Source organism: Vipera ursinii (assembly GCF_947247035.1).
Source record: "Vipera ursinii genome assembly, chromosome: 9".
Lineage (NCBI taxonomy): Eukaryota > Metazoa > Chordata > Lepidosauria > Squamata > Viperidae > Vipera > Vipera ursinii.
In genome coordinates, this window is record NC_139523.1 from 22,238,073 (window position 1) to 22,361,207 (window position 123,135).

Genomic DNA, 123,135 nt, shown 5'->3' on the forward strand with positions numbered 1-123,135 from the left:
GCAGGAAAAAAGGAATATTTTTTTCTTCTTCCTTTTTTCATCTCTGATTACTTTTTGACTTCTTTGACTGGCTTTCCGGCAGTATTGCCAAATCAGTTGTGCTTTGGGAAAAGGAACAGGACAAACACAATTCCTTTTTTAGGGGGAATATTTTTGGAGTCAGAAGGGATTATAGATGTGAGACGCAGGCAGGACCAAGGCTTGCCTGAAAGTGGGGAGCAATTTCTCATCCTTTGAGGAGCAAAGAGCAATTCTGGAAGAAATGGACGGAAGAAGATGAGTTAGGAAGAGAAGAGAGGTCTCAGGTCTGCATTTACGCATCATAAAAGGTAAAGGTAAAGGTTCCCCCACACATGCGTGCTAGTCGTTTCTGACTCTAGGGGCCGGTGCTCATCTCCGTTTCAAAGCCGAAGATCCAGCACTTGTCTGAGGACGTCTCCGTGGTCATGTGGCCGGCAGGACTAGACGCCAAAGGCGCACGGAACGCTGTTACCTTCCCACCGTAGTGGTCCCTATTTTTCTACTTGCATTTTTACGTGCTTTCGAACTGCTAGGTTGGCAGAAGCTGGGATGAGTAACAGGTGCTCACTCTGTTACGTGGCACTCAGGATTTGACCCGCCAAACTGCCGACCTTCTGATCGACAAGCTCAGCATCCTAACCCACCAAGCCACTGTGTCCCTTTACACATCATAGGGGCCCTGAAATGGCAGCTCTCAACCCTTGCTAATTAGGGTTTAGGGCAGTTTTTGTCGAGCTCGGCCACTTTAAGATATGTGGACTTCAACTCCCAGAATTCCTTAGCCAGCCATCTCAAAGCATGCTGGCTGGGGAATTCTGGGAGTTCAAATGCACACACTTTAAAGGGGCCGAGGTTGAGAAACACTGCTGTAGAGGAAGGCAGAGGTAATCTTGGCAAAGAAATGGGGAATTCTGGGAGTTGAAATCCACACCTTTAAACTTGCCAAGACTGGGTGCTCCAACAAAGGAGGCTTTTAAGGAGATTGGGCGATCCTTTGTTTAGGTTTCCTGCCTGAGCAGGGGGTTGGACTAGATGACCTCCAAGGTCTCTTCCAGCTCTCTTCTGAGCAAGGAACACCGTGCCAGCGGTTCACTGAGGATCCTGTTCCGACCCTCCCTTCCTCACCATCAGCCAAGTTCTCGCTGAACAGGATCCAAAGCAATTTGCACAGCTCCAGGGTCACCGGCTGTAGCCGGCAACTTCACAGATATTATCACAGCCCCATTGCCAAGCTTGGCTCAAGCAAGCAGGCTGGGAAGGGGAACTCTGGGAGTTGAAGTCCACCCATTTTAAATCATGCTGGTTTATCTTTCAAGCACAGTCCTGGGAAAGGATGCAGCTACTTTAATGAGTCAGACAGAGAGGCTGAATTGGGGCTTCTGGACAATCCATAGTTTCTCGGGAGGGCTGAATGCGAAGTCCTGCACAGTCATACTTGTCAGGGGTCCAGCTCTGATTGCATGGTCGTATACACACACAACACACACAACACATACACACACACACACACACTTCTGGACAAGATCAATTTCGACCTGAGGATCTACCCAGTACAAATCCATCAACCACCCTATGCGTTACCTGGCTTATGTGACCGATTGCAAATTCGAACCCGGGTCTCCCCAGGGTTGCTCCAACCCCTTCCCTATCACCCCACATCTTTAATAATGACCCTGCCCTTCTCTATAGGGCTCAAGCTGCTACTACAATGACTTTTGAAGAGGCAACAACTCCTTCACGCATACACGCTCATCTTCTTGGGCCACATACGTTGAACCCCGGACTTGAAAATTGCTGAATGAGAATTGAAATTGGCGAGGTAGCTGCCCTCTCTGGATTTCCTTAGCATGGCATTTTCCAGTTGGAACCACTGAAATTTGTGGACTCTGCAGCCTTTTTCCGAGATAGCAAGAAAGTGCCACGTTAGAGCCGGGCAGTTGATAATGGTTTATGATGCCTTGGCATCCCTGCCTTGAAAGCAGCTCTTAGCTGCAGTTTTCTATTCTCAGCCAAATTTCTTGAAAACCAGGGAAAATCCCAAAGCAGAAACGTCTATATCAATGCAACTGATAAAGAAAAATAATGCATCAATAAACTTGCATTTGATCCTATCTTCAGCCAGAACGGCCCCAGATCTTAGCTCATAATAAAGACGGGTTTGTTTTGATTTGATTTGATTTATCTTAGTCCAGGTCAAAAAACATTAGCTTTCTAAGACGTGGAGAATTCTCTGCAGTTCTGAATGTCTTAACCAACGCAGCCATTCCTCCAAGGAAGAAATCAGGGATTACTCAGAAGTAAATGTTTCACATTTGCTGTTCAGGTTGTCTTCAACCTACGACCACAGTTGACCCCAAAATTTCTGTTGCTAAGTGAGATAGCTGTCCAGTGGGGCTCGCCCCATTTTACAACCTTTCTTGCCACCGTTGTTAAGTGCACTTGTTAAGTTGGTCACACGGTTGTTAGGTGGATCTGGCTTCCCCAGCTTGTCAGAAGATCGCAAAAGGGGGATCACGTGACCCCAGGGACAGTGCAACCGTCATAAATACGAGTCAGTTGCCAAGCCTCTGAGTTTTAATCACATGACCATGGGGATGCTGCAGCAGTCCTAAGTTTGAAAAATGGTGGCCAAGTCACTTTTTCCAGTGTTGTTGTAACTTTGGCAGTGATTCGCTTAACAACTGTGTCAAGAAAGGTCGTGAAATGGGGCAAAAGCCGCTTAGCAACTGTCCTGCTTTGCAAGATTGGAAAATTGGACTCAGTTGTGCTCGTAAGTCGAGGACTACATGTAATCCTTTGCAGCCGTTCTGGGTGCCTTTCCAGTGTCTTTCCATGCTGCCTCGGAATTCTGGGGGGTTGGAGACCAGATAAGAATTGTACCTAAAGGGTACAATTGCGTAACATTTTTTTTAAGGTAGATATGTTATCATTGTGCTCGGAGGGGAAAGAAGAAAGATTATTTGCTTGGTTTCTCCTTTCCAAAATATTTGTAATTATTTTTTTTTCAACTCAGCCTGGAAGGAGAAAGTTTAATGACCCAGGTTTGTGCTGAAGTTTGTAAAACATCAACCTACTGTTGGAAGAAAAGTCTTCAATTATGGTTCATCCAATAATGGACTATTTTCTTTCTTGCTCCATTTGTATTGTAATAAGCCAACTGAACGTACTTATGGAGTAATGGCATTTTAGGAATAGTTGGCACAGCAAGTACTGAACATCTTGGATATCTGTCTGGTGGGAGGGAAAATTTATCCAGAATGTTTGTATTGCCTGTTTGTATTAGTAGCTACACACACACACACACACACACACCCCATTCAGAATCACAATGAGTCTATCTCTTTCACTTACCTTCAACAAAGCTCCAGCCTAATTCTTGACCTGTATCATTAAAACTTTGTAGGAGCAACTTCTTGCAAATTCCAAGGGGGAGGGAACCAGCCCCCCTCAGGTGATTTGCAATTCCTATGCCCTGACTGCCGAAGTAGCAAGAAACAGATCTCCAAACCTAAGCCCTGAATATCTTGCACTGGTGGACTCAGATTGGGAGCCCTAGGGCTCACTGTGCAATTTAAGAAAATTAAATAGCCTGAGCGCCAAAGAATGGAGGCCTTTGAACTATGGTGCTGGAGAAGACTCCTGCAAGTCCCTTGGACTGCAAGGCGATCAAATCGGTCAGTCCTAGAGGAGATCAACCCAAGCTCTTTAGAAGGCCAGATCCTGAAGCTAAAACTCAAATCCTTTGGCCACCTAATGAGAAGGAAGGACTCACTGGAGAAGAGCCTCATGCTGGGAAAGGTTGAGGGCAAGAGAAGAAGGGGACGACAGAGAATGAGGTGGCTGGATGGAGTCACTGAAGCAGTAGGTGTGAGCTTAAATGGACTCCAGAAGGTGGTAGAGGACAGGAAGGCCTGGAGGAACGTTGTCCATAGGGTCACGATGGGTCAGACACGACTTCGCAGCTAACAACAACTACTACAACAACAACAAAATAGCCTGGCTTGCATTTTGACTAACCTTAATTGGATATTGCAAACCTGGATGCACTGCACTAAGAGCTAGGCCCAAGGCAAGAATTAGGCTGGAGCTTTGTTGAAGGTATGTGAAAGAGATAGACTCAATGTGATTCTGAATGGTGTGTGTGTGTGTGTGTGTAGCTACTAATACAAACGGGCAATACAAACATTCTGGATAAATTTTCCCTCCCACCAGACAGAAGTCCAAGATGTTCAGTACTTGCTGTACCAACTCCTCTCAAATGCCATCACTCCATAAATACATTCAACTGGCTTATTACAATACAAATGGAGCAAGAAAGAAAACTTTACAATGAGTTTCCACCCTCCCCCAATAGTCTTCATTTTCTTGTAAGGCTTCACGTGAAGGCCCATGTCTCCAGGAGTCCTTCAGCTTTTCACAGGCCTCTGGGGGACTGGTAAGACTTGGAACTCCTCAGGTTGCATGGTGGCTTTTCATGGATGGCTGGATTCAAAACTCAATTCCATGGCTCAAATGGATGGAGGCAGCAGCATCTAGCTCAGTGTGCTCTGCTATAGAACTGGTTTTTCTGCTTGGGGAAAGAAACTATTAAGAAATCTGGGCATGCTTTCCTGGTTCTTCAATATCTTTTAGGATATCTTTTAATATTTCCTTCTCTGGGAAGCTGACTTCCCACACTACAAGTAAAGGTAAAGATAAAGGTTCCCCCGCACATGCGTGCTAGTCATTTCCGACTCTAGGGGCTGGTGCTCATCTCTGTTTCAAAGCCGAAGAGCCAGCGCTTGTCCGAGGACGTCTCCATGGTCATGTGGCTGGCATGACTAGATGCCAAAGGCGCACAGAACGCTGTTACCTTCCCACCGTAGTGGTCCCTATTTTTCTACTTGTATTTTTACGTGCTTTTGAACTGCTAGGTTGGCAGAAGCTGGGACGAGTAACAGGCGCTCACTCTGTTACCTGGTACTCGGGATTCGACCCACCAAACTGCCGACCTGATCGACAAGCTCAGTGTCCTAACCCACTGAGCCACTGCGTCCCTATATCCCACACTACAAAGCAATTATTAAATGCAAGACATGGGAAGCTTCTGTCCTAAGAAAGAACTAACTTTGTAGCTAGAGGCAATTCTCAGCCAGAGATGGCCAAAAGCCGGCCGGTTTGCTTATCTTCCCCCGAATAATAAACCTCCCAGCTATTTTCTTCCCAGATGTCACCGTCAACCTCTGATTAGATCATCCTGAACTTTGGTCGCAGTGTTAAGCCAGGTTACTTTAGGGCAAAGTTTGAAAGGAGAAGCAAAGTGTTTTCGGAAAAATCAAGAGGCTGGACTACAATCCTGTCCTTAGGGAGAACATTCCTAAACCGCCTTCCTGTAATGCTGAATTAATTGCCACCAATGGATGAATGAAACTTATTTTAATGAGCTGGACAGCCTTGGCTTGGCCAGCTTTTGAAAGTCAGCTGTGAACCTTTGCCTTTAAATCTTCGATTTGTTTTTTTTTTAATTGAAAAGCTTTGTGTGGCCTCTCATTTAAAAACAGAATTCTGGGCAGCTCTTTTCGTTCTTGCTCACTTATACACAATCCCCTGTAAATTTTTTTTTTAATGGCCTAAAGAAAATGTCATATTATTATATTTGGCAGTCTTGGACACTCAGGCAAATGAGGGCTGGAGAGAAAAAGTTGGTAAACAGTAACCAGTTACTGCTAAGCTTGTAAGCCGCCCTGAGTCTTCGGAGAAGGGCGGGATATAAATGGAATTAAAATAAAAAATAAAAGTTACCAAAATTTGTAGGCAGTTGCTATAGTCCTGGTTTCATCAAATGGTACTCGACTTACAACTGTAATTGAGCACAAAAATTTCCATTGCTAAGCGAGACAGTTGTTAAGTGAGTTTGGCCCATTTCACGACCTTTCTTGCCATAACTTAAGTGAATCACTGCAGCTGTTAAGTTAGAAACTCCATTGTTAATTGAATCTGGCTTCCCCGTTGAATTCGCTTGTCAGAAGGTCGCAAAAGGGGAATCACGTGACCCCGGGGATGCTGCAACCGTCATAAATACGAGTCAGTTGCCAAGCGTCTGAATTTTAATCACGTGACCCTGGGGACGCTGCAACAGCCGTAAGTGTGAAAAAGGGTCATAAGTCACTTTTTTTTTCAGTGCTGTTGCAACTTTGAGGGGTCACTAAATGAACCATCGTAAATTGAGGACTACCTGAAGCCACTTGATGGGCACCAGACGTTTACCTCCACCCTATGGAAGCAAAATATCCCCGTTGGTGCAAATTTGCACAAGAGCAAATGAGGCTGTTTTGTGATCAGCTGACAGCCTCCAATGAGGGAGCTAATCTATGTTACAGGTAGTCCTCAGTGTGCAGCAGTTCACATTTAGTGACCATTAAAAGTTATAACGGCATTGAAACGAATGGACCTATGACCAGTCCTCACACTTACAACCGTCACAGCATCCCCAGGCTTACGCGTTCGGAATTCAGGCATTTAGCAAGGAGGATGTATTTACGACGACGGTCGCAGCCTCCAATCGTCAGGTGATACACCAGGCGGAATTTTAAAATTCCTGCATATCCAGGAAGATCTCTGTGCGGACCCTACAATTAGATGAAGTGCTGAGCTTGTTACCTCATGTGGAATAAAGGTTGTGTTTGTGTGTCCGTATGAGTCCGTGTGTGTGTGTGCGTGCAACAGTCAAGCAGAGCTGGATGTAAAACAACAGCTGCCTCAGCTAAATCACTGCCCCCTCCCTCTCTTACATGATCAACCCAGTTAGCAATTATTATTTTTTTGCAGCTTCGGTGCCTTGGGGAAAGTATGTGCTAATTGTGTTGGTTTATGCAAACCAAAGTATTTTATTTATTTATTATATTTTTATACCGCCCTTTTCCCGAAGGACTCAGGGCGGTGTACAGGGCAATAAATATAAAAAAGCGGAAGACAAAAGTTAAAAAAACGATTAAATATTTAGCCCAGTTTAAAACAGTATTAAAACATATTAAAACCCCAACCCTAACCAAGTAGTGTGTTAACATGACAGCCTGCCTGAAGGGAGCTTACAAAGTCCCTGCTATGGGCAGTGAGTCAGAGTCACAAACTCAGCAGCCCAAAACCGAGTTTCTGCTTTGGTTGACACACACACACACACACACACACACACACACACACACACACACACACCAGTTCAACAGTAACATTTGGCCAACTAAAAGTCTAATCTGTCTTCTCGGGCAATTTGGCCAGATAGAATCATGTCCCCCGCCCCACCACCACCTTCCTCTCTTTCTTTTTCAGATTTAAACTTAAAAACACACACGTACACAATCACATTGGTGTTCTATACGAGGGTTTTCCAAACTTTGAGCTGTGTGGACTTCAACTCCCAGAATTCCCTAGCCAGCATGCTTTCAGATGTGTGGACTTGCCGGCTGGGGAATTCTGGGAGTTGAAGTCCAGACATCTGAAAGCATGCTGGCTGGGGAATGCTGCGAGTACTAGAACTCACTGTCTCCTGGTGATTGGCCCAAAGTCACCCAGCTGGCTTTCATGTCTAAGGGGGTACTAGAACTCACAGTCTCCTGGTGATTGGCCCTAAATCACCCAACCTTCTTTTGTTCATTAGGTGGGACTACAACTCACTGTCTCCTGGTGACTGGCTTTCATGCCTAAGGTGGGACCAGAACTCCCTGTCTCCTGGTGGTTGGCCCCAAGTCACCCAGCTGGATTTCAAAGCTAAGGTGGGACCAGAACTCACCGTCTCCCAGTTTCTAGCCTGGCGCCTTCACCACCAGACCAAGCTGACTCTCAATTTCGTTGGTTTGTTTTTAGTCAGGCGTGGGGCAGCGTACCAGTTGAACAACTACGTATGATAAATAAATACAGGTAAACAAAATAACAATCCAGCACACCCAGCATCACAGGTAGGAGAAGAACAAAAGGTATGCCCAGGTATGTCTGTCTCCTGACATCTCAGAAACTGCCTCTTTTTTTCCAGCTGTGCCAAGAGCTGTTATTTCTCTCCCTGTTGTTATGTTCTGGAGACGTCGGGGTTAAGCCTGCGTGTTCAAGTGGTGATGGAGATTAAACTTTGTCCCCAGTGCCACCATGGCAAACCTTTTTTTTTTGCTCTTCCAGCTGCTGACTCTGCCAGGGCCACCCCTTTTCTCCACCCCCACCCCTCCCACCCCCCCAGGCTGAGCTGGGTATTTAAAAGTCTGCTGAGGAGAAGGGCTGACAGGAGAAACTTCCCAGAGTCGGCGTCCGCAAAAAGGGTGGTGAAAGACCAGGAAAACTCACCAGTGACTTGGTTGGTTCTTGTTTGGGATCTTTTTTTTTCCTTTCTCTTTTCAAAAAGTTTCCTTGATTTTCTATTATTACATTTGATTAGTGCTTAATGAGCATTGGGTGGTCTGGGTTAATTTGTCTGATTAATAACACAAGGGACATCCTTAGTCTCTAAGACCCCTTTTTTCCCCCCAACCGTAGATAAAATAAATGTCATGTTTGAAAATATTCTGTATCTTCTTTCTCTTCTATCCTCAATTGTTAAGTCTGTCCATTTCAGCGCAGCCCAACATCTTCTTGATTATCTCTTCATCCAGTGGTTTTTCTCCAGTCTTCCAGTGCTGAGCAAATACAATCCTCGCTGCTGTTAGTATATAGGCAATGTTAAATGTACACTTCGCTTGTCAAATTTTTCCTGGTATTATATACCTAATAAGAAAAGTTCGGGTTTAAAATCTACAGGTAGATGCGACAACTTGTTTTGGATCTTTGCGACAGTTTTGTTTTGCGAAGATGGCTGGTTGTAAAGTGGGTTGGAAACAGGGAAGATCGGGAGGATGGTGGGTCTGTTGGCGATAGCAATGCCAAAAACTTGGAGGAGGCCAACAGAGTTTGGGATTTCAAGGTGTTGCTTGGATGTTGAACTGGCAACGGGAATTTAACAGTGCAGTAATTATTTCCTTTCTGGGTTATAATAGAATAAAAGAGAATAATAGAATAAAGGGAATACTGCCGAGCTGTGACTGATTCTGGGTCTGGGGGTCTTAGGGTCCTTGTGGGTGTGTGAAAAAGCAATCTCCTCCCCCTGTCATTTCCCTTAAATTCACCTCCTAACCCGATGTGCCTCTCTCTCTTTCCCCCCCCCCCAAAGGATCAACCGATCACCATGAAGCTCTTTGCTCTACTTTTCACCGTGGGGCTGTTGAGTGGTAAGTAACCAAAGTGAACTAGATTGTAGTATTTGTATTTTTTTTAATATTCTTTTTTTTAATTTAGATTTATATGTGTTATGTTTGTATTATTTGTATTTGAATAAAATAAAATTTTTAAAAAAGTAAGTAACCAAACTGGGACGTGCAGTTCTACGAAACAGGGAAAATTAAATGTGTGGTGGTGGCGGTGGGGTGGTGGGGAGATAGAAAAATCGGTAAGCAGTCTGCTTATCAACCCTGTTTGGATCCTCTTGAATATCGCTGGCATGTAGATGATGCCTCTCCTTCGCGGAGGTGGAGCTTCCATATACAGTGGCAATGTACCTCTGAATTCTCTGCTGGGAGGGAGGCGACATTGTAGCCAGTGGTAAGAAAGGAATAAAACCTAGGGTCTCTGGGCAAACTGGGACGCCAGAAAGATGGACTGGCTGAACTCTCAGTTTGATCCATAGAGACTAGGGTTTCCATAATATGTTAGACTAGCACTGATGATGTTAGCTAGTTGGGTCATGAAATGTCTGCAAGAAAACAACCAAGCTCAGAGAACATCAAGGACCCCATAGTCGTCGTCATCGTCCTCCTCCTCCTCCTCCTCCTCCTCCTCCTCCTCCTCCTCCATGCCACAAGCCCCACTCCTTTCTTGCACTGATGATGTTACCAAGTTGGGTCATGAAACGTCTGCAAGAAAACAACCAAACTCAGAGAGCATCAAGGAGCCTTCTTTTCAACCTGGAGCCACAAATATTTTCCTTTAATGGGGCTGAGTAGATTGTGGGAAGGCAATGAATGAGTGAATTTCATATAGCAGGCCATCCTTTTTAATTAAAGCTGGCGTTTAGGTAGCCCTTAACGGCCATCCATTCAAGTTACATCGCTGGAAAAAAAAATGACTCACCAGAGTCCTCATACTTAGACTATAGCAGCAGTCACGTGATCAAAATTCGAACACTTGGCAACTGGCGTGTACTTATGACAGTTGCAGCATCCCAGGCTCATGTGGTCACCGCTTGTGACCTTCCCAGCTGGCTTCTGACAAGCCAAGTTAATGGGGGGGGGGGAATGCAGGATTTGAGTCATGCTTGTGCCCAGCCGTGGCTAAACGTGGCTAAGAACTATTTCATCAAAGCCGAGTAAATGACGCAGAACTGAATTAGTCCCCATTCCAGTCTGTTTCCTGTTTCCCGTCTAGCCTCTGGGACTCCCTGCCACAACAGAGCTCTCCAAGAGGTGAGGGCACTCTGCATAAGGACAGGAGGCCACTGCAATTAACCACAGGGGAAAAAAAGAAGGAAGTGTGTGTGTTTTTTGCGGCTTGCCTGCTGATGTAGTACAACCCTGACTGCTCAGTATATTTTGACTTTTATCCTACCTTGCAGATAAAGGAGCAGGGGGCGGGGGGGGATAAAAAAGTAAGAAAAGGTTTGAAAAGGCCAACATGCTTGCGAGGGGGGGGCTGTGGCATTGATTTAGGAGGAAGAGGAGGAAGAATTTCAGCCAAAGCGATTATCAGTTCCAATAAATGAGAATATTTGTAGCTCAGGGTTGAAATGAGGCCTCCTTGGTTGTTTTCATGCAGATGTTTCTTTACCCAACTGGGTAACATCATCAGTGCTAGGACTAGCTGGGCATTATGGGACCTGAAGTCCAGCATACCTGGAAGGAATCAGCTCAGGGAAGGATCAATGTCTCTATAGCAACTGATCATCTGAGTGGTCCTTGCTCCTTTTCTTGCAAACGTTTCATTGCCCAACTAGGTAACATCATCAATGCTGAAAGAGAACGGGGTGTAGGAGGGGGAGGGGGAAGAGGACTGTGGGGTCTTTGCTGCGCTCTGAGCTTGGCTGTTTTCTTGCAGATGTTTCACTACCCAACTAGGTAACATCATCAATGCTAGGACTAGCCCTCATGATGTTCCCACGTTGGGGTCATGAAACATCTGCAAGAAAACAGCCAAACTTAGAGAGCACCAAGGACCCTCAGTCCTTCTGTCCTCCTCCTCCTCCTCCTCTCCTCAAACCCCCTCCCTTCTAGCACTGATATTGTTCCCTAGTTGGGTCATGAAACGTCTGCAAGAAAACAACCCAGCTCAGAGAGCATCAAGGACCCCTCAGCTTATCAGTTGCTATAGATGCAATGATTAATGTGGGTCTTCCTTCCCTGAGCTGATTCCTTTCAGATGTGCTAGAGTTCAGGTCCCCATAATGCCCAGCTAATGTGGCCATGATGGGATTATGGGACCTGGTCCAGCGCATTCTACAGGGCACCAGTTCAGGGAAGATGGTGGCATTTGTTGCAAAGTTGACAACCGTAGCCGGACAACACCTACTCAAGAAACTCCTTTGAAGGGACAGATGACCAAGGGTGCTTTCTGACTGGTGGGTCCTGAGTTCGAAAGGTTTCCCCTCCTCGAGACATCCTTTCCCTTTCTCATCTGCATGCAGCCTCCTGGGCCAATCCCTTCTTTCAAGAGGAGCCAAAGTCCAAATGGGAGGAAACGATGGACGTCTTTTGGGATTACGTCACCAAGGCTGGGAACATGGCCGATGACGTCACTGCCCAGATCAGAAGCTCGCAGCTCAGCAAGGAACTGGAGTGAGTGTTTCTTCTTATTTTTTAATCCCGCCTTTCTTATTTTTTTATAAATAACTCAAGGCAGCAAACAAAATTAATAATCCTTCCTCTGCCTCATTTTCCCCACAATAACCCTGGGAGGTGGGCTGGGCTGAGAGGGAAGGACTAGACCAGGGGTAGGCAACCTTGGCTCTTTTATGACTCGTGGACTTCAACTCCCAGAATTCCTGAGCCAGTCATGCTGGGGAGAAAGGGAAAGGTTTCCATGCTGAGCCAGGCTGGCTCAGGAATTCTGGGAGTTGAAGTCCACAAGTCATAAAAGAGCCAAGATTGCCTACCCCTGGACTAGAACAAAGTCACCCAGCTGATTTTCATGGCTAAAGAGAGACTAGAACTCGCCAACTCCTGGTGATTGACCCAAAGTCATCCAGCCAGCTTCCACGCCTAGGGTGGCACTAGAACTCATTGTCTCCTAGTGATTGGCCCAAAGTCATCCAGAAAACTTTCATGCTTAAGGCAGATCTAGAATTCCTTGTCTTCTAGTTTCTAGCCTGGTCCTTCACTGTTAGGCCAAACTGGATCTCCTAGACCTAGACCAAACATAGATGGTTCTATGAATATGATGCCCCTGAGAAATTGACCACTGGCGTCTCTGTCTCCTTAGTGGCCTTATCACCGACACCATCGCTGAGGTGGATCTTTACACGGATGATGTGCGTGCCAAGTTTGGCCCCTATACTCGAGAACTTCAGGAGCGCCTGAAGACCGAAGTGTCCACCCTCACCGGGAAGTTGAGAAATGACATGGAGGAGACCAAGGCCAAGCTGATACAATATTGCCGAGATACCCGCTTGATGATTGACCACAACGTGGACAACGTGAAGTCCCAGTTCAACCTGTTGATGCGCAAGCTCAAGAAACGCGTTACCAAGGATGCCGAGGAGTTACGCCAGAAGCTGGCCACCTACGCCCAAGAGCTGCACACCAATACCGGCGAGAAAGTCAGCTCCATCCGCCAAAACCTGCAGCCCTACCTGTCCAGCATCAATGAAAAGGGGCAGCAGAGGATCCAAGCCCTGAAACAAGCCATCGGCGAGCAAGGCCAAATGGTCCACCAGCAGCTCAGCAGCCGTGTTCAGGAGCTCCAGAATCAGCTGCAGGAGAAACTGGAGGAGGTGAAAAGCAGCTTTAACCAGGCCGTTGAGAAACTCCGCCAGCTGGTCAACCCCATTTTGGAGGACATGAGCATCCAGGCCGAGACCAAGGCCGAGATGGAGGAGGTCAACCAGGAGCCGTGAGATGCACTTGTCCTGCACCATCAGCAAAACTCCTGCTTCGTCTCCTTGGAAACCAAGGGGAACCTCAAAGCTTTTGAGGTCTCCTGGTTGAGATGCATCCCGACAGGCCCAGCCATGCATTAGCCTAACCTTCCCAACTGGCTGAGAGCTCTCCAGATGTGTGACATGAGGCCCTCCAGAATTGGGCTTGCAAGCCGACACATCTGGAGAGTGTCAGGTGGGGGAAGACTGCACTAACCTCATGCTGCTTTGCACAAGGCCCATCGTCCCCTGAACGAGTCTGCCATTCAGACCTCTTAACCTTCCCTCCCCTTTCCAGTCTTGTATTATTAACCCAAGTCCTGTGTTGCACTTGTGAATTCTTCCTAGAAAGATCCTGGAATGATTCCTGATTTCCCCCATTCCCATTCCCATTGTAAAATCCCGCATTCCAGATGTTTCACCACCATTCCTCAGCTTTACTGGTATTTTGATCTGTAACAATAAAATGTACTTTGGATATGAATTTCTCCTGGTCAAAGGCCGTTCTTTCTGCCTGGGATGGTATAGACATCACACGAGGGACACTTTTGCAGAGGGGAAATAAACATTTAGTAGTAGGATATTACACACACACACACACACACACACACACACACACACACACACACACATATATATATATATATATATATATATATATATATATATATATATATATATATATATATATACTGCAGAGTCAGACAAGAACGAATGGAAGAAATACAGACATACAAAGTGAAATTTAAAGAAAGGAGCGGGGGGGAAGGAAAGAAAAAAAGTGAAGAGAGATAGAAAAAGAAAAGTGAGAGAAAAAGTTTAAAAGAAATAAAAAAGGGCATATAAAGAAACGACTTCTGATATTTACAGCAGTTGCAAGCAAGCACATGCTCACCCATCCCTCTTTAAAATTTTAAAATGTCTTTCCTTTCTTCCCCTATTCAACCCTTTTTGATCAGCAACTCCATAAATTACCAGATCAAAATAACCTGTTATTGTAATGTTTTACCCTGCTAACCGACAACCCAGAAGAAGTATTTTATAGGCAAAAAGTTTTTTGGAGGTAAAACAACAAAGCTTTTATCTATATTGCCTTATTGAAGGATGATGCTAGTCCAGTTACATTGATCTTACTTTTTTAAAAGTTTGACCTTCGTTTAAAAAAGAGAGAAGCTAGCAATATGTTCTGAGCCACATTTGTGTATATCACACACATCGGGAACAGAGTGTTTAAAAAAAAAAGAAGCAAAAACACCTACACCTGATTTCTTTGAGCTGGCTACCTCTTTTTGATTTGGTTCCGAATGATGAGCCCCAGATAATAAAATATGGGCTACACGCCAAGCATGTCTTTAGCCATCCAAAATGTGGTTTTTATTTTATCTTCTGCTTTAGTGTGTTTGGCGAAACCAGCCTTTCAAGAGCTCAGCGCCAATTTCCCAAGGAGATTTCACTTTTCAGACAAATTTCTCAACATTGCTAGAGAACGGGACATGGAACCTGTTTTAAACTGATGCAAAATTGCAAAATAGGTGTGCTTTAAGGGAGGAACAGGCAAGCCAGATTGTTAAAAAATAAGTCGGTGAGGAGGGAAAAATTCATTTAGATTTTTTTGCTGTTTTAATTTACATATTTGACTAGAGAAAAGGCAATCCATTGGGGAACCGGTGTATCAAAACAAACTGCACATGATAGTTGCAGTTGTGTAATGGAAGACCTGTTTCTGTTTAGCAGCCTTGCACACATGACACACCTAAAAAAAGGAACAGGGCTTTGATTGGGCAGGTGTGGCTTCATCTCGATTTGTTCAACCCTGCCTGGGTGAGTAGAGTAGCAGCATCTGGTATGCTTCATTATCACTTTAATTAATGTCTCTTGAATAATCAAATAGGTGCAAAGTCTAATCAGTCCAAAGTTGCAAAGAAGTGACTGGGCTAAGCCCTGTGGCAGTTCGCTTGCTTTGGCCTCAGAATGTCATCAAAACCCAGCCTCTGTGACTTGTAAATCATGGTTTATGACTTAAAAAGTCATCAATTAAGCCAGCCCATTATGGCTGCTTCAACTGGCCCTGGCTTCATGCTACGTGTGCATCCAACTGAACAGGAAGAGACGGCCTTTCTGGCAAAGAGAGGCCGTGATGGCAAAGAGATTTTTAAAAAAATCTCCTTCCAGAGTTTTTCAGATGTATGGACTTCAATACCAGGAATTTCTCAGCCAGTTGAAATCCACAGATGCTAGCTAGGGAATTCTGGGAGTTGAAGTCCACAGATGAGAGCTAAGGAATTCTGGGAGTTGAAGTCCACAGATTCTGGTTGTGGAATGCCGAGAGCTGAAGACCAGAGATGCCGGCTAGAGAATTCTGGGAGTTGAAGTTCACACATTTTAAAGTTGCCGAGGTTAAGAAATACCACTCTAAACAGAAGGGAGGAAAGAGAGGGGGGGGGGGATGAAATCTTCAGCATCCTGCCTGCTAGTTCAAATTGGTGTATTTTTCCATCTTATTCCATGGATGAGCCAAGGTTGTGTGGATCCTTGTTCAAGTCCAGGCAAAACCTTTCTTCTACTCTTCCTCTCTTTTCCCACAAGATGCCTAGCTGGCCACAACTGTCTTCTCACTTTCAGCAACCACAACGCTGAGCAGCCTTGAAACGTTCTCCACACCCAGAGGACGCCTCAAAGTGTTTAATCCAAACACTGAGCCAGGATGCAGCCTCAAAAGAACAGCCCCCATTTTGTAGCTTTCGGTGCTTATTAGACTACAATTCCCAATAACAAACAAACTAATGGACATGATGGCTTAGCGCAGGGGTAGGCAACCTTGGCTCTTTTATGACTTGTAGACTTCAACTCCCAGAATTCCTCAGCCAACATGGGGGAACCATGGCCCCTTCGTGACTTGTGGACTTCAACTCCCAGAATTCCTGAGCCAGCCTGGCTCAGCTTGGAAACCTCTCCCTTTCCCCTCAGCGTGGCTGGCTCAGGAATTCTGGGAGTTGAAGTCCACGAGTCATAAAAGAGCCAAGGTGGCCTACCCCTGGCTTAGCGTGTCTCCTGAACCAGATCGAGGGCTGAGTTCGCGGCTGAAAAAGCGATTCTAACTTTGGCTTAGCCTGTCAGACAGACTCGCTCCAAAAGTTTTACGGTTTGTGCCTTAGCATGTTCAGTGACTCTAATCATGGTTTATCTGGTGACAGTGGTTCAGCCAACTGTGCTGGAATAGATCTGGAAGGAATGCAGGACCCAATCCCACAAAAGCAAAAATTCTTTAAAAAAAACCCCAAAACCCACTGCAGAAACAGCTGAGACAACACCTACTCTATTTGCAAAACAACTCGTATCTTTGTTTTGGATTTGACTCCAGTTGTGGAGGGGGCTGGAAAGCCTTTGGGGAGTTGGCCCACAAGATGGAAACAAGATCAAACAAGAAGCAGAATAAACAGTTCACACACACCGGGTGAATGAATGTCATATACAGTTTTGCGAAAGGAAGAGAACCACATTTCAAATGCTAATTTAGCCAACGTTGCTTTGTAACTCCTACATAAACCCAAACCTTAGTAGCCTTCAAAACTGACCCTGAATTTTTGCGGTGCACTTTGACATTTAAAAACTGGGGAGAAGATCAAAAGGCATATCTTGAACAAAATAATGTCGGAAATCCATTGTGCAGACAGTCCTCTATTTACAACTGTTCATTTAGTAACCATTCGAAGTTGGGGGGAAAAATAACTTATGACTGTTTTTCACACAACCGTTGCAGTGTCCCCATCATCATGTGATCAAAATTTGGACGCTTGCTAATTGTCTCATAGTTGTGACGTTTGCCGTGTCCTGGGCTCATGAGATCTCCTTTTAGGACCTTTTGACAAGCAAATTTGACAGAGAAGCCAGATTCATTTAACAGCCGTGTTACTAACTTAAGAACTGCAGTGATTCACTTAACAACTGTTGGGGAATTCTGGGAGTTGAAGTCCACAAGTCTTAAAGTGGCCAAAGTTGGACACTCTCGTTCTCTAAGCCAAGGAGCAAGGCTCTGGTGGAACTGAGTGCAGAGTCCTACGAAAGTGTGAGAATTATCACTGGCCAAAACAACGCTCCTGTGTTGTTGGCTCTTTAGTTGGGAATTTGTTCCCAGCGCAAAGGGATCCCTCAGAGATGGACTGAGCTTTTGCTGTGCCAGCTGAGCTGCAGGTTCGTTGCGGGAAAGTGACTGATACGGCCTTTGCTGAGGAGTTTTGTTTTGCTAGATTTTTCTTTTTCTTTGATGATGGGTGATTCAGCTTGTACTGCAGGGTGAGCGGGGCTGGGAGGATTGGGACAAAACATTTCGCAACAGAAACAGACAGCTGTGGAGCCAGACTGGGCTGGGTGAGGTGGATGGATGGTGTAGGCAGAGAGAAAAAAATATTTGGAGACAACTAGAAAGAAATCTGATAATCTGTTTAATGATATGTAGTTTACTCATCTGATTTACCTACGTGTTGTTCGTTTTCCTTCCTTCCTTCCTTCCTTCCTTCCTTCCTTCCTTCCTTCCTTCCTTCCTTCCTTCCTTCCTTCCTTTTTTTCTCTATCTATCTATCTATCTATCTATCTATCTATCTATCTATATCTATCCCTGTTTTTATCTCTATATCTTTCTATTACCTATGTCTGTCTGTCTGTCTGTCTGTCTATCTATCTATCTATCTATCTATCTGTCTGTCTGTCTGTCTGTCTGTCTGTCTGTCTGTCTGTCTGTCTGTCTGTCTGTCTATCTATCTATCTATCTATCTATCTATCTATCTATCTATCTATCTATCTATCTATCTATCTCAGGAGTCTCCAAACTTGGCAACCTCTAGACTTCAACACCCACAATTCTGAGGAATTCTGGGAGCTGAAGTCCACAAGTCTTAAAGTTACCAAGTCTGGAGACCCCTGATCCATCTATTAAGAAAATTTATATGTCTCCTCAACTCACTCACAGGCAGCTTTTGAAAAGAAAAACCCAATAGAGAAACTAATAAATCTCTACTTCCTGGTGGCAACCATTAAATGACCCATTGGATGGGCTCCATCCCAGTCTGGGGTGCCCCCAGCCCGTTGGCAGAACCACCTCTTCAGGGCCTCTTGAAAGGGCCAAGTGGGGGCCAATCTTATTTCTGCAGGGATGACGTTCCACAAGGAGGGAGCCACCAGGGAAAAGGCCCTTTTTCTAGGTCCCACTAGAAGGGGCTCCTTAGCGGAAGGGGCTCATAACACCCTCTGCCTCCCCACTCTGGAGGGTCAGGTAAGATATGACTGGGCGGTGAAGATGGTCCTTCTGACAACCTGGTCCAGGTCAGGTAGGGCTTTGCAAGTGACAACCAGGACCTTGAATTGGAGCCAGGAGCAATTCGGGGAGCCAATGCAGCTCCCTCAAGAGAGGTGACCGTTATGCAAATCTAGGCTTGCACCAAAGCAGATGGTCCATCGCATTCTGCACCAATTGAAGTCTCTAGATATTTTTCAAGGGCAGCCCCATTGCAACAGTCAAGACGGGAGGTGACTGTGAGCAGAGATTGTCATCAGTTAATGCAAATCTTTCCCATTCACCGACTTCCCGAGAGGTGAAGGGAGAACCCAAATAAATCAGATGGAGGAGACTGCAGGATGGAGGCAGTGCATTATAGGTTTCTAGCGGAAGGGCATGAAGCATGAAACCCAGCCTAAATTGGAATGCGGTTTGGGTTAGCAAAGACTTTTAGTGCTTTATAACTTGTGCTTAAGCCTAAAATCTTAAACCCATTTTCTCCCGCATTCCTTTTACTGTGGAAAATTTCTGTCTTTGTTTACTTTCAAGAAGAGAAAGAAAGTAAGTTTCCACAGATGGAGGGAGCGAGGGAGGGAGGGAGGGAGGGAGGAAAGAGGGAGGGATGGATGGAGGGAAGGAAGGAAGGAAAGAAAAAAAGAAAGAGAAAGGAAAGAAAGAAAAAAAGAAAGAAAGGAAGGAAGGAAAGAAGGAAGGAAGGAAGGAAGGAGAGAAAGAAAGAAAGAAAGAAAGAAAGAAAGAAAGAAAGAAAGAAAGAAAGAAAGAAAGAAAGAAAGAAAGAAAGAGAGGATCCACAATGCAAAGAAAGAAAAATATCCACAAGGCAAAGAGTTGTGGAAGAGAAAAGCAGAATTTCTCAGGGAGAACAAAGGATTTCTTAACCCAGCCTGTTTATCTGGCAGCCCTTGAGATAAAAAAAAATACTGCAGGATCCCTCCAGGCATGAGGTTACCAGCGTTCAACCTCGGCAAGTGGAAAGGAGAAGTAAAGGAGGCCGAGATCTCGACAAATAAACTCCCTGGAACACCTCCCTTCCCAACGTGTTTGTGTGTGTGTGTGTGTGTGTGTGTGTGTGTGTGTGTGTCCGAGGAGAAAAGGCGCATTGTGGGATCGGACAGTTTGTTCCCGTGGAGTTTCGTGCACAGGGAACTCAAAGTCTGCCCTTCAGTTTGCAGGACTTGTGCAACGCCCGTGAAAAAAATGGGGGCACCAGCGAATCCCCATGCATGGCTAACATTCAGAGTTTCCCAGGAACGGCCAACTCCTTTCCTCTGCAACAAATCGGAGGAAGCTCCCGATTCTAATTCTGCACCCTGGAACCGACACTACGAGGTCCTTCGCTCCAAGCAAGCACAGGTAGTCTCGACTTACAATTTGTTTAGCGACCGTTTCAAAGTTGCAACGGCGCTGAAAAAAAGGGATTGATGTCCATTTTTCACACTTGACCACCGTTGCAACATCCCCAGGGATGCGTGATCAAAATTCAAAGGCTTGGCCACCGCTTCGTATTTGTGACAGTTGCAGCAACTTGGCGTCAGCGGGGAAAGCCAGATTCACTGAACACCCGTGTGACTGACTTAACAAGTGCAGGGATTCACTTAAGAACCGCGGGCAAGGAAGGTTGTAAAATGGGGCTCCCCCTGCTTAACGGTGGGGCTGAAGAGCTCTCTTCAAGAGCTAGGCTTGTAGCCGATGCTCACATTTTAGGGTGCTACGAATTTCTTGGGTGGAGCTCTAAGACTGCTCGAACTACAGCACCTATCACTCACTCCAGAATACTCCAATGGCCTTGGAATAAGAGTCCGGCTCTTTTTCTATGGCTTCTTGACTTTTTGGATCCCTCTGCAGGCCGCCTAAACCCTAATAAGTGAGGGGTCTCCAACCCTGGCAACTTTACAACTTGTGGACTTCAGCTCCCAGAATTCCTCAGCCAGCCACGCCAGCCATGACTTGTGGACTTCAGCTCCCAGAATTCCTCAGCCAGCCAGGCCAGCCATGACTTGTGGACTTCAGCTCCCAGAATTCCTCAGCCAGCCACGCCAGCCATGACTTGTGGACTTCAGCTCCCAGAATTCCTCAGCCAGCCACGACTTGTGGACTTCAGCTCCCAGAATTCCTCAGCCAGCCACGCCAGCCATGACTTGTGGACTTCAGCTCCCAGAATTCCTCAGTCAGCCACGCCAGCCATGACTTGTGGACTTCAGCTCCCAGAATTCCTCAGCCAGCATGGCTGGCTGAGGAATTCTGGGAGCTGAAGTCCACAAGTCGTAAAGTTGCCAAGGTTGGAGACCCCTGTAACAAGTCATTATTATTACTCTTGTGAGTTAGCAGAGTCCCATGGATCGTGCTTATTATACTACCCAAAACAGGAGGAAAGTGAGAAGCTGAAAGAGGAGCAGGAATTCATCTTATGCTGCAGACTTTCCAAAGGTGCTGAGTTCTCATGACACCAGGCACCGAAACAGGTCGGTACAAGTGTGGGAACCCTGGAAGAGGTGTTCCATCCGTCTTTGGCAACACTCATCAAACCTGTTGGGATGCTTCAGCGTATTTAACTGTGCAGTTTCTCCTCATTAAGCAGAGTTCTTACTTTCTGTAACCAGGTTTTCCTTCCTCGGGAAATCATGTAGGTGGAGAGATCCTGTTCTTCCTCCGTCTCTCTTTTCCCTTTTCTTTTCTCCTTCTCTTTCTCCTTCTGCTCCTTCACCTTCTCCCTTCCCCTTCCCTCTCCTTCCTTCCTTTTTTCTTTTCTCCCTTCCTTCTTTCTCTCTTTTCTCCCTTCTTCCTTTCTTTTCTGTTTTCTCCTTCCCTTCCTTCCTTCCTTCCTTCCTTCCTTCCTTCCTTCCTTCCTTCCTTCCTTCCTTCCTTCCTCCCTCCCTCCCTTTTCTCTTTTCTCCCTCCCTTTTTCCTTCCTTCCTTCCTTCCTTCCTTCCTTCCTCCCTCCCTCCCTTTTCTCTTTTCTCCCTCCCTCCCTTTTTTCCTTCCTTCCTTCCTTCCTTCCTTCCTTCCTTCCTTCCTTCCTTCCTCCCTCCCTCCCTCCCTCCCTCCCTTTTTTCTTTTTCTCTTATCTCCCTTCCTTCCTTCCTTCCCTCTTTCCTTCCTTCCTATTTCTGAACCTTGGCCACTTTGAGATGGGTGGACATCAACTCCCAGAATTCCCCAGCCAGCCAATTCTGGGAGTTGAAGTCCGTCCATCTTAAAGAGGCCAAGATTGGGGGAAAAAAAACCACTACTTTATAAGTGTATCCAATGGAAAAATGTTCCGCTCTATCAAACAGAGAGGTTTTTTTTCATTGCTCCACTAAGGCCCCCTTTCAAAATAGAGAAGCTGGTGATACAAAGTTTTGAAACCAGGGTTTTTGGCGGTCAAAATGCCCCCTTGAACCCCTTCCAAGATACTCAGCATGCAGAAGCTCACAGCTTTTACTCGATGCTAACAATAGCTTCCCACTTTACGTTCTCCCAGTTCCCAGTTCTTGGCATAGTTAAGTGGCCGCAGGGATGCATGGCTAATGAATCAGCCCGTCTGTCTTTCCAACATGCTGTGAAAACACTTGATAATGAACTAAATGGTATTAAACAAAAAGGGAAATTTCAAAGCAAAACAGCCCTGTGTTTGGGGGAATGAGAGAACACAAAAGCATCTGCTTGTTTTCATATATGAAAAGTAAAAAAAAATAAATCTGCTTGCTTTTCTAGGCATCTAAAAATAACCAACTGGCAACCCGGCTGGTAAATAAAGTGGGCATCTTTGGGATGTCAAGATGTTTTATTTTATTTTTTTATAATTGATATTTTTTTTATAATTCAAATTATTCTGTTTGGAAGTTTAGGTCCTGCTTTCAGCTGGATCGGACCCACCGAAATGTAAAAATAAGGTCTCTCTTTCTTATGACTCAGAGTCTATTTTTTAAAAAAAGTTCTAAAAAATGATCAAACTTTCCTATCCCGTGGCTTAAAAATCTTTGAAAGATGGGTGACTTTCACTGACAGATAAAGTGGGAATTTTCACCTTCTCCCTGTTGGAAAGCTGGTCCAGCTGGGAACAACTGGGGGAAATATTATTTCTCCTTTCCTGTTTTTTATTCCTTCTTCCTTTCTCTCCCCCCCCCCCCCACCCCTTCTTTTCCTGCATTGGACAGTCTTCCAGGCAGAAGAAACTGGATGGCATGCATAAGAAGAGAGAGAAAGAGAGAGAAAGAGAGAGAGAGAGAGAGAGAGAGAGAGATTTTGAGAGAGAGAGAGAGAGAGAGATTGAGAGAGAGATTTTGAGAGAGAGAGAGAGAGAGAGAGATATTGAGAGATTTTGAGAGAGAGAGAGAGAGAGAGAGATAGATTGAGAGAGAGATTTTGAGAGAGAGAGAGAGAGAGAGAGAGAGAGAGAGAGAGAGAGAAATCAGAATCCATCTCTGGCTGATGTTTCATTTCCTGCAGAGATGAAGCAATCTAATTTGTAGGGAGGAGATTAAAAAACATAGGCTCAGGTTTTATCCCTATGCCGGGGGGGGGCTGATGACGAGGCTGGGGGCAGGTTTATAGGGAGCAGCAAGTGGATGGTCCTGCAGAATCCAGCCAGGAATAGCTACAGGTAAGTAAAGAGCAACGAAGAGGGTTGGGAAGACTTAAAACCAACTTTGGTTAATATATAGAGAGAAGAATATTCCCATCCAATCATTCAGCTCAAAAGAAAACCCCTTGATTACTTTTTCATTTAGGTGTTTTTGGCTAATTAATGCAAAACAAAAATTGGCACGGGGCATTTATGGAAAATATGTGACCGTGATTAGGATGAAGGCTTTTGTTTTTTTGACAATAGCAGCGTCGGTTGCTTAGAAATGTACAAAACAGATTTTCCAATTTTGTTGCGTTTCGTCTTGGGGAAATTCTTCGGTTGGGCTTGACAGCTGGGAGTTCTTGCGTTGTCGGTTGTTGTTTTTTAATTAGTGAAATAGAACAACCCCCCTCCCCTAAAATGTAATGAATTTGAATATTAAAACTTAATTTTAAATTAAATAGAAAATTTAACTCTTCTGTATATATATATATATATATATATATATATATATATATATATATATATATATATTTGCTTCAGCAAAATACGTTTTGTTAACAAATTAGATTTAAATTAAAATCTAATTTAAATCTAATTCGTTATCCAAATATGTTCTGCTGATGAGGTAAAAATCTACAGAAACTTGATTAAAAGTGATTTTCCTTTTGAAGAGACTGAATTATACCCACAAAAATATTAATAGAGAACTGGTTCAATCCTTTAATGTATTACTTAATCTGGACCATCTGTGGCTCCACCATCCTGTTTTGACGAGACAAAGCCATTTTCAAAATCAATAAAGAATACCTTTTATTTATTTATTCTATGTATTTATCATATTTAAGAACTGCCCGTCCCCTTCGTAGGGGGAATTACTATTTACTGCAGTAAAACAGTTAACAACAAGACTAAGATTATCACAATTTTTAAAAAAAACCATTTCTGGAACCCAAAAAAGAAGGCGTCAGCTTATTCTCCAAAGCGCCTTAGGGCAAAACAAGAAGCAACGGATGGAGACTAACCAAGGAGAGAAGCAACCTAGAACTAAGGAGGAATTTCCTGGCAGTGAGAACAATTAACCAGTGGAACGCTTGCCTCCAGAAGTTGTGAATGCTTCAACACTGGAGGTTTTTAAGAATAAATTAGACAGCAATTGGTCTGAAATGGCTTCAGCAGGGGGTTGGACTAGAGGACCTCCAAGATCCCTTCCAACTCATATATTTTATTCTGCATGATGAGGATGGAGGGTTTTTTTTCCCACCTATTTGGGACGATTCCCACTGCTGAAGCATAAATCAAGATTTGTTAAGACACCAGAGCGGAGGCTACTAAAGGCTTAGAGTGGAAAGTTGCAGGAAACGTCAGAGAGGATCAAAAAGTCAAATTGTAACCAGGCAGTCAAAGTTCTCATCCTTATATTTCTGACACACACACACACACACACACCACACACACACACCCAAGCCCTTAAGGATGGTTCTCTCTTTTGAATAACAGAATTGGAAGGGACCTTGGAGGTCTTCTAGTCCAACCCCCTGCTCAGGCAGTAAACGCTATACCATTTCAGACAAACGGTTGTCCAATCTTTTCATCAAAACCTCCAGTGTTGGAGCATTTATAACTTCTGGTGGCAAATCGTTCCACTGGTTAATTGTTCTCACTGTCAGGAAATTTCTCCTTAAAAGCCTCCAGTGATGGAGCACCAACAACGTCAGGAAATTTCTCCTTAGTTCCTGGTTGCTTCTCTCCTTGGTTAGTTTCCATCCGTTGTTTCTTGTTCTGCCCTCAGGCGCTTTGGAGAATAGGTTGACCCACTTGTCGTATCCTATTTATATAAGATATTATACAATATTGTTATACAATTGATCATTAGCATTTGGCTAAGTACTATCAGCCAATTACTAATTGGGTGTCCACACCCCCCACCTTTTCCTGTTTCTCTGCTGTTTCTCTGCATTTTTCTCTTCCTTGAACACTGACTTCAGTTCATCCTGTACAGCACCCATCAAGGGAGTGATTCCCAACCAGGGGGGAAAAAAACAACCCACACTTGTTTGAGTTTTTTGTGGGGGGGGCCCCTGCAAATCCTGATATTCTGCAGCTCTAGGAGACGGTTACAGGGACATTGGAATAAAATGCCTTATGAAGAAAAGCTGTGTTAGAAGATTATTCACCATATATATCAGGCATACCTGGTGTGGGACTTTCAGATATTTGGGACTTCAGTTCCCAGAATGATTTTGGTTGCAAATTCTGGAAACCTAAAATGAAATTGATTTGTCTAATGAGAGGAGCATATGAACCTGGGGAGTGTTGTTTTCTGTCTGTTCATCAATTATTCTATTCTGTTCTGTTCTGTTCTACTGTACTGTACTGTGCTGTGCTGTTCTATTCTATTCTATTCTATTATTTTTTATTTTATTTTTTATTTTTATTTTATTTTATTCTCCACAGGAGGTGCAACCATGAAACTGGTCTTGGCTGTCGCGGTCCTCCTGATAACTTTGTCTGTGGTAGTGACAGGTAAGAGCTGGGGAAGGAGAGGATTGCTTTCACTGGGGGAGAAAAAAAAGGCCCCTTCCCCTCCAGAGTGATGGATTGCTGGCAAGGAACTCTGGGGGATGTAGTCCAACACTTCTGGAAGTCTGATATTGAACCCCGGGTCGGGGTGAACAAAGCACAGGGGGCCATTGCATAGTATGTTAATTTTCTTGCAAGACACTAGTTTTTTTTAATATTTCCCTGGTATTTTTTTTCTCTCTCACTGGGAAATGTGACAGATCCAGAATTCTTGCTATTGCTAAGAGCACAGAGTTCCTGCTGGGAAGAGACTGCCTAGAACAGTATTTCCCCAAGCCTCCTTTTTTTCTCCTTAAGTTTCTATAGGTTTTTTTTTAAAAAAATCTTTGTAAAGTTATTTTCTAATTATATATATTTAGCTCGACTTACAAGCATTCATTTAGCAACTGTTGTAGGTTACAATGGCACTGAAATATGGATAGAGATAGATAGATAGATAGATAGATAGATAGATAGATAGATAGATAGATAGATAGATGATAGATAGATAGACAGACAGACAGACAGACAGACAGACAGATACTCAGACAGGCAGACAGATGATAGATAGATAGATAGATAGATAGATAGATAGATAGATAGATAGATAGATAGATAGATAGATAGATGATAGATAGATAGATAGTAAGAGAGAGAGAATGGATAGAGGATAGATAGATAGATAGATAGATAGATAGATAGATAGATAGATAGATAGATGGATGGATGGATGGATGGATGGATGGATGGATGGATGGATGGATAGATAGATAGATAGATAGATAGATAGATAGATAGATAGATAGATAGATAGATAGATAGATAGATAGTAAGAGAGAGAGAATGGATAGAGGATAGATAGATACGATAGATAGATAGATAGATAGATAGATAGATAGATAGATAGATAGATAGATAGATAGATAGATAGATAGATACGATAGATAGATAGATAGATAGATAGATAGATAGATAGATAGATAGATAGATAGATAGATAGATACTCAGACAGGCAGGCAGATGATAGATAGATAGATAGACAGACAGGTAGATAATAGATGATTGATAGATTAGATAGATAGATAGATAGATAGATAGATAGATAGATAGATAGATAACATACATGATGTAAAAATGTCTGCATGTCAACCCAAAATATCCATTGTTTGTTCTACGTTCTGAGTGTGTTGAACCCTGTGTCAATTTCCCAACACATAGCTGGATTCACAGAACATGCCAGACTAGGCTAAACAGAATTGGGTAGTTTGCAACCCAGTGTTTTGTGAGGCATCAAGTATGGTCCCAACATGTTCTGTGAACCAGGTTACCCCATTAAGCCCTATCATGTCTTATTTGTTTGGGCATAGTGCCTGGTATCTGAACTCAACACTAAGTGTGGGTTCAGCGTTGAGTGTAAGCAAGTAACATGCTTTTGGTTTCAATATTAATCCCAAGACTCTAATGAAGACGGTGGGAGAGAAGCCACCATGGCCCAAAAGTTTGAGAAGTTTCAGAAGGAGGTCCAGACTTTTGTTGACAACCTTGGTGAGAAGACCAAAGCGGCTTTTCTTGAATTCCACAACAGTGAATTCAGCAACAAAACCAGGTGAATGTTTTTAGCTCACATTCTTCCAACTGTGACTCTTGGAGGGAAATAGGGTGGGGGAGGGGGCTTGGTTCAGCCAACTTGGCTGAGAATTCAAAAAGTTGAAGAAGAAGAAGAAGTTGGATTCTCCAGAAGAACCCAACATCTGGAGAACATCAGCCTAAAGAGGCCCATCTTAATATTTAGCATCAAATTTCTCCTTCATAAATCTGGAGATAGTTCCCCAGAGCATATTTTTACTCTGTTTCCATGTCCTGGTCTTTCATAATTCAATTTTGGAAGTTTTTCTGCAGTTGTTCTCACTTCTGCCAGTTTTGAAACCCTGGAAGCAGGAGCCACCCAATTCTTATCTGCTACTGGTTAATCCTTGATCTGTTGCTGCCTCTGCCAGCTATTAATACTACACTCCCATCCCATAATACAAGTAAAATTAGTAATTAAATGCTTCCTTCCCATCCATATTGTTAAGGAAGCCACAATGATCTCCCAAGTGTTACCACGTCAGTGTGCAAACGGCGTGAATTATGCCTCGGGGACCAGTCCAGCCATGATGAGTATGAGAAGCAGTAGGTGATTTCCACCCATTAGCACAACGAGGTCATGATGCATGTGACATCTTTGGAGCCTCCCCACCCAATTTGCAAGAACCCGTGACTTACACATTGGTGTAAATGCCCGATTTGGGCATTGGTTGAAAAAAAAAATCCAAGCACTTGATATGGTGGGAAGTTCCCTGCCCTGCAAAGCCACCATTCCTTCTCTGTGATCTCAGTGAGGAAACTCTTTCCATAGTTTGTATAACCATTAATTGGGGGAAATGAAGGGGCCGGTTTTAAATGCATTTATTCTTCCTTTGGATTTATTATGGCTTTCCAAATGGTTAGACAACCACAAAATGCCGCTGTCGATAGCAATCCATGATCAGCTTAAGGACCTCTGGGTTGAAAGGACAGTATAGCCCTCGACTTACAAGCTTCTAATTGGCTAGGATTAAAAATTTCCCTGTGGTTTTGCTTTCTGGAACTGAAGTTTGTTTCTTCCATTAACCAGAAAGGGACAGATTTTTCAGGCCTGAAAGCCGAAAAGGGAATCAGGCGCCTAGACTAGCAAAAAAAAAATCAGAGGAGCCTGGGAGATGCAGCAGCCACCACTAGATGGAGCCACAGAGCAGTTGAGACAGTTCCATTGAGAAATTCCTATGGGGAAGAAGGAACTCAGGAAAAGATTTTACTTTTTTTAATTTAATTTAATTTAATTTATTTCTCTCCTTCCTTTTCTTCTCTTTCTCTTTTTCTTTCTATATCCACCTCTGTTTCCTTTTCTTTCTTTCTTTCTTTCTTTCTTTCTTTCTTTCTTTCTTTCTTTCTTTCTTTCTCTTTCTTTTTCTTTTTCTTTCTATCTCTCTCCTTCCTTTTTTCTTTTTCTCTCTCTTTCTTACTTACTTTCTTTCTATCTCTGTCTCTCCTTCCTGTTCTTCTTTTTCTTTTTCTCTTTCTTTCTATCTGTCTCTTTCCTTTTTTCTTTTTCTCTCTCTTTCTTTCTATCTCTGTCTCTCCTTCCTCTTTCTTTCTTTCTTTCTTTCTTTCTTTCTTTCTTTCTTTCTTTCTTTCTTTCTTTCTTTCTTTCTTTCTCTCTTCTTCTTTTGTGCTCTCTGAGTTCAGTTGTTTTTTTTGCAGACGTTTCATTTACCCAAACTAGGGAACACCATCGGTGCTGGTCTCCTCTGCTGCCTCTTTGCCCTCTGGAATCCAGCCCCTCCCTGCTGGGAATCCAGGCTACATTCCACCACACAGTGACAATCCTGCCCCTGGCAGGGGGATGGACGGAGTGACCTCCAAGATCCCTTCCAACCCTATGATTCTACGAGAGCCTCTTAGGTGCCCACGGTCTTCTAAATGCCTGCCAAGGAATGTCAAGTCAGCTTTTGGCAAGCGGCCGGATCATCCGGGAGTCTTGCTGGAGGCTCGGCAAAACAGCCAATCAGGTTCCTAAATTAGCATGTCTGTGATCTGGGAAAAAACTCTCCCATATGTGTGTCTTCATCAATATGGGCTGTCCACAAAGGAGTGTGAAGCTGGAAACCTTTAAGTCCAAGATGCAACATAGTTTTGGAAGCGGCAGGCCCAGAGGCAGAACAGGACGATGGAAAGAGCCACGTTTGAGAATAGACAGGTAGTCCTTGACTTATAACAATTCATTTAGGGACCGTTGGAAGTGACAGCGGCACTGGAAAAAAGCCACTCGTGACCCTTTTTCACACTCACAACCATTGCAGCATCCCCAGGGTCGTGTGATCAGAATTCGGGGGCTTGGCCTCTGGCTCCTATTTATGACGGTCGCAGCGTGGCGGGATCACGTGACCCTCTCTTGGGACCTTCTGACCAGCAAAGTCAATGGGGAAGCCCGATTCGCTTAAAAGCGGTATGACTAACAACTGCAGTGATTCGCTTAACAACCGTGCCAAGAAACGGGGCAAAATTCACTTCCCACTTTGCAGCGGAGAGCTCTGAGGTCTGTTATCGGACAGTTCCCCCGGCATCCTCTCTCGATCAGGGTCTCCCAAGCCCTTTCCCACATTACACGAGTTTGGAAGCTTTTGGGGATGGCAAGATCACTCACCATTTCTCTTCTCCCTGATAGGAACTGGCTTTCCGAGACGTTCCAGAAGCTGAAGAAGAAGTTTGAACCCATGAACTCCCAAGAGGGATCGGACTGAACGGCCCTCCGTTCCTGGTGTCCATCAGTGATAGAGAAGATGCTCATAGTGGTATAATCCCAAGTGGGGAAAAAAAACCATATTGGAAGATGTAGTCCAGAAGCTCCCATCTTTATTTCCTGCTTCCTCTGTCTGCAGTTGTGTATTTTTTACTTCCCACCCATTGTTAGACGTAAATAAAGAGACAAGCTTAAGTAGGAGAAACTGTGTTTTCAATCATTTCTTCCTAAAATGTTATCAACGACTCTCAGGATGGCACAATTAGTGTTTTAACCGTTACTCTCTTTACATTTTCAAGTTGTTTTTTCCGCCCCCCGCAATGACCATCTAGGTTGGGGGTCTTCACACTTGGCAACTTTAAGACTTGTGGACTTCAACTCCCAGAATTCCTCAGCCAACCCTCAGGAGTTGAATCCACAAGTCTTAAAGTTGCCAAGTGTGAAGACCCCTGATCTAGGTTTTTGCAAGGTTGCATTTGCAAGTACGTTTCACATTTCCTTCTCCGCTCTACACAAACCACTTTAAAAATTGATGAGGTGACTTCCCAAATATATGCTTATAGGTGGTCCTTGACTTACGAGCCCAACTGAGCCCATTTCTGTTGCTAAGCGAGATAGTTATTAAATGATGTTTGCTCCATTATATGACTTTTCTTGTCACAGCTGCGAAGTGAATCACTGCAGTTGCTAAGTAAGTAAAATACTTAGCTTTCCTATTGACTTCGCTTGTCAGAAGGTCATATGACCCCCAGGATGCTACAACTGTCATAAATATGAATCAGTTGTCAAGCATCTGAATTTTGACCATGGGAATGTGGACCTCAACATTAGTATTACAGAGTAACATTCTTAGTATAACTACATTAGTATTAGGGTTAGGATTAGGTCACCATGAACTCATAGAGCAAAATGGACATCGCCAACAAATTCGGAGTGCTTGGGTATGGTTAGGAGGGCACTTACTTTTCTAGGCTGCCCTATCTATGTTTCCTGGTAAAATACATGGGAAAATCCCATTGGAGGAAAATTCCACTTAGGGTTAGGGTTAGGTCCCCATGAACTCGGAGAGGAAAATGGACATTGCCAACATATTCGGAGTGCTTGGATATGGTTAGGAGGGCACTGACTTTCCTAGGCTGCCGTATATATGTTTCCTGGTAAAATACATGGGAAAATCTCATTGGAGGAATAGTCCACTTATGCCTTAGTATAATATTCTTAATCTGTGAGTATAACCATCTTAATCTACACATGACCCCGATGAGCCAGTTGGCAAGTGTCTGAATTCTGATCACGTGACTGTGGGGATGCTACAATGGTCGTAAGTGTGGAAAATGGTTATAAGTCACTTTTTTTCAGTGGCTCATATTTATGACGGTTTGCAGAATCCCGGTTGGTCACGTGGTCCCCTTTTGGGACCTTCCGATGAGCAAAGTCAATGGGGAAGCCAGATTTGCTTAACAACCGTGTTTACTAACTTAACAACTACAGCAATTCCCTTAACAACTGTGGCAAGATAGATTGTAAAATGGGGCAAAACTCAGTTCACGACTGTCTCGCTTGGCGACAGAAATGTTGAGCTCCATTCTCGTTGTAAGTTGAGGACTGCCTGTAATCTGGAACGTGAACATTTTTGCCCTGGGCTTAGATCTTCAGCCTTTCTGGGGACATCTGATGTCCTACCACTGATTCCATTTCTGGAAAGGGAACGGCATCTGGGGCTTTCTATAACAATTTGAAGAAGTGCTGTTGCTTCAGCTGTTCTTCTTAGAAGACATTTCTGAAGGCCTCCTTCTGGTACCATTTCGTTGATCAGTGACCAGGAGCAAATATTGCTTAAGATCTAAGCAAACTGTCCTTGTCTCTCTCACTTCTGTCTACTCATCATGCTGGAGCTTTGAGTAAACACTCCTTTGGACCCACAGTTGCTACGAAGCTTTGCCATTGGGGACTTTTCCAAAGACGAGGTCCTTCTGAGCTCGGGAGAGAGCAGGAAAACATGGAAGAGGCCGGGAAGAAATGGTCTCTGTAAACACTACAGTATTAAAGATACTCCTCGACTTATAAGCACAACTGGAACTGGGAATTCCATAAATCATTGCGCTCATAAGCCTAGGCCAGGGGTAGGCCACCTTGGCTCTGTTATGACTAGTGGACTTCAACTCCCAGAATTCCTGAGCCAGCCACGCTGAGGGGAAAGGGAAAGGTTTCCATGCTGAGCCATGCTGGCTCAGGAATTCTGGGAGTTGAAGTCCACAAGTCATAAAAGAGCCAAGGTTGCCTACCCCTGACCACCACAGTTGTTAAACAAGTTGTGGTGTGTGTGTGTGATTCACATGGTCTAGTGCAAGGGTAGGCCGCCTTGGCTCTTTTTATGACTTGTGGACTTCAACTGCCAGAATTCCTGATCCAGCATGGGGGAAACTTTGGCCCCTTTTTTAAAGAGTTTCCAACTTTGGGGCCCCCTGAATCTCTTTGAGTAGCAATCATAATTAGTTGAGTCTTATTATTTTAACTGCTCTTTTGTTGGGTTTTATTTTGAAGTATATGCTGCCCAGAGTCCATATAAAAATTATAATATGCAGTCAAAGAAGTTTGTAAATAAAAAGAAATAAAATGTGGGACTTGACAGCAAATATCCCATACAAGTGACATGGAAGGTAGAACGTTCTAGATCTTAGTGGTTCAGGCTGAATAACAGTTGGAAGGGACCTTGGAGGTCTTCTAGTCTAACCCGCTGCTCAAGCAGGAAACCCTATACCATTTCAGACAAATGGCTATCCAGTCTCATCTTAAAAACCTCCAGTGATGGAGAACCCAGAACTTCTGGAGGCAAGTCATTCCATTAATTAATAGTTCTCACTGTCAGGAAATTTCTCCTTAGTTCTAGGCTGCTTCTCTCCTTGATTAGTTTCCAACCCATTGCTTCTTGTCCTGCCTCATCATGGAGAATGCTCATCTAGAAGGTAAATCAATCTATCTAGACAAGATCTATCTAGGTGGTCTCTAAATGTCAACCGCTTGACGGCAGGCAATCAATCCAATCAAAGTGGCTCGTGCCGCTCCTGATGTGTGGCAGTTCCAAAGATGATTTTCCCCCTGACGAGATCCTTTAATTAGAATCGATAGCCTTCCAGATCCCATCATCATGCTTCAAAGATCATTGTTTGGTTTGGTTTTCCCATGCCATAACAGTCTGATCTTGTTTGCTTAGACTTTGAACAGGAAAGGGGGACGTGCAGTTGGACAGAAGGTGGGGAATCATTTTGGATGGGACTTAGCTTGGTTTTTTTCGTTTTTTGTTTTTTTTAAATTTTAGCAAGACTGCAAGCACATATAAATGTCCTGTTTTTCATACAAGCTCCATCTGGATCTGATCTCCCCGCCGTAGCTGGATAAGAGAACGTGAGTGCCATGGAACACCTAAGCGGTTAACTCGGGGACGGTGCAAGAGCGCCAGTGAAATTGGACTACGGGATTTGGGTGTAGAAACAAGAAGAATCTGATTTGGGGATTCTTTGCCTTATAGTCCTAATTTCTGTGGAATAGACAAACCGGGTATGGTAGAGACAGCCCCGGGATCCAGCAGGCCCTTTTACTCCAACAGACTAACATCAAGGCTAGGTGAGCATAGTTGCAATAGGAATTAATCTCTCGTCCCAGATCAGCCTGTCACTTTATAGAGAACCTACTGATTCTAAACCTGGGTGGGTTTCCCCACCCTAAAGATCAGAAAGCTATTGTCCTGCTTTTCTTTTTTAATTTTTGCATGTCTGAACATGCATTTACAAGGGCAAACTGGAAAGAACCACCTTTTGACCATCCTCTAGAATATTTGTAGCTTGGGGTTGAATTGTGGAGTCCTTGGTGCTCTCTGAGCTTGGTTATTTAATCATCTTGTCTTGCAAGCGGAGGAATCCACTTAACAACGGTGGCAATAAGGTTGTGAAATGGGGGCAAAACTCACTTAATAATGGCCTTGCTTAGCCACAGAAAGTTTGGGCTCAATTGTGGCCGTCAGCCGAGGTACACCTGTAAATCAAGGCAGTTAAAAGCAGCAAACAGGAAGAAAGAAGAGAGATTAAACCTAGTTTACAATCATGTGGTTGTTTAACTAGAACTCTTCGCTTCTTTCTATCTTTGCAAACCACTTTGGTGGAGCTTGCTTGAGAATTAGCTATGTGGGTGAATCTCAGTCAGCCGAGGTACACCTGTAAACCAAGGCAGTTAAAAGCAGCAAACAGGAAGAAAGAAGAGAGATTAAACCTAGTTTACAATCATGTGGTTGTTTAATAATTGAACTCTTCGCTTCTTTCTATCTTTGCAAATCACTTTGGTGGAGCTTGCTTGAGAATTAGCTATGTGGGGTGAATCTCACTCCGCATACTTCATGGATTGAAATTGTGTGTTTGGTACCCTCTCAGATCTGTGGCTTTTTTACAAGCGTCACCAACAAATGTACCCATTGAACAGTGATCAGCTACGTGGAAAGGGGTGTTTGAGCTTTCCCAATTTTTGTTTAACTTGGTCAATTTTTCTCTCCCAAATCTTAGGAACAGCTCTTGCAAAAATGAATCTGAAGCTGACGGTTGCTTCCATCCTGCTGCTACTCCTCTGCTCAGGTTAGTTTTTTTAATCCGACTTCTTTTGTCTTAGAATGTTATTTTATTTTATTTTATTTTATTTTTGTTTGTCGCACAAACAATCCGCCAGATGTTCGGCCCGGATTTGGCGTTTTTGCCTGCCAATCGAGTCCTTCCTGCGATAGATAGGCAGATTGTCTGATGGTGTTGCAAACATCGTGACAGGATGGAAGTTGTTGCAAGTCAAGCTGCCTTTTGCAACTGACTGATGGGGAGTCTGTCAATGCCAATGGGGGTTCAAGTGGTGCTCCAGCTGTTTTGGGAAATTTTATTTTGCTCTCAAAGGTGGGAATTGCAACTAAGGGCTGTGGGGAAGAAACCCAAGCCAATTTCTTGTCAACCAAAGCCGAAGCAATTCCACTTTCTCCCACATTCAGTTCCCTTTGATTTTTTTTTTTTTTTTTTTTTTTGCAGAGGTTCTCAGCTACAGCGTGCAGAAGCGGAGTGCCGAGGGAAAGACCGTGCTCACCCAAATTCAGGATGCCACACGGGGCTACTACAATTACTTCTGCGATATGACTAATTCCTTGGTAGAAAAAGTCAAATCCTTTGACATCAGCCAGCGAGTTTGGTAAAGAAATGACAGGGGATGATGGGTGATGGGTTTCCCCCCCCCCAAAAAAAAATCTAATATAACTTTCTGATCAATGATACGTCATGCCTATTGATTTTATTTGTTTGATTTTTATCCTGCCCTTACTATGTTATAACCAGCTCGAAGTGGCGAGCATTCCTAATACTCTGTTGTTGTTAGCTGTGAAGTCGTGTCCGACCCATCGCGACCCTATGGACAACATTCCTTCAGGCCTTCCTATCTACCATCTTCTGGAGTCCCTTTAGGCTCATGCCTACCACTTCAGTGACTCCACCCAGCCCTCTCATTCTCTGTCGTCCCCTTCTTCTCTTGCCCTCAACCTTTCCCAGCATGAGGCTCTTCTCCAGTGAGTCCTTCCTTCTCATTAGGTGGCCAAAATATTTGAGTTTCAACTTCAGGATCTGGCCTTCTAAAGAGCAGTCAGGGTTGATCTCCTCTAGGACTGACCGGTTTGATCGCCTTGCAGTCCAAGGGACTCGCAGGAGTCTTCTCCAGCACCATAGTTCAAAGGCTTCAATTCTTTGGCGCTCAGCCTTTCTTATGGTCCAACTTTCACAGCCATACATTGCAACTGGGAAGACCGTAGCCTTGACCATACGCACTATTGTTGACAGGGTGACGTCTCTGCTTTTTAGTGTGCTGTCTAGATTTGCCATGGCTTTCCTCCCCAGGAGCAAGCGTCTTTTAATTTCTTGGCTGGAGTCCCCATCTGCAGTGATCTTGGAGCCCAGGAAAATAAAATCTGTCACTACCTCCATTTCTTCCCCATCTATTTGCCAGGAATTGAGAGGGCCGGATGCCATGATCTTGGTTTTCTTAATGTTTAGTTTCAACCCAACTTTTGCACTCTCCTTCTTCACCCGCAACGAGAGGCTCTTTAGTTCTTCTTCACTTTCTGCCTAATACTCTATCCTCCTCCTATTTTCCCCACAACAACCCTGTGAGGATGGACTAGAAGTCATAGTCTTTTATGACTGGTCCAAAGTCATCCAACTGGCTTTTATGGCTAAGGCGGAACTAGAACTTACAGTCTCCTGCTGATTGGCTCAAAAATCACTCAGCCACCTGGCTTTTGTGCCAAAGGCGGGACTAGAACTCGCCGTCTCCTGGTGATTGGCCCAGAGTCACCCAGCTGACTTTCATGGCCAAGGCAGGACTAGAACTCACCGTCTCCTGGTTTCTAGCCTAGTACCTTAAACACTAGACCAAATGGGCTCTAAATATACCTTCTTTTCTAAATAATAAAATTCCACAATTTTGCCTGGAAAGTGAATGAGTGCAAAAGGTCACCCGTGATAGACTACCACCGATCTGGCTGGAATTTCTTGTTTTAATTTTTTTTTTAATTCGTACCTTTATTATTTTTATAAATCACTCAAAGTAGCAAACAGACCTAGTAGCATTCTGGAAGACGGCAACAATAACACATTTTGGTCTCGTTCCTTGAAAATAATTACATAGTTTATGTATTAAATCCCCAAGACTGATTCAAGGCCAACTTTATCTTCTCCTGTATTCAATAATTACCTTTTTTGGGGGGGAGGGGTTTAAAATTAAAATTATGATCCAAAGATTTCAAAGGGTCACAACCTGGTTATTTCCGTTCTTTTAGTAACTGTTCGAAGCTATAACGGTGCTACACAAAAAAGTGACTTACGACCATTTTTGACACCTACAACAGTTGCAGCATTCCCAGGGGTCATGTGATCAAAATACCAGGCACTTGGCAACTGGCATGTACTTATGACAGTTGCGGTGTCCTGGGGTCACGTGATCCCCTTTTGTGACTTTCCCCGCCAGCTTCTGACAAGCAAAGTCAATAGGGGGAAACTGTTTATTTAATGACCTACACTAGGGGTAGGCAACCTTGGCTCCTTTATGACTCCTGGACTTCAACTCCCAGAATTCCTGAGCCAGCCATGCTGAGGGGAAAGGGAGAGGTTTCCATGCTTGAGCCAGGCTGGCTCAGGAATTCTGGGAGTTGAAGTCCACGAGTCATAAAAGAGCCAAGGTTGCCTACCCCTGACCTACACGATTCTCTTAACAACTGCAGCGATTCACTTAACAACCGTGGCCAAAATGGTCGTAAAATGGGGCGCAACTCGCTTAACTGCTGCCTTGCTCTAGCCACAGAAATTTTGGGCTCCATTTTGGTTGTAAGTCGAGGATCAGCTGTCGTGAGGAGAAATCTTTTGTCCTTGTGACGGGGCCGATGATTTAAGAGGTGTCCTCTCCCCTTTTTTTTCCAGGAACAACTATAAAAGCCTCCTTGAAACTGTGAACACCTATCAAAGCGTTCTCACTGATCAAGTTGAACATTGGTGGCATGACTAAGAAGCCCTGCCGTGTAGCCCTCCCTGCACCGCGTCCCAAAATCTTTGTGCCTCAGTTTCCCCAGCAAGTCCCGGTCCATCTTTCCATATATATTTTTTTTGGGGGGGGTACAAGCGATGTCCTTCTGTTTAGCCTGTGAATAAAGTTCCTTTCCTACTAAGGCCTCCAGACGGTTCTCTGATTCCTTCTTGGGGATGGATTTCTTTGTGGAAATGCAAGGAAACGACAATGACAACGACCACAAAAAATAGAACAAAAAGAAGAGATTGGACTGAAACGGTCTGAAATGGTATAGGGTCTCCTGCTTGTGCAGGGGGCTGGACTAGAAGACCTCCCAGGTCCCTTCCAACTCTGCTATTCTGACTACTTGCAACCCTTCTCATGAAACGACAGATGCTTCGGCTTCTTCAGTGAGATCCGAGTACCCTATTTTGGAAGCTGAGAAAAGGAGATTGCATTCAACAGCCAGTGAGCCTTGCCATCTAAACCCCATCTAAAAGTCCTCGGGTTAAAACCGAACCACAGGGAAAAAAAATTGTTCTTCTGAGCAACGACGGAAGTGCCAGATGAAGTAATTCCCCTCAGCATGAAGCAAGGGGCGAAGGGTGATGTTTTGAAACCACCTTTTGTGCCAGATCCTTCCCATTCTGGGGAAAGAGCGTGAGGGTTTTATTTTGACTTTTTTTCCCCCCTAAATACTTTTGTGTTCCCCTTCATCGCTTCTCGGTAGGATGTGGAAAGAAGGCGAATGAAAGAGGTTAGAACAGTGTTTCTCAACCTCGGCAACTTTAAGTTGGGTGGACTTCAACTCCCAGAATTCCCATTGGCTGGCTGAGGAATTCTGGGAATTGAAGTCCACTCATCTTTTAAGTTGCCGAGGTTGGGGAAACTGTTTTATTTGATCAAATGAAGTTGTTGGTTCACATTTGCTACTCATTCAACACCTTTTCTTCAAGCCTTACTAGCATCTGTTAGAATAAATTAATCCTTCAGATGATATTCATTTTTACGGTCGATATTCTTCCTAGCCAAGGAAGACTGACGTCCTTCCATATTCGAATGTCAACCATTATTTTTTCCAGATCTGTAAAGAATTAGGTTTGAATAAACCTTTATTGTTTCTCTTCAAGCAAATCCCCAGCTACTTAATTCATTTACTAGTGATATTAAGCTCTGCTGTTACTCGCAACTGACTGGCAATAAAATGACGGGCAAGATTTCACTTCAGAAGGTATTTATTCATTCCTTTATTTATCTCCTGTCTTTATTATTTTTACAAATAACTCAAGGCAGCAAACACATCCGACACAATTTCCTCTTCCTATTTTCCTCACAACAACAACAACCCTGTGAGGTGGGTTGGACTGAGAGACAGTGATTGACTCAAAGTCAGCCAGCTGGCTTTCATGCCTAAGGCGGGACTAGGACTCACCATCTCGTGGTGATTGGCCCAAAGTCAGACGGCCGGCTTTCCTACCTAAGGCGGGACTAGAACTCATTGTCTCCTGGTGATTGGCCCAAAGCCACTCAGCTGGATTTCATTGCTAAGGCAGGACTTGAACTCATAACCTTCCCCTTTCCAGCCTGATGCCTTAAACCACTAAACCAAATTGGCTAATTGTATACATTTCTGACAGATAAAGGGGAAAAAACATGTAAAATTCCCCTTTGAAGGCCGGTCCTGGCAAAAAAAACAACAAGTCCAAGACGTAATTCTTGCAAATCTGAAGCAACGAGGTTTGAGATTTTGTAATTATTCTTTTCAAAGCTGTTGCATATCTAAAACCCTTCCGCTCTGGGGTAAGAAGGACCTTCTTTCAACTCAACAATTGCTACAATACAGGTAGTCTTCAACTTACGGCCACCACTGAGCCCACTGTTGCTAAGTGAGACAGTTGTTAAGTGAATTTTGCCCCATTTTACGACCTTTCTCACTGCAGTTGTCAAGTTAGTAAGAGTGAACCTGGATTCCCTGTTGATTTTGCTTGTCAAAAGGTCACAAAAAGGGGATCACGTGACCCCGGCACACTGCAACCATCGTAAATACGAATCAGTTGCCAAGTCTCTCAATTTCAATCACGTGACCACGGGGATCCTGGAACAGTGGTAAGCGTGAAAAGTAAGTTACTTTTTTCAGCACCGCTGTAACTTCAAACAGTCACTAAATGAGCTGTCGTAAGTTGGGGACCACCTGTATCTGGTGGGCAATGGTATGGAAAAGACTTCATGAACAGTCCTGGCACGTGGGGTGGACCATGCGCAGCTTACATCATGATCGAATAATCCAGGCCATGAATGGTGCTCCAGTCGGTAACTTGGCTAACGTCCTCACTGCCCGAACGGCGCCTGGCTCTGGTTCTCCTACAGAAGATTCTGGAAAATTCCCTTCGGAACTTCACCCCTCCGAAAGCATAGACCAAGGGATTGAGGCAGCAGTGGGCGAGGGCTAAACTCCTGGTGATCAAGAGTCCGGAATCCAACACCTGCTCCCACTCACAGTGCCGCTTCAAATGGCCCAGACGTTGAAAGATGTCCACCAGTATCAAGCCATGGAAAGGGCACCAACAGGCGATGAAGGTGATCCAGATGACCAACAGGAGACGGAGAGGCAAATGCTTGCTCAGAAGCCCAGCCTGGTGCAGCTTGGTGAAAATCTGACTGTAGCAGTAGACCATTGCTTGGACAGGCCACCAAAAACCCAGAAGGAAGAAGATCACTTGTAGGCCCAGTTTCCAGGAGTTGGCATCCTGGACCTCAAAGCCCAGCTGGCAGATCAGAGTCATGGCTTCCGGGACGTAGGTGACCGTGCGGAAGTGGAGATCCACAGCAGCAAACGCGATGCCGATGCCCCAGAAAAGGGCCGAAGTGAGGTAGATATGAGAACGCTTCGCGAAGAAGCGTGAGGGTGTCCCCCGGACCACCACGAAGTAGCGCTCAATGCTGAGGTAGGTCAGGAGAAGGATGCTGGTGACCACGTTCATGGTGGAGAGCCCCTCGGTCAGCTTGCAGAGGAATTCTCCAAAGGTCCAGCCGTGGATAAAATAGGCGGCTTGGAAAGGGAGGGTTAAGACCAGAAGGAAATCGGCCACCGCCAGCTGGAAGAGGTAGTGGTCAGCAAAGCGCCAGGACCGGTGACTTTGGCCCAAGATAGCCAGCACCGAGCTGTTGCCCAGCAACCCCACCACGAAGACCAAGGAGAAGAACACGGGCACAAAATAGCGAGCGAAGGCACTCACTTCGGTGGGAAGGCACGGCTGTGCGTTGGGGTTGATCTCGGGCAACGTGCCCAGCTGAGAAGGAAGGAAAAAGAGAGGAGTTTGGGGGAAATTCTCAAGACATCCCAGATACACAGCCTGCCTATGCCTCCTTAGGGATTGCGGGCGGTTGGTGGTGTTGTCCAGTGGTACTGCTTTTTCTGCTGGCTGGATTGCTAGTAGCTAACAGGAGGAGTAAACTAGGAGGGAAGAAGCTGGTGGAATGGAATGGGAAATTATCTGGATCCTTTCCCTTGCTCAGTTGCAGCTTTGGGGAAGGAGGGAGGGAGGGGAGGAGAAGAGGGGAGGGGAGGGGAGGGGAAAGGGGAGGAAGGAAAAGAAAATATCCCATAATATTTAATGCAACTCTGAGAGCAGGGCTTTCTTATTTTTTTTCTTCTTTCATTCGTTTTCTCTCTATTCTTTCCATCCTTTTCTCCCCCTTCCCCGCTTTCCTTTCCTTTCCTATCTTTTTCTTTCTTTTTTTCTTCCTTTCTTCCTTCTCTTCCTTCCCTTCTTACTTTCTTCCCTCCTCTGCTCCTCCTCCTCTTCCCCCCCTACTCCTCCTCCTCCTCTTCCTGCAAATGCAATCTCTCTGCGCTCTCCCTTCCCTGCCTCAAGCCACGAACTGTGAAAACCCCACAGAATCCAAAGCTCCCCCTCCCTCTCTTTAAGGATTGGGGTCCTGGCTGGAAGCAAAAGTAGGTGGGGGAGCCTTTGCCTGCAGTCAAACAGGGAGGTCACTTGCACACACAAACAGGACTGGCCCAAGGTATTTTGCTGACCAAAGCAGCAGATAAGACGGCTCCCTCCCTCGCTGCATTGTACACGCACCACGCTTGGTCTGGCAGGTCGGCATACTCCTGTCCTCCTGCCCGTGAAGCAACAGGAGAAGCTGGACGTGGTGGGTCATGCAACCCTCCACGCTCTGCAAACCTCCCAGCACCAAATGTCCAAGGGGCCAATCCAGTTGGGTTGAGCTTGCCAGTCTACTTTTCAAAGGAGAGGCTCAGCTAACCCGCTGGCTATTCCAACAGCCTAGCATTTTTTTCCCCCTCGACCTTGACTGCTTCGAGATGTGTAAGGACTTCAACTCCCAGAATTCCCCAGCCAGCTAGGCTGGCTGGGGAATTCTGGGAGGTGAAGTCCACACAGCTTAAAGTAGCCAAGGTTCAGAAACACTGGAGTGACCTACCTCATAGTAGTCCTCATCCTCGTAATTGGCGGATTGATTTAGTTCCATTGTTGCGTCCAAACGTTATCCTTGACTATCCTTCTGTGTTGTTGTTTTCCCCAGGGTGGACTCACTAATGTGGGGAAGTCACCAGATCATCTGGTGGGAGAAGGAAACCCACACATTATGAAAGGTTTCCCGATGGGGAAGTTTAACTGCAACGAGGGCTGGTTGCTTTTTTTTTTCCTTCTCAGCCGCTTTGGCCAAGGAGCAGTTGGAGAATCGTGGCCTCGAACCCATTTCTGAAAATCCCAATATACCCCGAGGTCAGGAGTGGGCAACTCTGGCCCCTTTATGGCCTGTGGACATCAACTCCCAGAATTCATGACCCCTTTATGACCTGTGGAGTTCAACTCCCAGAATTCATAGCCTTTTATGACTGGTGGACTTCAACTCCCAGAATTCATAGCCTTTTATGACTGGTGGACTTCAACTCCCAGAATTCATAGCCTTTTATGACTGGTGGACTTCAACTCCCAGAATTCATAGCCTTTTATGACTGGTGGACTTCAACTCCCAGAATTCATACCCCTTTACCACCTATGGACTTCAATTCCCAGAATTCATGGCCCCTTTACAACCTGTGGACATCAACTCCCAGAATTCACAGCTCCTTTATGACCTGTGGTCTTCAACTCCCAGAATTCATGACCCCTTTATGACCTGTGGAGTTCAACTCCCATAATTCATAGCCTTTTATGACTGGTGGACTTCAACTCCAAGAATTCATGGCCCCTTTACAACCTGTGGACTTCAACTCCCAGAATTCACAGTCCCTTTCTGACCTGTGGGCTTCAGGAAGAGGAGGAGGAGGGGAGGAAGGGGAGGAGGCTAGGAAAAAGTAGCAGAATAAAATAAAGAATGCAGAGATCCCAGATACAGAAAAACACCAAAAACGCAAGACTTACAATTAGTCAGCCAGAACATTGCATTAAAAACACTCTCATCTCATTCAGCATTTATATTTTTTTAATGTTAGAATGTTGAATACATATAGAGTTAAGCTCCTTTTTCCTTGACATCTTCTCTCCGGTAATGGACATCCAGAAGAATTGAGCAAAAACGAAGAGATGACTTTCTTCTCTCTCATCTGTCCATATTGGTATATATTCGGTTCAAAGATTCACTCAAAAAACTGTTCTCATTTCGCCAGATTTAGATAAGACAAAATAATCTTCGGCTATACATTCCAGAAGGGCGGCCAAGCATTTACGATCAGAAAACGAGGACACGACAGGAGTCAATGCAACGGAATAGCAGATGCCTTCAACCAGCAACTCGGAGGTTTTGGCACGAGCCTTGAAATCTTTTGGTTTGGGGCTTTGGGAGTTTTCGACCCCAATTTTCAACCTCAGAACGTTGCTCCCTTCGAATGGAGGAAGAAACTGAAATCATGAACAGGTAACCTCAAAACCATATTGAGCAACCCGTTTCTTGTGTCAGACGTGGAAGCGATAATGTTCAAAAACAGTCGGGATTGCCGGGACCCCCACCTCTCCGAAGAACAATTGTTTTCAGAACTGTGAAAGTCTGAATGAAGCCTGATTCACAGAGGAATTTTCTATGCTCGTTTTTGATGCCAGACATGCAGGCAGTCCTCAACTTTGAATGACAGCATAAGAGAGTTGGAAGGGACCTTAGAGGTCATCTAGTCTAACCTCTTGCTTAAGCAGGAGGGGCCTATACCACTTCGGACAAATGGCTGTCCAATCTCTTCTTAGAAACCACCTGACTGTTGGGAGCAAAATGTCCATTGCTAAACAAAGCGATTGTTAAATGACTTATCTCTGATTTTACCAGTTTTTTGCCGTGGTTATTAAGTGAATCATGCAGTTCAATGGATCACATAGTCGTTAAGCGAAACCAGCTCCCCCCCGCCCCCATTGGCTTTGCATGTTGGAAGCTGGCTGAGAAGGTCACAAATGGTGATCACACATGACCTCAGGACAGGAATTTTAATCACATGACACAATGGTCATAACTGTGAGGACCGGTCATAAATCACTTTTCCCAGTGCTGTTGCTAAACGAACAGTTGTTAAGTCAAGGACTAGCTGTACCAACGGAGCGCCATGTTCCCTCTGCTTGCAGAGCAGCGAGAGGAGAATTCTGGGATAGCAATGGCGTCCATTCCCCATCATCCAGTCAGAGCTGAAGAAGAAGCGAAACATCTTCAAGGAAAAACAACGAAAGTCCAGTCAGAACTGAAGAAGCTTCTTGGATGGGAAGCGAAATGTCTTCAAAGAAAAACCAGAAAGACCAGTTGCCTCGTGAGAAAGTCACCTTTGGGTCAATGGCGTCCTTACGGCCCCAGATCTTTCTAGAACGCGGCATAGGAGCACTCTGTGCTTTCGGACCAACTCGAATCTCTCTGCTGGCTGAAGGACCTGGAATGCTTCTTCAGGAAGTTCTGATTGATGCAGCCGAATCTCCTCAGCACGGTCAGGAGCTTGGTCCGGAACTTGACACCGACGAAGGCATAGAGCAGTGGGTTTAGGCAACAGTGGAAGAAGCCTAAGTTGGTGGTGACGTTATCGGCAAAATCCAACGCCTCCCACTGGCAATCCTCCTTTAGGAGGCCCAGCTGGAGCAAGGTGCTGATGAACTGCACCAAGTGATAGGGCGACCAGCAGAGGAAGAAGGCCACCACCACCACCAAGATGACCTTGAGGGCCTTGTGTTTTTGGAACCCTCTGGAGCGCAAGAGGGTGAGGATGATGTGGGTGTAGCAGTAGATCATGGCCATCAGAGGGAGCAAGAAAGCCACCAGTTGGTCGATGACGATCAGGGCGATTCTCCACGTCTTGCTACTATGAGGTGGGAAGACCAGGGTGCAGGAAGTAATGTTCAGACGGCTGTCAAACTCGGCCCTCAGGTACATGAAGTCGGGCACCGTCATCAGGAAGCCGACGAGCCACACCAGCAAGGTGGTGTAGACGATCAGGAAGCGCTTGTTCCTGTTGTACATCCGTATGACGTAGACGATGGAGAGGTACCGCTCAAAGCTGATGCAGATGAGGAAGAGGATGCTGGTGTAGAAGTTGACCTTCAGGATGCTGCCGATGACCTTGCAAAGGAAGTCCTTGAAGATCCAGCCCAGCACGGCCTGGGCAGCCCAGAAAGGGAGAGTGAACACCAGAAGAATGTCCGCGATAGCCAGGTTGAGGATGAAAATGTCGGTCCCAAGTAAGGGGACTCTGTCCAGTAGCAAGACAGCGATGACCATCAGGTTGCCTCCGAGACCCAGCAGGAAAATTAGGGTGTAGAAGGGAGGCAGAACCTCCTTGGAAAAGTTCTGGTAGGAGTTCAGATCGCACGGCTGGGCTACGCAACAGTCATAGAAATAGCTGTCGTTATAGTAGTCCATGAACTCTTCGCTGTAATTGAAGGACATGATGAAATTTTCCATCTAAAAGGAGGAAACATGGTAGAGGATTACTTTAGGTTATTGTTCAATTTTATAGTTTATTTTAACTGTTTTTGGTGGTGGCCTGAGGCTCAAAAACGCTGTGACAGGGATGTAGGCAGTCCTTGACTTACGACCACAAGAATAGAATGGAATGGAACGGAACAGAATAGAATAGAATAGAATAGAATAGAATAGAATAGAATAGAATAGAATAGAATAGAATGGAATGGAATGGAATGGAATGGAATGGAATGGAATGGAATGGAATGGAATGGAATGGAATGAATTAGAATTAGAATTAGAATTAGAATTAGAATTAGAATTAGAATTAGAATTAGAATTAGAATTAGAATTACAATAACAGAGTTGGAAGGGACCTTGGAGGTGGTCTAGTCCAACCCCCTGCTCAGGTGGGAAACCCTATACCAGGGGTCGGCAACCTCGGCTCTTTTATGACTCGTGGACTTCAACTCCCAGAATTCCTGAGCCAGCATAGCTGGCTCAGGAATTCTGGGAGTTGAAGTCCACGAGTCATAAAAGAGCCGAGGTTGCCTACCCCTGCCCTATACCATTTCAGACAAATCTCTTCTTAAAAACCTCCAGTGTTGGAGTATTCCCAATTTCACAATTAAGTCAAAAATTTCTGTTGCTAAGCGAGTTATTAAAGGAGTTTTGCCCCATTTTACGACCTTTCTTGTCACAGTTGTTAAGAGAATCACTGCAATAGTTCAGTTAGTTAAGTGAATCTGGCTTCCCCATTGACTTTGCTTGTCGGAAGGGCGCAAAAGGGAATCACATGATCGCAGGATGCTGCAACCGTCATAAATATGAATCAGTTGCCAAGTGTCCAAATCCTGATCGTGGGAATGTGGACTTCATTAGTATTATGGAGCAACATTCTTAGCATAACTACATTAGCATAATGGCTTAGCATAACATTCCTAATCCGTTAGCATAATCATCTTAATCTACAACAGTGTTTCTCAAATTGGACGACTTTTAAGTTGTGTGGACTTCAACTCCCAGAATTCCCCAGCCAACAAGGGAAATGCGCTGGTTGGCTGGGGAATTCTGGGAGTCGTACTCCACACATTTTAAAGTCGCCAAGTTTGAGAAACGCCACACTACATGAAATCCTCTTTACTCCATCACTGATCAGCTGGAGACTGCTTGTACCACCTCACGGTGCAAACCAGGCTTGTCTGCTTTTAAGAGCAGGTTGCCGGCGTCTTCTTCCCTTCGCTGCCTGCCCACACAGCCGACACTCAGGCAAAAAACCCTTTCGTTTCAGTGCCCATGATACAAATAATTTGTTGTTGTGCAGACTCGTTTCCCCAATAGGGCATGCGATCATCACGAGAAATTTCATGTTGAGGTTTGGTGAGTATCAGGGATGACATTCTCAAATCTTTGAAGAAAGCCACATAGCTTTCGCTCCAAAAGAAGCCGCAACTTGGGGCCAATGAAAGAAACCCACCAGGCACGTGTCGAGAGAAAACACAATTCCCCTGAGCTTCATCTCAATTGCACAGACAGATTCTATTCCTGAAAGGGGCATTTGACTTGATTTTAATTTCTCGATTTCTAAGCAGAAGATTCTTTGCTGAAGGATATGACCTTTGGCATGAAGGTACATCGCAGCTGAGGTAGTTTTATTCTCCTAGAGAGCCGACTGAAAAAGGAGAAACTAAGAGAAGATCAACCAAAATGATTAGGAGGCTGGAGGCTAAAACATATGAAGAACAGTTAGGGGAATGGGGTATGTCTCGTCCAGGGGTCTGCAACCTCAACAGCTTGAAGAACTTGTGGACTTCAGCTCCCAGAATTCCTCAGCCAGCATAACTGGCTCAGGAATTCTGCAAGCTGAAGTCCACGTCTTCAAGTTGTCGAGGTTGCAGATCCCTGGTCTAATCTAATGAAAAGGACTCTGTGTGTGTGTGTGTGTGTGTGTGTGACACGACAGCCATGTTCCAATATTTGAGGGGCTCCTACAAAGACGAGGGGATCAAACTATTTTTGAAAGCACCAAAAGGCAAGATGAGAAACATCCGATGGAAACTAACCATGGAGAGAAGCAACCTAAAACTAAGAAGAAATTCCCTAATGGTAAGAGCCATCAAACAATGGAACAACTTGCTTTCAGAAGCTGTGGGTGCTCCATCACCGGAGGCTTTCAAAAAGAGATTGGACAACCATTTATCTGACATGTTATAGGTTCTCCTGCTCAAGCAGGGGGTTGGACTAGAAGACCTTCAAGGTCCCTTCCAACTCTTATTATTATTCTATATTCTAAGGTTCCTTGACCTTTACAATTTTGCAACAAAACTGCATGGTGACATGCATAGTGCAAGCATCATTAACAGAGTAGACAGAACCAAAAAACAAAAAATCTTAGCTTTCTGAATCAGATTTTAGGGTGGAAGCCATGATTCTCCACCTCAGCAAGTTTTAAGATGGGTGGACTTCAACTCCCAAAATTCTCCAGCCACCATGCATGGACTGGTGAATTGTGGGAGATGAAGTCCAGGCTCCTTAAAGTTGCCGAGTTTGAAAAACATTGTTGTGAAGAGTCTCTTTTGAGACCAAACTACTTGGTGGAGCAGTGGGCTAATGCCTCCTTAAGTAACACCAGCTGCCTGCAATTAGTGCAGGTTCGAGTCCCACCAGGCTCAAGGTTGACTCAGCCTTCCATCCTTCCGAGGTGGGTAAAATGAGGACCCAGATTGTTGGGGGCAATTAAGCTGACTTTGTAATAATGCCGCTTGGGGTGTGTGTGAAAGCCCTAATAAGCAGGCATATACATAGAATGAAGGCTACTGCTAAGCTTGTAAGCCGCCCTGAGTCTTCGGAGAAGGGCGGGATATAAATGGAATTAAAATAAATAAATAAATAAAATACTTCTAGAAATTATATGGATATAAATACATAGGTTTTTCTGGGTAGTCTCTTATCCAAATAAAGGCAGGTCTGTAGTTGCTTAGCTTTCTCTACAAGAATGGCCAGGATTTGCTGGATGTCCTCTGTTGCTCTGGTGATGAAAATTTTGGCATATTGCATTTGGAGTGTTGTTTTTTTTATGAGATGTAAATATCTTGTATGTAGCTCTCCTTCCCTGAAGCGCCTTTTTGAGTGTATCATAACACGTATTAAAAAGGAGAAACGTTTTGGTCACGCAGGGTGGCTGCCATCTTGACATGTTATCTCAATACAGCTGGAAAAATTAAATATTTTCCAGAATATATGGTCTTCTCAGTTGCTGGCTACACCTCTCTTCTTACACCTAGTGAGATGTGTAAAAAAAAGAGATGGAGCTTCAGTCATGCAGTTGCAGCCACCAAGTTGACTTTTTCTGCCTGTAGCAGTTGCCAGGTGCTGGAGGAGGAGGAAGAGGAGGAGAGAAAGAAGGAGAAGGAGAAGAAAAAGGAAAGAGGAGGGGAGGAGAGGAAGAGGAGGAGGAGGAGGAGGAGGAGGAGGGAAAGAAGAAAGAAGGTGAAGGCGAGGAGGAGGAGGAGGAGGAGGAGGAGGAGGAGGAGGAGGAGGAGGAGGAGGAAGAGGAGGAATGACGATGTCGCCATTTTGAAGTTCATTTCTACACCTCTCTACTATTTCTGGAAAAGGTTGGCAAGTTTATTTTTTATTCTTCAGAGTTGCCACATTACACCCAACCTGCGAAAGAGAGGTTTTTGCGTGATGACTGTGCCTAGATAAGACTGGAGATTAGGAGTGGCATTTCAGAGAATTTGCAGATGGTGCTATAGATGCTTGTGCTCTGTCAGGTACTGTCTACCCACGAGGGGAAACGTCTGGATTTGCAGACGTTACTGGCATGCCCAGAGTTTCTGTCTTTCTCGTTCGGCTACGCCCGCAGGGGTAGGCAACCTTGCCTCTTTTATGACTCATGGACTTCAACTCCCAGAATTCCTGAGCTAGCATGGGGGAACTATGGCCCCCTCATGACTAGTGGACTTCAACTCCCAGAATTCCTGAGCCAGCACAGCTCAGCTTGGAAACCTCTCCCTTTCCCCCTCAGCGTGGCTGGCTCAGGAATTCTGCCCCAAAGAAGAGGGAGTCAAGCTCTTCTCCAAAGCCCCTGAAAGCAGGACAAGGAGCAACGGATGGAAACTAACCAAGGAGAGAAGCAACCTGGAACTAAGGAGAAACTTCCTGACAGTGAGAACAATTAACCAGTGGAACCACCTGCCTCCAGAAGCTGTGAATGCTCCCACACTGGACGTTTTTAAGACGTGATTGGACAGCCATTTGCCTGAAATGGTATAGGGTTTCCTGCCTGAGCAGGGGGTTGGACTAGATGACCTCCAAGGTCCCTTCCAACTTTATTATTACTATAGCTTTACAGTCACAATTAATTGCTGGTATGAATGAGAAAACTGATGCTGACAGCTCCATTCCCTCCCCATCACACTGTCTACTCCCCCCTACAGATAAAAAAAGGATGCAAAATATATACAGGTAAACCTCAACTTAACAAGAGTTCGTTTAGGGACTGTTCCAAGTTACAATGGCACTGAAAAAGTGACTTATGAACATTTTACACACCTATGGCAGCTGCTGTATCCCCATGGTCATGTGATCAAAATTCAGATGTTTGACAACTGAGTCATATTTATGACGGCCGCAACATCCCGGGGTCATGTGATCCCCTTTTGACAAGCAAAGTCAATGGGGAAGCCAGATTCACTTAACAACCATGTTGCTAACTGAGCAACTGTGGCAGGAAAGGTCGTAAAATGGGATGACATTCACTTAACATCTGTCTCGCTTAGCAACAGAACTTTTGGGTTTAATTGTGGTCGTAAATTGAGGACTACCTGTATATATTTTAGAGGGCATTTAATCTGTGTTAATCTACTACGGTATACAAAAATCAAAAGAAATCTGGTAGAAATCTTTACTGTGCAGTTAAAAAAATATATATTGCAAAGGCATCAATTTTCCCAAGCTGTGGCTCAAAGCATAGCATTGTTAGAAACAACAACAAAATGTTTATTTGGTGGAGCAGTGGGCTAATGCCTCCTTAAGTAACACCAGCTGCCTGCAATTAGTGCAGGTTCGAGTCCCACCAGGCTCAAGGTTGACTCAGCCTTCCATCCTTCCAAGGTAGGTAAAATGAGGACCCAGATTTTTGGGGGCAATTAAGCTGACTTTGTAATAATGCCGCTTGGGGTGTGTGTGAAAGCCCTAACAAGCAGGCATATACATAGAATGAAGGCTATTGCTAAGCACATTGATTTGTGCTTTAGATTGTAAGCCGCCCTGAGTCTTCGGAGAAGGGCGGGATATAAATGGGATTTAAAAAAAATGTTTATTATGTTAGTTTAGCAACAAAATGCTTATTACAATGTTACTTGGGAAGAAAAAACCAAAACCAAAATTCAACCAAAGTCTGATAGCGCTTTTCCCGGTGACTAACACATTTCAAGTTCTGTGAAACGCAGCTTGCTTTATCAGGGGCAACAAAGCAGCTTGTAAAAGCTTGTGCGTTTTAATAAAATGTATTTGTCAACAGAAAAAAAGCCTCTTGGAGCCTTGCTGGGGCATTGCAAACAGGCCATTGTTTTCAGAGCAGCAATAATCTCTAATCTCTAAGCAAAACCAAGTCGGCTTAACGTTTAAGGAAAGGAGATAGGTTAGATCTCTGTTATCTGGACTTTTCTACGGGAAGAAGGATTTCTGGATATAAAGATAAGCTTCCCCCGCCCCTTTCTCCCTGAAACCTAACCCAAGATAATTATGGCTTCAGAACACAAAAATAAAAAAAAAATATCTGCCTGTCTACATCCAGGCACTCAGATGAAAGACAAGGGTTTCATGCCTGCGGTTTATTATCAAGGCAGCTTTTGATCGATCAGATTTTGCATCGCTTTTGAAAACAAGAAAAAAGAGAAAGATAAAAGTTCCAGAGGAGCAATAGAAGAAAAATAGATTTAATCTCTTAGTACAGGGTTTCTCAATCCCAGCAATTCTGAAATGTGTAAATATCGTCAACTCCAAGAGTCCCCCAGCTGGCATATTTGGGTAGCCCTGTTGGAATTCCAAATACAGGGGTAGCTAAGCTGTCTGATATCTTGCTTTATTATCCTCTTTCTTCATCTATGTTTGCACCTGGGATGATGCAATTTTGTAGTCTCTCTGACCCATAAATCTTGCAGTTATTCACAGGGCTTGTGTTTCTCAACCCGGGCCACATTTAAGATAGGTGGACTTCAACGCCCAGAATTCCCCAGCTTAGCATGCGACATTATCCCCACCCCCATCCCAAAGTCAGTCAAAATTATAGGATGGGCAGTCTCCAAATGTAATAAATAAAATACAAACATCTCCATTTTGCTCAGTGTGTTCAAAGGGAGTCTTGATGAACATCTCAAGTTGCTACACCATCTTCTCTATGAACATAAATTTGATAGGTCTTCTTTTTTCAATCATTAATAAAGGTTAAATGTCTATGGAGATTCTCAGTCATCCATGGTTGTCCCAAAGGTACTTCTTAAAAAGGTAACTGGACTTGGTGTTTTTTTTCCTTGAAGACATTTTGCTTCTCATCCAAGAAGCATCTTCAGTTCATCAAAATGGCTGAAGCTTCTTGGAAGAGAAGCGAAATGTATTTTTCTTCCTCGAGGAGAAAACACAGCCCAGTTGACTTTTGAAAGAGCACCTGTGAGACATTAATACGGTTTTAGCTATTTATTCATTGTTTTAGCTATGTTGTACACTGCCCAGAGTCGCTGGCTTTGTGAAATGAGTGCCTGGGGTATATAAATTGGACAAATAAATAAATAAAAGCAACAGTCTCTTCTGTACTTTCTCTCAGGAATTTCTGCAAAATATATCTCCTGAAGTTCTCCTGGGACTATTATTATTATTATTTTCTAAGAGTGGGCATCAGAATTTCATTTTAACATGCACCATTATGTATACGGAACTCTGTTTTCCCCCCGGGTCCTTTAATTCCTTAGTTCAGGCTAGGGATGGGGTGACTGGATGGAGCTGAGCATTTACTGACCCGATGCCCTTCCTGACGCCTATGTGGAGTTTGCAGTAGATTTTTTTTTTCTTTGCACCCTAGGAGAGAGAGAAACATCTGCCCGCTACCTAGGATTGAATTCTCAACCTTCCAAGTGAGAGGCAAATGTCTTCACCACTACCACACCGCTCGCCATTGTGGGTACAGAAAAATAACAATAAAGTTTATCTCATCTAACCTTATTATTGGGAGCGATCATAATAGAGTTTCTGATTTGTTATGCTTAGAAAGTTAAATGAAAAGTGAAGCAAATGCTAATCAAGCTTATTTAACAGACTGAAAACTTGCCACAGACATCCTCAAAGAAAAGAGGAAATACAACATCAGTCCCCAACATAATTCTTCCGCTGCAGAATTATTTATTATTATACATAGTTTATTACCCGAATATTGTCTTCTGCCTTATCCATTCACTTAGTATTGTATTCTGTGCTTGGGATGCTCCAGAAATAACAGAATAACAGAGTCAGTTAGTTATCTGAAATGGTATAGATTCTCCTGTTTGAGCAGGGGGCTGGACTAGAAGACCTCCAAGGTCCCTTCCAACTCTATTCTATTCTATATTAATACCCTCCACAAGCAGGAGACCCTATACCATCCCAGACAAGTGGCTGTCCAGTCTCTTCTTAAAAACTTCCAGTGTTGAAGCATTCACAACTTTTTGAGGCAAGTTGTTCCACTGGCTAGTTGTTCTCACCGTTATTTCTCCGTAGTTTTACATTGCTTCTCTCCTCAATTAGTTTCCATCCATTGCTCCTTTCATAAATACGCAGCAATAATAGCCCGATTGTGACCCGCCACTACAGTTTGGAGGTAATGCATCCTGAAAATCTAAGTCTAATCTACACTGGATTTATCTTTAAAGGTACAGGGGAAAAAATCAGATAAATCTGTGACCGTTTTCCTCAAGTTGCATCAGTACAGTTTGATTGATTAAGCCAATTTATATACCCATAAATTAAAACTAAATTTGTACTTTATTGTAAACTAACAGATTATAGTTTGTTTAAACTAAAACTCAATTTATTTCATTCGCCCCTCTTCCTTAGAACCAATTACATCTACCTGTATTTGATGACACGAGAGTTCAGAAAAAAGAATTCCAGGCAAAGTATTCATCATTCCCTTAACGGAAAAGAATGCTTTAGAATATTGATATTCAAGCAATTGTTATTATTATTAGTGCATCTGAAGTTATTCGGATTTCCCCCCCCCCAACTTCCATCAATTTTAGATCTGTAAGTCCCGTTGCCCATCACAGCTCACAATACTGGATCACCCTCTGATCCTCCAACATCTATATACAGTAATTCATTTTACAAGCACATTTTTAAAATTCCTTTCCGCAGTGCAAAATTTCCAAATATTGACCACGCATGTGGCGGTATCTTAACTCACCATGAATGAAGATGCTCTGAAACTGGGCAAAAGAGAGAAGAAGGTCGTCTGAACAGGAAGTCAAACAGGTGCGTTGATTTTATCTCTGCAGAAGAAATTTCCCGCCGACAGGTTTGAGGTAAGCATGACATAGTTTGAATATTAAAGATCTAAGACACATCGCTCGGGCCAAAGATATTTGTGGGGCCACAAAGCCCTTCCGGAGCCCGCAAATTCCTCTATGATGGCAGTGATGAACTTCAGCCTTACAAATTCTTGCATTTGCCAGAAATTCCAAACAGGAAACAGATCAAAACTCCTCTAAAAACTCTAAAAACGGATGGAAAATGTCCTCCTTTGCAACTCAGTTCTGCCTGCGTTGTATTATTTTCCAACCTCTGTTATTGAGATGCTTTTTCTTTTGAAGATACAGGGACAATAACGTCCTGGTTTTCCCCCACGCCAAACCTCTTGAGTCTGATGACCCGAATCGAGCAGAATATCCATTTAAAGTGGCCGACGCCAACAAGAAAAACGATTACATCTTGTTTTTCTCAAATTCCTCAATCATCCCCAGAGTTCTCCTTTGGAATGGCCCTCAGCCTTTCTCGTCGCCAGCTTTGGGAAACTCCAGCCAAAGGCCACCTTAGAAAATCAGTCAAGTCACCCTTGCATCGAATTGTCAAAAAAAGTCTCCAGCCCGCTTTGGACTGTCAGAGACGACAAAGAATAAGGACATGGGAAAAATCATTTGCCCACATGACTTGTCTTTCAGCAGCTGTGATAACCCAAAAGTTCTCTTTCGAGAAATCCCATCATTTACCATCAGCAGGCAGAATCCACGATGTAAAAACAAGAAAGAAACTGACATTTTTCACTTTGCACAGTGGTGCTCAGAATGTCATAATGGAACTGCTTCTATGCCTTAAGATGAGGGGGAGGGGGACTCGGGGGGGGGCAACTATGGCAATTTTATTACCTGTGGACTTCAGCTCCCAGAATTCCTGAGTCAGCTATGCTCACCTCTGCCTTAAGATGAACTTCATATAACATGTGTTAAGATGAACTTCATATAACGACATGAGCCTTTCAGAAAACAGATGCCACCTACATACAGCCACAATAGTAGAGCACTGTAATTTATATGGGGCTAAGCTTAAAGATCGATAGGATTGTGAGATGACCTCACGAGAGATCGATGGATCGTTAAGGTGCTTCCAAGTAAAAAAGGCAGGATGCAGAGATGCAATCATTATGAAGCTTTATTCATCGACAGATTATATAGAAAGAGCTATATGGCATGGAGGCATCCATGCCTGTATGATAGAGAGAGAAAGCATGCAAGAAAGAAAGCAAGAACGAACGAAGAGCAGCCCCTTGAGCAGAGGTATTTATGGGGGGTCTCAGCCCCTCCCTAACCATAAAACACTCTCGCCAATGGGGATGCAGGGGCCGGGGACCCCTGACCCACCAGTGGGAGCAAAGAAGCCTCTTTGCTCCCATCTGATGACCTATTTGGGGAACTGCCATGGCTGGCACAAAAACATCTAACAAGGATACTATTGTGAGGCCAAAGTGCAGAATAACAACAGAATAACAGAGTTGGAAGGGGCCTTGGAGGTCTTCTAGCCCAACCCCCTGCTCAGGCAGGAAACCCTATACCATTTCAGACCAATGGCTGTCCAGTCTCTTCTTAAAAACATCCAGCACTGAAGCATCCACAACTTTTGGAGGCAGGTTGTTCCTCTGGTTAATTGTTCTCACTGCCAGGAAATTTCTCCTTAGTTTTAGGTTGCTTCTCTCCTTGATTAGTTTCCATCCGTTGCTCCTTTCATAAATACATAACAATAATAGTCCAATTGTGACCCACCACTATAGTTTGGAGGCAATGAGTCTTGACAATCTAAGACTAATCTACACTGGATTTATCTCTAAAGGTACAAGAAAAATGTCAGGCAAATCTCTATTTTCTTCAGGTTCCATCAGCACAGTTTGTTTGATTGATTGGTGGCTCAGTGGGTTAGGATGCTGAGCTTTGTCGATCAGAAGGTTGGCAGTTTGGCGGGTCGAATCCCGAGTGCCTGTTACTCGTCCCAGCTTCTGCCAACCTAGCAGTTCGAAAGCACGTAAAAATGCAAGTAGAAAAATAGGGACCACTCCGGTGGGAAGGTAACAGTGTTCCGTGCGCCTTTGGCGTCTAGTCATGCCGGCCACGTGACCACGGAGACGTCCTCGGACAAGCGCTGGCTCTTCGGCTTTGAAACGGAGATGAGCACCGGCCCCTAGAGTCGGAAACGACTAGCACGCATGTGCGGGGGAACCTTTACCTTTACTTTAAGCAACCTTGGCTCTTTTATGACTCGTGGACTTCAACGCCCAGAATTCCTGACTCAGGAATTCTGGGCATTGAAGTCCAAGAGTCATAAAAGAGCCAAGGTTGCCTACCCCTGGTTTAAACTAAAACTAAATCTGTTCCACCGATTAATTGTTCCATCAGGAAATTTCTCCTTAGTTCTAGGTTTCTACTCTCCTTGATTGGTTTCCATCCATTGTTTCTCGTCCTGCCTTCAGGTGCTTTGGAGAATGAGTTGACCCCCTCTTCTTTGTGGCAGCCCCTCAAATATTGGGATTCTGCAGTAGCAATAGCAACAGCACGTAGACTTCTATAGCGCTTCACAGAGCTTTACAGCTCTAAGCAATTTACAGGCTCAGCATATTGCCCACAACAATCTGGATCCTCCGCTATCATATCACCCCTAGTCCTTCTTTTCATTAAACTAGAGAGACCCAGTTCCTGCAACCGTTCTTCGTATGTTTTAGCCTTCAGTCCCCTGATCATCTTTGTTGCTCTTCTCTGCAGTCTCTCTAGAGTCTCAACATCTTTTTTATATCATGGTGACCAAAAAGCATGGTCTTACCAAGGCATTATGAAGTGGCCCATGTTGGCTAATGCATGTTGCCACAGCAATATGAGGCCAGTGTAGCTGGGCTGTCCTATTTCAGTTATCAGTAAGTATCTGGGTACATTTCAAAGTGTTAGTTTTAATCCATAAATTCTAACAAGGCTTGGTTCTGATTGACCTTCAAAACTATCTCTGAATAGAGTAAACTTGAAAATGCAAGGTTCGGCTGATATTGACCATCACGGCTGTTAATTTGAAAATGAATCAAGCACCTACACAGAAAGGACAAAAGCCAGGAATTGCATTAATTTGCAAATTAAGTGCTGAAAAATTAAGTTGTTGAGTCAAAAAATAGTCATAGAAAGTGGCAGAGAAAGGGCTGGGTGCCTAATCCCTAATCTGATATTTCTCAACCTTGGCAATTTTTAAGGTATGTGTTACTTCCCAGAATTCCCCAGCCAGTATTCCTGGACTTCGACTCCCAGAATTCCCCTGCCAGCGTGTGTGAACTTCAGCCCCCAGAATTCCCCAGACAGCATTTGCAGACTTCAACTCCCAGAATTCCCCAGCCAGTGTGTGAACTACCAGGATTCCCCACCCAGCACGTGTGAACTGCCTGAATTCCCTGGACAGCCTGCATGGACTTCAACTCCCAGGATTCTCCATCCTGCATGGCTTGCTGGGAGTTGCTGAGATTGAGAGACGCAGATATACTGTGCATGCAACCTACTGTTTTGCTCTCTTTCCTCCCCAGTTCTAACCACGGTTTCTTTGCACCTGCTGACGCCCAGCTACTACAGCTCGATCTATTCTCCGACCACTTCAGAGAAAATACAGGAAGCAGAGTAACACATGGCGTTTTCATTTTCACACCTTTTTCAGCACGGCTAAGGATAGCGGTTTTTTCATTCTTCCTTCTTCTCTTGCGGTTCCTGATTCTGCACCACACTCTTCACTTGCTGTGTAAACAGGGGGAAGCTGTGTGGTTGAGAAAAGAGCTGGCAGGACGTGGGTTTGCACGAGAAGTGATCGTCAGCAGTTCTTTTTTTTTTCTATACCAGCATCCGAGATCTGTCCGCTGGCTATTAACGAGGCTACTGCCAATGGCCATCTTCATCCTTAAACCGGCCTTTCTCAACCTTAGCAACTTTAAGATGGACTTCAATTCCCAGAATTCCTCAGCCAGGGTGTTTTGAAGCTGGGTGGACATCAACTTTTAAAGAGAGGCTTGCTGTTGGTGCCAAGTGAGCACTGCTATGCCAGGCAGTAAAGTGCTGCCCAAACTGCCCGTTTTCCCCAAATATTGAGGCTTTCCCCTTGTTTTAAAATAAAAATATGGGGGAGAAAAGACATTCCTCCTCAAAATGGAGGAAACTGTTCTGCTATATCCACAGCAGGCCACTCCTCAAGAGATCTCAGCCAGCCTTTCTCAAGCTCCACAACTTTTAAGATGGGTGGACTTCAAATCCCAGAATTCTGGGAGAGGCCAAGTTCACCTAGCTTAAAAGTCAACCTTTTGGGAATTCTGGGGGTCGAAGTCCACCCATTTTAATACACGCCAGCTGGGGGATTCTGGGACGCCAAGTCCATCCATCTTAAAACACACTGACTGGGGAATTCTGGGAGTTGGAAGTCCACCCATCATACACAGCCAAGGCCAGAGGCATTAAAGCTGCCAAGATTGGAAGCCCCTGATCTAGAACATAGGGAAAAGCTGGGCGCGGAGTTCTGGGAGTTGAAGTCCAACCCAACTTAACAGAGAGCATGCTAGCTGGGGAATTCTGGGAGTTGAAGTCCACCCATTTTAACACACACCCAGCTGGGGAATTCTGGGCTGCGCTTCCAGCTCCTTCCTCCTTCCAGATTCTCATCCATGTCAAAACTTGGGAGTTTTTTTTTTGTTTTATGCATTTGCAATTTTGCAATTGCAAGTCTCGGGAGCGCCCACACGCGGCGCCTGCGCACTCGGAAAGGCTCAGCAGCCACGGGACCAGACCGGGGGGAGGGGATGGGCCCGTCCCCGGGGGATGGTGGGGGACGAAGACCCCCCCCCCAGCCTCCCTCGCTGCAACCCAGAGAGCGCCCCCCACCCACCCAAGGCGGACACCTCGACGCCCCTTCCCGCCCCCACCGCCTTGCTCTGCCAGCAAAGCCCCGTTCCCTCTCCAAGCGCATGCGCAGCAGACATGGAACACCCCCCCCGGCGGGCGTGGGTGGGTGGGTGAGCGAGCGAGCCGGGCCACGGTCACGTGATCTGTCAGGTGACCCGCCAAGAGGAAGTCGCTGTTTCCTGGTTGGAAAGGTGAGTTTCTGGACTGCTGGGTAACAGTAATGGTAACAGTAGCAATATTGATTGATTGATTGATTTAATTTCTATACCGCCCTTCTCCCGAAGGACTCAGGGCAATAAAAACACAACATACAAAAATTAAAAAATTAAATTAAATTAATCTAGCCCTAAGAATAAATAATTCAAAATTAAAAATAACCCAAATCCATTAGACCAGGCCAGCTTGTTCAAATAGCAGTATAACAGTAGCAGCTGGAATCCTTTGCAGCAATCCCAGCCTAGGCTAGGGGGGGTGGGGGGTGGGGGGGTGGGGTCCAACCTTGCCAACTTTTAAGACTTGGGGGACTTCCAACTTCCAGAATCCCCCAGCCAACTCCTTCAACCTCCCCGCTCCCCCAGGGAATTCTGGGACTTGCAGTCCACAGGTCTTAAAAGTTGCCAAGTGAAGTTTAAGTTTAAGTTACAAAGAAGAGGAGTGGGGGGGGGGGCGGGTGTCAGTTTCTTTTCCAAAGCGCCCGAAGGCAAGATAAGAAACCATGCGTGGGAAGTAACCAAGGAGAGAGAAGCGACTCGGAATTAAGGAGAAAATTTCCTGAGAGTGTGAATAATTAACCGGTGGAACAGCTTGCCACCAGAAGTTGTGGGCGCTCCAACCCTGGGGGCTTTTAAGAAGAGACTGGACAGCCACTTTTTCTGGAATGGTGTATGGTCTCCTGCTTGAGCAGGGGGTTGGACTAGAAGACCTCTGAGGTCCCTTCCAGCTCTATTCTGATGGATTGACGGCCAAGCTTGGACACCCCTGACCTAGACTCTTTTGCATGCACACTTGGGAATGGACTCCCTTTGCACACAACGGGGACCCTTTCCACCCCCTGCAGGGGAGGAGGACATGGAGAAGTCGGGTAGATGTGTAAGCAGGGCAAACAGCTGCTTTCCCTAAGCTGGGTCCTTAGCAAAGCCCAGAATTCCCAGCCGCTATTCCCCTACCCATGTGTTAAGAAACCATTTCTGAGATTCAAGGTTTCAATGTGGGGTCCTTGGTGCTTTCGTGACTTGGTTGTTTTCTTTGCAGACGTTTCACGACCCAACTAGGGAATATCCTCAGTGCTTGAAGGGAGTGGGGTTTGTGGAGGGGAGGAGGAAAAGGGGAGGAGGACTGCGGGGTCCTTGTTGCTCCCTGAACTCGGTGGCTTGTTTGGAGATGTCTCATGACCTGACCGGGTCACGTCATGTCACGCTAAGCCACATCCCAACAAAAGGCATGTCCTCGATTTATGGCCACAATTGAGCTTAAAATTTCTGTTGCTAAGTGAGACATTTGAGGGAGTTTTGCCCCCTTTTACGACCTTTCTTGACCACAGCTGTTAAGAGAATCACTGGTTGTTAAGTAACCTGGTTGTTAAGTTAATCTGGCTTCTCCACTGACTTTGAGGTTGCAAAAGGGGAGCAAATGACCTGGGACAGGTCAACGGTCATATATATGAGTCAGTTGCCAAGCCTCTAAGTTTTGATCCCATGGTCATGGGGACGTAACAAAGGTGGTAACTGTGAACAGTGGTCAACAAACAGGGTCTTCCTCCCCTGAATCTGCTAGATCTGCGTAGTAGATTGCTAACACTTATTTATGAACTAACCATGTCTCAAGGTATCCAGGGATTAGGGGGGGGCGTACTTTAATCCACTGCAGGTATGTTCTATTTGGGGCGTGTATTCCAGAATGGAAAGATTCCTCCTTCAGGCCTGCCTCTCCAATTCTCCACTGTGCTTCCTTTCCTTTTTTTAAGGTGATCCAGAAATGATCTCCCCGGGGTACAAAACTGTCATCCAGGGTGAAGCCTCGGAAACCGACTCGGAGGAAGAAATCAATTGTTCCGCCTCTTACCAAGCGGCTTTCGGCTGCCCTTCGGGAGTGCAAGTCGCTGGGGAAGCCTCTGAAACAGACGAGGAAGATGAAGCCCGAAGTCCAACTGGATCAAAAGCCGAAGCTAAATTGATCGTGACAGATTTACCTCCTCTGATTGTTTACAAGAACGAAGATTCGGAGTCTCCCACGGCAGTGGAAGAGAAGCCCGCCGTCCACATCAAACAGCGAGGCCGGTACAGCACTCTGTTGCAGCAGAAGCTGGTGGAGAGTAACGCCCGCTTATACTACGACATCAACACCACCATCAAACAGGTCTACCAAACCGCCATCAAGGAAATTGGAGCCATTACTGGACAGCTGAGCAATTCCCAAAATGGCATCATCAACGCTTCACACCACATCCGGATGGTTCTGGAGGACCTGCGGGCCGTGGCGGAAAAGATAGACATTATTAACAGCTGTAGTTTGTTACCTGATATCCAGATAGAGGTGCCTTCAGCGCACACCTGACACACAGACTGCTTCCTGAACACGGCTGTTCAAGGGGGGTGAGATTGTAGAGCTCGGCAGAAAACTGAAATAGACTGAGCTGTTTGTCCAGAGAAAAGAAATCTTTGCTGCCTCTTTGCTACTTAAATCGCAGTAGGTCCTCTATAATCCAATAGTTAAGGCTGAGCCAAACACGATTAAACTGCTTTCGCTGTTTTGGGGGAAAGGGATGATCCCATTTCAAGAGCGTTGTCTTCTCCTGGCTAATGTTTCCCATAATATCTTTTAAAAATGTAGACTCGGTTGCACAAGGTTGGAGGCACTGAATGAGCGTGTGAAATGTAGAATCGTATCAGATTCACGAGAGTTTGTCCGAAGATGCTCAACTGCCTTCCTCTGTACACTTAGCTTATTCATTTCCAGGGAATGTATGATTTGAGCAGGACTAAGAAAAATGAAATAATAACTGATTTAATTTCAAGGGAGGGGTGTAAATCAAGGGAGTGGTGATCTACTATAAATCGATTCCAGCTGATGGTGATTAAAACGCAGCGAGGTCAGGCTTTGTGGAGATGGTGCCGTTTCTGAGCCATCACGCTGGTATCAAGTCTTGGTGACCTCGTAGCTGGACCTTCTCCCATTCTCCATAGGGGATCTTTCCATTCAGATCTTCACCCGGTGCCCCTATTTCTGCTGTGCCTCTTTAAATTTGGGGACCCGGATGCTCTTCTATAGAGTTGTTATTGCCAAGAGTGAAGTAGAATGAATTTTGAAAATCTGCACTGCTGGTTCATAAAAAACCGAATCCACAGGCCCTGTTTGAAGGTTTTGCTTCGCCCCCCTTGCTTGATCTAGAAGCAACTAGAAGCATTGATTGATTGACTGATTTTTAATCAATTGATTCTTTTCAAGGTATAAAACACAAAAGAAAATGAAAAGAGTGTGAAGTGGGGGAGAAAAAAAGGAAGAGAAAGAGATGAAGGGGGAAGGGGAAGAAAAACATGGACTTGCGACTCTTTTTTTATAGTGCAATGAAATTAAGACAATAACGTTGCAGCCTCGACTTTTTACTTTTCCATACTGATACGGACCAGCTATTTCTATTACAACAAATTTATCTAATCGGCAAAATGCAATGTCAATGTTTCATATTTTTTTTCCATCTCAAGCCCAAAATCCAGAAGAGACGTGATTGATTGATTATATGCCTTTCTGTTACAAAAATAATTTTCTGCAGGATGATCCATCTCAAACTTGATTCTTCATTTCTTCCAAGTAATTCCTGAGTGGGGGAGGGGGGGGCGGAAATGAATTGATCCCCCTCTAGTGGGACCATCACCGTCCACTTTGGTGGTCATCTGCTCTTCGTTTCCACCATTCCCAGTCTCACAGCTTTCTCCAGAGTAGAGTAACTCTTGAGTAAGAACTGATAACCCACAAATTCTTCATGTCTTTCCCTTCTGCTGCTTTATAGCTCTTTTCATTTTGTCTGGTGGGGGGGAAAAAAAGCTTTGACTGAAACAGCACAGCACAGAGGACAGATAGTCCTCGACTTACAACATTTCATTTAGTGACCGTTCAAAATGACGACAATGAAAAAAAGGACTTATGACCAGTTTTCATAGTTTGCAACCTTTGCAGCGTCCCCATGATCAGAGTTCAGATGCTTGGTGACTGGTTCCTATTTATGACTTGTCGCTGTGTCCCAAGGTCACGTGATCCCCTTTTGTGACCTTCGGACAAGCAAAGTCAAGGGGGAGGCCAGATTTGCTTAACGACCGAGTTATTAACTTATCAATTTCAGGGATTCACTTAACAAATGTGGCAAGAAAGGTCGCAAAAATGGGGCAAAATCTTGCCTTAGCAACGGAAATTTTGGACCTGACTGTGGCTGAATTTGCCCATTGGTTGGGATTCCTGTCTCTCTACACCTGGGGAGGCCGACATGAAATAATCCACATCTCTCTATGTGGACCAGAAATTCCGAGCTTCTTGTAAAGACTCTTTAATTGATGTGGGGATTTTATTTCGCAGGCATGACAGAAACCTGAGCAGGCACATTGATCTGGAAGGGGGACGTGGGAACGACAGCATGGGGGGGGGGGTCTTGTTCTCTCTCTACCCCGAAAGCCAGAGCAGAAACAGGACACGACAGTTCACAGTGGGCGATCAGTACTGCACGCAGGAAATATTCACGTCTCCGGCTATTTCCAGCTGATCCACGTGAGAGGCAGGGATCCGATGATAGTATTCAAATTTCAGCTGACTGTTCACCAACACCTCGTAGCAGTTCTGCAGATAGGTGATCTCCAGCTAAGGGTCCGAGAAAGCAGGAGACACATTTATTCTGGGTTTTTTTTGTAATCAACTCATTTGCAAGAAGAGTAGAATAGCTGGCTTTCATGCCTAAGGAGGGACTAGAATTCACCAGCACCTGGTGATTGGCCCAAAGTCACCCAGCTGGCTTTCATGCCTAAGGAGGGACTAGAATTCACCAGCACCTGGTGATTGGCCCAAAGGTACCCAGCTGGCTTTCATGCCTAAGGAGGGACTAGAATTCACCATCACCTGGTGATTGGCCCAAAGTTACCCAGCTGGCTTTCATGCCTAAGGAGGGACTAGAATTCACCAGCACCTGGTGACTGGCCCAAAGGTACCTAGCTGGCTTTCATGCCTAAGGAGGGACTAGAATTCACCATCACCTGGTGATTGGCCCAAAGTTAACCAGCTGGCTTTCATGCCTAAGGAGGGACTAGAATTCACCATCACCTGGTGATTGGCCCAAAGGTACCCAGCTGGCTTTCATGGCTAAGGTGGGACTAGAACTCCCAGTCTCCCATTTTCTTGCCTGCTACTTGAAAGTAACCCTGATATAGGTTTTCTGGCCAACCCTGAAATGGCATGAAGCGAATTCTTATCCCAAGAATGCTGGTATTACCTGAAAGCTCTGCCCGGGACAGAATGGCAGGAAGGCAATATTTCTCTCTTCGCTTCCCCAAGCGCCGTTGATGAACGAATTCCGGACCAGGGCTCCTTCTTTGAACCGGGGGTTAATGTGCAGGGCGATGTTGCCCATCAGGACATTTTTCAGGTTCACATGAAATCTGGATCCAAGGAAAGCAAGTTGGTTACTTCAAGGGACACCCTAAATTGCACTTGGAAGAAACCCAGGAATTGGAACTGCAAACCCCTTTACTAAAAATACATCAAACGAATGTGGGTGGGTGGTCTTTCCATCCAGGATCTTCAATTCAGACGTCACTAAACTTTTGATTTCCAGCTAATTTACCCCCAGGAGGGGCAATGTGGTTTCCTTGGGGGGCAGGGATATTTAAGTTGGTGTAGTTGCCTTTGGAGCGCACCCCCCATATGCTTTCCAAAAATGGTGGCACTGATTTCTAATATTTTGAGGCAGGAAACATGAGAAACACTTCAGCAGCAGCTGTGTAAGTGGCGAAACATAGAATATTTAGTAAGAAATTGGAAAACAAAAACCAGCCAATAACCAATGCCTTTTTAGAAAGAAGAGAAAATCTTTAAAGGGTTTTTTTTCTCTCTCTTAATGACCCCGTAATCCCTTGCATCAAGGTGGAGTCGAGGTGACTAAATGGAGTTGAGCATTTACCAGCTGGATGCCCTTCCTGATGCCTACGCGGAGTTCACAGCAGATTTTTTTCTCCTTGAGCCCAGAGAGAGAAATATCTGCTGCTACTTCGATCCTCACACCTTTCTGATTGTGAGGTGGGAGCTCCACCTCTGGACCACCACACCGCTCAACATCTTGGAAGGTATAAAGGCAGGCTACATTACGAGTATTATATCCCCACCCCCATTCTTTTCCCTCAGGTGGACATACCTGTCTGCTGAATAAGGAACTTTCCCCATAATTGTGATCTTGGAGAAGGGAAAGAAACGCCCCAGAAGAGGTGCACAAAATGGGGTGGTCTACAAAAGATCAGGATAAAAAGAAGAGAAGAATTAAGAAAAAGAAGAACGTTCCTAAGAGGCGAGTTTGAATCCTGCTGATGGGCTGGTCTTAAAGAATGTTTTAAAAAAGTCAAGATGACTGCACTGCTGCGGCTTGCCATCTTGATTTTTTGGTTCAAACTCGGCGGACACCCCTGTCTGGTGATATGGGGCCATGTTCAGTAATCGCCTTGGTCTTTGCCTCCTTATCCAGGGTCCAATCTGGTCCAACACTGCTTACTTTTCCAAGGTCTGCCAAGGTTGGCTGTTTAAGAGAAAGGAGCTTCATATGGGCAATAGCAATTGGGGTGAGTAATTCCATCTCTAAGCAATAAGGTTGTAAAGCACAACTGCATCATTTATTGACCACAATGCCTGTAGTCCTGGTTGCCATTATTAACCAAATCCTGCCGGTTTCTGACAGCCAAAGTCATTGGAGAAGCTGGCATAAAATCACAAGTCTCTGGCTGGCAGGCAATAAGTGGCCGTGGCCAGGTGTGAGAGGGGGTACAAGGCTGTGACGGGGTGCCTGAGAGGATCAGGGAGGGTGTGCAAGGGTGGAAGGGAAAAGGAGAACAAATGAGGAGCATTTATCCCAGAGACCTGCCAAGCTTTCCCACTGGCTCCCCCATTGACCTTCTGGGGAAGCCAGGAGGGAAGGTTGCAAATGGTGATTGTGTGTTCATGGGAAATTCTAACCAGATCTCAATCACATGACCACTGGGGTTCTGGGACAGTGGGATCCCCAGTGACCAGTAATAGCCACTGTTCGTTCAGCATAGTCGTAACTCAGAACAGTCGCTAAATGAATGGGCCTAGGTTAAGGACCATCTGTAGACACAGCAGCCGAGACTATCCAAGAACTTGGAGGGATTCTACATTATGAAAACCAAGATGGAGATGACCTGATAGCATTTCTATTTTTCCATGGAGTTGAGCTAGATACGTTCCATTTTGGAACTGATGGTCCAGTCTGGCATTGTCCCCTTCCTTTGTCTAGAGAACAGCAGTAGTACTTAGTTCAACTTGATCAATTTTGAAAAGCTAAGCAGGGTCAGACTGAGTGAACAATTAGATGGGCGATTATCAGAAGTATAGGCTAGCTAGCAATTTCAAAACTACCCAGAAGAGGGCAGTGTTGACTCACTTTGCACTGTAGCCAAGACCAATACATGGATATGTCCATAAAGTCAGTATCAGCCAAGCAAGCCTCACTCATAGGAGGCCTTAACTAAAAATGAGACTTCAAGGTCACTTTGGAGTACTAGAACTTTCCCTTTGCAATTTCCAGGTTCTCAGCAAGCCCATGATAAAGGAAACATGGAAACACACACAGCTTAGTGTTGGAGGTTATCACCCTGAGCTTAGTTGAGTCCTGAACATGATTACTCATTTTTCCTTTGCTTCCATCTCCATTAGACTCCCCTCGAATTCCACCTGATCTGTCCCTCCACTTCTTTTTGGTTCTCTCATGTTCTTATACCCTTGTTTTTTTTCAGGCAAGGACCAATAAAATCCAACAGCTGATCATCCCTTGATCCGCTATCCCATCTCCAAGAGAAATTAAATTCTAGATGGTTCTTGAAGAAACGTTCAAAGACATTCCATACAACCAAAGTCCTCCTATCTACTGCCTAGACCTTGCAGTAAATGGGAGAACATTGATTGCGAGGAAGGTCTTTGAATGTTCCTTCAAGAATCATCTGGAATCGGCAGGGGACCAAAGGGGGCTTACAAAGGTCATTGCAAAGGGAAATCAAGACCAGCCCATTTTTCTGGGGAATGTCCTAAGAAGAGGAAAGAGGTCACATACCGGATTGCACACCGTCATTCCACCGAAGTTCTGAGAAAAGAAAGGAAAGGACGCTTGTTACGGAGATCTAGATAGTCTAAGTTGGAGCTAAAAGATGCAGAATTCTCATCAGGGATGTCCAGCAAGGATGCCCTAGTTCTCACCGAAAGAGGAAATTCTCTCCTTGTCTAGAACCGTTCATTCATGGTTGAGGCTGGTCCATCAGGGAGCTACTCATGATGGTCCAAACACTTAAGCAAAGGTGTAAAATAGTCAACACATAGAATAGGTAGGCTTTGCTTAATGTTGGCAATTGAGACCAGCAACTCGGTCACTAAGCAATGCAGTCTGAAAGTGTGGCATCACATGACCATACAGGTACCAGCTTAATAGGGCAGCTTACAATGGCAGTTGTGGCAGTTCTGCTTGATGTCCATTAAGCACAAATGACACGGGAATGTCCTTGTGATTTCCTGCCAGCTTCCCCAGTGACTTTGCTTGCCGGAAGCCAGCAGTGAAAGGTCACAAATGGGGATCATGTGATTGTAGGATGTTGTGGCCTTCATAATTGTGAGCTGGTTGCCAAGCACCCCAATCATGATCAGGATGGGACTCTACAACAGTTTACAACTATGATTCACCCGTGGTGAATCTCCTCATCCAGCGCCATCGTAACTTTGAACGGCCACTGCACAAGTGGATGTTAAACGAGGACTAGCTGTGTTGATAACCAAGGCTGAAAAATTCACAGCCTCAATCTTTTTTCTTTTCTTTTTTGCAAACAGAACACAAGTAAAATAAACACTCAAATTCTACTTACATTCATAGGTGGGCTGGGATTGTAAGGTGGAGGTGCATAAGGAGGTGGAATCTGAAGTGCAAAAGGAGCAGCGGTAAGTATGGATCCATTATTGACCCCAAATTCATGATTGGACAACCTGAGTTAGCAGCATTTTTCCTAATAAGGAAGGACTTTCATTGCTAGGCAAAGAATTTTTGGAGGCAGCCTTTGCTTTCCAAACAGAAGATTTATTGTGGGGAAAAGGCTGCTGTTTTGACTGTGAGCTTTTCAAAGTGGAAAATGATGGTCCAGCTGAAATCTTAGGGTTTCCCAAGCTCATCAACTTGATGATGTAGGGACTTCAGCTCCCAGAATTTACCCAGGCAATAGAAACGTCTGTACCGATAGAAGATAATATTTGCAGCTGAGATTTGAACTGTGGGGTTCTTGGTGCTCTCTGAACTTGGTGGCTTTCTTGCAGGCATCTCATGACCGTACTAGCTAACATCATCAGTGCACCAATGCAAACATTTCTGTTTCCCGCAGATGAAGTTACAAAAATCCAGGCTGGTAAATTTAACTTGGGGGTTAGATGCTAGTGGCAATACTCACCGATCCGCCTGTGAAATTGATGCAACTCAAGGAGACGTCCCCTTTGATCTGCAGAGTCTGGACCAGTTGCATGGGAAGGCGGTGTCGGTAATCTATGAACTGGCTGCCATTGATGGAAACCTAAAGAAGGAAAAAGAACAGAATGAGAAGTGAAATTCTCTCTCTCTCTCTCTCTCTCTCTCTCTCTCTCTGTGTGTGTGTGTGTGTGTGTGTGTGTGTGTGTGTAGAAAGAAACAAACATAGAACGTCTTGGTTGGTGTTTCTCAGACATGGAACTTTAGGATATGTGGACTTCAACTCCCAGAATTGGCTGGTGAATTCTGGGAATTGATGTCCTTATATCTTAAAGTTGCTGAGGTTAAGAAACAATGGTCTAGTCTAGACTCTAGAGACTCTACAGCCACAGGTCTTCTCTGTGTGACCATTGCAACTTCCTCTCCTAAACGTCTGTCTGTTGAGAAGAGAAAAGGAGAAGAGATGAGACTTCAGGTCAGGCATATATAAAACAAATTATTTGGAAGCATCCAGAATGCAATTGGTTATAATTCTGCACTGGTTGTGGGGGGGGGGGGGAGCAAAAATTAATTGATGCACCACCACTAGGGGGCAGCATCACCACATTGCCTTTTAATATTTATTAATTAAACAAGACCAAAAAGAAATTGAAAGGGGAAGCAACATAAAAAATTGAGATGTCAAAAGGTTGATTTAAGCCCCAATTTGGGGGCTCACTTTTAAAAGGAGAACAGGGAGGGGTGGATTAAATTCAACCTGGTCTACACTTACCCTCCTTTCCTGATTTAAGGAGCTTCCTCCACAGTTGGTGCAATCCCAGATGCCTTGTCAAACCAGGCACTCTGATGCACTAAACTATAACTCCCATCAGCTGTCCCAATGCAGCCATCTAACTGTAACCCTATCCATACGGGCACCCGCCCTCCTGCTCCTTTGAAGATAGCCATCCCTACGTAAACCATGGTCTACAAGCCAGAAGTTATGTATTCTCACACTCTCCTAAGCCAAGAAGAAATCACATGATGGCTTGGCTACATGGGCAAGAGAGAAAAAACACGGATGCCACCTGCTAAGCTTGTAAGCCGCCCTGAGTCTTCGGAGAAGAGCGGGATATAAATGGAATTAAAATAAAAAATAAAATAAATAAAGGAAGAGAATCTTTGTAGCTGAGGATTGAAATGGGCGTCCTTGGTGCTCTCCGCCCTTAGTGCTTTTCTTGCAGACCTTTCATTCCCCAATTACAGTAGGTAACATCATCAATGCTAGAAGGCAGGGGGGGTTGTGGAATGGAGGAAGAGGAGGAGGAGGAGGAGGAGGAGGAGGAGGAGGAGGAAGAAGAAGAAGAAGAAGAAGAAGAAGAAGAAGAAGAAGAAGAAGAAAAAGAAGAGGAGGAGGAGGAGGAGGAGGAGGAGGAGGAAGAAGAAGAAGAAGAAGAAGAAGAAGAAGAAGAAGAAGAAGAAGAAGAAGAAAAGAAGAAGAAGAAGAAGAAGAAGAAGAAGAAGAAGAAGAAGAAGAAGAAGAAGAAGAAGAAGAAGAAGAAGAGGAGGAGGGGGAGGAGGAGGAGGAGGAGGAGGAGGAGGAAGAAGAAGAAGAAGAAGAAGAAGAAGAAGAAGAGGAGGAGGAGGAGGAGGAGGAGGAGGAGGAGGAGGAGGAGGAGGAGGAGGAGGAGGAGGACTGTGGGCTTCTTGATGATCTTTGAGCTTGGTAGTTTTCTTGAAGTTGTTTTATTATCCAACTAGGTAACATCATCAGTGCTAGAACAGAGTGGGGTTTGGGAGGAGGAGGAGGAGGAGGAGGAGGGAGCTGCGATTGTGGGGATCCTGGTACTCCCTGAGCTGAATTTCATTAACATCGATGGCATGACCTACCTGATAATGAAATATCTGCAAGAAAAACCCCCGAGCTCAGAGAGCGCCAAGGGCCCCATGGATGTCCAGAGGTCCCCAAGAGAGCCTTCTGCTCTTGGCCTTACCCGGTAACCACAGCTCCTGATGTAGATGGTCACTTCAAAGGAGACACCTGGCTGGAAGAGCATTTTGAAGGTCCGTTCCTCAGGTCCCCAGCAGCCTTTTTCTTGCGTGTTGCAGACAATGACGTTGCCCTCATCAAATCGTGGGTTGAAATGGAAGGCGACATCTCCATTCATACAGACCAGGTTCACGGAGAATCTGGAACACCAAAGGCCCTGTGGCTGAGTAGATGCCCTTCGAGCTCCACCTTGGACTTTTACAATGATCTACAGCAGGGGCATTACAGAAGTGTGCTCTCAGGTACACACACACACACACACACACACACAAACACACAGCGTTGGCTGGGGAATTCTGGGAGTTGACGTCCACCCAACTGAAAGCATGCCGGCTGGGGAATTCTGGGAGTTGACGTCCACCCAACTGAAAGCATGCCGGCTGGGGAATTCTGGGAGTTGACGTCCCCAGTCTTAAAGTTGCCAAGGTTAGACATATCAGCATTAGCTGACTCTGCTAATGGGGTTGGACCTAATAACCTTGCAGGTCATCAGGATTCTATGATAAGAAACAAAATGCTGGATTAAAATGGACTTTGAGCTGCTCCAGCGAGGTTGTGCATGTGATCTTAACGCTTCCTCTGGGCAGCTTCGAAACCTCTCGTTCCAAAGCCACTGGGCCCTTGGACTTCAGTCCCTTGCAAGCAGGGATCACGAAACCATAAAATGAACGAAACACACTGCCGGGTGAAAGAATAACAGGCTTCAAAGCAGGAGGCGAAACTGGAATAAAAGGAGGGAAGGAGCAGGTGAGACTTAACCGCAATCAAGATTTAACAAACCTTTTTGCAGAGAACGAGACGCAACCTTGAATCACAATCATTTTTCCTTCGCTGAGACCTCCCAAAATAGAGCAGCAAAAGGGAACGCTCTGCAGGAGAAAGAGGAGGGGGGGGGGGAAATCACCTGTGTCAGAATTCAAATATACTCAGATCTGTGCCATAAGCCCATTGATCGGTGGTCCTTGACTTACAACCACAATTGGGACTAGAATTTCCATTGTTAAGCAAGACGGTTGTTAAGCGAGTGGTGCGGTCGTTGAATGAATCCAGCTTCCCCTACTGACTTTGTCTGCGGGAGGTTGCAAAGGGCAATCACGTCACCCCAAGATGCTGCAACCGTCATAAGTACATGCCACAGTTGCCAAGCGCCTGAATTCTGATCTCGTGAATTTTGATGCTGCGACGGGGATCAGTGCCGTTGTAACGTTGAATGGTTGCTAAATGAATTTATTTATTTATTTACTTATTTAATTAAATTTTTATACCGCCCTATTCCCGAAGGACTCAGGGCGGTTTACAGGGCAGCATAAAATACAATATAAAAATAGTATAAAATTAAAATAGATTAAATTAATTAAGACCAACAATTAAAACAATACTTGGTAGAGAAGTGGGCTAATGCCTCCTTAAGTAACACCAGCTGCCTGCAATTAGTGCAGGTTCGAGTCCCACCAGGCTCAAGGTTGACTCAGCCTTCCATCCTTCCGAGGTAGGTAAAATGAGGACCCAGATTGTTGGGGGCAATTAAGCTGACTTTGTAATAATGCCGCTTGGGGTGTGTGTGAAAGCCCTAATAAGCAGGCATATACATAGAATGAAGGCTACTGCTAAGCTTGTAAGCCACCCTGAGTCTTCGGAGAAGGGCGGGATATAAATGTAATAAAAATAAAAAATAAATAAAAATAAATAAAAGCTAAAACCTCTTCAGTCCAGGCCTGATAGATCAAAAAACTAGGTTTTCAGGTCCTGGCAAAATGAACGCAGATCGGGGGCGGTCCGGAGTTCCACCGGTAAATCATTCCAAAGGGCAGGCACGCCCACAGAGAATGCCCTCCCCCTGGGGATCAACCGCCGGCACTCCTTAACCGCCGGCACCCTGAGAAGGCCCTCCCTGTTGGGAGCGCACAGGACGATGGGAAGTTGATGCCGGCAGCAGGTGTAAGTTGTAAGTGGAGGACTATCTGTATTGCAGCCTCAGTCTCTCTGGCTATGGATAGGATCACCCCTTGAGACCCTTCAGATCTTCCACCTTGATGTTCAAATTCCCCGTCAATTTTGGGAGAGCATCTCTAGGACTTTACGCCTAGAAAGCCAATACAATGAAATTAAAAATAATAGCAGAAACTGGAGTCCACACTCCAGACTAAGTCATAGTACCGGTCGTCCTCATCTTTCAACAGTCATTTAGTGACCCTTCCAAGTTACAACAGCACTGAAAAAAGTGACACGACCGTTTTTCACACTTACGACCGTCACAGCATCTCCAGGGTCACATGACCAAAATTCGGTTGCTTGGCAACTTTATTTTTATTTTTTATTTATTTTAATTCCATTTATATCCCGCCCTTTTCCAAAGACTCAGGGCGGCTTACAAGCTTACAAGACTCAGGGCGGCTTACAAACTGTGAGTCAGTCGTAACTGACTCACAGTTACGACGATCGCAATATCCTGGGGTGATGTGATCCTTTTTTGCAACCGTTTGAGAAGCAAAGTCCATGGGGAAGTCAGATTCACTTCAAAACCGTGTGACGGACTTAAAAACTGCAGTGATTCACTTTACAACGGTGGCAGAAAAGGTCAAAACTCACTTAGGAACTGTCTCCCCTAGCAACAGAAATTTTGGATTCCAGTGTGATCATAAGTTGAGAACTACCTGTAGTTTGCTTGCTTGTGCAAAACTCAACTGGGGCGGTGGAGAAACGAGACTCAGGCTGAAGCCTTAACACGAGCTGGGGAATTCTGGGAATTGAATTCCACCCAACTTCAAGCAGCCAAGGTTGACCAACACGGTTTGGCCACCTTGGAGACTAACAGGTTTCGGCTGGAATGTGTTTTTGTGGGTCAGAATCTACTTCAGACACCCACTTTCTCCTAGGTGGTTGATAGCAAGAAAGCAGGAAATAGCAAATGGCTTAGAGAGTAAGCTACTAACCACTCCTCTTGACTTTAAAAAAGCTGCTTTAGCCTCCTAAACAACATGGTTTCCGATTCAAGAATTAGGACCCTCACGATACTTGGAAATAAAATTAGGCTCACAAAAACGTTTCTTTCAAGATGCCTTTTCCAACCACCCTTGTCTGACCGACAGACGGGGTGTCTCCAAAGGTTTGTCCAGCCGAGGACAGACCAGGTTCAATTCTGCTTAGCTTGAGGCAAAACAGGGTCAATCCGTTGCTACCATTTGCAGGAAACACCTGTAAGAGCTTAGTTTGCCTTCACAGGAAAGACCCCATTGGAAGAACCTTCCTTTCTCTTTCTTTCTTTCTTTCTTTCTTTCTTTCTTTCTTTCTTTCTTTCTTTCCTTCTTTCTTTCTTTCTTTCATTTTCCTCCCTTCATTTCTTACTTCTTTCTCCTCCCCTTTCTCTTTCGTTCTTTCTCTTTTCTTCTTTTTCTTTCCTTCCTTCCTTCCTTTCTTTCTCTTTTTCTTTTCTTTCTTTCATTTATTTTCCTCCCTTCATTTCTTAATTCTTTCTCCTCCCCTTTCTCTTTCGTTCTTTCTCTTTTCTTCTTTTTCTTTCCTTCCTTCCTTCCTTTCTTTCTCTTTTTCTTTTCTTTCTTTCATTTATTTTCCTCCCTTCATTTCTTACTTCTTTCTCCTCCCCTTTCTCTTTCGTTCTTTCTCTTTTTCTTTTCTTTCTTTCATTTATTTTCCTCCCTTCATTTCTTACTTCTTTCTCCTCCCCTTTCTCTTTCGTTCTTTCTCTTTTCTTCTTTTTCTTTCCTTCCTTCCTTCCTTCCTTCCTTCCTTCCTTCCTTCCTTCCTTCCTTTCTTTTTCTTTTCTTTCTTTCATTTATTTTCCTCCCTTCATTTCTTACTTCTTTCTCCTCCCCTTTCTCTTTCGTTCTTTCTCTTTTCTTCTTTTTCCTCCCTCCCTCCCTCCCTCTTTCTTTCTTTCTTTCTTTCTTTCTTTCTTTCTTTCTTTCTTTCTTTCTTTCTTTCTTTCTTTTCCTTCCTTCCTTCCTTCCTTCCTTCCTTCCTTCCTTCCTTTCCTTCCTTCCTTCCTTCTCCCTGACTTTCAGACTGAGGACAATGAAACATCTCCCACCCTTGACCTCCCGCCTTAGCAATTTGTTAATTCGTATTGATCCTTGTTGAGAGATGGTGGTCTTCATTACCCATCATCATATATTGGGGGGCAGGGGAAATCTCCCCCCCCCCCCGCACCCGAAAGAAAAATTCCCTGTAGTAATTCTCTCCATACTCACCGGATTTAAGATGGGCTGTTGCAAAGCCATTTTGGGGTTTGCTGGAGTTGGTGAATTAAAGATGGCTTGCTTCTTATGCCCTCTGGGTAAAAGCAGAACTTTCTAAAAGGTGCCAGGAAATTAAGTTTAATTTCCTTTGAAAGAGGCGTGGCTTGCAACCGCTTGTACTTTGCCCTGTAAGTCAACAATCAAAACTTTATAAAAGGCTGTTTCTTAAATCTTGGGATTCAAGGTCACTATTTCCCCACCACGTCCAACACAGGCAGTCCTCCTCTTACCGCCACAATTGAGCCCAAATTTTATGTTGCTAAGTGAGAAGTGTGAGTGTTGTATGCCCCATTTTACGATCTCTCTCGCCCCAGTTGTTAAAGTCAATCACTGCAGTTGTTAAAGTTAGTCACGTGTTTGTTCGTGAATCTGGCTTCCCCGTTGACTTTGCTTGTCAGAAGGTGGCAAAAGAGGATCCTGATTGTTTCTCTTTGGAGTTTTTCTGCTACTCTTCAGACAGGATTTGTTTTTCTGTGTCAGAACATCCGAAGGGAGCTACGGCACACCCACAAAAACACCATATACACATTCATTAAGTCACCTCAACTCAAGGAAGACTTTATCTGTTTCCCCCCCCCCCCCTTTGCATCTTGCTGAGCGGGAGTCCCATCGCTTAAATTATCCAAAGGCCTTTCTCTATCTACTTGCTTTATATCTGCTGACTCATAAAAGTTTGTTGAGTATCTGATTGATGCTTTCCTGATTGACTCATGTATAATAATGTCTTCCCGAAAGAGAATAATAGCAAGTTATCAGTAATTTCTGCTGATTAGTCCATTAATTATAGGGAGAAGAGGTGTCTATGGCTGTCACAGCACGGCTCCTTGAAAAATACACCAGATTTTTTTATAAGTTCTCAACCAGACCCTATTCAGCTTAGCTCTCCAAAGTCAATCGCATAGAGATGTCCATGAAATTGCTAGAAATAGGATATCAGAAGACACTCAGTCTGTGGGAAGTCACCCCCCCCAGAAAAGGAAATATTAAAGAGGCAGAAAAGCATGCCCAGTTTTCTTAATAGCCCCAATCTCCCTCCCCCAAGCAGAAACCAGCTCTGTAGAAATGCAGATGTGATAATCCATTCAGGAAGGTTGTAGCTCTCCAGCTAGAAGCTTAGGAAGACAAAGACACCTAAAATCTACATATCCCACCCAAACTCTAAGACAGGACATAATAGAATTAACCCAAGGATGCCAAAGGGGCACACTCATGACACAGGAAATACAAAGTCTTACACAGGAACAGTAAACCACTCCAAACAAGAGCCCCAAAGGGTATAAAAACCCACCCCCCTACATGTGCTCGCACTCTTTTCTTCCAGAGCCATCTTCCTGTCTGGCTCTCCTCTTCAATAAACTGCAAGCTTTTTTCTAAAGCAGTCTCCATGTTTGTTTATTCCCGGCTTGGACTGAGCCATGATGAAGACTTTTCCTTCAACAAGTCTTTCCGGATTAGTGTTTTCTCAACGTGGGCTATTATAAGATGGGTGGACTTCAACTCCCAGAATTCCCCAGCCAGCCATCATGTTCTAAATACAACAATCAATTAAGTCCCAGAGACACTCTGAAGAAACGGGGCTATCCGGTTGCTTCTTCTCTTTGTGACTGTAGTGATGTGCAGACAGCCACATGTAAGTAAGTATACCTGCCCTTTGTTTCCTGATCACTTGAGGACCTCCTGGAAGTGTGATGGAACACAATATTTCTAGTTTCTGGGCAAGATTTCCCCAAAAGTGCTTTTTCAAGAGGCAACTGGACTTTCTGGTTTTTCTTTGAAGACATTTTCGCTTTTCATCCAAGAAGCGAAAGGTCTTCAGGGAAAAACAACGAAAGTCCAGTCAGAACTGAAGAAGCTTCTTGGATGAGAAGCGAAAGGTCTTCAGGGAAAAACAACGAAAGTCCAGTCAGAACTGAAGAAGCTTCTTGAGTGAGAAGCGAAACGTCTTCAGGGAAAAACAACGAAAGTCCAGTCAGAACTGAAGAAGCTTCTTGAGTGAGAAGCGAAACGTCTTCAGGGAAAAACAATGAAAGTCCAGTCAGAACTGAAGAAGCTTCTTGAGTGAGAAGTGAAACGTCTTCAGGGAAAAACAACAAAAAGCACATTTGGGACATCCATAACCTGGATGACTGAGAATCTCCATAGACACTGGGCAAGATCTGATTTGTATTTTAATCTTGTATTTTATATTTTAAACATATAGCGTGCCTTATTTTCATTGTGGTGCCTCTGATACGAATAAACAAACAAACAGGTGAATCATGCAGTTGTTCAATGAATCCAGCTTTCCTCCTTGACTTTGCTTGTCAAAAGCTGGATGGGAAGGTCACAACGACCCCGGGACACTGCAACTGTCATAAATACATGCCAGTTGCCAGCACTCAAATTTTGATCCTGTGACCCTGGGGATGCTGCAACAGTGAAAACGAGTCATAAGTCACTTTTTCTAACTTCAGACTAAACAAAGGACTTAAATTGATCACAGCAAATTAAGCGTCCAACTTAAGCGATTTAAATGTGACTAAAGCTGGTCAGTCCGGCAAAATCTGGCATTTCATTTGCGTGACTTTATCCAGGCATTGTAATTGAAAGAAGCATGGAAATGGGCGTGCCTGGTTTGTTTGCTTTATTTTAATGCCAATCTATCCTATTTAGAAAGGGCGAAGCTATGCTAATTGGACATTGTTCTTAACTTAATTGCCTTAATGATTTTATCTCAGTTGAGAAGCAGCCAAATGAGACACTTATAAATACTTTAAGTTTTAGAGTTGATTTTTTTTTTAGTAACTGCTACTAAGGATGATTAGGTGTAGCCAGTTTAAAATCAAGGAGTTTAATATTGAAACAACATCTTCACTCTAGTCTCTTCTGTACGTGTTCAGACTACAGAACTCATCATCCCCAGCCAGCACAGTTAATGATCGTCCTGAGTTCCTAACCCTTGCTTTTGAACCCTCCTTTTTCTTTTCCAACATCCGTTTCATATGTAAGTAAAACCCACTTTGGAAAGAAAAATGGTTCACAAATTCCTTCGCACCACCCAGGACCAAACAGCTTATTTTTCTTAAAAAGAAATATTATAAATGCAAAACTAAAAATCAGGAGAAACCAGATATGCTCCAGAATCTCAGCCATCCTCATATAAACAAAAATAAGACCTAGCAATTTTTACAATTCATTATGCCTGGAATGCTCCTCCAAAAACACCTAAGTCCTAAGAGATGCTTTCAAAATGCTTTAAAAGTAACAAACAAAAAAGCTTATGTTTCCAGTACAGGCAGTCCTCGACTTATGACTGAAGAAGCTTCTTGGATGAGAAGCAAAAGGTCTTCAAGGAAAAACAACGAAAGTCCAGTCAGAAGTGAAGAAGCTTCTTGGATGAGAAGCCAAAGTTCTTCAAAGAAAAACAACGAAAGTCCAGTTACTTTTGGAAAAACCACCTTGGGGACAACCATGACCTGGATGACTGAGAATCTCCAAAAACATGGTTGTTAAGTGAATCGTTGCAGTCATTAAGCGAATCCCTACTGATTTTACTCACCAGAAACTGTCTGAGAAGGTCACAAATGGAAATCACGTGGTTGCCGAAATGTGAATTTTGATCACACACGATGGTGGGACTGCTGCAACAGTTATAAGTGTGAGGACCGGTTGTAAGTCATTTTTTTCAGGGCTGGTGTGACTTTGAACAGCCACTAAATGAACGTTTGTAAATCAAAGGCTGCTTCTCCCAGCACAGCTGAATCTTTTGCAGAATCTGCTGTCCTTCATGTCCCCATTTTGCAGTTAACCCAAATAACCAGCAAACAATTTTGTCTTCCTCTTGCAATCATTCTGTCGCCAAATGGCGGCAAACAGAGCCAGGATGTTAGGTGGTTTGACAAAAAGCATGCATTAAATCACGGTCTTTCTGATCCTATGAAGCCTTGGTGCAGCTTGGACCAACGGAGTGTTTCTGCAATGTCGCGTGGTTGAACGGAGAGGCGGACACTTGAGCTGGGTAGTATTTCTTTATTGAGTCAGAAATGAAGCTGGGGCAAAGGGGTTACCTGGCGTCTCTTTATACCTGCCCAGGTGAATCGCGACCAATAGATTTAAACCTGGGCTTCCCACCAGTGCAGGTGGCCAATGGATTTAAACCCTGGCTTCCCGCCAGAGCTGACCATGCCCTGGGGCTGTCAAAGACTTGCTCTATTTAGGCTTCGGTAATAATAATAATAATAATAATAATAATAATAATAATAATAATAATAATAATAATAATAATAATAATTTTATTTATATACTGCCCTTCTCCCGAAGGACTCAGGGCGGTTATAGCCTGGAGCTGTCCAGCCCCCTGCTGTGCTGACATTTCCGTGTATGCTAAAGGCATACACTACAGTTTCCATTTTCTGACTTCCTCCGTGGAGGCACATCCTGGCCACACAAACACAGGGCAGGAAACTGGGGTGCTTTCCCAACAGCCCAGCACACCTGTGGTTTGAAGAAAAGCGGAAGGTAACCGAGAGATTAGAAACACCCTGATTGGACTTAATAGCAGTCAAAAAATTAAAACATCCGCAAGAATCATCCCATAATTACTCCTAGGACCTAGACGCTCCCCACTTTCTTCGTCTACTTCTGAGCATCGTGGTTTAATTTATTAGGCGGCTTTTATGGCACAAGGGAGCTGTGGGGTGTTCGGGACTCTTGGGGTGCAAGCTAAGAGTCCCTTTGATTGAATCACCCCAAAATAGGGAGGTAACACTGCGACGTTTCCTTTGGTGTATCCTTAAACCAGATGGGTGGATACCTAGCTAGCCCAATTTGGGCAGATGTGGACTTCCTGTTACACCACTATTACACTTTTCAACAAAAGCCTAGAATCAGGGGTAGGCTTGGCCCCTTCATGACTCGTGGACTTCAACTCCCAGAATTCCTGAGCCAGCATGGGGGAAACTTTGGCCCCTTCATGACTCGTGGACTTCAACTCCCAGAATTCCTGAGCCAGCATGGGGGAAACTTTGGCCCCTTCATGACTCGTGGACTTCAACTCCCAGAAATCCTGAGCCAGCATGGCTCAGCAAGGAAACCTCTCTCTTTCCCCTCAGCATGGCTGGCTCAGGAATTCTGGGAGTTGAAGTCCACGAGTCATGAAAGAGCCAAGGTTGCCCACCCCTGGCCTAGAATGTGGCTATACGCATACAAATAATGAAACGTACATCTAAAATGGCCATGTAGAATGAAAGGTGAACAAAAATATACAAGTGGTCCTCGGCTTGTGATCACAACTGAGCCCAAAGTTTCTGTCGATAAACGAGATGGCTCTTAAGTGAATTTCGCCCCCTTTTACAACCTTTCTGCCCCCCGTTGTTAAGTGAAACCTTGCAGTTGTTAAGTTAGTAGCACCGTTGATAAGGGAATCTGGCTTCCCCCGTTGACTCGGATTGCCAGAAGGTCACAAAAGGGGATCACATGACACACACACACACACACACGGGACGCCGCAACCGTCATAAATACGAGTCAGTTGCCAAGCGGCTGAATTTCGATCACGTGACCATAGAGGGGATGCTGCAATGGCTTTGTGAATAAGGTTTGTAAGTCACTTTTTTCCGTGCCATTGGAACTTCAAACCGTCACTAAATGAACTGCTGTAAGTCGAGGATTGCCTGTATTGGCCAAGCTGAAATGGAGGAAATAACAAAAAGAAAGCTGAGAAACTGGCTGGATCTTGACAGTTCATCTTATCTAAACGGCTGAGCCAATTGAGACAGATCAAAACTGTACCGCAGCTGGCTCTGTTTGGAAGCACCGCTACAGGACCTACGGCCTGATTCGAGGTTCTGACCTCTGCCCCCACCCCCACCCCATGGTCACGTGACGGTCTTTTGAGCGCTCGGTATCCAGCTCGCCTTTACAGCTTCTGCAGCATCCGGCGGTTTACATGACTATGATTTACAAGGTTTTTGCAGTGAATCTATGTGCACATATGAAAACCATAAAATAAACAAGCGCCCGTGCCGTAACTCACGTGGAGAAGAAGGAAAGGTGTGTTTAATTTCCTTTCTCTTAGCATCCACCGCTATCCCTGGTCCGGCTTGATTTTCTGCTTCACAGGGCTAATAATTATTTTGATTGGAGAAGGTCCCACGTTTTGTGCCGCTCCGAGGGTTAGTCACGGCATTCCTCTGCCAGTCACAAAATCAAAGAAAGGAAGGGGAGGGGGGAGGGGGTGCAGGGAAGCCATGGGAGGGATTAAAAGAAAGGGATAATTGAGGGCTTCCACGGGCACCCTAAAGTCAACAGATGAGGGAGACGCAGGCAGAGCTTCACTGATGTGCAGCGAGGTTGCAGCAGCCAAGCCCACATGGACGCCGAGGGAGAAGAGCGTGATGCACTGGAAGCAAACAGAAAGGTAAAACAACTCGGCAGCATTTGAGCCGTGGTGGTGCAGTGGTTAGAAGAGGGCCAATGCATTGTATTTCAGCCATCCTGGAGACCCATGGAGGGGAGGTTACAAGGGGGTGCCCCTCACCCATCAGGTTTACGTAGTGTATGTTGCATATTGGAGGTGGCCACCCTTTGAGGGCTGCATGCCATGAAATCTCATTTTAATGTACGCTCCTTAGTGTACATTTAAAGTGATAATGAAATTATTCTATTCTGTTCTGTTCTGTTCTGTTCTACTCCATTCCATTATTCTATTCTGTTCTGTTCTGTTCTCTATTCTATTCTATTCTATTCTATTCTATTCTATTCTATTCTATTCTATTCTATTCTATTCTATTCTTCAATCCATTCTATTCTATTCTTCAATCCATTCTATTCTATTCTATTCTATTCTATTCTATTCTATTTTATTCTTCAGTCTATTCTATTCTATTCTATTCTATTCTATTCTATTCTATTCTATTCTATTCTATTCTATTCTTCTTCAATCCATTCTATTCTGTTCTATTCTATTCTATTCCTCCATTCCATTATTCTATTCTATTATTCTATTCTATTCTATTCTATTCTATTCTATTCTATTCTATTCTATTCTATTCTATTCTATTCTATTCTATTCTATTCTATTCTATTCCATTCCATTCCATTCCATTCCATTCCATTCATCTGTTTCGAGCTTTCGTGGTCTTTCACAATGCAGAACCTTCCACGGCTCCCCACTGGGGTCTTAAATGCCCAGCACCTTTCAGCAGCCAATGTGAAATTGAAAAAAGGTGGGGTTGGGAAGCTTCCTTGTTTACAGCTGCAGCACCACCATCACACAGAGGATGGAAACTATGGATTCTATGGCCAAATAAAAATAAAAATGGGGTTGCTAGCTCCTTGGAAAGATGGAGCCCAAGTTATTGCTGGAAATTACTCCTCTGTGCCCCCAGCAGTACTTTTTCCGTGGCAGGGAGATTACCATAGTAGATGGCCACCCTCAAAGCTGACCCAAAACCAAAGCGTAGAGAAAACTCAAAGAAATAGTGCAAAATCAGAAGATGTGGAGAGACCTGACCCATAGAATCGCCAAGAATCGGACACAAATGAATGGATAAACTTCATCACCACCACCACCAGGAGGTGGCAGAAACCTAGCTTAGAAATATGGCCGATTGCAAATCCTCCACCATCCTCCTCTTTTGGAAGAAAGCCTCAGTTGAAGCTGGCTGAGTCTTCCTTGAATGGGTGCCCATTTTCTCGGGAAACAATGGATCGATCTGTACCAGAATCCCATAGTGATTCATAAAGGAAGCCCCACGGCGTTCAACAGGATCCAGATTTGGGATGTGACATGTTGGAGGAGGGGAAAGCCACGTGGGGTTTTGGCCCAGCCTGTGAGAAGCTACATTCCCCACAGAAGGTGGCATCAGAGTCAAGAGTGGGCAGAGAAAGGACAAAGGGCCATTTGATGTCAGGTCGTTCGAGAGGCATCCAGCTAAATAAATGTCATGAATTCCATTGGGTACTTTATCGCTTGCTGGGTTAAAAATGGCAATTCCCTGAGGAGAGTCTGGAAATTGACTGGTGGACTTCTGGTGTCTTCAGGGTTGGTCAGCCTTGTCCACCCGAAGATGGGAGGACTTCAGCTCCCAGAATGTCCCAGCCAGCCTGGCTGACTGGAGACACCTGGGAATTGAAGTCCACCCATTTTCAAGCTACCAAGGTTGAGAAACATTACTTTTTAAGATCAGGGTGTCAGAAGGCAAGGCTGAAGGTTAAAAGTGCGGGTTCAGACTTTTACAGCTGGTCCTCAAGTTACAACAATTCATTTAGTGACCATTCAAAGTTACGACAGCACTAACAAAAGTGACTTAGGACCGTTTTTCACACGACCGTTGTAGCATCCGCATGATCGCACGACCAATTCTCGGAGGCTTGGCAAACGGCTCATAATTACAACGGTCGCAGGGGGTCACGTGATCCTTTTTTGCAACCTCCTGACAAGAAAAGTCAATGGGGGAATGCCGGATTCACTTAACAACTGAACCCCGTTACTAACTTGACATCCGGCCCCTAGGATCAGCGAGAGTCTGACAGGACTGAATGGATAACGTCACCCTCAATCCTTGAATGATTAATGTCGGCACTCTTACCTCCGAGGTGTTTCTATACCTGGCTCAAATCTTTTGGGGACAACCTGGACCATCCAAAGCTGAATTTGAAGAAATGAACTTGAACGTGAAGGAATGGGGGGGGGAAAGGACACCCACATTCAAAATAATTCCAGGGTTTGGTTAGGTTTGCTTCCCGCAGTCTGGCCTGCGTGTGCTTCTCCTTTGTCGAGGTGGCGGTGAGAATGGCGAAAGCCGCCTGCACATCTTTGCACCCCTCCTTGTTCCCTTTCGCAATCTGGGCCCAAAAAACAGGTTGAGGGAGATTTAAGGAGCTGCTGCAATCTTCGTCCTGGAAAGTCCTCTGGAGGAGGAACGCATCCAGGGCATTCTGCAGGCAAGGAGAGGGATCTTGAGGACCGGTGCCTTGCCCAGACCTGTAAAATCCCTCCGGCTCATCCAATTTGGATACCCGTAGGATAGAGAGAAGATCTTTAGAGCTGAGGACTTGGGCTGTCTTCTCCAAGCAACTCATGTGATCTGGGGTGAGTGTCTCTCACGTTGAAGGCGATGATGGAGAAGTGGGTCAGACCTCAGGCAGGGCAAGGGGCTCGTGCTGACCGGATGAAAGGAGGAGATTGCTCAAAAGACAAGGTCTCCTCTCTCCCCCCAATTCTCCCCCTGGAAGGATATTGAAGTGGGGGTTGGTGTGTGGGGTGACCAAGCTCGCAATATTCTTCTTTCTTCCTCCTCACCTGTTAAAAAGGAGGCACAAACACACCACAGGACCCAAGAACTTTCTCCAACCTGGGGGTGTGCTGGACCTCAACTCCCATAATTCCCAGCCACAGGGCTTCTTGACCATCCTGGCACCAGCCCTACTGAGAACTTCTCTTCTATCTCTCTTGGATGTTAATTGATGAAACGGGGGGAAAAGTGCTGTATAATTTTTTTTTGTTAACAACATCCCTATCAGGTTGAATCAACGATTCGCCCAAGGCTGTTTCCTTCACATACGGGGGAGTCCTCGGCTTACAAAGAGTTTGTTTAGTGATTGTTCAGAGTTACAATGGCACTGAAGAAAGTGTGACCTTTTACAACCGTTATTTATTTTTTATTTTTTTTAATCCCATTTATATCCTGCCCTTCTCCGAAGACTCAGGGCGGCTTACAATTTAAAGCACAAATCAATGTGCTTAGCAATAGCCTTCATTCTATGTATATGCCTGCTTATTAGGGGCTTTCGCCGCCCCCCCAAGCGGCATTATTACAAAGTCAGCTTAATTGCCTCCAACAATCTTGGTCCTCATTTTACCTACCTGGGAAGGATGGAAGGCTGAGTCAACCTTGAGCCTGGTGGGACTCGAACCTGCACTAATTGCAGGCAGCTGGTGTTACTTAAGGAGGCATTTGCCCACTGCTCCACCAAGGCTGTTCACGCTTACAACCACTGCAGCATCCCTAGCATCGAAATTCAGACGCTTGGCAATTGACTCACGACGGACGCAGCGCCCCGGGGTCACGTTATCCCCTTTTGCAACTTTCTGACCAGCCAAATCAATGGAGAAGCCAGATTCAGTTTACAACCGTGTTACTAACTGAACAACTGCAGTGAGTCACCCTAACAACCGTGGCAAGAAAGGTTGCAAAATGGCTCAAAACTCACTTAACATCTTTCTCACTTAGCAACAGATAATAGTGGTCATAAGTCAAGGATTACCTGTACTAGCAGATGAAAAATGTAAAAGTAGGATCTCTCTAGAAGGGATATTTATGGTCTGTTTGTTCTGTTCTTGGAAAGCCAGGTTTAATCATACATAAAAACAAGCCGAAGATGGTCAATATTTAGCCATTATCTAAGAATGGGAATCTCAGGAAAATGGTCACAAACTTTCAAACTTTTGAAAGGAAACTGTCCACTAGAATTTTATTTTTTTTTGTCCTCCAAAAAACATCCGAGCTTGTGTGGACGTGAAAGATCATCTTAAGAAATACTAATATTAAAAAAGATATGGGTGTCATTCCTTTGCTATTACTATCACACGTAAGGAATTTTGAAATATTGGAAAGAATAAGCTGATACAAAGTTGATTCACACATTTTGCTAGAATGTGAAACTCTTAGATTTGGCTTGGAGGGTTATAGGACCAATAAAGGAGAATATTTGTAGCTCAGGGTTCAATTGAGGAGTCTTGGGGCCTTCAGAGCTTGGCTGTTTCCTTGCAGGCGTTTCGTGCCCCAAACTAGATGACAAACTAGAGTTTTATGCCCACAGCCCTTGTGAGAGAGAAACATCCTGAATTGTGCAAAGCCGCTTAGTTGTGGTTTATGCCATAAACTATGAGTAAGAGATCTGAAGGCTGAGTCAACAGGGTTTGTAGAATCAAAGAAGGAAGCCAAAATTGAAACGATCAAGATGTTAACCAAGCAACTACAAAGCCACATTGTTCTGGCTGAGAGAGAGAAAGACGCAAGGTAGGGAATCAAAAATAGCCAAGGGATTGAACCAACTCCCTGCTTGGAAATATTTACATATTTGGGGCTATTTATAGTGACATTCGTTCCCTCCTTTAGAACAGGTGAAGAGGCTCTGAAAAACAAATTCTGCTCATCCCCTAATCCGTTTGCAAAAATAGCCATTCAGCAAGTGACATTTCCACAGGTTAAACATGGAAGGATGGAGTAGCTTCACCTGTTGGACCTCTGCTTCTTCTGCAGCTCCCATGGGTGTCTGGGGGTGGTGGGGTGGTTAAAGAAAGAAAATCCAGATGCAGCAGCCACGATCGTGCTGTGATCAAAGCTTTGGCAGTGGCTGGCAACCCCTGGCGAAGGTTCCAACGCTCTGTGGGGCCAGTCTGAAAAACAGAGATCCCTGGCAGTCAAGCGTTCAAAGATACCCATGTTGCCATGCTTTTGCAGGTAGTCCTCAACTTACAACAATTCATTTAGCGACCGTTCATAGTTACAACAGCGCTGGAAAAAGCAAGTTATGGCGGTTGTTCACAGCTGCGACCCTTGCAGCATCCGCATGCGTCACGTGATCAAAAATTCAGACGCTTGGCAACAGGTTCGGATTTATGACGGTCGCAGCGTCCCGGAGGTCACGTGACCCCCTTGCGCGACCTTCTGACAAGCAAAGTCATTGGGGGAGCCAGATTCACTTAACAATGGGGTTCCCAACAACTGCAGTGATTCACTTAAGGACTTTGGCAAGAAAGGTCATGAAGTGGGGCAGAACCCAGTTAACCGACGTTTCCCTTCGCCATGTCAGTTTTGGGCTCGCAGCTGAAAGGACCACCCGTAATGTACGGTTGGTTTGTAAATCCAGCTGCTTTAGAGGCTGGCGGAGGAAGAGGTAATACAGGAAAGGCCTCTTTTAATCAATACCTGGAAGATTTGATCGCGGTTTGGCTGGGATCGCACTTCTCCAACGCCACCTCTGCAGGCTTAGTCACTGCGCTTGGTTTGAGGTCATCCCTTGAAGATTTTATTTACCTGACACTTGAGACTGGCAATTACATCTTCGCCGCCCACTGACAGCACAAGGAGCTGCTGAGGCCTGCCTGATGCTCTCATTTTACAACAGATGCTCCCCCTCCTCCGAGTAGCAGTAGCAGGTGAGCAAAAGTAGAGAGCTTCTGGATCAGACTGACAGGGCTTCAACCTAACCCCAAGGGTAGCCACCAACGTAGCACTTCTTGGTTTAATCTCTAACTAATTGGGAGGAATGTTCTACAGCAGGGGTCTTCAAACTCAGCTCTTTTATGACTCATGGACTTCAACTCCCAGAATTCCTCAGCCAGGCACGCTGGCTGAGGAATTCTGGGAGTTGAAGTCCATGAGTCATAAAAGGGCCGAGTTTGAAGACCCCTGTTCTACAGCAATGTTTCTCAACCTGGGCCAATTTAAGCTGGGTGGACTTCAGCTCCCAGAATTCCCCAGCCAGCATGCTTCTCTTTCCACCACCCCCCACCCCCACCACCCCACCCCGAGAGGCACTGCAGAAGCATTTGGAGCAAAAGTTAAGCTCAAGAAAGCAAGTAAACTAAGAGAGATGTATTTCTTGGAAGAAAAGGGAAATATTTAACACTGGTGCTCTGCACACGTTCAGTGAAAGACCCCTGACATTCATGGGTGGCCTATTGCCAACGCTGCATTTGCAAATTGGGTGACCCACCCCCTGGGATTTGTAAAGTAGAGTTCAAGGATTAATACTCTTAATCTGTTTGCATAATAGCCTTAATCTAGATCAGTGTTTCTCAACCTTAGGAACTTTAAGATGTGTGGACTTGACCTCGCATAATTAACCAGCCATGTTCTTTCAGATGGGTGAACTTCAGCTCCCAGAATCCCCCGGGCCAGAAAGGATAAAGATTTGTGGACTTCCAACTTTCAGAATTACCCAGCTACACATAGAAGTCTTAAAACAAACCATGGTTAAGAAAAACTCTTTTACAATTTCAAAATTGCTCTCATTTCAGCCCCTGAAGTACAGTGGAATTCTTTTTCCATCTAAAATATATTCATAGATTGTTCACTGTTTGGTCATTTATTCAAATGTGGGTGGACAGACAGAAACAGAGAGAGGATAATTATATTTTCACAAAGATGGATTTAAACATCAGTGAATGAATGACTGGGACTTAAATGAGCCTGAAACATCTCAGGAATGGCTGCTGCTATTCTACACCAATGCCCAGCCCGCTGATAATAATCTTCATCTTAAAGAGAGATTATTTGCAGAAGAATTTGAGTCACGGGGAGATAATTAGCTCCTTTGGGCATAGAGTTAACAAGCACAGGTAAAGAGATCATAACACTGAGCACATCCCACTTAGCAAACACCTTGTTCAGAAATGAGAATTCTGGCCCCAGCCGAGGAGACCTGGCATAAGCAAACTTTTTCTTTCACTGTAAGAGAATGCCGCTAAAGAACAGAAAAGGGGAGACAAAATCAAATTTGTTTTTTGCCGAAACATCATCAGAATTAACCCCATTTCCCGCAGTTCAATATCCAGGCCACACACTCTGCATACAATCCCTTCTAAAGTCTTTCTCACTACAGTGGCTGAAATATTTCGTCCTCCCAATTAGCATCCTTGGTATGCCAAACCTGGTTTAAAACTAGTTTCTGATACGGTCAGTGGAATCTGGAGCTTCAAGAAACAAAATTATACAGAGCTCTCTCTCTCTCTTTCTTCCTCTCTCTTTCTCTCTCTCTTCCTCTCTCTCTCTCTCTTCCTCTCTTTCTCTCTCTCTCTCTCTTCCTCTCTCTTTCTCTCTCTCTTCCTCTCTCTCTCTCTCTTCCTCTCTCTCTCTCTCTCTCTCTCTTCCTCTCTCTTTCTCTCTCTCTCTCTTCCTCTCTTCCTCTCTCTCTCTCTCTTTCTCTCTCTCTCTCTTCCTCTCTCTTCCTCTCTCTTCCTCTCTCTCTCTCTCTTCCTCTCTCTCTCTCTCTCTCTCTCTTCCTCTCTCTTTCTCTCTCTCTCTCTTCCTCTCTTCCTCTCTCTCTCTCTCTTTCTCTCTCTCTCTCTTCCTCTCTCTTCCTCTCTCTTCCTCTCTCTCTCTCTCTTCCTCTCTTCCTCTCTCTTTCTCTCTCTCTCTCTCTCTCTCTTCCTCTCTTCCTCTCTCTTTCTCTCTCTCTCTCTCTCTCTCTCTTCCTCTCTTCCTCTCTCTTCCTCTCTCTGTCTCTCTTCCTCTCTTTCTCTCTCTCTCTCTCTCTCTTCCTCTCTCTCTCTCTCTGTTTTTTTTTCACTCAGTGGACTCGTTTTTTCTAACCTAAAACCTGGAAACAAGAGAAAGGCAGAGAGAGGAAAAACCCTGCTGCAATGCATGTATTCCAGATGTGGCTTGATATCTATGTTTTGTTCATCCACCATTCTCATTAGAAGCTTACCTGTCCCAGGTAACCAGGTCGAATCACCTGTCTGCTTTATCTCCTTCTTGCAGGCGCCAACTTGCCTGGGAAGTCCGGTTGATGGTCCACCAACTCCAGAGCTGATGAGTTACTATGATGAGGAAGTCGCCAGGCTGCACCATGCGGGGGAGTGCCACGAAACGGGGTGCATGTGCTCGAGCCGGGAGACTGGCTTTAGCCACGCCGAATGCCACAATGAAGGTAAGCTCGGCACCTAATTCACAGCCATTGGATGTGGGCAAATGGAAGGCAGGAAGGATTTAAGCCCACTTCTTCCAACAATCAAATTTCGTACAGCTAGTCCACGACTTACAATAGTTCGTTTAGCAACCATTCAAAGGTACAATGGCATGGCAAAAAGTGAATTACAAACAGTCCTCACACTTACAACCATCACAGCATGTTCATGGTGACCCCAATCAAAATTTGGGCATTGGGCAACTGGCATATATATCCAACGGTTGCAGTCTCTTGACATCACGTGTTTGCCATGTGTGACCTTCCCAGCCAGCTTCCAACAGACACTGTCAATGGGGGGGGGGGAAGCTGATTCAATTAAAGACCGTGAACAACTGCAGTGACTTGTTAACAACTGTGGCAAAAAAGGTCATAAAAATCAGGTGTGCCTCACATAACAACTGCCTTGCTTAGCAACAGAAATTCTGGTCCCAGTAATGGTCGTAAGTAACAAGGACTACCTGTACATTAAACCTGATTTAAGGGGCGGTTAAAAAAGCATGCCTAGGTCACAAATGGCCACCCTGTGACCTCTGGATGTTGCAACGTTGGTAAATACATCCAGTTCCCAAGCTTTTAATCACATGATTCTGGGGATGCTGCAATGGTTGTAAAGGTGAGGACTAGCTGTAAGTCAGTTTTTTCAGCGCCGTTGTAAGTTTTGAATGGTTGCTAAAAGGAGGGTGGTATATTGAGGCCTGCCTGACCGGTAGGTTTTTTTTTCATAAGCCATTTGAAACAGACTTGTGTTTGTTTGTTGCAAATGTTAGACCTGTTACCTAAACGTTTCTTAAGAATGCTTTGAATCTTAAGGGGAGGTTAGATAACAGTTCTAACATCTGCAACAATTCCTGTATGTGGGGAGGTAATTAACGTCTGCTTTTAAAATCGGACTGCATACACAGTAGTTATTTTCTTTATTAGCATAATATATGTTAAATGCTTTCTCTTCCGTTCTTCATTATGCCTTCCCTTGCCGGTTTTGCAAGCAACTAGTTTAGTGACTCTTAAATTGCTATGTTTTGTTCCCTGACATACGGTAGTTCTTTCAGAAAGAATGAACTTGGGGCCAAATAATCAGCTCCACATTATTGCCTCCCTAGTTGTTAAATAACACTTTGCAGATTTTTACATCGCTTTCAGTTATTTCAATATGAGATGGTATAGGTTCTCCTACTTGAGCAGGGGGCTGGACTAGAAGATCTCCAAGGTCCCTTCCAGCTCTATTCTGTTCTGTTCTGTTCTGTTCCGTTCCATTCCATTCCATTCCATTCTATTCTTCATTCTTCTATTCTATTCTATTCCATTCCACTCCATTCCATTATCTATTATTCTATTCTATTCTATTCTATTCTATTCTATTCTATTCTATTCTATTCTATTCTATTCTATTCTATTCTATTCTATTCTATTCTATTCTATTCTAATTTTATTCTATTCTATTCTATTCTATTCTATTCTATTCTATTCTATTCTATTCTATTCTATTCTATTCTATTCTGTTCTGTTCTGTTCTGTTCTGTTCTAATATCTAAGCCAGGCATGTGCAACCTATGGTCTGCGGCCCTGGACACCAAATGAGGCAGCTCCACCTGATACTAAAAAATATATTTTAAAAATAAAGTCTGTTACTTACATACATTACCTATATTTGACTTTTGTGTGTGGCCCAAGACAATTCCTCTTCCCTCAGTGCAACCCAAACAAACCAAAAGGTCGGAGAACCATGATCTAAACTCTAGATTATAATCGTTTTGACTTCCTCAACAATTCCCTGAAACATTTTTGGAGTCGGTTTCTTTAAGATCACAGGAATTTAATTTTCTTGGGAGGGGGGGAAAAAGCGATCCCAGGGAGAATATTTTTAAAAAGCAAAGCTAATGGTATGCCTTGCATTTGTTTTTTTAAATCTCCTGTGGCATTTTTGGTGGTGGCCTGGTGGCTCAGCAGTTAAGACGATTTTTTTTATTACATTTATATCCCGCCCTTCTCCGAAGACTCAGGGCGGCTTACAAGCTTTAGCAGTAGCCTTCATTCTATGTATATGCCTGCTTATTAGGGCTTTCACACACACACCCCAAGCGGCATTATTACAAAGTCAGCTTAATTGCCCCCAACAATCTGGGTCCTCATTTTACCTACCTCGGAAGGATGGAAGGCTGAGTCAACCTTGAGCCTGGTGGGACGCGAACCTGCACTAATTGCAGGCAGCTGGTGTTACTTAAGGAGGCATTAGCCCACTGCTCCACCAAGGCTCTTATTTGAGGCCCAAGGTTTGAGACCCGAGCACCATGCGATGGGGCGAGCTTCTGTTTCTCGCTCCAGCTCCTACCAACCTAGCAGTTTGAAAGCATGCAAATGCAAGCAGATAAATAAGTACCCTTTCATTGGGAAGTAACCGCGTTCTGTGACGTCACGCTGGTCACATGATTGTGGAAATTTTCTTCGGACAACTCTGGCTCAATGGCCTTGAAATGGAGATGAGCACCGCCCCCTATAGTTGGCATCAACTAGCAAAGTAAAATCCGCAGTGGTACCTGTTTATTTACTCACATTTGCATGCTTTCAAACTGCTAGGTTGGCAGGAGCTGAAGCTAGAACGGGAGCTTACCCCGTTGCATGACGCTCGGGTCTCAAACCTCTGCTATATTAACTGCTGAGCCACCAGGCCACGGCAAAATATTGCTATAGAACAGGGGTCTTCAAACTTGGCCCTTTTATGACTTGTGGACTTCAACTCCCAGAATTCCTCAGCCAGCGTGCCTGGCTGAGGAATTCTGGGAGTTGAAGTCCACAAGTCATAAAAGGGCCAAGTTTGAAGACCCCTGCTATAGAAGGTTTAGAAAGCCAAAATGCAAGCCATGCCATTAGCTTTGCTTTTATGGCATTTAAAAAAAACCATTTATTTTCAGTAGGAAGAAAGGGAATTTAAAGTCACGAACTTCTTAAGAGTTGATGTCATCACAAATTTGGTTCATTAGTTCGGAATCTAATGAAATGAAACTGCTGGCACCAGAGGAGGAATTCCTAGAGTTCACTTAACGACTGCCACATAAAAGGTTGTAAAATCAAGTGGGATCAGGTGGTAACCGACTTTACGACCGCCATTACAGCTCACAACTTTATTTGCAAAGGAACGGTGTGTGAATCTCGTCCTGAATTAACCCTGTGTCAATCTCAGTTTAATGAGACACACTTTTGAATTGGGCTGAGTCAAGTCTTTAACAACTTAGGGACTTTCCCTTCCTTTTAGGTTTCCGTTGTTGGATGATTTCAAAATATAAACCAAAGTTCATAGCTGTCCTACTGCCATTGCTATAATCCCTGGATAGGTTATCAATTTCAGCGGGACGAGGTGATCCTCATTTGAGATAAAATTTCAACTCCAGTATAGGTTTCTGAAACACACCCGTTTCTACACAAACGTTCCTTGTGAATGGAAAACTAGCTGCTAAGGAAGTGGTGCTCTTCACAAAGCTACATTTCCGCAGGCGAGGAGGGAAAACATGGCAGGGTTAAATCCACTGTTCAAGGCAGATGGGTAGATGGTTCAAACATTGCTCTCCCAGGTATAGGAATATCTCCTAGGCCAGGGGTAGGCCACCTCGGCTCTTTTATGACTCATGGACTTCAACTCCCAGAATTCCTGAGTCAGGAATTCTGGGAGTTGAAGTCCATGAGTCATAAAAGAGCCGAGGTGGCCTACCCCTGGCCCTAGGGTATAAATTGAGAAGATTTCATTACCAACATAGAAGACATTCAGAATGTAAGCAGAAGCTAAAAAAAATATGTATTGAGCTGAATCACGATCCAATTCATCTACAAACAGTACTGCTGTTTATAAGTACACAACGTAAAGTGGGCAGAGGTTGGCTCATCACAGCTGCCATCTTGACTTTTTTGACCATACAGCAAGGCTAGGCCCCTTTCGACCTCAAAACTATGTTTTCTCCAACGCAGAAACCCCCTTCAAGGAGACTGATAAAAGTTGCTTTTCCATCCAGAAAATGCACCAGAAATAAACCTGGCATCTTAAAGCCTAAAATAGGATGATTAACACTCAGCTCCTTCCAGAAAGGAGAAAAGCACCTGAGGGGGGGAAAAAACAAACAATGAAGAAATCTCAGCTCTGCTCTGAGGCATTTGCAATAGGATGAGTTACACAAACTAATTATCCTAATTACTCTTTCTTTCTGACAGATCTTTGGGGAACAAAAGGCCTGTCAGAGATGGTTTTTCCATTGTGAGGCTTTAGGCTCGTAGTCTTTCTCTCAGCCTTGGCAACTTTAAGATGCGTGGACTTCAATTCCCAGAATTCCCCAGTTATGCATGATGGGAATAGAAATCCACACATCTTAAAGAATGCTAGCTGAGGAATTCTGGGAGTTGAAGTCCACGCCTCATAAATTTGCTGAGGTAATACTGCTTTAGGCAAGAGGGGATTAGAGATAAGGGACCAGGATTCCTGTTGCTAAGCAGGATGGTTGTTCAGGTGGTTGTTGAGGCATTTGCGCCTGATTTTACAAGCCTTCTTGCCACGATTGTTAAGCAAATCATTGCCGTTGTTAAGTGAATCGTGTGGTCGTTAAGTGAATCTGGCTTCCCCCATTGACTTTGTTTATGAGACGTCGGCTAGGAAAGCCACCAACGGTAATCCGATGACCCTCGGATGCTCCCGCCTTCATAAATTCATGCCAGTTGCCAAGGGCCTGGATTTTGATCACATGACCATGGGGATGTTATGACAGTCATAAGTGCAAGAACTTTTCTCGGTGCTGTCCTGAGTGACACTAATATGCGGTTATTTTCCATTCCCTTTTTTCCCCCCTTTTCCATTCCTCAGATCTGATGACCGAGGATGACATTTATTGCTGCTCTTTATCAAAGACGTTGTGCCATACCTCCACCCCAGTCACCGTGGGTTTTTACTCCCCATGCGGAACACGGATTCATTCTCTCCTGGACCAGATTGCAGGTCAGTCCCATCCTGAGGGAATCAGTGGAGAAGAATCTTAGTAGATCCCTCAGTAGAAGGGTCCTTCCTCTATCCATGGATCTCTGGGGAAAGAGGAAGTGACCTTACAGGAGTCAGCATGCCATCACACAATTATGGAGGGAAGGAGGAGGACTGTGGAGGAGGAGATGGAGGAGAGTGGAGGTGGTGGTGGAGGAGGAGGAGGGTGGAGGAGGACAACTGTGGAGGTGGAGGAGGGTGGAGGAGGACTGTGGAGGAGGAGATGGAGGAGAGTGGAGGTGGTGTTGGAGGAGGAGGAGGGTGGAGGAGGACAACTGTGGAGGTGGAGGAGGACTGTGGAGGAGGACTGTGGAGGAGGAGATGGAAAAGAGTGAAGGAGGAGGTGGTGGTGGAGGAGGAGGAGGGTGGAGGAGGACAACTGTGGAGGTGGAGGAGGTAGAGGAGGGTGGAGGAGGACGACTGTGGAGGAAATGGAGGAGGAGGTGGAGGACAACTGTAGAGGAGGATAACTGTGGAGGAGGAGATGGAGGAGGACGACTGTGGTGGTGGAGGAGGAGGAGGAGGAGGGTGGAGGAGGACAATTGTGGAGGAGGAGGAGGTAGAGGAGGAGGAGGAGGACTGTGGCATCTTTGGTGGTGTTTGAGCTTGTTGATTTTCTTGCCGATGTTTCATGACCCAGCTAGGAACATCATCAGATGATGTTCCCTAATTGTGTAATGAAATGTCTACTCTGTAGTTCAACCCTGAACTACAGAGTATTCTATAGATAGAAGAGCTTTGAGAACTTGGCAGATCTTCTGTTCACCCCTTCTGAACTGACTTTTGCAGGATGCATGCTCAAAGAATCCATCCGAAGGGAAGAGGAAGAATTCAGGAGGACTCACCAGAGGTCCCGAAGCCCCGAAGGAATAAACTACCTGACTCTCCTCTGGTACATCGTCTTCTACCAACCGGTCATCACCGAGGTACACCTCCGAAGAAAAACCATCGAGTTCCTCTTCATAAGATTCAGCGCCTGGGAATATGCAGGCAGTGACAAATTGTGGGCTGGTCTAGTCACCACCCTGTGTGACCATATCCGCCACCACTTCGGTCCTCTTCCCCTGAGTTTCTACCATGTGGTAGGAAGCCGTCCACAATATGCCTCAGGATTCACCCAAGAAGAATGGAGGCTTAAAAAGAAAACGTGCTGCACCGCAGGTGGACTGGTGGTGGTCTTGCTAGCTGGCGCAGGCCTGGCTACTACCGCCCTCCTTGTGCCAGGGATAAGGGATGGCACAGTCTTGAAGGTCCTTGGTAGCACCATTGCTGCCATTTCAGGCTCAGGGTTCGTCATAGCCATCAGTCCTGTCATCAAACACTTGATCATCAGCCAGAAGAAGAAGATCGAGAGCATGACCAGTGATGAGAAGTTCACAAGCCACCTGGGTTTCATGAGTGCAGTGAAGAGAGAGATTGAGGTCCTCACCAGCTTTATCTACTACATGGAGATCTTTGAGCGTCGGCGCTTGAGGATTGTCTTTGAGATCACATGTTTGGATATGTGCTACCCCGAACGTGTGGTTGGGGTGTTGAACGCCATCAACACGCTCCTTTCTGATAGGAATGCCCCCTTCATCTTCATCCTGGTGGTTGACCCCTGTGTCATCGTTTCTTGCTTGGAGCAGGCTAGCAGCATGAAGGGAATGGCGGACAATGGCTATCTCTACCTCAACCGCACAGTGACCCTTCCATTCTCCATCCCGGAAATTGGCATCAAATCCAAGATGCGATGTTTGCATGAGGCCTTCCAGACTCGGGAAGATCTGATGTACGGCATCATTACGAGGAACATGGAGTTGGGAGTGACAAAGTCCAAAGGGAGTGGTGAAGCATTGGTGAAGATGGAAGCAGAGGTTCAAGAAGACCAACAACAGATCGATGCACTGGCAGTGCAATACATCCATGAAGCTTTTCACTGCTTGCATAACGAACAAGATTGTCTCTACCACTACGTCCCAGATAGCATTATCCAGATGAGGAGGATTGTCAACACCATCCCCATTACAATCAGGTTGATGACTCAACAGCATCTGCTGAGGCACAATATCTGTGCCCGGGCAGTCGCCAGTTGGGTGGTGTTGGCCGACCAATGGCCCTGTCGCTTGAGCTGGATCCTCCAATGCATGGAAGACAAGCTGCAGTGCCAACCGCCCAATGGTTATGAGAAGGAATTGATGTGGGACGTCTTTGTGGAGACTTGTCCTGAGCTGTTCTCTAAGCACAAAGAACTCCAGAACATCATGGCCTTGGATGGCGACCCTGAACTTTTTGAGAGATTCTTGTCCGGTGATTTTCCCTTCACCGTACAAGAAGGGAAGAAATTATTGAAGTATACTGTCAACTTAGACCATTCCATAAGATATCACATGGGACAGCTACAGGCTCTGGCTACTCTGGAGAAGAACTACAGCAAAGATGGAGCAAAGTCAGAGAAGAAGGCTTAGGGATCATGGATTCCATGTGCACTTCCTGGAAAAGAAATTTAGCAGGGTTTCATTCGCTGGGAAGATGGGAGCAAGAAAGGCAGAAAACTGTATAGATGAGGAGTGGCAACTATGGCTCCTGTACTACCTGTGGACTTCAACTCCCAGAATTCCTCAGCCACTCGACTCAAGAATTCTGGGAGTTGAAGTCCATAGGTTGTAAACGTCTGTGGAGATTCATGGTTGTCCCTAAGGTGCTTTTCCAAAAGGCAGCTGGCCTTTCTTGTTTTATTCCTTTGAAAAGGTGTTGCTTCTCATCCAAGAAGCTTCTTCAGTTCTACATGAATAACTGAAGAAGCTTCTTGGATGAGAAAAAAATGTTTTCAACGAAAAAAACCATAAAAGTTGGAAAAGTTTTGGAAAAGCGCCTTTGGGTCGTAGGTTGTAAAGGGGCCATAGTTGCCCACCCCTGGTGTAGATAGTCCTTGACTCAAACACTGTTCGAAGTCACAACAGCATTGAAAAAGTGATTTACAACCCTGTCCTCCCATTTATGATGGTCGCAACATGGCCATGTGACCAGAATTCAGGCAGCTGGCAACTGGCACCTACTTATGATGGTTGCAGCATCCCAGGGTCATCTGATCGCTTTCGACAAGTCAATGGAGGAAGCTGGGTTTGCCTAATCTCTAAATGATTCACTTAACGACTGCAATGGTTCACTTAACAACCATGGCAGAAAATTTTCAAAATTGGGTTTGACTGACTTAACCGTGGCTGTAAGTTAAGAACTATTTGTACACATGACTGTCAGATTAAGTATTATACTTGTGAGCCGACAGGATTGTCCAAAGGTTACAAAATGTATTTTGATTATATTTTTGATATTTTATGGGTGAAAAATAATATGCATCACAATATTGCAAAAATACCAAACCTGCTGAACAATAATATCAATTCACAACTGATCAGATGTTGAGTTCCAGAACTGGGGAAAGCCTCAACTTAATGTAAACCTACCTCACAAGGTGGTTGTGCTGGGGAAAAATGGGGAGACATCTCCCTCCTTTGTCTTGAGCGTTGAGAGAACCCAGACTATCAATCAGCTACAAAATAAATAATAATTTACAAAGGCTGCAGAATTGTGAGGGTTTGTTTTTTTTTGAGAATCCTCAGTTTTTAAATTGGGAGGCGATCCTGTCTATGTATGTAATTAAGAAATATTACGACTACTTTTTATAGATGTAGAAGTCTTCGGATTGTAGAAGTTGGTGTAAGTTGTAAGTCATCAGCTTACAATCACTCACTTAGTGACCATTTGAAATGACAACTTCACACAAGTTTTCACACTTGCAACCACTGCAGCATTCCCATGGTATTGCGATCCAACTTCAGATGTTGGCAACTGACTCATATTTATGATGGTCGCAGTGTCCTGGGGTCACGTGGTCCCCTTTCGGGACCTTCTGACGAGCAGACAATGGACACTTAACAACCATGTGACTAACTTTACCATTGATTCACTTACCAACTGGGGCAAGAAAGGTCATAAAAGGGGGCAAAATCCATTTGTCTTGCTTACAATGGAAATTTCGGACTTGATTGTGGTCGTAAATTGAGGACCACTTGTGTGTTGCAGATTGCTCAGCCAATCCAGGATGCATCCAGGTGTTTTGGGGGCTGAGGTCATGGGCAAGATGTTGCTGACCTCCCTTCTGTGTAGAGATGCATGTTGTGGAAAATGCTGTGTGTGTGTGTGTGTGTGTGTGTGTGTGTGTGTGCGTGTGTGTGTTTAGCTTGGCTTTGCCTTTGTAACTCAAAGCCTCCAAGTTGACAAGCAAGGAGTGATCTTCTCCACAGCTCCCCTCCCTTCTTTAAAGGAACCCACGTCCTCTTAATACTTACACACTCGTATTCCAAAAGTTTACTTCGAAGAATAGCCTAAATAAACTGACTTCTGGGAAGTAGGAACGAAGAACACTGACTTAGATGGTGGATTATCTTTAGAAGCTGCCAGTTATTGTGATCTGTACGTAGAAGAAGTATCGTTGAATACCAAGTATTCAACTGCTTTGAAATTCATTGAATTTGGTACTCAACCCATTTTGTTGCAAAAATTCTGTCCCGATACTCATTGTTTGTTTTGTCCTCAACGCACCAGCTAGAACTTGTGGGTGTCGGCTGCCTTGTGACTCACTACATTATTCCTTTTGGGGAAATGTGTTTGGTCCTCATTGTTTTTGGTAATTATCGCACTTCCCAAAATACAATTAACAAGGAGTACTCAGGTGCCACTCTAAATCTTTGCTTGTATAGAAAGGAAAGCACACCACCCAGTGGTGCACCACAGAATGTTTCCTCTTGTCCCAGTGCTGAGCATTAGGCTATCAGGATGTAGGTTAGCTCACCACATCGGACTACGAGATAAAGTAGTTGGTTTAGTTTTTTTGTTGGGTGAACCAACCATTATGGTTTGTTATCGTCAACCACAGCTGAACAAACCACAGCTTCTGCACTGTGTGAATCAGGTTTATAGCTTGATCCACAAACCAGGTCTTTGTATTCCTGAAGGCTCTCACTGAAAGGGCTTTTCACAAATTTTTGAGGACATTTCACATGGCCTCCAAGATTTAAGAGGACATTGAACAGGAGGGGTGTTCAATGAAGGTTGTTTTCTTGTAACGGTTTCATGACCCAAATTAGGTAACATCATCAGTCGCTAGCACTTTTCTGTGGCATGATTTGTAACATCCTGCTAACTAAGCATATAGCCTTATCTACAAGGTGAACTGTTACCCAAACTGGATAATTGCAATTATAAAATATTTATGTCTTCCCTTGTTTATCTATACGTATCTATACTGTACTTATACTTTTCATCTAAAAGCTATGTGTGCAACAGAGTTCATGCTTCGGTTAAACATGGCTGCACTTTGGTTCATAGTTATACTTCAAAATACTAACTCTAGGCAGTTTTTATAAAGAATAAACCTTATATAAATGGATAATATGTTATTCATAAGCTATACGCTATTCGACAATAGTGTGCACTATTCTGAAAGTATGCTTTAAGTCAGCGTATGTATCTTCTCTGAAGCAGGAGGCGTGAGCTTAAATGGACTCCAGAAGATGGTAGAGGACAGGAAGGCCGGGAGGAACGTTGTCCATGGGGTTGCGATGGGTCAGACACGACTTCGCAACTAACAACAACAACAACATGTATCTTCTCTCTATTCCTCCAGCTTACCATATCTCCTTTCCTAAGAATACCTTAGCTAACTTCCTCTATACGCCTATTCCTTTAGCAGAAATGGAAAATTACAACATGTACATTTCTTGTGTATTCACAATATGTATTAACAACAATAAGAATTGTACTGTATTTGCCTAGTGTGGGAAAATGTGTACCACTGGAAGAAGAGAGGAAGCATTGGATGGTGTAATATTGGGCCTAGATTGAAGAAGTTAATAGGTACTGCTGAATTACTAATGGACCCAGACAACACGTTGCTTATTAAGTAATTATGATGGTAGAACTAAAAAATTAATAAAATATATATTTAAAAAAACACACCACACAGTTTTACAGCCTCCAAAACCGGCCTTATTTTCAGCCCCCTGAAATGCAGTGTGTCTTTTTCTTCTGCATAAACATTCTTAGATTGATCATTTTTGGTCAGGTATTCACATCTGGATTAAGGTACCTGCTTCTGGCCTGGCCATTAGCAATCCCTCTACCAAACCACCTGGTTTTGACTGGCCTCGCTCTGTCTGGTCGAAACTGAACAGAATTAGCGGTGAATTCTGGAAGACAGTCCTCTGTCCTCCATCCGTGGGGATGGACAGATTCCCCTTGTTGCGATTGCGGTGCTGCTATGCAAACTATGAAACATGTTGTGTGAGTTTGCACCACGATGTGCCTTTTCTGGGACCCTAGAAGATCTGCACAAAGTGACGCCGAGGCCATCGCCTGGATAGCTGAACTGGACACCCAGTTATGAGGCTCCTGCCAAAAACCCCGTAGAAATTGTGTATATCATTACGTGGATTGTGTGTATATTTTATTTCTGTCGTCTTCTTTTCACACACTAAAAAATAACTATCTGGACAGACAGATACAGGGAAGGAATAATTATATTTTCACAAAGATGGATATAAACATCAGTGAATATATGACTGAGAGTTAAATGAAGCATCCCAGGGATGTTTAACACCGACGTCCAACCCATTCATAACCATCTTCATCTTAAAAAGAGGTTATTTGTGGAAGAATTTAAGCCACCTAGGAATAATTAGCTGGTTTTGGCACGGCGCCTCTTACCTTAATAAGAGTTTCAATAAATAATAGTTCTTATTTAACAAACAAGCAAGCTTTCATCATAGTTCAGATCTGTCATTAGCAGTCATAAATTGTCATTGGGATGAAAATAAATACATACATTCTTTTGTACAGATTTTATTCTAGTAATAATGACATCTCAGAGATGACTGAATTTTAATCCCTGTCATCTCTGGGCCACCGTAACTTTAATCTTTATTTTAAACACTTATCTTAGAAACTGATAGGGCTCTTTTCTGTCACTGGAAGAGAATGCCATGTAAGAACAGAAAAGGGGGAAAAAGGAAATTTTGTTTTTCCTTAGAACTTCGTCAGAATTAAGCTCACTGCCCATGGCTCGATGTCCAGACCACACGTCCTGCATTGGATCCTCTTTCTGAATGCGGTGGCCAAAATTTTTCTCATCCCAAATAGCAACCTATCAGAAAGAAATGAGGTTCTCGTTCGCCACACCTTTCGGCTTTTATTTTGTTGGTCTTTTTTCTCCCACTTAAAGAGAACTTGGGGCCAGCCGTGAAGGTCAGTGGAATCTGGAGCTTCAAGAACCAAAATTATACCTCTCCTCAGTCTCTCTCTTTCTCTCTCTCTCTTTCTTTCTCTCTCTCTCTTCACTCAATGGACTCAGTTTTTCTAACCTAAAACCTGTCAACAAGAAAAAGTAACACCAGCTGCCTGCAATTAGCGCAGGTTCGAGTCCCACCAGGCTCAAGGTTGACTCAGCCTTCCATCCTTCCCAGGTAGGTAAAATGAGGACCCAGATTGTTGGGGGCAATTAAGCTGACTTTGTAATAATGCCGCTTGGGGGTGTGTGTGAAAGCCCTAATAAGCAGGCATATACATAGAATGAAGGCTACTGCTAAGCTTGTAAGCCACCCTGATCCTTCGGAGAAGGGCGGGATATACAGGGAGTGCAGAATTATTAGGCAAGTTGTATTTTTGAGGATTAATTTTATTATTGAACAACAACCATGTTCTCAATGAACCCAAAAAACTCATTAATATCAAAGCTGAATATTTTTGGAAGTAGTTTTTAGTTTGTTTTTAGTTATAGCTATTTTAGGGGGATATCTGTGTGTGCAGGTGACTATTACTGTGCATAATTATTAGGGAACTTAACAAAAAACAAATATATACCCATTTCAATTATTTATTTTTACCAGTGAAACCAATATAACATCTCAACATTCACAAATATACATTTCTGACATTCAAAAACATAACAAAAACAAATCAGTGACCAATATAGCCACCTTTCTTTGCAAGGACACTCAAAAGCCTGCCATCCATGGATTCTGTCAGTGTTTTGATCTGTTCACCATCAACATTGCGTGCAGCAGCAACCACAGCCTCCCAGACACTGTTCAGAGAGGTGTACTGTTTTCCCTCCTTGTAAATCTCACATTTGATGATGGACCACAGGTTCTCAATGGGGTTCAGATCAGGTGAACAAGGAGGCCATGTCATTAGATTTCCTTCTTTTATACCCTTTCTTGCCAGCCACGCTGTGGAGTACTTGGACGCGTGTGATGGAGCATTGTCCTGCATGAAAATCATGTTTTTCTTGAAGGATGCAGACTTCTTCCTGTACCACTGCTTGAAGAAGGTGTCTTCCAGAAACTGGCAGTAGGACTGGGAGTTGAGCTTGACTCCATCCTCAACCTGAAAAGGCCCCACAAGCTCATCTTTGATGATACCAGCCCAAACCAGTACTCCACCTCCACCTTGCTGGCGTCTGAGTCGGACTGGAGCTCTCTGCCCTTTACCAATCCAGCCACGGGCCCATCCATCTGGCCCATCAAGACTCACTCTCATTTCATCAGTCCATAAAACCTTAGAAAAATCAGTCTTGAGATATTTCTTGGCCCAGTCTTGACGTTTCAGCTTGTGTGTCTTGTTCAGTGGTGGTCGTCTTTCAGCCTTTCTTACCTTGGCCATGTCTCTGAGTATTGCACACCTTGTGCTTTTGGGCACTCCAGTGATGTTGCAGCTCTGAAATATGGCCAAACTGGTGGCAAGTGGCATCTTGGCAGCTGCACGCTTGACTTTTCTCAGTTTATGGGCAGTTATTTTGCGCCTTGGTTTCTCCACACGCTTCTTGCGACCCTGTTGACTATTTTGAATGAAACGCTTGATTGTTCGATGATCACGCTTCAGAAGCTTTGCAATTTTAAGAGTGCTGCATCCCTCTGCAAGATATCTCACTATTTTTGACTTTTCTGAGCCTGTCAAGTCCTTCTTTTGACCCATTTTGCCAAAGGAAAGGAAGTTGCCTAATAATTATGCACACCTGATACAGGGTGTTGATGTCATTAGACCACACCCCTTCTCATTACAGAGATGCACATCACCTAATATCCTTAATTGGTAGTAGGCTTTCGAGCCTATACAGCTTGGAGTAAGACAACATGCATAAAGAGGATGATGTGGTCAAAATACTCATTTGCCTAATAATTCTGCACTCCCTGTAAATGGAATTAAAATAAAAATTAAAAATAAAAATATATTCCAGATGTGGCTTGATATCTATATTCTGTTCATCCATTCTCATTAGAGGCTTACCTGTCCCAGGTAACCAGGTTCAATCACTTGTCTGCTTTATCACCTTCTCGCAGATTCCAACCTGCCTGGGAAGTCCAGTTGGTGATCCAACAACTCCAGAGCTGATGAGTTACTATGACGAGGAAGCAGCCCGGCTGCCCCATGCCGAGGAGTGCCACGAAATGGAGAGCCTGTCCTCAAACCAGGATTCTCACTTTAGCCACGATGAAGGTAGGCTCGGCATCTAATTCACAACTGCTGGATTTGGGCAAATGGAAAGTAGCAAGGATTTAATCCCACTTCTTCCAACAATCACATCTAGTACAGGTAGTCCTTGACTTACAACCATTCATTTAGCAACCGTTTGAAGTTACAATGGCACTTTAAAAGGTGATTTATGAAGATGTTGAGACTCTAGAAAGAGGGCAGAGAAGAGCAACAAAGATGATTAGGGGACTGGAGGCAAAACCCGATGTTCTACTTTAATGGAAAGAAGGACCAGGAGTGACACGATAGCACGGTTCCAATATCTCAGGGGGTGCCAGAAAGGAGGGCGTGTGTGTGTGTGTGTGTGTTTGTGTGTGTGTGTGTGAAGCTATTCTCCAAAGCACCTGAAGGGAGGACAAGAAGCAACATATGGAGACTAATCAAGGAGAGGAGCAACCTGGAACTAAGGAGGAATTTGCTGAAAATTAGAACAATTAACTAGGGAAAGGATTTGCCTTCAGAAGTCATAGGTACTCTGTCAGTGGAGGTTTTTAAAGAAGATATTGGACAACCATTTGTCTGAAATGGTATAGGGTTTCCTGCCTGAGCAGGGGGTTGGACTAGAAGACCTCCAAGGTCCCCTTCCAACATTATTATTATTATATAAAACTTTTATTCATAAAACATGAAACTCAGTCGACTGAACACTCAAATTGACTGGCACTAATGGTTGACACGGGTTGCTGCCAGCATCCTAGGGATCAACCAGGTATCTCCTTAAAATGTAAGATGATCCGAGTAGCACAGTTTTTTGTAGCTTTGCTGGAGTTATTGCAGGAAGCTGCAATTTCTTGATGTGTTTTGCAAAGTTTTTGGACATAGTTCCCAGTGCCCCAATGACAATGGGTATCACTGTTAGGTGTTTCATCCAGAATCGCACAATTTCGATGGCCAGGTTGCGGTATTTTGTAATTTTTTTCAGTTTTTTTCTTTGACTCTGGCATCTCCTGGTATATGCTTTGGTTCTCTACAGTTGCGATATCTGGCGTGTTGTGTTCCAAATGGCGATCTGTCTGTATTTGAAAGTCCCACAAGATCTTCACCCTTTCATTCTCAACATCTTTTTCCACCTTTATGTTCCCACGACTTTTTGGAAACAGGCAAGTCGTATTTTTTGCACAATGCCCAGTGGATTAGTTTAGCAACTTGTAAGTACGAGGACTTTAGTGATGCTGTAACTTTGAACAGTCACCAAATGAATGGTTGCGAGGACTACCTACCCAGTAGCCTCTTCATCAGCCCTTTGAAACAGACTTGTGTTCCTTTGTGGCAGATTTTAGAACCGTTACACAAACTTTTCTTAAGAATTCTTTTAATATTAAGGGAAAGTTAGGTAACAGTTCTAACATTTGCAACAGTTCCTGTTTGTGGAGGGTAATTAATGCACGGTTTTCAAAACAGGATTAGCAGAAGTTGTTTTCTTCATTAGCATATCTTAAATGCTTTTTTTTCCTTTCTTCGTTTTTCCTTTCTTCTTACCAGCTTTGCAAACAGCCATTTTAGAGACTCTTAAATTGCCATGTTTTGTTTCCTGGCATGGTTCTTTTAGAATGCATGAAATTGGGACTAAATAATCAGCTCACATTAGTGTCTAATTGTTAAATAATGCTTTGCAATTTTTTTCATTACTTTAGGTTATTGCAATATGTAAACCAGGCAGGTCCAATCCGCAGCACACAGCCACATGCAGCCCTGGACAGCTAGTAATGTGGCCCCACATGATAATAAAAATATTTAAAAAATAAGTCTGTTATTTATATACATTGTCTATATTTGATATTTTGTAAGTGGTCCAAGAAAATTCCTCTTCACTCAAGGCAGCCCAGACAAGCCCAAAATTTGATCAACCGTGGTCTAATCTCCAGATTATGACTGGTTCGATTTCCTCAACAATTCCCTGTCATTTTTGCAGTTAATTTCTTTTTTAAAACACAGGCATTTAATTTTCTTGGGAGAAAAAAAACATGGGGGGAGCGAACATTTTTTCAAAGCAAAGATAATAGTATGGCTTACATTTGGTTTTCAAAGTCTCCTAACCTGTTTTTTTTAAAAAAACCACTTATTTTCAGTGAATTTACAGTCACTTTGTTATTGCATCCTTCTTAGAGTTCAAGTCATCACAAATTTGGTTCATTACTTCAGAATCTGATGAAATGAAAATGCTGGCACAAAACAGGGAACTCATAGGTTCCACTTAACAACCACCAAATAGTCCTCAATTTACAACTGTAATAGAGCCTAGCAATTAAGATAGTTGCAAATACAACTATCATCATAAGTGATGATAGTTGTATTTGCAAAGGAATTATGAATGCCATCCTGAATTAACCTTGAGTCCAACTCACTTTTAGGAGACACACTGTTTAACTGGGTGAAAAAATCTGTGCTGAGTCAAGTTGTTAACGATTTAGGGACTTTCCGTCCCTTGTAATGTCTCCACCACTAATTAGATACATAGATGATTTCCAAATATAAACCAAAACACAGTGTTGTCCTACTGTCATTATAATCCCTAATTAGGTTTATGAATTCATCAGGGCAAATTTATCCCCACTTGAGACTAAATTTCAGGCTGCAGGTCAGGTGTGGGGTTTCTGAGACCACACCCGCCTCCACACAAACACTCCTTGCAAGTGGAAAACTAGCTGTTAAGGAAGAGGTGTTCCTCATGAAGCTACATTTCTGCATGCGAGGAAACTTGGAAAGGATCAAATTTGGGTAGTTCACATGATAAAGGGAACACCATTCCAAAAAGCACAGCTTGTGTAGATAGTTCAAAAATAGCTCCCATATGTAAACATATCAGCTATGCTGTAAATCCAGATTTCATTAATTTAGAAGAAATTCAGACCACAAGCAGTAGCTAACCAAAAGGCTTTATTGAGCAGAGTCACAATGAAATCGATCTATACACATGGACACCACCGTTTACTGCACTTTAAAAAATGGGGCAGAAGTTCATTCCTCACAGCTGCCAGCTTGACTTTTTTGACCATAATAAAACAGAGCAAGACTAGACATATTTCAACCTCAAAACCATGTTTTTTGCAGCCTAGAAACCACCTTCAAGATCACTGATAAAATTTGATTTTTCATCCAGAAAAATGCACCAGAAATAAACGTGGTATCCGAATGCCTAAGAGCCTTGGTCTGTTTTAATTTGTGTAATTTTAATCCATTTTCATAGTTATAATTGTCAGATGTTTGTGTGTTTTTATCTTGTTGTAAGCCACCCAGAGTAGCCTTCAACCACAAAATGGACTGCAAATATATTTGATAAATGAATCGCAGGAGGGTTAACACTCAGCTCCTTCCAGAAAGGAGAAAAGCACCTGAGGGGTGTGGGGAGGAAATACTGAAGAAATCTCAGCTCTGCTCTGAAGCATTTACAATAGGATAAGTTACACAAGCTAATTACCCTAATTATTCTCAATTTTTTTTTTGGCAGATCTTTGGGGAACAAAAGGCCTGTCAGGGATGGTTTTTTTTTTCATTGTGATGCTTTAGGCTAGTAGCATTTTTTTCAACCTCAGCAAGTTTAAGATGTCTGAACTTCGGCTCCCAGAATTCCTCAGCCATCCATGCTGGGAACGGAAGTCTATCCATTTTAAACAATGCTGGAATTCTGGGAGTTGCAGGCTTCATAAATTTGCTGAGGTGAAGAAACACTACTTTAGGCAAGTAGAGATTACAGGTGGGCCTCAGTTTATAACCACAACTGGGGCCGGAATTCCGTTGCCAAGCAAGACACTTGTTAAGTGAAAGGCACCCGATTCTACAAGTGTTTTTGCTGTGGTTTGTAAGTGAATCATCGCAGTTATTCAGTGAATCATGTGGTCGTTAAGCAAATCAAGCTCTCCCAGCTAGGAAGGTCACAAATGGCAATAACGGGACCCCAGGATGCTTCAAGATGATGATGATGATGATGATGATGATGATGATGATGATGATGATGATGATAAAGTTGGACAGGATCTTGGAGGTCATCTAGTCCAACCCCCTGCTGAGGCAGGAAATCCTATACCATTTCAGACAAGTGCCTGATTTTTGATCACATCATCATGGGGATGCTATGACGGTCGTAAGTGCAGGAACCTCGTCACTTGTTTCAGGGCTATGCCAGCAGCCAGCTAGGGATGCTGATGTGCGGACCCTCTGGTTATTTTCCATTCCTTTTTTCTTTTTTTTCTTTTCCACTCCTCAGATCACGAGAGCGGGGAAGATGTTTATTTCCGCTCTTTAAAGAAGATATTGTGCTACACCTCCACCCCAGTCACTGTGGGCTTCTGTTCATCATACAAAGCACGCGTTCAGACCCTACTGGACCAGATTAAAAGTGAGTCCCACCCTGAGAGAATCAATGGGGAAGAATCTCAGTAGCCCCATCCTCAGTAGAAGGATCCTTCCCCTATCCATGGGTCTCCTTACAGGAGTCAGCACGCCATCATAGAACTGGTATCATTGGCGTCAGAAAGTAACATCATCAGTGCTAGAAGGAATTGGGGTTTACAGAGGGGAGGAGAAGGGGGGAAAGAGGAGGGGGGAGGAAGACTGTGGTGCTCTTTGAATTTGGTGGCTTTCTTGCAGATGTTTTACTACCCAGCTAACATCATCTGATAATGTTACTTAATTGGGTTGCGAAACATTTGCAAGAAAACCACCAAGCTCAGAGAGCACCATGAAGCCCACATTTCAACCCTGAGCTACAAAGATTCTCTTCTAATAGATAGAAGATCTTTGAGAACTTGGCAGATCTTCTGTTCACCCCTTCTGAACTGATTTTTGCAGAAAGCGTGTGCGAAGAACCCATCCAAAAGGAAGAAAAAGAATTCAGAAGGACTCGTGAGAGGTCCCGAGTGCCCAAAGGAATAAACTACCTGGTGCTCTTCTGGCACATCATCTTCTGCCAACCGGTCATCACCAAAAAGCACCTCGAAAGAAAAAACTTCAAGTTCCTCTTCATACAATTCAGCGCCTGGGAGTATGCATGTAGCGATGAGTTGTGGGCTGGGTTGATCACCACCCTGTGTGACCAAATCCGCAACCACTTCGGTCCTCTTCCCCTGAGTTTCTACCAAGTGGTAGGAAGCAATCCAGAATTAGTCTTACAAGCCACCCGAGAGTGGAGGCTTAAAAGGAAAACATGCTGCATGGCAGTAGGAGTCCTGGTGACTGTTGCAGGCCTGGCTACTACCGCCCTCCTTGTGCCAGGGATAAGGGATGGCACCTTCTTCAAGTACCTGAGTAGCATTATTGCTGTCATTTTGGGCTCAGGGCTCATCATAGCCATCAGTCCTGTCATCAAGAACTTGATCATCAGCCAGAAGAAGAAGATCGAGAGCATGACCAGCGATGAAAAGTTCACCAAACATTTGGGTTTCCGGAGTGCAGTGAAGAGAGAGATGGAGGTCCTCACCAATTTTATACGCTACATGGAAATCTTTGAACGTCGGCACTTGAAGATCGTCTTTGAGATCACATCTTTAGATATATGCTACCCTGATCAGGTGGTTGGGGTGTTGAATGCCATCCACACGCTCCTTTCCTATAAGGATTCTCCCTTCATCTTCATCCTGGTGGTTGACCCCTGCATCATAGTTTCTTGTTTGGAAAAGGCTGACAGCATGAAGGGAATGGCGGACAACGGCTACTTGTACCTGAATCGCATAATGACCCTTCCGTTCTCCATCCCGGAAATCGCCATCAAATCCAAGATGCAGAGTTTGCAGGAGACCTTACAGAGTCTGGAGGTTCTGATGAATGGCACCAGCACAAGGAACCTGGAAATGACCAAAGGTTTAGAGAGCCAGCAGCAGATTAATGATCAGGCATCCCAGTATATCAATACAGCTTTCCAATGCTTGAAAGATGAAAAGGATCCTCTCTACAACTATGTTCCAAATAACACTATCCAGATGAGGAGGATCGGCAACACCGTCATCATTATGATCAGACTGATGACTCAACAGCGCCTGCTGAGGGACAACCTCTGTCCCCGGGATGTGGCCGGTTGGGTGGTGTTGGCCAACAGCTGGCCGTGTCGCTTGAGTTGGATCCTCCAATGTGTTGAAGACGAAATGCAGTGTAAACCACCCAAAGGTTATGGGAAGAGGTTGATCTTGGATGAGCCATTCTTCAAGCAAAAAGAACTCCAGAATATCATGGCCTTGGATGGCGACCCTGAACTTTTTGAGAATTTCTTGTCCCTTGATTTTCCCTTCACCGTAGAAGAAGCAAATAAATTCCTGAAGTATACTGTGAATTTAGACCATTCCATAAAATGTAAGATGGGACAGGTGCTGGCTCTGGCTACTCTGGAGAAGAACTACAGCAAAGGTGGAGCAAATTCAGAGAAGAAGGCTTAGGGATCATGGATTCCATGTGCACTTCCTGGAAAAGAAATTTAGCAGGGTTTCATTCTCTGGGAGGATGGGAACAAGAAAGACAGAAATCTGTATAGATGAGGAGTGGCAACTATGGCTCCTGTACCACCTGTGGACCTCAACTCCCAGAATTCCTGAGCCACTCGGCTCAAGAATTCTGGGAGTTGAAGTCCATAGGTTGTAAATGTCTATGGGGATTCATGGCTCAAAAAAATAAAGGGAACACTTAAACAACACAATGTACTGTATTTAATAGTAGGATGTCTTATTTTCTGTTCCCTTTGTTTTTTTTGAGCAATATATATATATAAAATACTTAACAAATACTATATATATATATATATATATATATATATATATATATATATATATATATGTGTGTGTGTGTGTGTGTGTCTGTGTGTGTGTGTGTGTGTCTGTGTGTGTGTGTGTGTCTGTGTGTGTCTGTGTGTGTCTGTGTCTGTGTGTGTCTGTGTGTCTGTGTGTGTGTCTGTGTGTCTGTAGATTTTCACGGGTATAGGTATGTAGGTCTTGGCGTATTCGGGTCTTTTCCCGTGTAGGATATCTCAATCCTACACGGGAAAAGACCCGAATACTACGCCAAGACCTACTCCTGTGTGTGTTTGTGTGTGTGTGTGTGTGTGTGTGTATGTTAAGTATTTGTCTTTCCTGTTTTTGCCTAACCCAAAGCTATCCACAGGATATAGTCAACTTGTGACAGCTCATTATTTGTGTAAATTATTCAAATTTCTAATAAAGAATTAGGGAGGCTGATATGGCCATTTCGAACTTATTTTGTTCTCATCAGTCAGTCATACCTTTTATCTGAGATTCGAACCTGGGCTGATTATATATTAGGCAGTTGTTTTAACTCCCTGAGCCACAGCTTCTTTCTCTCTTTATCAGCAGGAAGCAAGGGAGATATGTGTTAAGTATTTGTCAAGGCGAGAGAGAGAGAGAGAGAGAGAGAGAGAGAGAGAGAGAGAGAGAGAGAGAGAGAGAGAGAGAGAGAGAGAGAGAGAGAGAGAGAGAGAGATATTTAGCAAACACCATGTTGTCTGGGTACATGTATTTAAGAAAAAACAATGAGTAGTAACTAATAAACAATATGTTAATTAATCGCTCGATAATCTTCTTCGTACTAGTATATATTCAATGTTACATATCAAATTCCTTTCTATAACTTGTTTTTCTAGCCATTGTTCTAAAATTCACTGACTCTTCTTATTCTTTTATTAATCTATCCATTTCTGCACACTCTAAAATTTTCTTAATTCTTCTTCAGTTGGTAAATTTTCATTTTTCCAATGTTGGGCAAAGATAGTTCTTGCTGCAGTTAGTACATGTAAAATTAAATATAAACAGTCTTTATCATAATTTGCTTCTATTATTACTAATAAAAATAATTCTGACTTAAAGTCTATTTTGTTTTTTTAGTCATTTTCTCCAACCATAAATGTATTTTGGACCAAAATTGTTTAGCTTTGGGGCATGTCCACCAAATATAATAATAAGTACCTGGTTTTTGTTTGCATTTCCAACACTTATTTGAAGTATTTTTAAACATTTTTGCTAATCTCACTGGTCAGGTATTTTGGTCAGGTATTCACATCTGGATTAAGGTACCTGCTTCTGGCCTGGCCATTAGCAATCCCTCTACCAAACCACCTGGTTTTGACTGGCCTCGCTCTGTCTGGTCGAAACTGAACAGAATTAGCGGTGAATTCTGAAAGATGGTCCTCTGTCCTGCATCTGTGGGGATGGACAGATTCCCCTCGTTGCGATTGCGGTGCTGCTATGCAAACTATGAAACATGTTGTGTGAGTTTGCACCACGATGTGCCTTTTCTGGGACCCTAGAAGATCTGCACAAAGTGACGCCGAGGCCATCGCCTGGATAGCTGAACTGGACACCCAGTTATGAGGCTCCTGCCAAAAAACCCGTAGAAATTGTGTATATCATTACGTGGATTGTGTGTATATTTTACTTCTGTCGTCTTCTTTTCACACACTAAAAAATAACTATCTGGACAGACAGATACGGGGAAGGAATAATTATATTTTCACAAAGATGGATATAAACATCAGTGAATATATGACTGAGAGTGAAATGAAGCATCCCAGGGATGTTTAACACCGACGTCCAACCCATTCATAACCATCTTCATCTTAAAAAGAGGTTATTTGTGGAAGAATTTAAGCCACCTAGGAATAATTAGCTGGTTTTGGCACGGCGCCTCTTACCTTAATAAAAGATTCAATAAATAATAGTTCTTATTTAACAAACAAGCAAGCTTTCATCCTAGTTCAGATCTCTCATTAGCAGTCATAAATTGTCATTGGGATGAAAATAAATACATACATTCTTTTGTACAGATTTTATTCTAGTAATAATGACATCTCAGAGATGACTGAATTTTAGTTGTCATCTCTGAGCCTCCGTAACTTTAATCTTTATTTTAAATACTTATCTTAGAAAATGATAAAGCTCTTTCCTAGATGGGGATGAATGATTGCATTAAAACAGGGGTAGGCAACCTCGGCTTTTTTATGACTCATGGACTTCAACTCCCAGAATTCCTGAGTCAGCTGACTCAGGAATTCTGGGAGTTGAAGTCCATGAGTCATAAAAGAGCTGAGGTTGCCTACCCCTGCATTAAAACAATCAATGCAATTCAGTTACTGTTGTGTAGTGGGTTCTGGAGAGCAGGAAGGACGCCGAGACAATGAGTACGGCATAGCAGCTCTTTATTAGGTGGAAGGGACTGTACTGGGGAATAGGGGCTACCTGCACTCTTATATATACCTGGCCAGCACCTGGCCAGGTACTCAACCAACCAATCGGTTTGAACCTCTGTTTCCCGCCAAAATGCTTCCCGCCAAAACAGTTAGAGTTCAACGCCTCCTGGTGGTGATTCTTATACACAGCTTTAGGTGTTGCAATAAGCTTAATACATAACAGTTACATGTTAGAGTATTGTGTTACAGGGAGTCCTTGGCTTATAACTGTCCGGTTAGCGACCGTTTGAACTTATAGCAACCCTGAAAAAGTGACACCAGTCCTTACTCTTACAACTGTTGCAGCATCCATCTCGCAATCAAAATTTGGGTGCTTGCCAACCAGCACCTACTTATATGACCATTGCAGTGTCCCGGGGTCAGGCGATCCCCCTTTGCAAACTTCCCAGCCAGCCTCAGACAAGCCAAGTCAATCCTCAATGACCATTTGATTTACGGAAGGAGGACCATAGTGGTTCGCTTAACAACCGTGGTGAAAAGGTCATAACACTGAGCCCACCTCAGTTAACAACCTTCTTGTTTGGCAACGGAAATTCTGACCCCCATTTTGGTTGTAACTCAAGGACGCCTGGTGTAAGCAAACTTTTTCTGTCAGTGGAAGAGAATGCCACATAAGAACAGAAAAGGGTGGGGGGAAGGAAATTTTTGTTTTTTTGTTAGAACTTCGTCAGAATTAAGCTCACAACCAGGACTCGATGTCCAGGCCACACCCCTGCATCTGATCCTCTTTCTCAATGCGGTAGCTGAAATATTTTCTCATCCCAAATAGCAACCTATCAGAAACAAATGAGGTTCTCGTTTGCCACGCCTTTCGGCTTTTATTTTGTTTGTCTTTTTTCTCCCACTTCAAGAGAATTTGAGGCCAGCCATGAAGGTCAGTGGAATCTGGAGCTTCAAGAACCAAAAACCAAAACCCTAACCCTAACCCAAACCCTGCTGCAATGCGTATATTCCAGATGTGGCTTGATATCTATATTCTGTTCATCCATTCTTATTAGAAGCTTACCTGTCCCGGGTAACCAGGTCGAATCACCTGTCTCATTTATCTCCTTCTGGCAGGCTCCAACTTGCCTGGGAAATCCGGTTGATGGTCCACCAACTCCAGAGCTGATGAGTTAATCTGACGAGGAAGCAGCCCGGTTCCCCCTTGCCGAGAAGCGCCACGAAATGGAGAGCCTGTCCTCAAACAAGGATTCCCACATTAGCCACGGTGGACGTCCCAGTGAAGGTAAGCTCAGCATCTAATTCACAACTGCTGGATTTGGGCAAATGGAAGGTAGCAAGGATTTAATCCCACTTCTTCCAACAATCACATTTAGTACAGGTAGTCCTTGACTTACAACCATTCATTTAGCAACCGTTTGAAGTTACAATGGCACTTTAAAAGGTGATTTATGAAGATGTTGAGACTCTAGAAAGAGGGCAGAGAAGAGCAACAAAAATGATTAGGGGACTGGAGGCAAAAACCGATGAAGAACGGTTGCTGGAACTGGGTATGTCTAATTTAATGGAAAGAAGGACGAGGGGCTTCCAATATCTCACGGGTTGCCAGAAAGAAGTGGGGAGTCAACCTATTCTCCAAAGCCCCTGAAGGCAGGACAAGAAGCAACAGATGGAGACTAATCAAGGTGAGAAGCAACCTATAATTAAGGAGAAATTTCCTGAAAATTAGAACAATTAACTAGTGGAAGGATTTGCCTCCAAAAGTCATAGGTACTACATCAGTGGAGGTTTTTAAAGAAGAGATTGGACAACCATTTGTCTGAAATGTTATACGGTTTCCTGCCTGAGCAGGGACTAGAAGTAGCCCTTGGTCCCTTCCAACATTACATATTATATTATTATTATTATTATTATTATTATTATTATTATTATTATTATTATTATTATTATTATTCATCGCACAGTCAGCCCGATGTTCAGACTGGATTTGGCATTTTTGTCTACCTATCGAGTCCTTACCAAGGACCTGGGATAGGCAGATATGGATCTTTGATGGTATTATAGATATCGTCGCAGGATGGAAGCCGTTCCTAGTAAGGCCGCCTTTTGCAATTGACTGATGGCAAATTTGTCAATGCCGATGATGGTGTTCAAGTGGTGCTCCAGTTGTTTTGGGATTGCACCCAAGGCGCCTTTTACTATTGGTACTACCTTGCTTGTCTTTGCCACAGTCGTTCTATTGCTATTTGTAGGTATTTGTATTTTGTTATCTTCTCCAGTTATTGTTATTGTTATTGGTCCCTTACACTTATCACTCATACAGCATTTGTACAGTAACCTCATCAAAATTTGGGCTCTTGGCTACCAGCATATATTTCCGATGGATGCAATATTCTGGGGTCACGTGATCACCATTTGCAACCATCCCAGCTGACTTCTGATAGGCAAAGTCAATGGGAAGGAGGGGGGATCTGGATTCACTTAACGACCATGCGATTCACTTAACAACCAATTGGTGTAACAAACAGGCCAAAAAGGTCATAAAAGCAGATGGGACTCATTTAACAACTGCGTTGCTTAGCAACACCCAATTCTGGTCCCAGTTGTGAATCTAACTTGAGGACTACCTGTACATTAAACCTCAATTTAAGCAGCCATCCTAAAAGAACGCCCACATGCCCAGGTGGCAAATGACCATCCCATCACCTCAGGATACTGCAACCATCGTAAATACAGTTGCCAAGCACCTGAATTTTGATCATGTAACCTCGGTGATGCTGCAACGGTTGTAAGTACGAGGACTTTAGTGGCGCTGTAACTTTGAACAGTCACTAAATGAATGGTTGTGAGGACTATCTGCCCAGTAGCCTCTTCATCAACCTTTTGAAACAGACTTGTGTTTGTTTGTTGCAAAACTTAGAACCGTTACGCAAATTTTTCTTAAGAATTCTTTTAATCTTAAGGGAAAATTAGGTAACAGTTCTAACATTTGCAACGGTTCCTGTGTGTGGAGGGTAATTAATGCACTTTTTCAAAACAGGATTAACAGAAGTTGTTTTCTTCATTAGCATAATATCTTAACTGCTTTCTTTCCTTTTCTCCGTTAGGTTTGCTCTTACCAGCTTTGCAAGCAGCCATTTTAGAGACTCTTAAATTGCCATGTTTTGTTTCCTGCCATGGTTCGTTTAGAATGCATGAAATTGGGACCAAATAATCAGCTCACATTAGTGTCTAATTGTTAAATAATGCTTTGCAATTTTTTTCATTACTTTAGGTTATTGTAATATGTAAACCAGGCAGTTCCAATCCGCAGCACACAGCCACATGCAGCCCTGGACAACTAGTAATGTGGCCCCACATGATAATAAAAATATTAAAAAATTTAAGTCTGTTATTTATATAAGGTAAAGGTAAAGGTTCCCCCGCACATGCGTGCTAGTCGTTTCCAACTCTAGGGGCCGGTGCTCATCTCCGTTTCAAAGCCGAAGAGCCAGCGCTTGTCCGAGGACGTCTCCGTGGTCATGTGGCCGGCATGACTAGACGCCAAAGGCGCATGGAACGCTGTTACCTTCCCACCGTCGTGGTCCCTATTTTTCTACTTGCATTTTTACGTGCTTTCGAACTGCTAGGTGGGCAGAAGCTGGGAGGAGTAACAGGCGCTCACTCTGCTACGCGGCGCTCGGGATTCGACCTTCTGATCGACAAGCTCAGCGTCCTAACCCACTGAGCCACCGCGTCCCTCCTATTATTTATATATATTACCTATATTTTGTATGTAGCCCAATTCCTCTTCACTCAATGCAGCCCAGACAAGCCCAAAATGTGGTCAACCATGATCTAACCTCCAGATTATGACCGATTCGATTTCCTCAACTATTCCTTGTCGTTCTTGGACTCAATTTCTTTTAAATCACAGGAATTTAATTGTTGTGAGGGGGAAAAAAACATCTGGGGAGAACATTTTTTTAAAAGCAAAGGTAATGGCATGGCTTAACATTTGGTGTTTTAAGTCTCCTATTGTTTTTTTTAAAGATAAAACACTTATTTTCAGTGAATTTAAAGTCACTTTGTTATTGCATCCTTCTTAGAGTTCAAGTCATCACAAATTTGGTTCATTAGTTCAGAACCTGATGAAATGAAAATGCTGGCACAAAACAGGGAACTCATAGGTTCCATTTAATGACCGCCCAATAGTCCTCAATTCACAACCCTAATGGAGCCTGGCAATTAAGGTCATAAGTGATGATAGTTGTACATCAGTTATACAACTAGCATCACTTACAACCTTAACTGGCAGGCTCCATTACGGTTGTAAATTGAGGACTATTGGGATTTATTTTGGTGCAGAATCAACATACGACGACAATTGGGACCACCATTCCCATTGCTAAGCATGGCAGTTAAGTGAGTTGCGCTTGATTTTACAAGTGTTTCTGTGGTGGTTTTTAAGCGATTCATTGCAGTTATTAAGTGAATCGTGCGGTCGTTAAGCAAAGCTGGCTTCGCCCATTGACTTGTGTTTGTCAGAAGCCGGCTGGGAAGGCCACGAATGGTGATCACATGACTCTGGGATGTTGCAACCTTCATAAATACATGCCCGTTGACAAGTGCCTAAATTATAATCACATGATCATGAGGATGCTATGACGGTGATAAATGTAGGAACTGGTCAAAAATCACTTTTTTCAGGGCTATAGTAAGTAAGTGACAGTAAGATCTGAACCCTCTGGTTATTCTCCATTCCTTTTTTTTTTCTTTTCCACTGTTCAGATCTCCTGAGTGAGGATGAGATTTATTGCTCCTGTTTATTGAAGACATTGTGCCACACCTCCACCCCAGTCACTGTGGGCTTCTATTCATCACACAAAGCACGCATTCACACCCTACTGGACCACATTGCAGGTCAGTCCCACCCTGAATCAATAGGGAAGAATCTCAGTAGACCTCAGTAGAAGGGTCCATGGGTCTCTGGGAAGAGAGGAGGTGACCTTACAGGAGTCAGCACGCCATCACAAAACTGGTATCATTGGCGTCAGAAAGTAACATGATCAGTGCTAGAAGGAATTGGGGTTTATGGAGGGGAGGAACAGGGGGTAAAGAGGAGGGGGAGGAGGTGGAGGAAGACTATGGAGTCCTTGGTGCTCATTGAGTTTGGTGCTTTTCTTGCAGATGTTTTACAAGCCGGCTAACATCATCTGATGATGTTACTTACTTGGGTTGCGAAACATTTGCAAGAAAACCACCAAGCTCAGAGAGCACCATGAAGCCCACATTTCAATCCTCAGCTACAAAGATTGTCTTCTAATAGATAGAAGATCTTTGAGAACTTGGCAGATCTTCTGTTCACCCCTTCTGAACTGATTTTTGCAGGATGGATGCTCAAAGAATCCATCCGAGGGGAACAAGAAGAATTCGACAGGACTCATCAGAGATCCCGAGTCCCCGAAGGAATAAACTACCTGACTCTCCTCTGGCACATCATCTTCTACCAACCGGTCATCACCAAGAAGCACTTCGAAAGAATCCCCATTGAGTTTATCGTCATAAATTTCAGCGCCTGGGAGTATGCATGTAGCAATCAGTTGTGGGCTGGGTTGGTCACCATCCTGTGTGACCATATCCGCAACCACTTTGGTCCTCTTCCCCTGAGTTTGTACCACGTGGTAGGAAGCAATCCAGAATTAGTCTTACAAGCCACCCAAGAGTGGAGGCTTAAAAAGAAAACGTGCTGCATGGCAGTAGCACTCCTGGTGATTGTTGCAGGCCTGGCTACTACCGCCGTCCTTGTGCCAGGGATAAGGGATGGCACATTCTTCAAGTACCTGAGTAGCATTATTGCTGTCATTTTGGGCTCAGGGCTCATCATAGTCATCAGTCCTGTCATCAAGAACTTGATCATCAGCCAGAAGAAGAAGATTGAGAGCATGACCAGCAATGAGAAGCTCACCAAACATTTGGGTTTCAGGAGTGCAGTGAAGAAAGAGATGGAGGTCCTCACTAACTTTATTTACTACATGGAAATCTTTGAGCGTCGGCACTTGAAGATTGTCTTTAATATTACATGTTTAGATATATGCTACCCAGAACAGGTGTTTGGGGTGTTGAACGCCATCAACACGCTCCTTTCCGATACGAATGCCCCCTTCATCTTCATTCTGGTGGTTGACCCCTGCGCCATCGTTTCTTGCTTGGAAAAGGCTAGCAGTATGAAGGAAATGGCAGACAACGGCTACCTGTACCTCAACCGCACAGTGACTCTTCCATTCTCCATCCCGGAAATCGCCATCAAATCCAAGATGCATTGTTTGCAGGAGACCTTCCAGATTCGGAAAGATTTGATGTACAAGGACATGGGACATCATGAAGCACAGATGGAGAAGGAAGCCGCAGTTGAAAAGGACTCACATCAGATTGATAAATCGGCATACGGTTTCATCCATACAGCTTTCGAATGCTTGAAAAATGAACAGGATCGTCTCTACCATTATGTCCCAGATAGCATTATCCAAATGAGGAGAATCGTCAATACCATCCCCATTACGATTAGGTTGATGACTCAACAGCTCCTGGTGGAGGACAACCACTGTGCCCGAAAAGTGGCCGGTTGGGTGGTGTTGGCCAACCAATGGCCATGTCGCTTGAGTTGGATCCTCCAATGCATTGAAGACAAACTGAAGTATCAACCGCCCAAGGATTATGAGAAGAGGTTGATGTGGGACGTCTTCATGGAGACTTGTCCTGAGCTTTACTCCAAGCGCAAGGAACTGCGGAACATCATGGCCTTGGATGGTGACCCAAAACTTTTTGAGAGATTCTTGTCCAGTGATTTTCGTTTCACCGTAGAAGAAGGGAAGAAATTATTGAAGTATACTGTCAACTTAGACCATTCCATAAGATGTATGATGAAAGAACTGCAGGGTCTGGCAATTCTGGAGAAGAACTACAGCAAAGGTGGAGCAAGTTCAGAGACGAGGGATTAGAGATCATGGATTCTATGTGCACTTCCTGGAAATCCTGGTGAGAAAGAAATTTAGCAGGATTTCATTCGCTGGGAAGATGGGAGCAAGAAAGACAGAAAGCAGATCAGGGGTGACAACTATGTACAGATCAGGGGTGACAACTATGGCTCCTATACCATCTATGGACTTCAACTCCCAGAATTCCTGAGCCACTCGGATCAAGAATTCTGGGAGTTGAAGTCCATGGGTTGTAAATGTCTATGACAGACATGTGAAACTTGCAACGTCACGTGACGTCGCGTAACGTATCGGAGCTTTTTTTCCGTTGCTGGCAATGGTGTGGGCACGGTTTTGGGATGATGCGTCCGGCCCATGGGACGGCGGTTTGACACCCCTGGTCTATGAGATTCAAAATCATCCAGGTGCTTTTCCAAAAGGCAACTAGACTTTCTTGGTTTTTTTTAAATTCCATTTATATCCCTTGAAAAGGTTTTGCTTCTCACCCAAGAAGCTTCTTCAGTTCTACATTAGGAACTGAAGAAGCTTCTTGGATGAGAAATGAAAAGTTTTCAAAGAAAAAAAATCACCAACTTGCTTAATTATGGTCTTTATTTTGGTGGTATTGTATTTATGACCTGACAGGATGTCCAAGGGTAAAAAATGTATTTTGATTATATTTTTGATATTTTATGAGCCAAAAATGTGTATTAATATATTACAAAAATTAAAAAACCCTTCTGAACAGCAATACCAATTCACAGTTGATCAGAAGTTGTGCTTTTGGGATGGGGGAAAGCCTCAACTCAAGCCTACCTCACAAGGCTGTTGTTGTGGGGGGAAAAAGTGGAGACATTCCCCTTCTTTGTCTTGAGCATTGAGAGAACTGAGGCTATCAATCAGCTACGTAATAAATAATAATTTACATAGGCTGCTGAATTTGTGTTTTCTTGCAGAATTCTCATTTTTTAAACCCGGAGGTGATCCTGTGTGTGTATATAATTTAAACAAATACTATTTATTCCTCAATTTACAACCATTCATTTAGTGACTGAAGTTACAACGGCACTAAGAGTGACATGACCATTTTTCAGTTATGACCATTGCAGCATCCCCGTGGTCCTAAGATCAGAATCCAGATGTTTGGCAACTGACTCATATTTATGACAGGTGAGGCATCCCAGGGATCAGTCATCACCTTTTGCGACCTTCCAAAAAGCCAAGTGAAACTTTACAACTGCAGCGATTCGCTTAACAACTGAGGCCAGAAAGGTTGTAAAATGGGGCAAAAGCCCCTTAACAACGGTGTTGCTTAGCAATGGAAATTTGGGGCTCAACTATGGTCTTAAGTTGAGGACCACTTGTGTGTTGCAGATTGCTCAACCAATCCAGGAGGCATCGCTGTTTTGGGGGCTGATGCCATGGAGCCCACGCCCTCGTAATACTTACACACTCGTATTCCAAAAGTTTACTTCGAAGAGTAGCCTAAATAAACTGACCTCCGGGAAGTAGGAATGAAGAACGCCGACTTAGACGGTGGATTACCTTTAAAAGCTGCCAGTTATTGTAATCTGTGCATACAAGTGAATCCTTGCTTGTACCGTAAGGCAATTGCGCCGCCTGGTGGCCCACCAAAGCATTTCTCCTTTTCATTCACCTAGGCCAGGGGTCGGCAACCTCGGCTCTTTTATGACTCGTGGACTTCAACTCCCAGAATTCCTGAGCCAGCATAGCTGGCTCAGGAATTCTGGGAGTTGAAGTCCACGAGTCATAAAAGAGCCGAGGTTGCCGACCCCTGACCTAGGCCAACCTCGGCTCTTTTATGACTCATGGACTTCAACTCCCAGAATTCCTATGCTGACTCAGAAATTCTGGGAGTTGAAGTCCACGAGTCATAAAAGAGCCGAGCTTGCCTACCCCTGACCTAGGCTGGCTCCAGCCATTGTATGGAGAGAGAACGTAATTGGATTAGTTTTTCATCGGGTGAACCAACCACTCTGGGAACCAACGGCTGAACAAACCACAGCTTTGCACTGTGTGAATCAGGTTAATCGCTTGTTCCACAAACCAGCTCTTTGCGCATCAGAAGCCTCTCAGGGAAGCAACACTGAAGGAGGTGCAAGCAACTCTCTTTTTAGGACGAGGAGAAACATTTTTAAGTTTTTGGGGTGAAGCCAGATACCTCGCAATTTCTTTTCCAAAAGAATATGCCAACAGTACTGGACGAAACCCAATTTTAAAGTTAGTGACGTGTGAATCCAGAATGTTTGCTTTCACGCATATTAGTTACAATCACTTATGTTTCTCTTCCTACAGTGCAGGACCTTTTTTTTTCCGCTTCCCTTCAAATTAACTGACTGTTGACCTATTGCAGAGGTGTCGAACTGCTGCACCCACCCCGGCTCCAGCAATGGGGGGAAAAGTCGCGATACGTCACATGACATCGCAAGTTTGACACCCCTGACCTATTGGTTATGACAGGAATTGACCAACTGGCTCCTCACCGAAGTCGTGTGATTGGTCTGAAGTCACCCAGCTGGCTTTTATGCCTAAGACGGGACTAGAACTCGCCATCTCCTGGTGATTGGCCCAAAGTCACCCAGCCAGCTTTCATATCTAAGGTGGCACTAGAACTCATTGTCTCCTGGTTTCTAGCCTTTGGCCTTCAACACTAGAGCACTGTTCCTCAACCTTGGACACTTCAAGATGAGGACTTGCAACTCCCAACTGTGCCAGCTGGGGAATTCTGGGAGTTGAAATCCACACATCTTCAAGCTGCCCAGGTTGAGAAACAGTGCTCTAGCCAGGGGTAGGCAACCTTGGCTCTTTTGTGACTCGTGGACTTCAACTCCCAGAATTCCTGAGCCAGCCACGCTGAGGGGAAAGGGAGAGGTTTCCAAGCCGAGCCATACTGGCTCAGGAATTCTGGGAGTTGAAGTCCACAAGTCATAAAAGAGCCAAGGTTGCCTACCCCTGGCCTAGGCCTAAGCCGCTCTATGACTCGTGGACTTCAACTCCCAGAATTCCTGAGCCAGCTTTGCTGAGG

General features: G+C 44.2%; 8 protein-coding genes across 8 annotated transcripts; 5 read left to right on the plus strand and 3 right to left on the minus strand.

Moving 5' to 3' along the window:
• The first annotated feature begins 8,267 nt into the window (after window positions 1-8,267).
• APOE (apolipoprotein E) lies at window positions 8,268-13,609 on the plus strand. Its single transcript, XM_083368965.1, has 4 exons — window positions 8,268-8,338; window positions 9,188-9,245; window positions 11,690-11,840; window positions 12,484-13,609. Exons 2-4 carry the CDS (start codon window positions 9,203-9,205, stop codon window positions 13,115-13,117), a joined length of 828 nt encoding a protein of 275 aa, XP_083225091.1. The 5' UTR covers window positions 8,268-8,338; window positions 9,188-9,202; the 3' UTR covers window positions 13,118-13,609.
• Window positions 13,610-25,078: 11,469 nt separating this feature from the next.
• On the plus strand, window positions 25,079-30,068 carry APOC1 (apolipoprotein C1). Its single transcript, XM_083369400.1, has 4 exons — window positions 25,079-25,140; window positions 25,438-25,506; window positions 26,998-27,148; window positions 29,789-30,068. Exons 2-4 carry the CDS (start codon window positions 25,449-25,451, stop codon window positions 29,862-29,864), a joined length of 285 nt encoding a protein of 94 aa, XP_083225526.1. The 5' UTR covers window positions 25,079-25,140; window positions 25,438-25,448; the 3' UTR covers window positions 29,865-30,068.
• Window positions 30,069-39,699: 9,631 nt separating this feature from the next.
• On the minus strand, window positions 39,700-41,932 carry LOC310644828 (C-X-C chemokine receptor type 4-B-like; the record flags this gene model as incomplete). The annotated part of the gene is made up of 2 exons (XM_083370140.1): window positions 39,700-40,725; window positions 41,885-41,932. The coding sequence occupies 2 exons, from the start codon at window positions 41,930-41,932 to the stop codon at window positions 39,700-39,702; spliced, it is 1,074 nt and encodes a 357-aa protein (XP_083226266.1).
• A 1,022-nt stretch (window positions 41,933-42,954) lies between these two features.
• On the minus strand, window positions 42,955-45,316 carry CXCR3 (C-X-C motif chemokine receptor 3; the record flags this gene model as incomplete). The annotated part of the gene is made up of 1 exon (XM_083370141.1): window positions 42,955-45,316. One exon carries the CDS (start codon window positions 45,314-45,316, stop codon window positions 44,243-44,245), a length of 1,074 nt encoding a protein of 357 aa, XP_083226267.1. The 3' UTR covers window positions 42,955-44,242.
• A 13,614-nt stretch (window positions 45,317-58,930) lies between these two features.
• Window positions 58,931-61,418, plus strand: BLOC1S3 (biogenesis of lysosomal organelles complex 1 subunit 3). The gene is made up of 2 exons (XM_083368939.1): window positions 58,931-58,955; window positions 60,728-61,418. The coding sequence occupies exon 2, from the start codon at window positions 60,739-60,741 to the stop codon at window positions 61,315-61,317; it is 579 nt and encodes a 192-aa protein (XP_083225065.1). The 5' UTR covers window positions 58,931-58,955; window positions 60,728-60,738; the 3' UTR covers window positions 61,318-61,418.
• Window positions 61,419-63,210: 1,792 nt separating this feature from the next.
• Window positions 63,211-75,349, minus strand: LOC310644213 (galectin-4-like). The gene is made up of 9 exons (XM_083369023.1): window positions 74,699-75,349; window positions 71,271-71,359; window positions 70,435-70,630; window positions 68,448-68,567; window positions 67,875-67,925; window positions 67,076-67,105; window positions 65,153-65,241; window positions 64,235-64,400; window positions 63,211-63,609 (listed from the first exon to the last, which is right to left on the minus strand). The coding sequence occupies exons 1-9, from the start codon at window positions 74,726-74,728 to the stop codon at window positions 63,466-63,468; spliced, it is 915 nt and encodes a 304-aa protein (XP_083225149.1). The 5' UTR covers window positions 74,729-75,349; the 3' UTR covers window positions 63,211-63,465.
• An 11,464-nt stretch (window positions 75,350-86,813) lies between these two features.
• On the plus strand, window positions 86,814-96,886 carry NKPD1 (NTPase KAP family P-loop domain containing 1; the record flags this gene model as incomplete). Its single annotated transcript, XM_083370142.1, has 4 exons — window positions 86,814-86,891; window positions 89,221-89,389; window positions 94,269-94,400; window positions 95,229-96,886. Exons 2-4 carry the CDS (start codon window positions 89,272-89,274, stop codon window positions 96,884-96,886), a joined length of 1,908 nt encoding a protein of 635 aa, XP_083226268.1. The 5' UTR covers window positions 86,814-86,891; window positions 89,221-89,271.
• A 6,981-nt stretch (window positions 96,887-103,867) lies between these two features.
• LOC310644831 (uncharacterized protein) lies at window positions 103,868-120,113 on the plus strand (the record flags this gene model as incomplete). The annotated part of the gene is given in 7 exon segments (XM_083370143.1): window positions 103,868-103,973; window positions 108,214-108,345; window positions 108,798-110,345; window positions 113,960-114,306; window positions 114,310-114,418; window positions 117,904-118,035; window positions 118,504-120,113. Coding segments are annotated over 7 exon segments (3,984 nt in total).
• Between the last annotated feature and the right edge of the window lie 3,022 nt (window positions 120,114-123,135).

What these genes read in the sequence shown, in the direction of transcription:
- APOE (XM_083368965.1), top strand. Translation starts at nt 9,203, where the DNA reads ATGAAGCTCTTTGCTCTACTTTTCACCGTGGGGCTGTTGAGTG. An exon ending in CACCGTGGGGCTGTTGAGTG is followed by an intron (nt 9,246 to 11,689) that starts GTAAGTAACCAA and finishes ATCTGCATGCAG; the next exon opens with CCTCCTGGGCCAATCCCTTC. An exon ending in CAGCTCAGCAAGGAACTGGA is followed by an intron (nt 11,841 to 12,483) that starts GTGAGTGTTTCT and finishes CTGTCTCCTTAG; the next exon opens with TGGCCTTATCACCGACACCA.
- APOC1 (XM_083369400.1), top strand. Translation starts at nt 25,449, where the DNA reads ATGAAACTGGTCTTGGCTGTCGCGGTCCTCCTGATAACTTTGTCTGTG. An exon ending in TTTGTCTGTGGTAGTGACAG is followed by an intron (nt 25,507 to 26,997) that starts GTAAGAGCTGGG and finishes ATTAATCCCAAG; the next exon opens with ACTCTAATGAAGACGGTGGG. An exon ending in GAATTCAGCAACAAAACCAG is followed by an intron (nt 27,149 to 29,788) that starts GTGAATGTTTTT and finishes TCTCCCTGATAG; the next exon opens with GAACTGGCTTTCCGAGACGT.
- BLOC1S3 (XM_083368939.1), top strand. Translation starts at nt 60,739, where the DNA reads ATGATCTCCCCGGGGTACAAAACTGTCATCCAGGGTGAAGCCTCGGAA.
- LOC310644213 (XM_083369023.1), bottom strand. Translation starts at nt 74,728, where the DNA reads ATGGCTTTGCAACAGCCCATCTTAAATCCG. An exon ending in TCAGGAGCTGTGGTTACCGG is followed by an intron (nt 68,568 to 70,434) that starts GTAAGGCCAAGA and finishes TTCCTTCTTTAG; the next exon opens with GTTTCCATCAATGGCAGCCA. An exon ending in ATCCCAGCCCACCTATGAAT is followed by an intron (nt 67,106 to 67,874) that starts GTAAGTAGAATT and finishes TTCTTTTCTCAG; the next exon opens with AACTTCGGTGGAATGACGGT.